This window comes from Rousettus aegyptiacus, unplaced genomic scaffold (assembly GCF_014176215.1).
Source record: "Rousettus aegyptiacus isolate mRouAeg1 unplaced genomic scaffold, mRouAeg1.p scaffold_m13_p_3, whole genome shotgun sequence".
Lineage (NCBI taxonomy): Eukaryota > Metazoa > Chordata > Mammalia > Chiroptera > Pteropodidae > Rousettus > Rousettus aegyptiacus.
Window position 1 is genome coordinate 74393781 of NW_023416306.1, and position 144179 is coordinate 74537959.

The following is a 144179-nucleotide window of genomic DNA, read 5'->3' on the forward strand; positions in this document are numbered from 1 at the left end:
CTATTACTGAGGGCTTCTAGTCCTTCCAGGACAGTGGTGCCTTAGCCAACTAGGTGATTCAGTTAGAAAGTTGGAAAATTCTGGTGTGGCCACTCATCTTGATGATGAGTCTCTATTACAGCAAATGCAGGAACTACAGGGCAACCCTAAGTATGTGAGTTAGCTGGCAAAAGGAGAGGGGTTCCCCGCTGGGGTAAGGCAAATGTGAATGGAAAAGAGCCTTCCTTGTCCACAGTGAAAATCAGAGAAGAGACTTCTTTCCTGTCTCAGAATTTTTTTGTCTGTCCTTTTCAAATGTATGTAGGTCTTTAATGGCCAAGGACTGCCTCTTGCCAGTCTTAAAAGAATACTTCCTGAAAGCCTGGGTGTGGGTCTCTTTGAAATGTCAAGGCAGAGAAGTCCCATCCCCCAGTGCTCTGGGAGGAGGTAGGCTGGCCTTGTCACCTTGACTCCAAATGGCAAAGCTTGCCTAAAATGATAGGTTGTATGCACTGGGCACCAAAGATTAAGATTTTTTTTTTCAGCCTTTGCAATCCTTTTAGTGGGTTGTCTGTGACATGCGTCACATGGTACTACCATTTTCTTCTACCTTTCTGGAGTGGTTTTCTGGGTTAGGGAGAGGTTTGTTTGTTTGTTTTTAATCCTCTTTAATTCCTCCCTCCCCCTACTTCCACCCCTAACCTATGGATGTTGCCCTTAAGAACTGGGTCTCTGAAGGCAAGGCGTCTCCTCCCACAGGCTCAGGGAATGCGGGGGTGGGGTGGAATGGGGTGGGGTGGGAGGGCGGGGGTGGGGGAGGGGGCCTGGCACCCCCAGGGTATGGTCCGTGGCTCCACCTGGAGTGTGAACCCAGGACCTTCTGGGTGTAAAGCAGACCTGCTAACCACTACACTATGAAGCCACCCCTAGGGAGAGGATTTTGTTTGCAATTATTTTTGCCCGACAGTGGCAGAGAACAACCTGCAGTGCACCTGCCCCAGAGTACCTGCAAATGGATGCAGATTCTCAGCCCCGTCACAGTAGTGCTCCTCTCCTAGGGGTGCTCTGGAAAAGACTAAGGTCCAGAGGGAGCCCAGCCAATTACCGTCAATCAGAATCTCTGAGGTAGGGCTGGGAAATCAACATGTTTTTTTAAAAAAATTCCCATTAGATCCCAGTGTGCAGGCACAGCTGAGATTTGCCGCTCTGGGACACCAAGCAAACCTACTCTCACAGGAAGTGGAGCCTCAGCAGAGCTATAAAGGGGTTGAAAATGGCTCAGTTTCTTATGAAGAGATGCCCTATCACTTCCTGCTCTGGGTCTCTCAGGCTTCTGTCTTCTTGTCCTTTCCAAGCCTAGGTCTCTAGCCTTTCCTTCAATTTTGAGAACAATAGGTTGCTATTTGTTTCATTTCACTTAACTTAGTTCATAATGAGAAAAGCTAATATAGCTGTCCTAGGTAAGTGCAGGGAAGGAAGAGTTGTCTTCGGCCCTCACAGAATCCCTGGCTGGTCTGAAAATTAAACTGACGAAGACAGAATAACAGGAGAAAAGCATATAAATTTATTTAATATAAATATTACATGACATGGGAGCCTTCATAAAAAGATGAAAACCCAAAGAAACCATTAAAACTGAGTGTCTTTATGCTAGGTTTGGTGAAGAGTGAAAGGTCAAGGAGGAATATGACAGACAAGGGTAAGAAGTCAGTGTAGTGAACTGGGGGCAAGTCCTGTTTGTTTGGAATCTTCTCAGTGTCCCTCCATCTTGGAGATAAGGAAATTCCTTTTCTCCAGATACAGGGAGGGCACCTGTTACCAGAGAGTCTTATGTCCTGTTCCAGGAGAAAGTGGAGGTAAGAGAATTCTTTCAACATCTGGTATTTCTCAAATTGCCTCAACCTAAAATATTCGGTATGCCAAGGTACGAAGATGTCCTGAACTCTAGCAAAACGAATCACTACTTTAAGCTTTATCCTGGAAAACCTAACCATGAGTTAGATTTTTTTCTAACACCTGAAAGGTTAGAAAATTCAATCTGAATTTCTTAAGACCATGGCCCTGTTAAAGAAGAAATTATTCTGGCACTTGTTTAAACAGTAAGGGAAACTTTATTCAGGACTATGGCAGTAGGTGTCAAGACTATTATAATAGAGATAAGAAATGGGGCCCAACTTCAAATGCAGGAAAGCTGGCTGTGAGTTTATAGCCAACAAGCAGAGTGGGAGATGGTGTATGGAGAATCACTGAGAGGAGACATCCAGAGTAGGGGATTCATGCTAGACTTATTTAACAGTGTTAGGCAGCTAGCTAGTCAGACAGGAGTGACAGGGGAACAAAAAACAGAGGCCCAGCCCAAAGAATACCCCAATGGTAGTAGAATTCTGGGTAAGCACATGCACACCAGGCCAAAACTTATATAGCAGCCAGGTGTCAATCAAAATTACCTCACTAGCTAATAACCTAAGAACATCTTTGGAACCACCTATCACGGCCCGAATATAATTTAGACATTCCCACTTTTGGGTTGTTGTCATAGCACTCTGTTACAGCTCTCGTTACTGAAACCATGTACCTTCTTGGAACATGCTTTGTGTTTCTAAAATATACTTTTAGTAAATCTTTTCTAAATTGCATTGACCTGTGACTCTTCACTGCGACAATGAGGAAGAACTGAGAAAACATGCTAATTACGCTAATGTGCCATTAACCCCACCACCACCATCACCATTGGGGCAACACCAAAGTTCAAATTGCTCCCAACTGTAACAACAGGATCCTTGCTGAAGGCAGGCTGGCGTGGTCAGACACCAAGAATACACAGTGAGCAGATATTGAAGGAATTAGGATGTGCTGTCCCGAAATATGCCAGTTTAGTATATTGATAATTTTGAGCTGAAGGCACTTGAAAAATAACAAATGCAGGGACTTTCTTTGAACTTCCCTGATTTGCCTAAAGACATCTTCCAGAAGGAACTCTTACTGTACTAAATCTCCTTTCTAAAATTTACATCCAACAAAGAGGATGCTAAAAGTCACTACCACACCCAGACAGATTTTGTCTCACCCCCACCCCATGCCCCATCTATTTAAGGACCAGTCATCTTTCCTAAAAATCATTGACTTACTCCCAAGAGGCCCACATCCACTATCCTTTCCCATTATTAAGATGGCATATAAGATCTCACTGCTTTTGGGGATATTCACTTTTTAAAAATATTATGCCTCTGTGCACATAATATTAAAAAGGAATAAAACTTTATGTCTTTTCGCCTGCTAATCTGCCTGTTGTCGGTGTATTTCATAGATCTAGTCATGGAACATAGGAAGGTGGAGGGACAGTCTTTCCTCCCCTACAATATCAGGGTTGGAAAAATTTTCCCTCAACTGACTGAGCAGGTTTTGGCTACAGTTGGACTAGGCAGGCCAAGAGTAAAGGCCCAAAAATAATGCCTAGTTGAAAAAGAGGGTGTGAACAGTCTGGTTTAACCTCTGTTTCTGCCACTTCATGCTTCAGCAACACATGTATACACACTCCATGCTTTTGATCATGTAACTCTCTATGCTGGAAATATTTGTTCATATTTTTGGTCTGTAATCCACATTTAACACTCAAGTCACTTAGACAAAGTCCTTGAAAAAACATCTAGCAACTGTGACATGAAAACATCTAAAGAGCCCTGAATGTATAAAGAAATTTAATTCAGAATCAAAAATCTTTTTATAGAAAGGCCCAGGCCTTGAGGGCTTTACTATTGAACTCTATCAAACATTTAGAGAAGAAATAATATCAATACTACACAAGTTCTTTCAGAAAATAAAGGAGAAAAAAAAACTTCATAACTTTTTTTGAGGTCTGTGTGACCCTAATACCAAAACTTGAGACACTACAACTAAAGAAAATTACAGATAGATACAAAAATCCTTAACAAAAAAAGATTAGCAAATCTACTCTAGTAATATATAAAGAATTGGGGTTTATCATTGCCAACTGGGGCTTATCCTAGAAATATAAAAATGGTTTAACACACAAAAATCAATTAATGTAATTCGCTACATTACATTGAAAAAAGAAACATGATCATTTCAATTAATACAAAAAAGAACATTTGCTAGAATTCAACGCCCATTCATGATAAAAATCTCAACAAACTAGGAAGAGAAGGGAATATCTTCAACTTGATAAAGAGCTTCTGCGAAAAACCTGGAATTAACATACCAACAAAAACCCAGCTCAGATAATACTTGTATCTGGAACTCAATGCCTCCACTTGGCTCTCATGACACTCTGTATCTACATCTAACTCAGCATTTGTTGTCGTGTAGTGACAATGTATGTTTCTATATATTAGCCATGGTTCTAGTTTCAGGCAACTTATGCTTTAAAATCTGCCCTATAGTCATATGCTGGACATTCTTTGTTTTAGATAGCCAGATATTATACCTGAGTCACCTGACCCTGGTCTCCTGCCTCCCTAATCACTCCCCACTCCCCTCAGGAGAAATCCTCCTCCTGTGAGCATGGTTTGTTTTGTGTTGTTTTTTTTTTTCTCTCACCACTCAGGATTTATTGCTGATATATATCTTTCCAGACTTCTTTCTAAGCTATTTACAAATAAAACTGGGATTATGCTCCTTTTAATTTTTGCCTTTAAAAATTGTTTTTTCATTTTTCATAAGCTAATTTTATTGGGATATAATTTACATATAATAAAGTACTCCCATTTTTAGTGTACAGTTTGATAAGATTTGACAATCGTATATATTTAAGTAACCACTACTGCACTCAAGATATAGAACTTTGTCTGACTTATTTCTCTCAGCATAACCTCTAGGTCTATCCATGTTGTTGTAAATGGTAGGATTTCATTTATTTTAATGGCTGAGTAATATTTCTTTGTATATATGAATCATAATTCCTTTATCCAATCATCTGTTGATAGGCACTTAGGTTGCTTCCATAGTTTAGCTATTATAAATTGTGTTGCCACAAATATTGCAGTGCATAAATCTTTACAATTTATTGTTTTGGTTTTCTTTGGATAAATACCCAGAAGTACAATTGGTGGGTCAAAAGGTATGTCCATTCTTAATTTTTTGAGAAACTGCCAAACTGTTTTCCATAGAGGCTATACCAATTTGCAGTCCCACCGACAATGTGTGAGGGTTCCCTTTTCTCTGCATTCTTGCCAACACTTGCTGTTTTTTGATTTATTGATGATAGCCATTCCGACAGGTGTGAGGTGATACCTCATTGTGGTTTTAATTTTCATTTCTCTGATGGTTAGCAACCTTGAGCATCTTTTCATATGTCTATTAGCTATCTATATTTCTTCTTTGGAGAATTATTTGTTCAGATCTTCTGCCCATTTTTAAATTAGATTGTTTGTTTGTTTGTTACTGAGTTGTATAAGTTCTTTATATATTTTTGGATATTAACTCCTTATCAGATGTATCATTAGAAAATATCTTCTCCCAAACAGTCGTTTATCTTTTTGTTTTGTTGATGGTTTCCTTGTGCTGTACAAAAACTTTATAGTTTGATGTAGTCCCATTTGTTTATTATTTCTTTTGTTTTCCTTGCCTGAGGAGATATATCTGAAAAGAAATTCCTGTTAGTAATATCAGAGAGTTTACTGCCTATATTTTCTTCTAGAAGTTTTATGGTTTGTGGTCTTACATTGAAGTCTTTAATCCATTTTGAGTCTACTCTGTGTAAGAAGATGGTTCAGCTTTTTTTTTTTTTTTTTGCATGTATCTGCCCAATTTTCCAAATACCATGTATTGAAGAGACTGTCTTTACTCCATTGTATTTTCTTACCTCCTTTGTCATATATTAAGTGAGCATATAGGTGTGGATTTATTTCTGGGCTCTCTATTCTGTTCCATTGATCAGTGTATCTGGTTTTATGCCAGTACCATGTTGTTTTGATTACTGTAGGCTTGTAGTATAGTTTGATATCAGGTAGTTTGATACTTCTAACTTTGTTCTTCTTTCTCAAGATTGCTGTGGCTATGTGGGTTTTCTTATGGCTCTATATAAATTTTAGGATTATTTTTTCTAGCTCTCTGAAAAATGCCATTGGCACTTTGATCCCTGTTGCATTGAATCTACAGTTTGCTTTGGGTAGTATGGCCATTTTAACGATGTTGATTCTTCCTACCCATGAACACAGTGTATGCTTCCATTTATTTATATGTTCTTCAATTTCTTTATTCAATGACTTATAATTTTCTAAAAATAGGTCTTCTACCTTCCTGGTTAATTCGATTCCAAGTATTTTATAATTTTTGATGCAATTGTAAATGGGATTGTTTTCTTAATTTCTCTTTCTGAAAGTTCATCATCAGTGTATAAAAATACCACTGACTTCTGAATACTTATTTTGTAAGCTGTCACTTTACTGAATTCATTCATCTGTGAGCATGCTTTTAAATATAGCCCAACTGACCCAGAGCCCACACCCCAACCACCTCCTGTACCAGGCTCTCACACTCAGGCCACCATTTCCCTAGTGGCCCTAATCACCTCAGGGCCAGAAAACCAGGGACAGCCTCTGTGCCCCAGAGCCTGCCAACGTTCCTTAAACCAACCAACCAATGCTCACCCTATCTTGCTCATTTCTTCTTGCAGAAATCACAATAAAGGTTTTTTGCTTAGAGTTTTTCTTTCCCTCTGCTTCTTGACTGACTCTGGTGCTTCCCCATGTAGCTCCCATTGTAAGGCATGCACCCTCTTCTTAGGAACTGTGATTAATAAATTATATTTTTAATAGCAATCACCTCCTTATGTGTTGACCTTAATATACCCTGAATTTGCTCTAAGAAACTATATTTTAAAACATTATGCAACTGTCTCTATGACTAAACTGCCAAAATAGTTGGAATAAGAGACTTTTGTATAGCGTCAATACCCAGCATAGTACCTGACCGGAGGTGTTACTCAAATGTAATTAAACTAAACACAAAGACATACATTTATTGGAAATAACATAATAACAAAAAGAAAAAAAGAGTTAAGTAAATTTTGACTAGTGTTGGTTGATTAGAAGGCAAGAACAAAACCCAGGAAATTCACCACTGAGTCATTCCTTAGATCCTCAGGCCCCTTACCAGTAAGCCTTCTTCTCTCTGACTTTTGGAATTGTATGATGTTCATTTCAAGGCATAATATCCAGAGTTTTTAGTTGTACTTAGCAGGAGAAATAGGGAAACTACCACAACTCATCTGTAATGAAATAGATAATTTGAATAGCCACATAACTATTAAAGAAACTGAATTCATAATGTAAAAATTCTCAAAAAAAGAAATATTTAAGGCCAGATATGTTTCATTGGAGACTTTCACCAAATGTGTGAAGAATTAGCACCAAATGTATTCATCTCTTCCAGAAAATGGTAGAAGGAACACTTCCCAACTCATTTTATGAAGTTACTATTACCCTAATACCAAAAGCAGACAAGGAACAAAAACAAACCTCCCCAAAATGATAGACCAATATTTCTCTTGAGTATAAGTGCAAAAATTCTTAACAAAAGATTAGCAAACAGAATTCAAAAATATATTGAAGAATTATACACAATGACCTGGTAGAGTTGATTTCAGGGACGCAAGACTGGTTCAATATTCGAAAAGCAATCAACGTAATCTACCTTATTAACAGTTTAAAGAGAAAAAAAATGATCATGTCAACTGATGCAGAAAAAGCTTTTAACAAAATTTAACACCCATTAATGATAAAAACTCCCAGAAAAAATAAGGCTAGAAAAAACTTCTTCAAACTGCTAAAGACCATTTTGATAAAAATCTGCAGCTGTTATTATACTTAATAATGAAAGGCTTAATGTTTTCCCTTTAACGTTCATCAGAAACAAGGAAAGGATGTCTGCTCTCACCTCTTTGCAGAGTAATGTGGAAGATTCTGTGCAGTGCATAGACAAGAAAAGAAAAGAAAAGTCATACAAATAATACTGATCAGAAAGGGCAAACTAAAATTGTTCTTATTTGCAGATGACATAATTTTCTTTTCTGTAGAAAATTACAAGTTATTTTTATTTAAAACCTCCTGGAATTAATATGAAAGTCAATTATATTTCTGTGTACTAACAATTGACATGTAGACAACAAAAGTTAAAAATAAATGTCACTTAAAATAAAAAAGTACTTAAGTGTAAATATAACTAAACATTACAGGATTCATTTGCTGAAAACTACATAATGCTGGTGAAATAAATCAAAAACAATCTAAATAAATGAAGAGGCATACCATTTTAATGGCTCAGAAGACTCAACATGGTAAAAATGGTAATTGAGCCAAATTTTACACAAATTTAATGCAATTCCTATCAAAATCCCAGTAAGAGTATGTGTACATATAGACAAGGTTGTTCTAAAATTCATAAGGAAAGACAAAGGAGTTCGAATAGCTAAAACAGTTTTGAAAAAAGAATAAAGTAGGAAAATTAGTTTACTTGATGTCAAGACTCCTAATATAGCCATAGCAATTATGACTATGTAGATGGATAGACACACAGATCAACAGAGCATAACAGAGAATCCAGGAAGAGATCCACACAAATGTGTCCAAGGGATTTTTCACCAAAGGTATAAAAGCATCACAATGGAAGAAGGATAACCTCTTCAACAGATGGTACTGGAGAAACTGGACATCCATAAGCAAAAAAATAAAATAAAATAAATCCAAGTTTCATACCTTATTAACAAATGCATTCAAAATGGATCACGGACTTAAATACAAAATATGAAGCTGTAAAACTTTTAGAAGTAGATCATAAGAGAAAATCTTCAGGATCTAGGGCAAGGCAAAGAATTTTTTGACTTGACCATTTTGTAAGACCCCAAACCATAAAACTCTTAGAAAAAAACATATATATTAAACTCTCTGATATTGCTCTTAGTAATATTTTTTCTGATATATCTCTTATAGGCAGCATATATAAGGGTCTTATTTTCTTATTCATTCAGCCACCTATGTCTTTTGATTGGAACATTTAATCCATTTATATTTAAAGTAATTGTTGACAGCTATATAGTTATTGCAATTTTATTATTCATGTTTTTTATCTTTTTAATACTTTTTAAAGAAGTCCTTCTAACATTTCTTGTAATACTTATTTGATGGTAATAAACTCCTTTAGCTTTTTCTTATCTGAGGAAGTACTTTATCTGTCCTTCAATTCTAAATGACAGCTTGATGGGTAGAGTAATCTTGGTTGTAAGTCCTTGTTTTTATCACTTTAAATTTTTTACACCAATCCCTCTGAGTCTGCAAAGTTTCTATTGAGATATCACCAGACAGTCTTATGGGATCTCCCTTATAGGTAACTAACTGCTTTTCTCTTGCTGCTTTTAGGATTCCCTCTTTGTCCTTAACCTTTGGCATTTTAATGATGATGTGTCTTGGTATCAGCCTATTTGGGTTCATCCTATTTGGGACTCTGTGCTTCCTGGGCTTGTATGTCTATTTCTTTTGCCAGGTTATGGATGTTTTCCATCATTATTTTTTTTAAATGATTTTCTTGCTCTCTCTCTTCTCCCTCTGATACCCCTGTGATGCAAACATTGGTATGCTCAATGTTGTTCCAGAGGTCCCTTAAAATATCCTCATTTTTTCAGATCTTTTTTCTTGTTGCTGTTAAGATTGAGTGTTTTCTGCTACCTTTCTTCTAAATCATTGATTCAATCCTTACGTTCAGGTCTTTGATACATTCATACCCTATTTACATATGTTGTAGCCGCCAGCCCCCAAAAGACATACAGACCACCAGAACTCAGTGAGTTATAGGAAACACACTCTTTATTCAGCCAGCTGGATCTGCCAGGGGTACACAGGCCCCAAATTAAGCAGCCATGAAATGTAGAGGTACAGGGTTTTTAAGCCCAAAATCCTATTCTTCATTCTGTCTAAACACAAAGGTCTATTTTTCTTCTATTTACTACCTGTCGACCCACAGGTCAGGTGTGCAAGCAAGGGTACAGAAGCAGAAAGCTTATTGTTAGAATGTTATGTCCCTATGGGTGACAGCCTATGTTCCCATGGACATAGCCAAGCAGTAATTTTCCAGCCAGCACATTCCCCACTGGCCTTAGCAGAAAATCAAATCCTTGATTTTTCATGCAGAATTTGCTCGTAGCCTCTATTCTGTAATACTAAAAGTCTAACAGAATTAATTCTCTTCCTTATATGTGCAAACAAGAAATTGAGAAAACATGGGCCAAAAGTTAACAAGAGGAAGAAGAGGATTAAAGGTTAGCCACACCAGACAGAAGTGTTGTTAACCATGGTGACCAATTGAATATACTATGAAACCAGTTATTTGATTCTAGTCTCTGTTTTTCCCTGGTATCTGTAAATTTCTCTGTACTAGTAGTAAACTTTCTCTAATTATTCCAGATTTATTGGTATAGAAGCAACAGATTTCACCTAGAGCCGTACATAATCCATCTTGTCCTAAGAATAATAAATTTAAACCTCTTCTATTTTGGAGGACTATTTCTGCTAGTGAATTGACTTGAAGTTCTAGTCTGCTGAGGTCAGTTAAATTTAGGGGAGTTCTTACACTGACATAGTAAAGAGGTTTTGGGTTTAGGCACAACCAGCAATCTTGTCCTATGTCTGGGGTGGTCTTATTTAAGACCTTGTGTATTATCGTTAGCAAAGTTATTAATACTCCTTGTGGTTCTGGTTGTGGCTGGTCAAATGCCTGGGCTAAAGAGGAAAAAAGGAAGAAAGAGAGGGTTATAATTATGTACACTTGAGTCTTAGTCTTAAGGGCTCATTTTCCTGAGCTGTCCACTCTTGTGCTGCCTTCACTTGGGAGTGATGAATCCATGATGGGATGCCGTCTACTTTAACTCCAGTGGGTGTCGTCAGGTAGACAGTGAAGGGTCCTTTTCATTTGGGTTCTAGTCCCTTGGAAGTGAACTTCTGGATCTCCACAGAGTCCCCAGGCTGAAACTGATGGGGAAGTCCATCCCCCGGGGCTGAGTAGACAGCACTAACCTGGGACGAAATCTCCTTCTGTACATTTTGAAGGGCCTGTAAAGACTCAGTGAAATCGACTTCCCAGTGGTCTCTCAGATAAGTTCCTCTTTCCCTATGCCTAGATTTTTCTATCTTCCCTTTCTTTGAATTAACTTGGGCACAAGCTGAGCATTGTGAGGCAATCTCCTCTGCAATTTTTCTCCCTTCTAACAAGTGAAAGTAGGGGTCTAAAGCTTAGAGCATTTTAGTCCGCCCTAGGTGCATGGTCTGGTGTAGCTGATAGAGGAGAGTCTTTCTAAGGGCCCGTGAGAGCCCATTTTTCTATTCGGGGTCGTCCACCACCCCTGTTGGTTCCTAGTGGCTCCCTTGTCTTGAAAATATATGTCCTCTTTTGCTATATAAGTTGGAGACAGAGGCAGTTCTGGGTAAGGGACAACAGTCAGTGGATGTGGTGGGGGCCCCACTGGCCTTGTGGCCGCTGTTCTTGCCTCTGCATCGGCTGGTAAGTTTCCCTCAGCCTCAGAACTATTCCCTTTTTGATGCCCTTTACAAAGAACAATAGCTAGAGCCTTAGGCATCTATATGGCTTCAAGTAAGGCTAAGATCTCCTCCTTGTTCTTCATGCTCTTCCCAGCTGAAGTCAGAAGCCCTCTTTCCTTGTAGATGGCTCTGTGTACATGTGCAGTGGCAAAGGCGTATTGCCTGTCAGTGTATATTATGACTGCCTTATCTTTTCCCCATCTTAGTGCCTCAGTGAAGGCGATGAGTTCTGCCTTTTGAGTAGAAGTCCCATGTGGAAGAGGCTGCGACCAGATAGTGCTAGTTAGAGTTACAACCCCTGGTCCAGCACACCTCCTTCCTTCCTGCATGAAGTTGCTCCCGTCCATGAACAGAACTTCATTGGCCTCAGGCAGAGGGAAGTCCTTGAGGTCTGGCCATAAGGAACACACAGCATCAGTGAAATCTGTGCAGTCATGAACGGGGGTCTCGGGGTCTGAGTCTGGCAACAGATTGGCTGGTTTAATGACAGTAGCTTTGGATTTTAGCCATATGTTTGGGGTCATCCAGTGCTTCCTTCTTGTTGAACACCTTCTGGGCTATCTCAACAAATTGGGACAGGTTCATCCCTGCAAAACTTTCTATTTTTTGCAATTTACGCTGAATATCAGGGGCTGCCTGAGTAGCAAAGGCTATATTAATTGCCTGCTGGTCTCAGGGGCCTCAGGGTCAATGGGGGTGTATACCCGGTATGCCTCATTCAAGAAATGCTCCAGGGGATTCCTGAGGTCCCTCCCTGTATAACTTCAGTTACCTTAGAAAGGTTAGTTGGCTGGCGAGCAGCCATCATAATTCCCCCAATAAGAATCCGGTGGTACCGGTTTAATGCCATTCTCCCTGCCTGAGAATTGTGTCCCCAGTCTGGGCGGGTGGAGGGAAATTTCTCCTCAATCTGTTCTGCTTCTTCAACTCTCCTCCCTCCCATAGCTCTCTTTTCTGTTTCAGTCCGAATGTGTCCGCGTTTTTCTGAGGTCAAGGGGATAATTAAAAGCTGTTGGCAATTGTCCCACGTGGGGCAGTGAGTCTGAAAGACACTTTCTAAGAGTCCTATTAATGCCTGGGGTTTCTCAGAGAAAGGCGGATTCTGTGCCTTTCAGTTATGCAGGTCACTAGTAAGGCACGTAAACCATAAAGGGCCTGCTGTGTAATGCCCCTGGGGTGGTGCTTCTTGCAAGAGGGGGATGGCTGGGGTGGTGGTGTTGGCTGGTGCCCCACCCGGAGCCGAGCCGGAGCAGGAGGCCCAAAGGGGTTATCTGCCCTCGTCAGCGGAGGTGAGGCAGTGCTATTGGGCCTCTGTTGTCCTGGATTATAGGGTGGGGGAAGGTCACTGTCCTCTGGTGGAGATTGGAGGACTGAGGGACTGGGCTGTCTTGGAGATTTATTCGCTGCATGTTTCAGGGTGCCCACAACTAAATCTTGCGCCCTAGAGAGAGGGCACACTGGCGGAGCCAAGGAGGGGGGTTCTGAACAAGGTTTAGCCATTGATCATTGTAGGGAAACTGATCGGGATGTCCAGGGTCTCCCGTGACAACCTTCCAAACATTCCTCACCAAACCCTTGTGAAAAGAGCCCTCCAGAGGCCAGTGTACATCAAAAGACAGCCGCTCAACTTCACACAATGTTCTTAGTCTGCCTGGAGAAAACTTTATGTCATAGTCAGCTCCGTCTACAAACCCTTCTTTGAAATGTCACAGGAGACATCCCAAGGGTGTCTTCTGTGAACTCGGGCTTCCCCCCATTGCTTGTGCAGAAAACACAAAACACAAAACAGAAAGCAGACACTCAGATGAGAACAATTACTGAGGTGCAAGTGGACCCAGAGAAGACCGCCTCCTACAACCTAGACAGAACCAGAGACAATAAACAGAACCCGACAACAGGGCACAGGAGGCGGCGTCCGTGGCCTGGCCATGGTCCAGGAGACATGACTGCATCCAGTCTCTCCATGGACCTCCAATGACTGGTCAACAGAACCAGGAAGGTACCTTTTATCCAGACGCCAAGGCCTCAGAGATTCCAGATTCCCGTCAGGACCAGGAACAAAGAGTGTGTCCTGAAAGTTGCGTCCTTGATGATTGCATTAACCCCATCATGGCATTCAAGGGCCCTGGAATGTCTCAGGTTGGCCACCCCTTTGAATCCGTAACAGGGACAGCAACCACTTCGGAGGCCGGTTCGGTCTTAGATCCCAGGGCCATTCCCTGAGATCTCGCTGGGGCCTCCAAATGTTGTAGCTGCCAGCCCCCCAAAGACACATGGACCACCAGAACTCAGTGAGTTATAGGAAACACATTTTTCATTTATTCAGCTGGGTCTGCCAGGGGTACACAGACCCCAAATTAAGCAGCCCCGAAATGTAGAGGTACAGGGTTTTTAAGCCCAAAATCCTATTCTTCATTCTGTTTAAACACAAAGGTCTATTTTTCTTCTATGCACTACCTGTTGACCCACAGGTCAGGTGTGCAAGCGGGGGTACAGAAGCAGAAAGCTTATTGTTAGAATGTTATGTTCCTATGGGTGACAGCATTTGTGCCTATGGACATAGCCAAGCAGTAATTTTCCAGCCAGCCCACATATGGTATGATGTAGAGTTTCAACTTCATTTTTTTCATGTGGACATGTAGTTGTCTCAGCATTATTGTAAAAAAGACTGGGATTCCATCGAATTATCTTCATATTCTTATTGCAAATCGATTGATTATAAATATGAAGGTTTATTTCTGTACTCTCAATTCTATTCCCTCTATCTATTTTTATGGCAGTACCATGTTGTTTTGATTAGTGTAGCTTTATAGTAAGTTTTAAAATTGAAAATTGTGATTCCTCAGACTTAACTTGGCAATTCTGAATCCCTTAAATTTGTGTAGAAATGTTAGGATTGGTTTGTCAGTTTCTGCAAAAATGTCAGCTAGAATTTTGATAAGAATTGCACTGAATCTGTAGATTGGTTTGATTAGTATTGTCATCCATAAATATTGCTTCAATCTGTGAATATAGGATATTTTCAACTATTCAGTTCTTTAATTTTTTCAATATTGTTTGGTATTTTTCAAAGTATCAATTTTGAGCTTCCTTTATTGAATTTATTTCTATTTTATTCTTTTGAAATCTATTATAAAGGGTTTGTTTTCTTAATTTCACTTCTGGTTCGTTCGTTGCTCCTGCATAGAAATACAACTGATTTTTCTATATTTATCTTATACCCTACAACTTTGCTGAATGTATTACTTCCAACATTTTCAATGAATTCCTTAGGATCAAATGATTGTGTGTATATGAAAAGAGACCAAATTCTATTATAATAAGAGAAATGCAAATAAAAACTATCATGGGATATGATATTGTTCACCTACTAAATTGACAAAGATCTAGAATTTTGATCTTGCTATAAGTGAGGGTGTGGTATCTATTTACACAGGTACTCATACTCTTTATTCAGCAATCCCATTCTTATATATATATCCCAGAGGTGATATCTTCCATTTTGAAATATCCCAAGTATCCCTAGGGATACATAAACAGAATTGAAAGAGTATGTGATTTGCAGTCATGTCACTGTTTGATTCTATTTATATAGTCCAAAAACAGGCAAAACTAATCTGCTGAGAGAAATTAGCCTAATTGTCATCATATCATTTAATCAAAATCCTTCAGGATGTTTCTTTTAAAAATGAGGACTTCTCCTTCACAATCTAACCATAATGCTACTATCATCCCTCTTCTTGCTAAAATAATAATTCCCCATTATCATCAAGTATCCAGTTTGCTTGTCGTTTGAAAGTTATTATTCTTTTCATAAGCACTTCATTCAGTTAAAATCCTGTCCCCATAGTTTATTATAGTAAGCTTCTACACGTACATAGTCTCCTATATTTCACGATTCCCATTGTAAATTTTGCTCTAGATACCACCAGATTGATTGAATAAAGTCACCCATACACCTGACTGAACATCTTCAGCTGTTTCCTATTGGGTGGTGAAACTCCTCACATATGTGTAGGTCTATATACAATTTATTTTGATCCTGACCTAACCCTGTAAGAATAAGTAAGGAGAGTTCAATGCCTAGTAGCCAGGCCTTTGAGTCTCTTCACGTTACCAAACTCAAGCAGTTCATTTTGCTTGCATGTGTCAAAGCGAAAAGAGACATGGACAGAAGATTGCAGCAGAGAAAGTAGAAGTTTTATTTAAGGAAATGGTGCCAAGTCTGGAGACACATGTGAGCTAGTGCTCAAAGACCTGGCTCCCCAATGGCCTCTAGGGGATAGGTTATGTAGGGGAAAACTCAGTAGCTGAAGGAGTTGGGTAGTGGGTTCTACTGATTGGTCTAGGCTAGGGTAGGAGTCAGTTGATCATTGTATCAGATCCTGATGTCAGTCATGGCCTCAATCTGTTGGGTTTCCAGGAGATGCATATAGGGTCCTTTTGCCATCATGGGTGTGGAGCTGAACGATGTTATCTTTTGTTTGATCAAAACTGATTCTGTGGGCTTTGTTCCCAAGACTGTTCCATGCTGACCTAAGGGCTTAATAAGTAAGGGAGTGGTTGTGCAGTTAGCAGAAGAATAAGGAAAGAAAAGAAGCAAGTGAGCCCAAGGTCAGTTTGGATCAAGGAGAAAGAGAAAAAATCATTTTAAAGAAATGAAGATTTGCACAATTACATTCACATGCTCTGTGTCCTAATAAATCCATAAGATCCGGTATTCCCAGAACAAGTCATGCATTCATTTATAATAAATAGTTGTTGAACACTTACTGTCCTCTAAGAAGTATATTGATAAGGAAAAGGGATTTTGTTTCTGCACTCTGGACTTTGTAATGAGGTAGGGAACAGACAATACACTAAATACATCAGATCTGTATGTAATTATAAAAGAGAATCAGTCTACAATGAAAAATAAAAAAGGATGTAAGTAAAAGAGAGTAGAGAGGGCAATCTACTTGTGCATGTGGTCAAAGGAGGCTTCTCTGAGGAGGTGACATTTAAAGCAGTTATTTGTCTGCTGTGTAGAAAACAAACTGGAGGGAGGTGAGAATGAGCCAGGGGAGGCAGCTGTGTAGTAGACCAGATGGTTGAACTCTGCTCCAGATTTTTCTCTCTTGGAGTCATTCATTCAGTAAACATTTCCTTAGCACTAAGTGATGTTCCCTCCATGACTTGTGAATACTTTTTTGTATGTAGACAGTGTCCTCTCCAGAAGCTAATGCAACACCTTCTGCTGATAGGATCCACTGGATACTTGTTGAGCCAGGGAGTGGAAGGCTCTTCTGGCCTTCCTCCTCATTCAGTAGTCCTGTGACAGTGACAGTTTCAATTGTTTGAGAGAAGCCTAGAAAAGGCATTGTACCCTAATTTGTGATTTTGCTATGGTTCCAGGAGTAAGTTGTCAAGCCAAAAATCAGTGTGGAGAAAGAGTACCTTCTGAGAGACAGGATTTCTGAGAGGAAAGTGGTCCTCTTTGGCACTTCTTATCCCACCTCCCACTGCTGCCAGACTTCCAGACTTCTAATAAGAAGAGAGAATTGCAGATGAGAGAGAATTGCAGCAGGTCAACTCCCTCCCTCCTTCAAAAGGAAGATGCTTTAGTGTGAATAATGTAGGGAGGAGGTAAGAGAAAATGTTAAGCAACATTCAGAGACTGCAATATGCTGATCAGCCAGGCTAGGAGGACACCTTCAGAACAAAGGAAGATTTCTGCTGGACTGATAACAACCCATTTCCCCACACCTGTGAAGGAGAACCAAGAACCAAGAGAGTCATTCCCTAAGGCTAAAACAATGGGGAACCTAAGGATTAAAGACTTGGAACTGCCAGCAGGCCTTTTACTCTACATATTTTTACCTTTTCATGCTACATACTCTTCCTCTTCCTCACTGTATGTCCATATTAAAGGAAATGGGTTAACAAAGCCTTTTAAACTAGAACTCACAGGAACTAAAGAATGATATGTAAACTGAATTCCCCCAACACTCAGAACCCCAACTCTCACTGTCCCTCTCTGTGCCTCTGAGGGGAGATCACACTCTGTGAAGTGTTATCCCTTTTCTAATAAACTTTCCTTTTGACTCTAACTTTGGCATGTGTGTAGAATTTTTTTTTATACTTTCTACCAACGGACACTCTTCTTTCAGTACAGAGCTTGGTCTCCCCCAACTTTGGGAAATTTGCTCTGTTCTGCATCATGGAGCCTCCTGGTCTGAGGCTTCCAGGGAAGCAAGGTGGCCAGACCCCTCATTCTGAAAGGGAAAGGAAAGGACTCATACTCTAGTTGAGATAGACCCCAGAGAGGTATTAGGGTTGTAGGGAAGGGTTCAGAAACTAGGGGGCTAGGCTTAGAACTGGGTGTGGCTTCTCCAGGGCCTTCATGAGCATCTTAGAGGGTAGGGGAACCTGGGTGTTTTTCCTAATGGGTTACTCCCCTTAGAATAACTTCAGCATTGACGTTGTGGACCAAATGTGGGAAAGTCATCTCGAGACCACAAAGGGTCTTCTGTAGAGTCCCTAATGAACCTCTTCTCTCCCAGGCTCTAGTAGTATAAGGAAACAAAAATATTTACCTAACTGTGTGAACGAAAATTTTTACTTAACTGTGAAACAAAATATTTACTTAACTGCATAAACCGAAATATTTACTTAACTGTGTAAATCAAAATATTTACTTAACTGTGTGTATCGACTGTGTGAGACAGATAAGCAGGCTGCTCGCTGATGTCCATATTTACTAAGAGTGCAAGCATAAGAAAATATTTAGGTTGCTTGCTTGCTATCTTGTTCATAACATGCAATGAGGTAATGCTCGCCTGTGGTGGACAAGATAAGAAGGGCGCATTTGAGGAACAGCATAAAGAGTGGGGCTGAGAAGACAGCAGCAACACTTCATGCTCCAATGCTGACCGACGCGAGACTACATGTCAAGAGACCTGACTTGAGGCTGCAGCCCATGCCGAGGAGAATGACCACGGGGCTCCACAATTAAGTTGAACCCAGATACCTAACTGTGAGTAATAAAGTGTTTGTGTGCAACTGCAATCTTGAGTGGTCTGTATTCTTCCTCCAGTGTCTTTAATTATAAGATCCAAGCCCTGTGCGAGGTTCTAGGGATGCCTGGAGCCTAGTAGGTGATTGCCATGATGAGGTTACTTACTTGAGACAAATTAATTAAATACAAGTAACAGGTCAGAACATTCTACTTGGGCAATTGGCGTAGTCGGCAGGATTCCAATCGATTTGGAATTCATTTAAGGGATCCTAATCAAATAATTACTTTAATACTGAGATAAATTTGTTTTGACTCTGGAGAAAGAATCAGCATATGTTATTGCTTATTTACAGATTTTTTTTTTTCTTGAGAAAGAGCCTAGGGATAAATACATTTCTAAGATTAGAACTCACGTAGAGGTTGAATACCAATTTCCTCATCCAAAGGGAACTGTTCTTTGCCTCTTTGGGAGACATTGGAGCAGCACTAAAATGTAAAAGGTTAGAAAATTTTTTAGGAGATTATTTCGAAGGGAGCCAGAATATAACACCACCTCTGTAAGTCTGTGGAGAACCATGGAGGAGGTGGTAGGGCAGAAACTATCACTAGAAGCGCCTGGAGATCTAACAGGTACTGACCTAAATAAACCAAATGTAGTGAACCTTATTATTAATAGATCATTGCCTAAGGTAGTACCTGGAATACTGTTACAAACTATCCAGCAAATAGATGCGGACAGCATATATGGAAAAAATTTAGCAAAAAGAGTATTAGAAAAGGCAAATGCCAATCCTGTCATAATAAGGAAACAAACTATAAAACAAGAGAGGGAAGGAAATGGAGAAACCATAGAATTTCACCCTTACAACAGAACAGAATTACAGGAGTTATAGAAAATAATTGGCAGATTAACAGAAGAGACATTTGGTAAAAGGAATTCTGGGAATTAATGGATGAAGCCACTTAACAGATCAAAATATTAGTAACACATTTCTACGCACACAATAGATAATTCCCCAACTACATTAGAAAACCAGAGAGCCAATTTGTGATGCTTAACTACACATATACTCTTAATTTTATGCCTCCTGATGCTAGTCCCATATTTGTGTATCATAACTATGTCACGTTGTGCCATAATAGAAATTGTGCTGAAGGGAAGGCATGGGAATGTTCTAAATACATAAATGACTCCCTTTGCCTATTAGACAACAAAGATTTTTGAAAATGTAATTATAGTTTTTCTTACTTCCAGAATTACAAAAGACATGTTACAGACTTTCATCAGGAGCTCCCCACAAGTAGAAAGGACTATACAATCTCTAATTCACCACTATTACTTACAAGAAAAGTTACTTTACTTTTGGAAGGATATTCTCCCTTAACCTCAACAAATCAAAACAGGAAAAAAAGAGATAAAGAGGAAGAACTTGACAGGGACATTAAAAGAAAATACAGAACCTATAGTAGATACCAGAGCCAGAAACTGATTTCATAGATATATTGACAGAGAATCTCCCCACCATTCCAGAGAGCTGAAATAAAAACTCTGTACTTGCTATTGATAGTCCTCAACGTAGTCTTTACTACCTGTGCTAATTCTATATCAATAATAATCACTACCACTAGTTGCCCCTCTACTTCTCCTTCTGCTACTAATAGTATTGCCGACGACGCTACTAATATTGCTACTACTTTTAAATTACCAACTGCAACATTTAAGGTCGCCATGGATGCAAGATATCAGGGACACTATGGTACTAGGAAAAGGCTTTTCACCAGTATGGACAGACTCCATCATCAAACTAGATCTCTCACAACCAGTGGGATGCATACTTAATGAGCACTCCCTTACAATAATGTCCATCACAGGGGAACAAAGTGTTCTTGGATATCGATCACTAGCACTACCCTTCTCATTACCCAGTGGTATCTCTGTCATAACCAAGGGGGAGCTCATTTATGCTGATCTGTATTTTTTCCAACTCTCTGACCTCTCAGCATGGATATCCACTACATTTATCTCTATGAAAAATTTTGCTCTAGATCTTTTTCACCTCCCTGTTGTACCCACAGTTCCTACCCCCACAATGTATAATTTAGGTAACTTCTACTTTGTACACTGCTACACTAACATCTCCTACTATGGCCACACATCATTGGAAGACATAAATAATACTTCACATAATGGCTGCAAACTCGTCAGGAATACCATGAACATCATGACTGACAACGGGACTATCTACACATCTTTTGACATCTATCTACAAGATTCTCAAATATCTACCAACTGCAACCCATCTTCAATTACCAGAACCACTCATCACAAAATCTGATCATTATGAACAGACTTATAAGGCATTACAAACTTCACATAACAAGACTATGAAAATAATTCATAATGACTCTCATAATCTTGATCTCATTTCCAAACTGCATGCAGTACCTAATGCCAATTCTGTTATCCATAAAGATGATGCAGATCGTATAGGACAAATGTAATTTTGTTGAAACTCTTGGATCAATTTTTATCACCTTAGCCTGTACACCCAATTGAAATATTATCAACTCAGCTTATTATATTCAACAAGGTATTCATCCTATTTACTCTATAGGACATTTCTTTAAAGAGATATTACTTTACTTCTGTATTCTTTTTGTACTCCTTAAAATTAAGTTTTGCCTCTCTATTAGGAAAGAATGCCATAAAATACAAAATAAATATGTTCAATCCCTGCATTGTACACAACGATGAGATCACGGGGCGGAATGTATAAGGAAACAAAAATATTTACTTAACTGTGTGAACCAAAATTTTTGGTCACTTACTTGGGACTAATTAATTAAATACAAGTAACAGGTCAGAACATTCATCTTGGACACCAGTCTAGGCAGTAGAGATGCAGCAGGAAAAGAAACAAAGGATCTACCCTCCGGAAGGGTGATAAGAAGATAATGTAACTGAGAGTGATGAGAGGCTTGGAGAATCCACTCTAACCCCTTCTTGCCTCTTGTAGCCAGGAGAGAGAGAAATACCTATAAGAGTTTCAGGCATAGCTGACTCTGTCCTTCCCAAGTTCTCCTTATCCCTCCCTTCTTTCTGATCCCACTGCTGGCCATCCAGGGAAGCTCTGGTCACCTCCATCCTGGACCTTGTCCTTTCTTCTGTAGTGTGTGTCAACATGCTTCTCAGTCAGAGATCAGTCCCTAGCTCCTGAACAGGACCAGCAGGGAAGAGCTGCCTCTGTCCTAGTGTGCTCACAGGGTTCACATAGTTGGACTGCTTAATTAGTGTAACCACAAAACTGTAACCAAAGGGTGGAATGGGGGGAGCAGCATGAGCCCTAATTATATGAGGGCCAACATGTTCCACTTGTAAGCATCCTGAGCACTCCCAGTTCAATGACTGCCCCATTTCCTGGGGCCAGGCTATGGGCCCACTTGAGAGAGAGCATTCTTGCCTACAAGGTGACTGGTGGCCCACCAAGCTCACCTACTTAGAGGATAACTTAATACAAAGAGATAATCCTATGCATGGGATATATACTGGATACTGAATGCTTTTTCCTGTGTTGAATAATAGAATTTCATAATAAATATAACTAATTCAAAAAGGGTTGATTTCCAAGTATCACATCAAAGCCAGGGGGGTAGATACATCAAGGTTCACTGTGGGTCTAAGTGCAACCCACTCCCACATCAGAAATGTGTCAAAAAATAAAAAAAGTAAATGGAGGCACTTTAAAATGGAGTTGGAGAAGACATTCAAAGAACTGCCTTGCAGTCTCATGCCTCAAACCTTTGGAATATTAAAACATGGCAAAATAACCTTTGGACTGGACCTAAAGCAGCATTTTATCCCAAAAAACTGTTTGCAAAGATAACTAATGACTACCAGACTGAAAATTAAAAACATTTTTTAGAATTAACATCACTATGTTAGCTTATCTGCACCTATAGAAATTCCTTTCTTCTATTGATATAACTGTTCCTCTTCCCTTTCTCATAAATACTCCTTTACCTTAGCCTTCTAACTTGAACACTTTGGGTTTGCCTGAATCAGTGCTTTCCCAATGGCTCTTCTTTTGGATCTCGAATAAATGCTTTTTGCCTCACTTCGGCCTTTTATTTTTAGGTTAACAAATGTATTTATCTCTGAGGCATAAATTCCCATATCGCTAAGTAGTAACTCAGGAATCCAGCATTAAAAGAAACATAGGCCCTATTGTAGGTATAAACTTTTAACATGCCAATTTACCAACAATGAAGTTTCTGCAGGAGGGCAATAGATATAGGTCCTTCTTTATTATAAGCATAGAACTCTTCCTGTAGGGTTCTTCCAATTATGTAGAGCACAAGAACTTCCATAAGCCCTAACTCATCCTACAGACTCTCCCAACAAATTACGTTTGCTTAAAGTTCCAGTTCGTCTTTATCATTCCTTTCTTTGAGAGAAATCTTTCTCTGGAAGCATCGCTGATCAACAGTCAGGAAAGACCTCTTCTGGGTGTCATCTATCACATCAGTAGGAAAATGCATGAATTGGAATAGCTCATTTCCAGGGTTAACAGGTTATTTGGTGCAGAGCTTAAAAACAAGAATTAAAAACAGAATTAGAATTTAAATGATGAATTTAAACCAGGAGCTATATGATGAATTTAAACCAGGAGCTCACACTTGTAGATAGTAAAACAAAGACCATTATTATCTTAGATAAATCAAAGTTCTTGATGACAGATTCAATAACCAGAAAACTTCTTCCCTTTCACAGATTGAGAAATGTAAGCACAGGCATTTCTTTCAAGGAAAAGAGAAAAATAAAGAATTGTATAGGCTTGATTCAGTCATCTTGGCAATTTGTTTTCTTCAGAGGTCACTTGCTTTAATTTTTGACAGCTTTAGTTGCAGGTCATCCGACTAAGTACAGTTCCAGTTAGGGTTTGGTGCCTTCTTTTGGTGTGACTCATGTATTTAAGAGTCTGCTCCCAGGAGTTTAGCAGCATAGGGGTAAGTCAACAGTACCTGGTAAGGGCCCTTCCAGTGAGGCTGGAGAGAATCTTTTTTGAGGTGTCTTTTCCAGTAAATGAAATCTCCAGGTTGTAGAGTATGGATTTTGGGTTTTTCAGTTCCCTGGAGTACACTGTGAAAAGATTGTTCTACCAAAGCACGATTATTTTCAATAGAAGCAATTAAGCCTTCACAATATTAAAGTATGTCTCTTTTTACCAACTGAGGACCAAAAGCAGGAGCCAAATGCGTAGGGCATCCTGTAATTGTCTAGAAAGGTGAAAGCTTATGAGACCCCAAAGGAGGAGACCTGAAAATTTAAAGGATTAATGGCAATGATTTGGCCAAGATGTTTGGAGTTTCTACAGATTTTTCCAAGCAAATCTTAATAATGCCATTAGAACATTCATTTAAACCTAAAGACTGAGGCTGGTAAGCACAGTGAAAGTGCCGTAGAACTGGCCAAATGGCACAGACTCGTTGTAGCACCTGACCAGTAAAAAGGGTTCTTCAGTCACTCTAGAATTGGAGAGGAGCTCCCCAAGTGGGAACAATCTTTTTTGATAGGACTTTAGCCACTGGAGAGGCATTAATTTCTCTGTAAGGAAAAGCTTCAGTCCAGTGAGAAACATACATACCATGACTGAAACATACCAGTAGCCATGATACAGGGGAGGCTTTAGAAAATCTATTTTCCAAACCTCAAATGGTCCGTTAGGCAACTTCAAATGTCCGGGGGCAGTGAGAATGGGCTTTCCTGGGTTGTACTTTGGACATGTGGGACACCTAAGGTAGGCACTTTTTGCACCTTGTTAATATCAACCCCCCTCTAATATTGATTCATGAATGTTATAATTTTGTCAGTGGATCAATGGCTTAATGCGTGTACAGTAGTCAGGAGTGGAAGTTTTAGAGTTTCTGGTAGGACTGGGTTGTTATTTGGTCTAAACCAGAGCTTTCTCTTCTTATCAAACCAGCAATTGCTGAATTTCCAATCTTGTTTTTCTTTTTCCAAAGCCAGTTGTTGGCTTCTGTGGCCAGTCTTTCTAAGTTATTAACTGGAGAAACATCTCTTTGGACTATAACAGAGGTTTGACTGCTGCTCATGCCTTTAAGGGCACCATTCTTAGCAGAAATGTCAGCAAGGTGCTTTCCCTTAGCTTCCATGGAGTCAAGTTTTTAATGTCCTGAAATCTAATAATAATAGTTAAAGCATCAGGTAAAAGTATAGCATGCAATAATTGCTGAACATATGGCTCATTTTTCATTTTGTCTCCATTGAAGGTAAGGAAACCACACTGATTCTGTAATATTCCAAAGTCATGAACTACTCCAAGGCATATCTACTGTCAGTATAAATGCTGACAGTTTTATCCTTTGTTAAAATGCAAGCTTGAAGGCAAAGAATTCAGCCTGCTGTGCTGAAGTAGCCAAAGGCAAAGATGCTGCCTGCTTCAAAGACTTCAAAAGGGGTTACAATAGTATAACCAGGGCAGTACTTACCATTTTCAGGTATGAACCATCTCTAAACCATGAGAAATCAGCTTTACCTAGAGGAGTCTTCTGTAAATAGTCACAAAGAGTCATAAGGTGATCCATCTGTGTCAAGAAGTCATGAAATGTTTCATCAGTCTCAGAAAGAAAGTAGCTGGATTAAATTATTACAATATGAAAGTTATACCTAAGTGGTTAACAAAAAGATTTCATAGGAAGTAAGGTGACTAACTGAAAGATGCTTGGTACGAAGAGAATTCAGGAGAGCCTCTATTGCATGAGGTACAAAGATGGTTGGAGGAAATCCTGTAATGATTTCCTCTTTGGCCTTAACTGAGAGCAGTTACTACAATGGCTATAAGACAAGGCAGGTATCCCCGGGAAACAGGGTCCAACTGCTGACTATAGTATTCTAAGGGTCATGTTGGTTCCCATGCTTTTGAGTGAGTACCCCAAGGGCATCTCTTCCTTTGCATGCACAAAAAGGAAACAAGGAATATGAGAGTTAGGATGCCCCAAAGCAAGTGGATTTATTAGACTTTCTTTTAAGGCTTTAAAGGCTATGTCATCCTGTTCTTCCAAAAAAATGGGGCAGGACTGTCATTCTTTAGTAAGACAGATAAAGGTTTTGCCATAGGAGAGAGGTTTGAGATCCAATTTCAGCAGTAGATGGCTAGCCCACCCAAATCTCACAATTAACACTTAGTTTTGGGCCTTGGGAAACTTAGAACACTATGGAGTCTATCTGGATCCAGGTGTAGTCCTTGTTCCAAAATCAGATGTCCCAAATATTGAACTTGAGTTTGGATAGATTGTAATTTTCCTTTAGAGACCTATGTCCCTTTAAAGCCAAAAGTTCTAACAGTTCCTGTGAGGGGACCTGAGAAGAAGAGCAAAGAAGTAAATCATCCACATACTGCAATTAGGTGGATCTTTAGGGAAAATTATATCGTCCAAATCAGTCTTCAGAATTTGTGAGAAATAATAAGGGCTTTCAGTAAAACCCTGAGGCATTACTGTCCAGATACATTGTTTTCCTTCCCAAATGAAGGCAAAAAAAAGTATTGGCTAACTTCATCAACCAGGATACTAAAGAATGCACTACACAAATCAATTACCATAAAGAATTTACTTCCAGTTGGGATAGATGGTAGTAGCATGAGTGTTAGAAATAGGATGTCAAAGGATAACAATATGGTTTATTGCTCAGAGGTCCTGGACAAACTTCCACACTCATCCCTTTGACAACGGACAGCTCAACAGGGTGGTAGTCCAAAGAAGGACCATGACTCTACCCCAGAGCCCTAGTGACCACGTTCTTGTTTTATGTCACAAGAAAGAATTCAAAGACTTGACAAACAGCAAGCTGGAAAGTACAAGTTTTACCAGTGAAAGCACACACTTAAAAGTATGCCAGCTCAGACCCAGAGTCTGCCCTAAGCTGTGTTAATTATAGGTTTTGTTTTTTTAGAGGTGGGGTGTCCCAAGGCTATCTATCCTGCCTCCCGTCTTGGCTTATTTCTCCTGCCACCTGAAGAGGAAGAGGTGGCCCAAGGCCATCTCTCTAGTCTCCTGGCCTTGGCTTGTTTCTCATGCTGGAGTCTCAGCGCTTGAAATTAAAATAAAGGGAGGGCTGGGGGACAAGAGAAATTCCAGAGCAGCTAGAGGGAGAGGGCTCAGTAAGGAACTAAAGAAAAATACCAGAGTCATATCCTGGAGGCAAGGGATTTCCTTTCCTAGGCTAACTATCCTGCCTCACCTTTGGCTTTCTCACAGGTAATATAGGAGTGTTATGGGGACTTGTGCAAGGAATAATAAGGCCCTGAGTAACCTTCCATTATGGGTTTTATACCTTGAAGGGTCTCTTTACTTACAGGATATTAATTGTGGGAAGAGGTTTTAAAGGATCAATTTGAATCTTAATAGATTCTGCCAGTATCAGTTGAAGATTTTGCCTATAAAGATGGCAGTTGGTCCAAAAGGAACAATTGACCAGGGTTCTCAGATTCAGCTACTGTACCATCAAAAACAGAACAATAAAAGATGTTGAAAGGCCATTTAATTCACTTCATTAGTCATTCCGACAGTTATCATCAAACCCTAACATTATTTCTGTGGTTGTACACTGAGAATGTAGCACCAGTGTCGATAATAATAGAAATAGTTTCCTTACCAATTTGAAGAGAAGTTTCTCCAAGTTGATTAAGAGGAAGGATTGGGAAAATCCCCTGTAGCTCCTCAGAGGCCCATCACCGGGGATTAGCAGAACCTTGAAAGGGCTGGTTAGAAGGCTGAGAGCCTTTAAAATACTTACATTTATGGCGATCCCTTTCCAGTGTCCTGGCTCTTTGCAATGACAGCAAAAGTTTGGAGTCTGTTTTGTATAGGGCCTCTCATTTGCTAAGGCTGAAAATGAAGAAATCTTGGCAATCTTAATTCTAGGTAGCTCATCTAGAGTACGAGCAAGTTGATTGGCCAAATTAACCAAATCTAGGGTAGCCATGCTCTCCCATTCCATCCTGGTTCTCTTAACCAAGAGGGAAAGATCTCTGTTCAGCCCGTTAACAAAGAAAAGTTACTCAAATGGAGTCAACAGATAAAGACCAGAATTTTCTTAAAAATGACCTGAAGTTTACTATCATAGTCATGAACAGATTCATCAGATTTTTGTGAGCAAGTCTGAATTTTGTTTCCAACAACAGGCTGTGGGAAAGTCTTAGTAATTGCATGTTGTAGTCTTCCAGCAAGTTTTCTAGCTTCTTCTCAAAAATTAGAGGTTTGCTTTTCTAAGTCCCTTTCAGGATGTTCCCATCTGGCAATTTCCATCCAGTGTCAAGCCTGGCCTTCACCAACTAATATATGAATTAGCTGAATGAAATCAGAAAACCCAGGCTGATAGGCCTGAAGAATATCAAATTCCTTGGCAAACCTGTGAGAATCCTGTTACCTTAGGGAATTCCTTTACAATGGCTCATAATAAAGCTTTAGTCCAGGGGACATATGAAAATTAGGGTCTGTTAGGATTCTTAGAGGGTTTAATTTTAAATGGGAAAGTACTGATAAGTTTAGAGAAAGAAACAGGAGAGAATTCAAGAGAAAATGGCACTGGAGGCAGAAGTGGAAGGTAAGATGGCATCGAAAGTGGAGATCGAGGCAGAGATGGGGAAGAAGCCCTTGCTCGGTGCTACAGAAGAACTCGTGGCTTCAGACACCATATTCTCTCTTTTTAAATTTCTAATAGACTCTGTTAATTTTAAGACTTTACTTCTCAAAGAGGCAACTTCAAATTCTTGGTCTCATTTGGAAGCCTCCAAATCTCAGTCAAAATAGGCATTCTGAAACTGGAAAGTGCCTGTGTCCTTGAGCCAATAGACTGGCACAGGAGCTGGGATACTTAGAATAAGCATTTATTATCTTATCAGAGCATGGGTGATCTGAGAAGGTAGCAGGCTAACACCTTCAAAAACTGCCTTCTCAGTTCGACTTAGGGTATTTAAGGCATTATTCCAGGGCTTATGTGATGGTTGCCAGGGGGTTGGTGAGGAAGGAGCCGTTTCTCTGACAACATGGTCCTACGCTGGCATTAGCAACCCAGGGACAAAGATGGAAGTAGTCTCGAAAGAATGCTAGACCAGAAAGATCAGTAAACATAGGGCATTAATAATAAGTTTCCGGGAAACTTTCCACAGTGGGATATTCCAAGCTCTGGGTCAAGCTGCTGGGGACAATCAATTGTTAAGCTATAGGGCAAGGAAAAGGGAAGCCATGGACACTGTTGAGGCTTCTGCTACGAGGGTCTCAACCAGGCCTTTCTTCAATTCTGCTCGGTTTTACCAATTTTAGTGCTATTATTGTCCAATTAAGTTTGGGAATCTCAGAAGTTCCCCACAGTGGCCACTAATTTTCTAAATTACTTTTAGTCAGATATGTCCATTTAGTTAAATATGAGCATGAAAACTGCCCACATTTTTTGTTATCTTTGGGGGAGGAAGGAAAGTCTTAAAATATTTAGATAGCCTAGATCCCATTTTTTAGAGACTTTTCTCTAGAACAAAGGACCCAAGACAATTTACAACAGCTTGAGCAACGTGCAGGTCAGACACCAGCCAGCCTGAACAGTCTGATCACAGAGGACCAGGTTGGAGACCAAAAGCCAGTTCTAGAAAAATAACTAACCCTTGGGGAGTCCAGTTATAGGCTGGGCTGGGTGGCACTCTTCTCTTTAAGACGGAACAGAATGGGCCAAACTGACTAATTTCAGCAGAAATAACGACTGTCCCAAAAGAGATCTTTAGGTACAAGCCAGTTTAGTCTCAAAGGACAACCTGTTTCCGAAGAAATCAGGCCAATATGCCAAAGGGAGCACTCACAGAGAACAGACAAACAAAGCTTTTTCAACACATGTGCATGCACACACACACATAACCTGTAAATGAATCCTGAATAAAGCCCAGAGAACTTCAAAACACATGAAGTGAAAGCTCAATTGCAGAAGACTGTTTCCTAAGCTTCCGAACCGGAGAGCAAGCGATGAGACCAACTGGCTCTGTATCAGGTACCAGAATCTGGTTGCTCATTTGTCCTGAAGCTGTTGAGGTTCTTCTCTGGATCCCAGATGAATCCCTAAAATGTTGACTGAAAAATATTGACTAGGTGCTCTGTTAAAAGGATTTATTCAGGATAAAGTGTCATATTCTAGAGTGTGCAGATATGGCAAGCCACGTGCACACTCTGGCCTGCCTACCAAAATGCAGGGGTATTTTTTACGATGGATAAGGAAGTTAATGGATGGTAAGTTAGAACCCTAGAGCTTTTTTTTTTTTTTTTTTTTTTTTTTTTTTATAGAGTCTTGCAATTACACACACACAGTGCAGGAACTTCCATAAACCGTAGCTCCTCCCATAGACACTCCCTACTGATTGTTTGCTTAAAGTTTCAGTTCACTTTTACCAAAATTGAGCACACATCTCCTAATAACAAAGCATTCTTGTAAATCGTCATGGCCACACTGAAGCATTTAGTGATTCTATAATATTCTCTAATATATATTCCACACACAAAGTTCTCCAATTGTCCCCTGAATCTCTTTCATTGCTTCTTTCATTCAACTTGGTGTAGGATCAAACATCTGGAGTGATTCCCTAGCTTTTCTGTTTTTCTTGATACTGACTTTTTGAAGGGTCTGATGGAGCTGTTTTGCAGAACATCTGTCTCTCAAGCTGTATTTGTCTGATTCCACTGCTCCCTCCACCCCCCGCTCCGTAACTAGATTCATTTAAAACATTTTTGGCAAATACGCAACAGTGACATGAAAACCCATTTTTGACATTCAGCATGCTAATGAGCAAGGCTTCAGAGCAGAATTGAGATACTTCTAGCAGGACTGCTAGTTGTCTGCTGGGGAGTGTGTCCCTTTCTGACACAGGGCTTTCTGAACTGGTCCTTGATATCTCCAGTGACCATCATTAGAGGTAACATTTAAGTTAAGAGTTCTTGGGGATGGAGGTGGGGACACAACACATTTGGCTTTGTCTGGACACATTTTTGTTTGTGGTACTGTTGGAGAGTGGGAAGAGGGCAGTGATACTGTATAACATCCCTCTTGAAAAAGAATTATCTGGCCCCAAATGTCAATAGTGGGGAGGTGGGAAAACCCAGGGAGCCACTGACCATCTCAACCAGCTGACTCCTTGGCATCATTCTTCCTCGTTCCTGAAACGCTCCACTACCCTCTGGACCATCAACATTATAAACACACATATGAAATAATTTCCCAGTACTTTCTAACTGGTAAGTACTGTGATTCACTTTTATTTACCTGTATCTACATTGGCCCTCTAGTTGACCTGTAAACTTCCTCCGCCTACCAATTTGTTATCTGAGATGAGCAGGTACAGACCAAACTTATGTGGAAAAAAAGGTGCCAGTGAAATCTCAAAGAGAATTGCTAACAAGTGTGCTGCAAATTAGAGTGTAGAGTACTTTCCAATGAGTCCTGTCATCTAACCGAAAAACACTTGGGGAGGTGGTTTATTACAAGGTGACTGCTCTCGCACTTGAGGAACCAGTTAGTGGGGTATGGGAGAGGAGAGAATGCCGGGCTGTGGTGCGGTGGGGACCTAAGAGGGAGAGCCTAGGATGCAGGCTATCCAACTTCTCTGTGGATGTGAGCACAGGTGGCTCAACTCGCTTCCTAAGGCCAAGGCAGTAGGAGCGTCGGAGAGCACTTCGTCTGAGATACGTATATATAACGAGCCCAGCGAGTAACCAACTAAGCAAGGATGACACACACACACACACAAATACTTGCCAGAGCATCACACAAGTTTAATCATACCAGATCCTGATGGATTTCAGTCCTAGGAGACCACCCAGCGGTGCTGGTGAAGACAAGAGACGTATTAAGCGGTGACCGGTCGATGCTGGCTTAGATGCTACCGGTCTGCAATGCTACCGGTCAGCAGAGGCCTCTTCAAAACAGAGCAGTCAGACACCAAGAGACAGAGGAACGTAGTCCCAGGAAGATAGGGAGAACGCTAAATCCGTATTACAGTTCCTTTCATTTTATTTTCTATGATGACATTTTCAGTGTCTTATCAACCAGCCACACGGGTGTCTCTTTATCTTACTGAGTCAAAATATGTTTACACACTTCGGGTAAAAACATGTTTACATTTTTCGGGTTTGCATCATCTGGGTTACGCACACGTTTGTTTATCTCATCTGAGCACACATATACAGACCACTGTAACACGGGGGTAAAGGGGCAGAATAGGGGAACAGAGAGCACTGGGCAGGGGTTCGGGAGACTGAAGTTCAAACCCTGGATTCGGCCTCCAGGTCCCACATGTAACACGGCAGGAAATCAATAAGGTTTCTTCCTCTTCTCTCTCCTCCTGCAAACACCCACTGTAACGTTCAAATGAAGTCCTGGCGAAATAAAGTCAAGCAAGTTCATGAGTGGTGGTGGGCATGCCTGGATCCTGATCTCAGGATCCCGGGTAAGTTCTCCGGTTTGCGGTGGGGGCCAGGCATCGGAGGAAGATCAGGTGTTAGGCCTTCGCCCCACCCCCAGGTAGGACAAGTGAGAACTTGAGGCCTGAGTCCGGGCGGCAGTGTGTGGGGCAGCTGCAGGGTCCGCGTGGGAAGAGGAACAGCAGTAGAGATCACTGCTCAGCACGCGGACGTTTTTGCCACCATGTCCATCCTCTTCCGCCCGGCGGCGTGGGCGCCGTAGGACGACTTACTAGTTCAATCCAAGAACAAGGAGGGCTGATCATTCTGTTAAAGGCTGGAACAGCGAGAAAACGAAACTTCCCTGGAAGCCCGACTTCCGGTGTCAACCGTGCGCACAAGGGCTCCCGGGCCTCCGCGCACCGAAAATCTGCCCCTTTCGGCACGCACCTGGGGCGCCGCAGCCCCGCCCGCCTGCTTCAATGCCTAGCTTCACCTACAGGTGAGAGAGGCTCCAGGTCCCGCCCCGCCACCAGACCCCGCCCCGTCATCTGCCAGGTCCCGCCTCGCTCAATCCGGCCCTGCTAGCCCTGCCACCAGGTGAGCAGCGCCAGACTTCGCTTCGCCATACGCCAGGCCCGGCTTCACCGCCGCCAGATTCTGCCTTTCTCCATCCGGCCCTGCCCACCCTGCAGCCAGGTGAGCAACAACAGGCCCCGCCCGCTGCCTGCGGCGCCTGCGCAGTGCGGCCCGCCGGGCCGGGGCCCGGCGCCGCGGCCGGCGCAGTCGGCGGACGCAGTGCGCGTGCGTCGTGCGGCCGGGGGCGGGCAGCGGTGGCGGCGGCGGCGGCGGCGGCGGCGGCGGCGGCGGCGGCGGCGGAGCGGGGGCGGGGCGCCGCTGTCTGGCTGCATCGGGGCTGGAGCGCAACGCGGGACGGTGGGGCCCGCGGGCTGCGGACAGCAGCCTCGGTGGCCCGCAGGTGAGGTCAGTGCGTCGAGGAGGAGCGGGCGCCGCGAGGGGAACGCGTTGGGCGCGCTGAGGGGCGGCGGCGTCCGGGGAACGGCGGGCTGCGGCGCATTGTCCGGGCGGCGCCTGCACAGCGCCCCCTGCCGGCCGGGCTGCGGGCGGGGGCCTCAGGCCGCACGCCTTTGTTCGCCGCCCCCGCCAACATGGCCGCCGCCCCCGGCCCGGCCGCTCCGCGCGCTTTGTTCCGGACGCCGCGGTCCCGAGCGGGCGGCGCGGTCCGGCGCGGAGGGGATGCGGTGGGTGCAGGCAGGGGCGGGCGGGGTGAGTGTTGCGTAACCGAGGCTGGGCCAGGGAGGGGGAACGGGACCCCCAGGCGTGGGAGGGGCTGAAGGGAGGGGAAGGTTATGAGTCTCCTTGGGTACCGAGGGAGGGAGGGGTGTGGGGAGGGGAGAGGCGGGGACCGGCCTCTTGGGGCGGGTGCGAGGCGGTGTGGGACCCTTGCGAGGGGAGGGGCAGGGTTGAGACCTTGGGGAGAGAAGGAGGCTCTCCGGATGGGAACGCGCGGCCCAGCGGTGCCCTCTGGTTCTGGCGGTGCGCTTCGCAAAGAAGGCGGCATTTCAGGGCTTCCCGTTACGCCCACCGCCCCATTTTCTTCGCTGTACCCTTCTCCCTAGGCGCCTGGCGCGATACCGGCGGGTGGCAGGGTCTGCGCGCGCGCACATATACATACACACACACTCACTTTTTTCCTCACGATGACCTTGAACGCATTCCGCAGCGTTTGTGGAGATAAATCGCACGACGTGGAAACTGCGCAGTGCCTTGGGTTTGATTCGACCCACCTCTCTACTGGGTATGCGACCCCCCATGTTTATCAGACTGGATAATAGTGACGGGCCTCCGCAGTAATTCCCACGAAATAATCATTCCAAACCTGTTTACGCAGTTTTATATTTATTTGTTTTCTTTGATTTGTGGGTTGAAATTTCGGGTTTGGAGAGGGTTTTTCCTTCACATTTGAAGTGGTAAATGCGGATTGGTTGGCTATTTCAGCTCTACATCAAAAGGCAACAAAAGATACATTTAAGTGTTTTACTCTGAGTCATGTGACTTCTGCGAAAGACGATGTACCTACAAAATGCGAATACCTTTATAACTTTCTTTTGCTGGAATTTTCTGGAAGCACCTCTTCGCTTGGAAAGGATTAGTAGAAAAAAAACAGTAATTGCTTTCTATGTAGCCTTTGTTAGAAAGTGAAAAACCCTACTTGCGGGCCAGGGGGAGTATATACTGAGTTTGTGAACACTCTTAGAGGTTGTGAACTTTCAAAGGTGAAATTTCACATGAGTTTCAAGTAATGGGGCTTTTCCCAACTCCCCTCCCCCATCCTTAGATAATGGGGAAACACCAAAAAATTGTAGCTAATTTATAGAATGTTTATTATCAGACTTTATTATATGTAAAGGTTGTACAGTATGTTTGCTAAAATTATCAGTAGGTATCATTTCCTGGTGAGGAGTAAAATTTGTAATCTTTTGAGTAAAATGGTTACTGTTAAAATGCTGTGAAATGGATAAGGAAAAAAGGCCTTCAGTCATTTCTATATGTTTAACTTACTATTTTTTTAGACTTGAATGATCACAGGAGTTTATCTAGTACTGTTTCTGACGGAACCTTTAATTACCAATTCAGAATACAATAACAATATTTACTTAGTTTTGGAATATCCAAAAGCAGTGTCGCTTGAGGTAGTGTTCTTTGTGACACTACAGATGGTTCTCAATTTAGGATTTTTCGATTTTATGATGGTGTGAAAACAATATGCATTCAGTAGAAACCAGACTTCAAATTTTGGATTTTGATCTTCTGCTGGGCTAGTGATATGCAGTACAGTACTCTCTGGTGAAGCTGGGCAGTGAGCCACAGTCAGGCTCCTGATCACAATCAATATTCTACAGTGTACTGTGTTTCCATTGTTTTTTGGATTTTGTGTTTTGGGGTCTTATGTCTACAAAACGCTCACCTGTGTGTCCTGTTTCTGTTGAGAAGAGGAAGGTTATTACTTGTGAGGGGGAAACTCAAGATAATTGCTTAACTGTAGAGTAGTGTAGTGTAAGTGTTCTGAGCACGTTTAAGTTAGGCTTTGCAAGGCTGATATCTGGTAGGTTAAGTGTATTGAATGCGTTTTCGATTTACAATATTTTTAACTTATGATAGTTCATTGAGATTTAACCCCATTGGAAACCCAGGAGCATCTGTACTTTTAAGAGATGCTACAGGAAAAATACAGTGTTCTTAGGACACCTAAGTTTGGGAAACAGTGCTGTGTCCTTTCCTGAGATCACAATTTATATGATCGCATGAAGGGCTGTGAGAAATAGTGCAGTAGTGCTTTCCATACTTGGCCCCAGATCCCTTTTTGTTTTGTTTTTGGTATAATAACTATTAACACCCATGGAATGTAATGTCATGGGCGTTCTTACAGTGTATCTTAGATAATGGTACCTTTTCCTTTAATTGTGAACTGTGAGATTGCTGTGGTTTGTGTGTGCCTGTGCACCTTATGAGAAGTAGTGCCTCAAATTTGGCTCTTGTATTGATGAGCTATTATGATAGTTATTAATTTGAAGTCTTAACTGGAAGAAATTAGTATTTTCACTTCTCCATGACTTACCTGATTGCACAGTTAGAATTTCACTGGCTGCATTCCTTAATTGTTAGCATTTTTTCTTCTGGTATTTTAGAAATACATGAAAAGGATACTGTTGTTTCTAAAGAGTTACTCGTGTGGATTATTTAGATGTTAAAAATAATACTGTTGAGTATTTCTTTTGACTTAGCTGTTAGCAGGATCTTGATTTGCTAAGAAAGCGGTTAATATATCCACATAAATACTTTTTATGTTTATTAGACGCTTAAGTATTTTCTCTTTTTCTTGAATAAAAAGAAATCGAGAAAGGACAATTAATTATTTTGTCCAAATATTTTGTTCAGTTTGGAAGATGTTATGGTATTGTGAAAAGGAGATGAGCTCTGGAGTTGGGCTTGGAGATAGTATGGCCTTTCAGCTCAGAAGAGGTGGGTTGAAATGCAGGCCCACTGATCCGAAGCCACATAGCTGATTCATCACATATCCCATTTAAACTTTTGATTTGTCAGCGGTAAACTGGGATGAAACCTATCATAAAAGGCTGTTATGAAAATTAAATGGACTGTAGGGATCCCAGTATAGTTCCTGAAAGAGCCGCTGGTGCCAAACATGTTGATTTCCTTCTCCTTTCTGCTTTTGATCTTTGCTGTAGTTAACTTGTTTTTCTTTTCATGTTGAAGGAAACATGAAAAGTTCGCTTAGTTTTGCCTCAGTATTTAATTTAAAATTTATGTAATATTTATTGGGTTCTTATTTTATGGTCCTAATATTGTTACAAGTCCTTTCTGGAACAAGTCGTGTATGGACATAATACATAAAGATGTGCCCTTAGAGTTTTTACAGTCTGGTAGAGAAGACACGAATACATATGATGAGGAAATTCTATGTTGAGGGTATCTAGGAAGAAAAGGTGAAGCTCCTTGCAGAATATATATAGAGTAGGAGAGGTTGGAAGTCTAGATGGAGGGACAGCAGGAGCAGAGGCGTGAAGAGAGTGTTTGAGACCATCCTGGATTTGAATCTCACCCAAGAGATGGCCCTTGTTTTTTACTTCTGTGTGTGTTTATTTGTAGAATGGGATGAGGACACCCACCTTATCAGGTGTATGTTTCAGTACAGTGGCTCCTGGATGTAGTAAGTGCCCTGTGGGTATTGATGCCACCTGTAGTTTTGGCATGGCCAGTTTGTATAGGGGTGAATATGGCGTAGATTTTAAATCTGCATATCACATTAAGGCAATTGGTGTTCATCTTGTAGGTGGGGAAGCCATTGACTAGTAGTAAACAGCAGAGGTGGTTTGAAGGAATCTGCCAGTGTAGAATCTCTGTTGTCTCCAGAGTGGATTGGTGGGTGGAGAAGGAGAAGGAAGTCATTTGAGACAGGAGGAATCATTCTGAAGTCACTAAAATGTTAAATGTGTTGACTTGTAGGGGTGGTGGTAGAGGGAGGAAGGATCCATTCAACATGGGTATTTATCCAAATGTTGAGAGAGCAAATGGAAGATGGGTAATGCAGTTTCATACAATTTTAAACGTTTTCAGATTTAGTAGTGTCTTTGAAAGGCAAAATGACTTTTAAAACTTTAAATGTAATGGTCTGTACATTGTATACATATGTATATGATCTATATCTCTGTCAGTATATTAACATATATCTGAATTAATATTCCTAGCTTGAGTTTTAGTTCCTGACACAAGTGGTAAGAATGTCCTTTTTATTGGGTAAGGGGTTGATGTGTTGTTTTTTTCCTATTTTGTTCTTTCTCGAGCCTCACTGTGGCTCACTGATTTTTATGTATTCAGTGTGTTTTAATCAAGTAGCCATCATCTTTTTTCTTCAGCTTGTCCTAACTTGGGTGTGGTGTTGCCCTTTCAAGCTAGTTCTCTTCCCCATAAATCTTTGAACTGTTTTTTTGCTCCCGACACAAGATGTCTGAGACACATTTTGTGTTTTTCCTGCCCAGTACCTGTAAGCTGATTCTTTTAGTCCCTTTTATCTGGGAGTGGAATTTAGGTACCAAAATCTGGTGCTCTGTATCCAGATTGCTACTGTGATGCCCCTGCTTTTACTGGATAGACTTGGGAAATATATAAATTTTGATTTTTGAGTAGTTTCCAATTCATACCATTGAAAATCTACATTCTTAGCAACATTAATCACGTTCTTTTATCCTACAATATGCATCAATATAAATATAGTAGTTTGAAAACACTAGTAGTAAAGAATAGGTTTGTATTTCATTAGTTTGTTTTCTTAAAATGTTGACATTCTGAATTATAAAGGCATTTGAAAATATTTTCCTCTGATTATGTTACCAATTTGATTATTAATTTGGTTTATTTGCATGAAATTTTTAACTTGTAAGGATTGCTTTGATTTAATGTATTTTTTCGGTATTTAAAACATTTATGTGGTTCAGAAAGTTAAAGCTGAATTACAAAGGTGTGTTTACAGCTCGCTTTACATTCTTATCCCCGGTACCTGTCCCCCTACTGCCCCATTTTTATTAGGTTCTGGTTTCACCTTCTAGTGTTTCATTTTTGCAAATAAAAGCTCAAACATGTATTTTTATTTCTTTCTTAAACTGTAGAACGCCATATACATTGTTCTGTTTCTTTTTTACTTACTGTATTCTGGAGATCACTTCATGTAAGCTCTTTTCATTCTTTTGTGCTTGCAGTTTGTCTCCTAATGGTGAATGTTTAGGTTGTTTATATTATGTTATATATCTTGTTGCAGTGAATCACCTTGTGGTTATGTTGTTTTGTATTTGTGCAGAAACAGCTTTAAGATAGTGAGATTTTGGAGAAAAGTGGGTAAATATTATAATTCTGTTAATGTCAGAAATGCCCATTTTCATGTTTAAGTTTGAAGTTCACAGGATAGGCATTTGAGAAAGGATGTTGGGTGTGCATTGGGGAAGAAATCAACAGGCTGGAGGCCACAGCAGGATGGATTGAAAACTGTGTCAGTTTTGTTGTCTGTGACCTTGGTTATGTGGGTGACCTGCAAGAGCTGGGCCTTTGTTATGGAGCTAACCACACATACTTGGCACAGGAGGCAGAGGAGCTTAGGGAGCCTGGGGGGAGGTACAGTTGTTGTTGCAGCTGGTGCAGGCCCACCATGCCTTGCTTCATTGAAGTACATGGGAAGATCAATGGGTGCAGGTTACAGAGGTGCCTCTTTGCTTGTGCCTCTGCGTGCTGCACAAGAATCTCCTGTGGTCCACCCAAACCCGAAACAAATAGGAAAGGAAATTCTGTGGTTCAGCCTAGCCAAGTTAAAACATTACAAAGAGAAATTATGAGCTCGGGGTTTTAAATTTCCAACTCAGGTTCTACATAAGGGAGTTTTTGTATCTCCCCTAAAAATACATATTGAATTCCTAATTCATAAGTGAGAGCATTGTTTGGTAAGGAATGAGATCCTGAAAATTGCATTAGGGGCATATGGTCAGATTCTGATTGAGATGGAAATCTTGAATCCTCAAATTCTGATGGGCTACCTTTGCCAATAGAAGCAGCCTTTCCATTTTGTGTCTGAGGTACTTAATTTCCATTTGCCTGAAAAATCTGTACTCGGCTTCTCCTAGGATAGTCCTTACAGACCCCAAAGGGTGAGATGCAAAATGTGATGCAGTAGGAGGTGCATTACCCTCCAAAAGGTTGTCTGGTTTGTCATTATATAACTAGGGAATGGGTCTTAAGGGTGTGGGATAATGGCAGAAGGAATGTTAAGTTGGATTAGGCTGAATTTATTGATACGGGCCCATAAGCAAAGATTCTAAATTCAGTATTGTAGCTTGAGGGGTTGGTTAAAAAGGTCTCTGGTTGATTGCTCGAAACAACCCAAAAGGTAGCCTATGTTAAATGAACACCAAGGCTAGAACTGCCTTGGTGTATCATAGAGGAAGCATTCGAAAACTTAGGGAGACTATATTTGTCGTGGAGGACCTGCTCACCTACCCGGAGGGAATTCAGAGCTTGTGCCTTAACCCACAGCAATAAGACGTTGGTGAGAAGAGTCCAGTAACCTTAAGAGTATTGGTGACTATTCTTTGTAGGTCAAAAGTCACAGTGAGACTTGTTGGTACCAAACTGGTGTTCATAAATGCAGTGGGGATAGTTGGGTCCTATGGTGACAGGTCTGTCGAATGGTCTTTTTAATTTAGACTTAACCTCTGGCTTACAACTATCGGTAATTTTTTGGTTTACTCTGGTATTTAATCCTATAAAGTTTTCCCTTTAATCCACTCAGTAAAAAATAAAAGCAGTCCCATGTATTTTTCATTTTTAATTACTTATACAGTTTTTGAAATATTAGTCCAGAAAGTAAGGTTCACACAAAAGTACATGGTCATTAAATAATCCATGTTATTGGTGGGACTATAACTTGGTAGAACATTTTTGGAAGGCTATTTCACTATACTCAATTTAAAATGCACGGACCTTGGCCTAGTTCACTGTTAGGAATTTATTGTAAAGATGCATTTGCACAGGTATACAAATCTGTATGTGTAAGTATTGGGGTTAACAGGATAAAATAATTCATTTTTATAAGCATTAAAAAATACACTGTACTGCATGAAAACAAATTTAATAAAAGAAGCAAGTCATAGAACTGTATATTCTCCTATGTATGTGTTTATTATACTTTAAGTATTTGCACAGTGTTTTTAGATTCACAGGAGTCTTACCAGTGGTTACCTGTGGGGGATGAGACTGATAGAGGAAGGGGGCTCCGTGTAAGAAAGTAACAATTAGGCTCCAAATAGCTTCTTAATCTGAGTTAATAGCAAATTCACCTTTGGTTTGAGGACCGTTGACTTCCCAGTCTTGTATTTTAATTTTTTTTTTTAAATTGTGAAATATACCGAAAATACAGAAGTAGTCATAGATCAGTGGTTTGTGACACACCAACTGTGGAACTACCATTCATTTCATCATATTTCATTTATGTGGTCACATATAGTTGTAGTTTGTTTATTCATGTATGATTTACTCATGTATTATTAATGACTATTTATTCTCTTAACTATTAGGTTGTTCCCAATTGTTTTCTGACCATTAGTTCAGGTCCCCCAAGAACAGGAAAATGGCAAGTTAGGATTCGATTGACATGTATTCTGGGAGATAAGAATGAGGGAGCCATCAACCCCCTGCAGGTCTGATGTACTTAGAGGAGGAAGGGATGGCAAGAACGTTTGGTGGGAAATGTCTTATGACTACAGTGCAGTTTTGAGAAAGTTTAAGCAAGGCCAGCAAGTAGTACTCCAGCCAAAGTTGAGTCAGAGGCATCCCTTTTCTGGCCGGAGCGGGCCTACTTTATCATTCTGCCTACTAGAAACAATCTGTGTGTGGGAAGCATGGGGCTTGCAGGGAGGGCGGTGATGGATTCAGTGGAGCTGCTGAGTCATTAATTTAAGCTCCCCATGGTAAGTGGTCTGGGAGCTCACCTCATTTCCCTGTTCACAGCTGGCGTGAGCCTTGTGTGAGTGGACTTGCTGTGAACCTTCAGGCATGTTTCCAGCATGCTTTTCTATTGGTTAGAGTTAGGAGTTGAATTGCTGGGTCACATATTATGCTTGTGTTTAGTATTCATAGATAGTGCCAGACTTTTCCAAAGTGGACATACCAGTTTCTATTCCTTTTACAGCAAATGCATTCTTGTGGCTTCACATCTTCACCAATATTTGACATTGTTGGTCTTTAGTTTTAGTCATTCTACTTCTTGCCTCCTAAGTTGTTAGGTGTTGCTGTGTGATTTGTCTTAGCCAGTGACTTATGAGCAGAGGAGACCTGTCACACCAACTTCTACAAACAGTGGTGAGATTAAGCAACCAGGATTTCTGGGGTTTGTAACCATAGCATATTTATTAACCTATCTTGACAGATAAACCTTTTTTTTAATAGACTTTATTTTTACCAGCAATTTTAGGTTCACAGCAAAATTGAGCAGAAAGTACGAGTTCCTCTGTACTCTTAACCTCACACATATAGAGCTTCCCCATTTTCAATGTACTGTACCAGATTATATACAGTTGTTACAAGCAGTGAACCTACATTGACACATCATTATCATCCAAAGCCACTGATTTACATTAGGGTTAACTTTTGGTGTATATTCAATGGGTTTTTACAAACAAATAATGTATCCCAAATTATAGTATCATACAGAATAGTTTCATTGAACTAAAAGTCCTCTGTTCTCTACATTTGGTTTTTACTGATTTCTAAATTCCATTGTAGTCAGAATGTTATATAATTAAAAGCTTATGAAATTTTTTGAAGTTTTATGACCCAAGAAGTGATTGATTTTTGTAAATGTCCTGTATGTGCTTGGAAAGAATGTGGTTCTGTATTCATTGGATGAAGTTTTTATATTTGTTCACCTTGGTTAATCATGTTAAATTGTACATCCTTAATCTTTTTTCCTTTCAGTCTGCAGATTGTATTGGTTGCCAAGGGAAATGTATTAATACTCTGATTTTACATTTATCTGATTCACTTTAGTTCTAGTGATTTTTGCTTCATGTATTTTGAGGTTATGTTATTAGGTACATATGTGTTTAGAACTGTATATCTTTGTCATCAATTCAATCTTTTAAAATCATATTTCTTAAAGCAAAAGTATTTTTTAGACATAGAGTTTTCTTAGCTTAAGAGCAGTGTAGCTGGACTGTCTTTTCATTTGTTGGTATGTGCAGTATATATATTTTTGTACCCTTTGTTATCAATCTTTTCTGTGTGCTTTATGTTTTGAATAATTCTGTTTTCAACAATAGTTGGAATTTTTAAACTATAGTCAGTCCGACAGTATTTCTTAAAATTGGAACATTTGGTCCGTTGACATTTAACAAAATAATGGGCATAGTTGGATTAAATCTGTTACCTTAGAAAGTGATTTCTGTTTATCGTACCTATTTTATGTGCCTTTTCCTCTCCTTTTTGCCTTCCTTGTGTTTAATTTTTATTTTTTTTTCCCCTCCTAACTTGAAAGTTACTTAAAATATGCATCTTTGACTTATGAATATCTAATATTTGGTTATTTCCCTGTCTTCCCGGGCACTTAAACTTCATTTATATCATTTTCACTTATATACCACTTTAGTGCTGTTATAATTCTGTGTATATTTTATCTTGATACAATATTAATTTGTGCGGCCAATAGTCTTTTAGATTTACCTTCTTCATTGCTCTTCATTTCTTGCCATAATTCCAACCCTCCATCTTTGAACATTTTCCTTCTGCCTGAAGAACATTTTGAGTCCTGCCTATTGTGTGACTACTGATAGTGAATTCTCTGAGTATGCGTTAGTTTAAATGTTTCAAAATTGATCTTCCTTTTTGAAGGATGTTTTTCTTGTTTATAGAATCCTAACTAGTCAGTTTTCTTCTAAGAAGTTGAGAGAAGTTATTGAATTACATCTTCAGCTTCCATTATTTCTGTAAGAAGTAAACTGTCAGTTTAATCTTTGCCCATGAATGGAATCTCTCTTTTTTACTTCAGGCTTTTATGATTTTTGTCTTTGGTTTTCAACAGTTTTACTATAATATGTCTAGGTATATCTTGATATTTTGTGTTTCTAGGTCCAACCGAATCCGTGGTAATGTCTTTCATTCTTTTTGAGAAGTTTATAGACATTATTTTTTAACATATTTATGCTGCCATCTACCCCCACCCCCTCCTGAGAGTCCATTTAAATGTATGTTAGACCTTCCCAGTCTCTTACCCTCTCCATGCTTCATTCTGGATACTTTTCTTCTCATCTCTTTGCTTATTTTCAACTGGATTACCCTACCGTTAATCTCATCTGTTGAATTTATTATATATTTTTTACTTCTGGGGAATCAGATTCTTTAATAGTTTTCTGCTGAAGTCTTGTATTTTCTTCTCTCTTTGACTATAATACTTAGAACTATTTTATTTTTCATTTAATAATTTTATTTATTTATGTATCTTTTTCCCCAGCTTAATACCAGGCAGTCCTAAGGGTCTGCCTTTGTTTTTTTATTTGTTGTTTTTGCTAGTTTTTATTTTGTTTTCCTCGTGGGTTAGATTGCATGTGTGTACATGCAGTAGGTTACATTTTTTAAATTATTTGAAATAATTGGGGTTTAGGATGATATCCCTAGAGAGGATTTATGCTAGCTTCAGCCAGACATCTGAGGGAGTGGACAGTCTGTGATCATGTCAGTTCCGTTTTAGGGTACAGATGAGTTGTAGCTGGACTGCAATTCTTAGCTTGGCTAGAATTCCTCCAGCCTCATAAGAGCAATTTAGGATTCCAGCTCGTGTGACGTGGGTTCACCAGCCGTCTCCTTCCTTTGGAGGACCCTGGGTTCTGGTCTTTGGCCTCTCACCTTGCAAAGCTGTCAGTCTTTCAATTGTCCCTTAACACTTGGAAGTTCCTCTCAAGGGTAAAAGTGGTTCCAAATGTAGGATTTACTTCCCTAGCTTATGCCTTTGTCAGCGCTACTATTTTCAAGTTCTTTGATGCCTACAAGCATAGTCCATCTATACCAGTTGTTTGTTCTTTACATTGATGCCTGCAAAGTGGCATTTAAAGACTCATGAGGGATTCAGAGTTGCTTGTTTAGGGGTTTAGGTGGGGGTTGTGCCATGGACCTTTTGGAAGTCTGGTGAAACCTGTGGATGTTTTCTCAATGTTTGTAAATAAAATAAATAAAACACAAAAGAAATCAATTATATTTAGGTAGTTGTAAAAATATGAAAATTTTAATGTAATAATGACTTTCTTAATGTTAAGTGACAAGACTGTTAACATGCAGGTGAAAATACGTATTACGATAATAAAATGACAGTGTTTGATGTTTATTGAAAATACATTGACGTAGAGTCTGATTTATCTCTTTTCACATATTGATCAACAAATAATTGATGATAGGGAATACTAGAGGGTGTTGTAGATCTGTGTATTATTGCAGTGCAGTCCTGACACACTAGCGACTCAAAGTGAGGTCAGACTTCACAGGCTGAGGCACTTTCTGCCAACACAACTGCCCTCACTGCAAACACCAACTACAAGCTTGGGGGGGGCGGTTCCTAAGCAACTCACACTTCTGACAAACTGGCTACAAATTTGGGGTTCCCACAACCCTCTCAGGTTCAACAATTTATTAGAACTCACAGAACTCCAGAAAGTGCTGTACTGATGAATTGCAGTTTTATTATAGCAGAAAAGGATCCAAGTCAGGACCAGCCAAAAGAAGAAACATGTAGGGCAAGGTCTGGGAGGGCCAGAGAGCAGCTTCTAGTTCTCTCCCAGGAGTTGGGACCATCCCCTCCCACATGTAGATGCGTAACTGTGTGTGGAATTGGAGCGTTGTTGACCAGGGACACTTAACTCCAGCTCAAATATCCAGAGTTTTTATTGAGGTTACATTATATAAGCATGATTCATTGGCCATGAAGTTGAACTCAATCTCTAGTTTCCCTTCCTGGAGTTCAAAGCCCTAATCCTGTATCCTGTGGTTAGTCTTTCCGGTGTGGCCGGCCTCCATCCAGAGTCATCTTATTAACATAAACTACGGGTCGCCATCATGATTCACAAGGACACCTGTTACTGATGAAATCCAAGGATTTAAGGGTGCTTCCCAGGAGTTGGGACAAGGGCCAGCCAAACTCTTTGTTTTATAGCAGTCTCCAGTTCTGTTTTTAGTTTGTTTACTAATGACTTGATGGCTGGTCCACTCTGGCAGTGTCTGTTCTGTGATGGGCCTAGTAACTTAGAAGTAGTTGATGAGCTTAAAAGCTATTTTGAGAGCTGCAAAAAAAAAAAAAAAAAAAAAAAAAATTGCAATGTAAAAGATCTGTGATTTCTATTGTTGAGAAAGTAAGAGGTACTAGTAATAATATTGTGGTTTGTTGTGTCGACAAAACAATGTCCAAACCTATAGAAAACATTTTTAAGTGTTTATTCAAGCCAAGTGTGAGGACATGCCGGGAAACGAGATCTTACTGGTTGAGAAAATACTTAATAGAATGGCAGTTTTGCAGCTCATTTCATACATTAGAATCAAAGGAGAGGACATAAGGAAGGTTACATGAAATCCAATGGTGGTAGATTAAAAAGGCAGGAGAAAAAAAGGTGGGGAGGTCTCTAGGATTGTATAAAACCAAATGGAGATACCTATACTTTCATGTTGGTGGGTGCAGGATAGTTAACATTTAACATTTGAAGTAAATAGAGATGGCATATGGGCAAGAAGATAACAAGGAGTCTCAGATGCTCTCAAGTCTTAGGTGGTCTCATGAGCTGGTGCTGAAGGTTGTGCTCAGGGGTCTGGAAAAGAAAATTACTCTGCCATTTTATTTTATTTATTTTTATTTATTATTTTCTTTCTCTGCTATTTTAAAGGTATTTTATCCTAGATGCATAGGAAACAATGAACAGGCTTGCCTAAAGTAAAGATTGACCATTTACTAAGGAAGCTATAGGCCTGGAGCGTGAATACTTGCAATGACCTGCTCAGTTAGGAACTTAACAGAATATCCTGTGTGAGTACTTTGTGTCACTGAGCTTTTCAGGCCTGCCAGGTAGTCTCCTGAGTTTGTCAGGGTTTTATATAGCTCCCTTTTCGTTCACAGTTGCATGTATTTATGATGGAAAGAAGTGCTATATTTCCGATGAAGTTTAGGAAAATGAAGGTAGAATTTTCCCCCCATCCAAATTCATAGTACCTATGAATTTTGCTCATGTTTAAGAGCTCCTATATTACATTTGTGTTTAGATATTTAGTGATTTAGGCTGTTTAATAATTTTTTTTATATTTATATGAGTGAGGGCTCTGAAAGCCTTCAGATATTCACTTGGTAGGTATTACAGCTAAACACTGGATAATTAAAAATACTTTCTTTAGATTGAGTCCTTTATTTTAATCTTGAGGTTTTAGCCAAAGGGACAGCCTACACTGGAGGCCTCTAGGATATTGTCTTCAGGTGCTATCCATTGAAGCATTTGTGCTCGGACTTTCTAGTAAATTCTTTTAGATACTTCAGAAGGTTGAGCTGTGTTCAGTGCTTTTTCTTTACAGATTTACAAAATCTAAAACCACTGAAATAGGCATTTGAACATCTGCGTGTTCACCACCAGATCAGGAATTACAAATATTTTGCCATCTTTTCTTGATCTGTTTTTAAGAATAATAACTTTGAAGATAGGTTACATACTTTTGAGCACTTACTGTAAACCCATGTTGTTGCCACCAATTTTAAAGGTGGCTAAATGTGGCTACTCTCCTGCTGTTTTTTTCCCAAAAACTTTTAAAGTGAAATTTTCTATACATAGAAAAGTTGAAACTATATCTGTTATACCCATATACCTACCATTGACATTGATTTGCTAATGTTTTGCTGTAATAACATTTTTTGTTAAGCTCTTTGAAAGGTCCAGTAAGTTGCGTTAAAATACATATATTTTTCTTTTAACTCCAATATCACAATTCACATAGTTATTTCTTAATATTTAGGTACTACTCAGATTTTATCTAAATGTCCTTTTTCACATAGCTATTTGTGACAACACATTTCTCTCACCACGTTGAACTCTCTGTGAGGACAACTTTAATGCAACTTCTTGGCAGCCCATCTTCAACTTAAATTTGCTGTTTAACCATTAGTGTTCTTGTATACTTTTCCATTGGCGATCAAGGTGTCAAGACCTCTGGGATTTTAGCGTTTTTGCCTTAACGGTTTTAGAAAGTTGTTTTCCTTCTGTAAATAGACTATTAGACGATAGCCCCTGGCAGCAAATATTTTGATATGTAATTTCTATTTTGTTTACTACTATTTTTATATTTGAAATGTCAAAACACCATTTCTTAACCTTTTCGGTGGTAGAATGCAGTGGCATTGATTTTGTGGTACTCCTTTTATGGGAGCAGTCTGTGTGTTTATTTTTAAAATTGGAAATTTATCTCAGCAATGCTACTTTCAGTCTTTGTGACTGTACATGAGCTATTTTAACTTCTGTGCAGCGGTTTTTAAATTTCCAAAATAGACAGAGTATGTGTCCCTTGGTGGGTGTGAGGAGCCTGTGAGTTGATGCATGTATCACAGTGTGTGATATGCAGTGTGTGCTTTGGGACACATCTGTGAAGTAGTTTGTGAGAATCTTGTGATCTCTTTGAGATCATTACAGAAAGAGCATTTTGAGTTTTGAAACTCAAAATTCATGACTGTTGGGGAAGTTTTGGGGGACCAAGAGACCAAAGAAAGATGCTGACAATTCCAGCATTTCATCAAGAATTTATTAAGGGAACTTACAAGGAGGCGTGTCTTGGGATAAGACAGCATGGATATTCTTGCTGCATGGCAGTTGCTTAAGAATTATATAGGACGAGACAGGATGGGTAGGGGCACTGGTGCATAACCCACCCAAGATAAGGGGAAAATGCCTTACGAGCTTGCCCAAGGCCAGGGCAGTGGCCTGTTCCAGGAACCAGCATACCATGGATCATAGTTGAGGGATTTATCATACAGTTTCTGAGGGGATTTTAGCAATCTCTGTTCTGCCTTGGATCTAGCTTGAGGGTCCAGCAGCAGTCATGTCATGGAACAGTCTCTCTTCTACAGTGATGTATTTTAAAGATGATTTAGCAAAATTGCAAGGCTGGATAGTTAGCTATATTTAATAAAGAAGGACTTAGCAAAGGGAAATCAGGATCCTCCCATTTATTATGAAGCATTTCAAGTTATAATTAAAGTTAAAACAGTATGCTCTTCATCTAGATTCAAAAATTAATGTTTTGCAATTTTCGCTTTATTCTTTGTGTATCATTTTCTTTCTAGGAACCATTTGAAATTCACTGCAGACGTTATGACAGTCTACCTCTAGAAATTTCAGCATGCGTTTCCTAAGAATAAGTATGTTCTCATGCATAATCACAATGTAATTATTGTGCTTTTAAAGATTAACTATAATTCCATAATTTCATACACTATTTAACCCCTATTTAAATTTCCCATTTGTCTTAAATATCATCTATAGCCTTTTTTTTTCCAAACCACCCATTCAGGGTTTACTTATTGCATTTGATTGGTTGTCTCCTTTTAGTTACTTTTAATCAAGAGCAGTTATGTCTACCTTTTTTCTGATGATACTGACTTTTTGAAGAGTATTATGGGCCATTGGTCTTGTAGAAAATTCTCACTTGCTCCAGTATCACCTGTATTTTCTATAAACTGGAAAATAGGTTTAGAGAACCTAGCAGATGTAGAAAGAGCATTTTGGACAAGAACATTTTGTAAGTGATGTGTACTTAGTGCCACATCACATCATGAAGCCTGTAAAGTGTGGTTGTTCACTATTGGTGCTGCATTGTTAAGTCCCTCTTGCATAAAGCATCATTTATAATCTGGTAATCTGTGGGTGGTCCTGTGGTGCTGTGCAATATTCTCCATCAGCCTAATGGTTTTGGCAACTATTGGGGTCTCTTTGAATCCAAGATTCTCTCTCTCTTTTTATTTTTTTTTTTATGGCCTCGAAATTAAGCTTATTGACATTTGAAAAAAGTTTTGTAATTTCTGCTCTCCTAGAAATGAGATTTTGCTATCAGCTTTTAAGTCAAAAAAATTTTTTTTACCCTTCAGTTTATCTTATTACTAAATCACTTTAGTAGAACAACTTAAGGTAAAAATTGTATGTTTTTTTAAAAAATGAACAATTAAGTTTTGCTCTTTCCAGTCAAAAGAGAGTAAGATATTTTTTTTTTTTTTTTTTTTTTTGGAAAGCTCCAGTTCATCTCAATTTTCAAACATTATACTGGCAACCATTGAAGCAAAACAAAGCCAAGGTTTCATTAGTTAGCACTCTTCAGTGTTTTCCTTTCATTCAGTCTCTGTATGTTTCTTTCTCACCTTTTAGGAGTTGGGATAAGATTAGGCAGTTGGAAGTCTGTAGCCATGCTACCCTGAACAAGCCCGATCCTGTCTGATCTTAGTAGTTAAGGAGGGTTGGGCCTGGTTAGTACTTGGATGGGAGACCACCAAGGAAAACAGGTACTAGGCGTAAAAAAATCTTTTTAAAAAGGAGGAATATAAGCTGACAAAATCCTTGCAATCTGTGAGGTCAACCACAGGTTGCCTTGCTTAAAAAGTAACAAAATAAAAAGATTAGGTAGTTAGAATATTAATTGCAGTTTGGAAATGAGGAAGAACTTTCATTTAAAATTTTGCATTCTTATATTGTTCAAAAAAGCCCCTTGTGTCCTTCCCCCACTGCAACTCTTCAATTTCTATCTTACACTTTATACCAATGTGAAAATTTTAATAAAGTGGTAAGCAATAGAAAGTATTACCAAAAGTAAGCTTAACTTTCCAAATGAGAAGGATGCACACACACCCTTTAAAACATTGGTAGGCTAAGTTTTTCTTGTAATGGAATCAATGTAATTTATTAAGGTAGGCTACATTGAAATTTGTATAGATTAAAATAGTCCTCAATCTGTGAAGGAGCCATGTGAATGGAAGCAGAGAAAAGGAGCAAAATTTTGGGATATTGTTAAAGTTGTGATATACCACATTATTTATTGTATGTCAGTGGGAATATTTTACTGTTAAGAGAAATTGATATGGAAGACAGAATTAAGACAAGTGAAAGGGTTGAACTTAATCATAATTCATCTGTTACTGTAGCTGCAGAGCATAGCAATCAGTTGGTGAATTTGGTGGTGGGAAGGTGGGTACTCTCTTTTTTGCCTCTATTTTCCTAACAGATAAAATGTATTTGCTAAGATTGGGGTAGTGTTCTTGAATGCTTATTTGAGACACGAGATTATAAATTTGCAACTTAAGTTGTGGGTATGAGAGGCAGGGAGTTGGTTTAGCATTTTGTCACAAAAGTGACAGGAAGAGAAGGGAGAAAATGGAGAAAAGCAAGGGAGTCATTGTAGTGGTCGTCCAGGGAAGACAATGGGACAATGACAGAACGATTATCAAAGAATTGTTGGAGGAGGCCTTTATTATTGGTGGAGCTGTCAGAGGTGGTTTTGAGTGTGAGATGCTTGTAACAAAAATTCCAGAGGTATTGCAGTCATTGGTGATAAATGAGGTGGTGACCATAGAGATAGTTGGCTGGAGGGAGTTGATAATTTGAAGTGAGGATGTTGAAACCGAGGAAGCAGGTTGTTTGAAAGTATCTCATGTTGCCAAGAATGCAGTGATAGTGGCAAAAATAAGGAGATAACAGCAGATACCAAAGTCCTCAAAGTGTGTTCAGATGACAAGAGGATTAACAGAAAGATGACTGCAGCAAAAAGGGGCAGCTGCTGTTTCTAGTGCTGTGGCACATGCCTCCATGTGGGGGGTGTTCGAGTGGGAGAGATTGTGTATCTGTAGACAGTGGGGATTACACACAGCAGCATTGCAGAGAGCTGCTGGGCGGTGGGGACACTAGACAGACTTTGCTAAAGGCAAACTGCCTTCCAGCAGGCAATGGAGAGGTTTGGGCAGACAGGGAGGAGAGGTTAGGTAAGGATAGATTAGTGTGGGGAGAGTTGAATGAGAGAAGCTGAGATGTCTGGTGTTGAATAAGGTACAAGAATGTGAGTCTTGTACGGCTGTTGGTTGGACGCTTAGGGAAAGACGAGTGACCAGCCAGTTGTCCTGACAACATTGCCCTAGGCTGTCCCCTTAGGTTTTTCGGGCCATGTGGCAGGCTGCTGCAGCTTTTAGAAAGAACACTTGGGACCTTGCACGGGGAAGAGTTACCTCCAGAAAAGAGGCTACTCTCGTGTTTCTGTCAGTATTATTGCCACTTGAGACAGTATCTGTTTTATTTATCTGTGTATGCGCTGTCTCCTACCTGTGCTTCAAACAGTAGGCCCTCAGTGAATAGTCATTGAATGAATTATACAGTCCATTCATTTTTAAATCTATCTTACTTGAACAATAAAAGTTTTATATGGTCAAGAATTTTTACCAGTTGATTCCACTCTCCCTCATTAATTAGGCTTCTAAGTTATTTTAACTGTTTTGTTACATTTTAGTCTCTAGAAAATTGATTCATTATTGCCTTTAATTCTTAAACCTGTGAACACATGGTCACAAATTATAGATAGGAAGATCAATACATAAGAATGTAGTCATGTGGTTTAGTGAAATTTATTAGCGGATGTTGCTAGTGTTTTATGAGAATGTCTCCATATAATGTTTTACTCTTCAAACTGAAACTGGAACCAAATTTGGCTTAAATGATAACCTGCTTCTATAAAATGTCAACTTTTGCTTGAGTTCGAAGTTTCTTTGAGGCATGTCCAAAGTTACTAGATCTTTACCTCCGGTTTCTGGAAACTTGAGAGCAGAGGGAACCGTAAAGTCTTGTTGGCTATAATTGTTTCTCTTGCCCAAGGTTGCTGGCCTACTGACCTTCTGCTCTTCTGTGTTGAACTTGATTCCTGTGCGGTCCCCTTGCCAGCTTTTGTTTTTGTTTCACCTTTCCTTCTCTGGACCTCACATACCACCACCCCCATGTGAATGGCATCTTTGTGTCCCATTAAGGAGGTGGGCCATGTTAGTCTAAAACTTCTCTGACACCCCAATTTCTACTCTTTTTGACTTCTGGCAGCAAAGTGGGTCGAGATACAGTGGGGGAAGCTGGACTCTATATTGTGTTCCAGTTGACCTTTGAAGAACTTTGGGGTCTTGCAGATGCCCCAGACTTACTCATTGAAAGGACTAGGTTTTAGTGCCTCCTTTCCTCCCTGCCTCTGAGCCATCCTAGGCACCCAGGTCTGAGGAAAGAAAGTTAATTGCTTTTGGGCAGGGTGCATTTTGGTTAACATTCTATTTAAAATTTGATGTCACATTTGATGGCTTACTCGGATAATTTTGCTCTCATGATACTGTAGTAATGAACTATTGTTTCACTATTTTACAGAGTGCTTATGATTTCACGTATTTTTGCTGACCTTTTAAAAGAGGCACTTGGATGATGGATTAACAAGAACATTGAAATTCTGTGCAGTTTCAAATTGGAGCATATTGAATTTTCACCCTAGTTCAGCAGCTCTGCTGCTCACTTAAATACAGATGAATGAAGACCCCATTCGGGAAGACACCTGGCCAGCGGTCCAGAGCTGATGCAGGTAGGCAGTGCAGTTCTCTGCGTACCTTAGTGCAATAAACTGAAAACAGTTGTAAAATTGAGGAGTACTTTCATGCAAATTCCTAGTGGTTTTCTCTTAAAGCTTTGTGATGTACAGTATTTCATACACAGACATACAAAATACAGGTTTAGCTTTTTGAGGGTATGGGGTCATACTAATTTCTTTTCTTGTGGTCTCTCACCTACCAAGTTATAGGTGCCCACTAAATTTAGCAAGTGAATTGTAAATATCTAGCTAATAAGATTATAGTAAATGAAGCATTTGTTATTTTTTTTAAAGACGTGAAAGTGAAGTACCTAGATGAATATTAGATTTAGTAAGAGAATATTAATAGCAATTTTAAGGGAAAAAAGATAAACTTGCATTTTTTTTGTTATTACTCTGAAAGAACGTTATTGTAATGAAATGTATGGAAATGAATATTTAATAGAAATTATTTTCGTAGCACACAGCTAATATAACTAGAAGTTTAGACTTTGTATGATTTTTACCCACCCCTAAAACAAAGATAAATCTTACAGGCTACACTGTAAAATAGGTAAGTGATATTTTCTTTAGGACTTAGATTCTTCTCCATTTAAGAAGTACATTTCATGTTGAAAAAGTTTTGTCATAACATTTTAAGATTCTTTGATAAAAACAGAATTATTATTATTCTTATAGAAATGGTTGCTGTGTGATTTAAAACCATTTCTTATATTTATTAACTATGGCATTTGGAATTCCTTTGTAGAAAAGCTACAGGAATTCAGATCTTTACCCCATATCACATTTTGATTTTAGTTGCTCTTTTTTTAAATAATATTGGTGTAACTGTTGAGTATTTGTCAATAAGATTAACTTGGCAATAGTGATGACAGACTGAAGTAAGTATAAGTCACCTGAGAGTTTGTTTTTCAAATCTCAGCTCTCATCAGCTCTATCCACTCATTGGCTGTATAAATGGTGCATTTTGTATCTTCTCGAGCCTTGGTTTTTCTCATCTAAATGGAATGATAGGATATGTACTTGTTGGGGTTATTTGAGGAATGAATGAGCTTGTGTGTGTTAAGTGCATAGCTAGGTGCCTGGCACATTGTACCATTCATGATATTTTCTATTTCATGTTACTAGTTGAAAAATTGCTGTTGTTTTTTGTTGTTCACTGAAACCTCCCATGTTTCTGTCTCTTGGAATAGTAATTCATTTTCCAAAGTTCTTTTTATGCACACCACTCCAATTTCAACACTCTTGTTTTCGTCATTGATTTTGAAGTCATCCTCTTAGGAGGAGAGTCAGCTGATTAAAGTGTGGTATGGTATAAGTAACTAAAGGAGCTAAATCAAGAGATAAAACTATTTTTAAGAGAGCGATTGTTAATTCTAGCCAGCACCTTGATTTTGTATTCTCTTACTCTTATTTCTTAGAGCATATGGCATAGGGCTAAAGACAAAGTAGGTACTCTTTAAATTCTAGTGGGCCTGTTAGACTGTAAGGTCATAATCCTTTTTCATGGTTATGTGATAGATCCTACTTAGAAAGATCAACTCCTCATCAGTATGGTTTATAAAATTGTCTTACTTCTTCATCGTCTTGATGTAGACAAAGGCTCTCTTGCTTTTAAATCTCTATATCAGTAATGAATGTGCCTATTTACAAATAAAAAAAAATTCACTATAAAAGGTATTTTTTTCCCTTATGAAACAGGAAACTCAGGTAGCATTCCAAAGTTGATATGGTGGCTCAGCTCTGCCGTTAGGGTAGTGCCATCTTAAAGGTTAAAGCTGGGGCTTCAGTGGGTCCATCTCCTATGTGTCTCTCTAGGTGGGCCTTCTGGGTGGCTGGGCTTCTTACACGGAGGCTTCCAGAGGGAGTTTCCCAAGAGAAACAGGCACAGCTGTATGATCTCTTCTGTCAGAGCTTTAGAAGTCTTACAGGTTCACTTCTGCTGTATTCTGCTCTTTGAGGCAGTCACAGTGTCCTCCCAGGTTTAAGGGAGGGAGAGTATGCTATGCTGAATGGAAGGAGTGTCAAAGAATTTAAAACTGCCACCTTGGTAATAGATTGGGTAGGCAGGTCCCAGCATCTGACACTGTTTGATATGTTGTGCGAGTGATTACTAAAGATTTAAAAATTGATTTTTACGTCCTTTCAATGTGTCTAGTTCAACATATTAGGGATTTCTCTTTTAAAAATGTGCTTATATAATTTGTTAGAATTTAATTGGTTACTAAAGTAATAGTTTCTATGTACTTAATGACATTGGTCAGCAAGTCTTATTATGGTATAACTTCTATTTTTTCCCTAGAGTTAGCTTCCATTTTTACTACTTTACCAAAGGCTTCAGGTTTTTTTTCTTCCTTTTATGACATACTTTAATCAGACTGATAGGTATGGGGAATGGTAGTAATAGATAACCATGAACCTAACACTCAGATATAACAACTATTTAATTCAAATATTTTAAAGCCTTGGTTTTATTTTTATCAAATTAATAAAAACTCACAGTCGAAAATGTCAAGTAGTGTCAAAGACTTAGAGTAAAAAGTAGTAGGCACTCCATTCATTGATTTTTTTTTTAATTTTTTTTATTTTTAACCTTAAAATTTATAAACCGCGTTAGTACATAGCTTTCTCTTTTGGACAATTTTTAGATATTATGTGTTGATATATGTTGAGGATTTTGGCATTTTTTTATATAACTTCTCCCTCTCCCATTAGCTTTCTAGTAAAGATTTTGGCTAAAATTATGTTTATTGTTTGTTATAATTACTATATAAATACTGAATACTTTTGAACCAAGTAATACAGTATAATTACTTTTTTCTTTGTACACTTGACTTAGTGATTGCTTTCTTTTTTTTTATACTTATTTAAATTTCTTTGCAACTTGAAGTCTCTTAAATCCTCCCAACAGCTTTATAAAACTTCTTTCAGTGTAATTTCCTGCACATCAGATGTGATAGAAAATCCATCTCTCTGATTTCTTGAGTTTTTCTAGTGCCTTCCGTCCTTTTCTGATCTGTGTGGATTGCTTTCTCTACCTGCTGCAACATCATCACCCTGGAATTCCTTTTTCTTGCATATTGGATTCTCCTTGTTTCCTGAATGCTAGGCCTTTCCTTTTTTGGTATGGACTCCTGTACATCTTCAAAATGTCCAGGAGTAGGCAGTGAATGAGTTGATTATTAAAGCTGCAAGTAGAACATATGCCAATTCATTCATATTGTTTACTTTTCTGCATGCTCAAAATTGTCTCTAAATTTTTCAGAAATGCACATAAAAGGTGAGTTTTTTTATTGAGACTTTGTGTTCACATTGTCTTTATTTTACTCTCATGCTCAGTCTTTGGTGGGGTAAAAGATTCTAGGTTGGAAATTACTTTTCATTTATAATTTTCCAGGCTCCATTTATTGTCTTTCAGATCCCAGTGTTGCTGTTTGGGGAAGTTGGATGCCATTTTCATTTTTGAATCTTTGTTCAGTGGTTTTTCCCTCTTTAGGAACTTGGAATAGTGTTTTTATGTGTTCTGAAACTTTACGACAGCATATGTTAGTGTAGGTCTTTTTCATTTATTATTTTAAGCTTTTCAGTCTTTGGATTTATCATTTATATGAAATTCTTTGTTACTCCTTTGATTGTCTTTCATTTCCTCTTTTCTCTCTGGAATACATGCTACTTAGATTGTTATGCCTCTTAGGTCAATTTTTTTTTTTTTTAACTTCATTTCTATCTTTCTAGTCTCTGAGGGAGTTACTGTATTTTCCAATCTTGTAAAAAAATTTTAATAAGCATTTTAAATTTCTAGCAACTTTTTTTGTTCTTGTTTATTTCACGGATGCAAGTAACCAATACTATTGAGGCTAAAAGCTGTATTTCCAAAAAGCCTTTCTTGAATTAGCTGGTCGTCTTATGTGTGTCTTTGTTTCTCTTTGCTTTTAGTCTCTGTGTTTCATCTGGAGGTTTTCCTTGAGTCTCCTGTGATCTGAGGCAGATATTCCCTACCAAGCAAGGCACAGAAAATTTGATTGGAAGCTGTGTGTGTCAAAGTGGGCCTTGTTGTCTGGTGGAATTCACTTACATTATTGAGACCTCCAGGTGTCAGTATTTGTGGCTGTTTTTTCTAGAGATTAGATTTCAGGTTTCCTGGTTATATGGTGAGAATATGCATCATCTTTCAGATTTCTTGATTTCTCCCTTAAATTTATAAAGTCATACTCCTCCTTTACTTTCTGTTGAAGTGGCATCCCCAGAGACCACTGCTGTTCATTTAAAGCTGGGCTTATTAAATTTGCTGAGTGTCACCTTGACAAGTTTTTCAGGGAAATTTCACAACAGGAAGAGGTGCTCATAGGGGAGGAATGAGTGAATTGATAGAGTTGGAGGCAGTTAGTGTGGTGTGTAGGGGCATTACTGAGTGTTTTCTAATCCACATGAGTTGCTGGAACAGACCTTTGTCTTAATTTTGGAACATCTGAGTTCACACCAAGTTAAAAGTTGATTATTTTGGAACGTGTCTGAATGAGCTTCTGTTAGAACAGTTAAGAGTATGTAGTTTTTCTTGCCCATCATGGTTTAGGATAGCTTAAATAACTTGTGAGTCATAGAACAGTTTATTTTGTAAATACAGCTCTATTTCTTCAATCAACAAATAGATGTAGCTGCGTAGTAAAGAATCTTGTTCTATTTTCCATTGGAAAATCTGTGATGTTCAGATGGGTGATGTAACCCACTTTTGATGACAGACTGGCATCAGTGCCCAGTGAATATACACACATGTACTTACTCTTCTGTTACTTGTGTTTTCAGCTTAATGGTGTGTGTTGTTGACCACTCCTTAGTAGTATACAGAGATCTTTCTCATGCCTCTTTACAGCTGCATAGGATGCCATTGTGTGCATCTACCGTATTAGTTCAGTAGTCAGTTATTTGGACATTTGGGTTGTTTCAACTTTTCTGCTATTAGAAATAATAGCTACAATTTGTGGATTAGTCTGTATGTCTTGCCAGTGTGTCATTGGAATAGAGTTCTAGCAGTAGAACTGAGTCATTTTAAATGCCCATGTAATTGTGTGACATACCACTAGATGCCCCTCTGTGGGCTGTGTGCCATTTTTCATTTCTATTAGCAAGCACTGTGTAAGTGTTTGTTTTTTTCCACAGTCTTGCCAGAGTAGTATGTTGTCATCTGTGTGGATTTTTGTCCAACCGATGGGTGAGAAATGGTATATCTGTAGTTAAATGTGAAGTTGAATGTCCTGTCTTGTAATGGCTTCTTTGGCCTTCCTTTTTTCTGTCCTTATCTCACCTATTTTTTTTCTCTACTTTCAGAAGCTCTTTTTAAAAATGTCAGGATATTAACCTTTGTGGTATGAGTAATTTATCTCCCTACTGTCGGGTGTCAGCTTCTTGGAGACAGTCCTTGAGTTCCTGGTCTCTTGCTCCATCTGTATGAGTCTCCATCTGACTTCGCAGAAATTTGTTGGACTTCTATACTCCTGAGTATATCTGGTTTCTTGGCTCCTGTGTGTTTATGAAGCTTTTCTCTCTTGTTTTCTGAAGAATATCCTTCAGTAACTTAGAGAAGATTGTGTGGCATGTAAATTCTGCGCCCATAGTGAGTGTAAATGTCAGCTGGTAATTTAGCTGGATACAAGCTTCAAAATAATTTTAACTCAGCTTTGAAGGCATTGCTTATCTCGTCTAGCCCAGTGTTAATGGTGGAAGAATAAATCTTGAACCTCTTCATTTTTCTAAAGGATTTTTAAAAATACATTTCACCATTCATTCATTCATTCATTTTTAGACGAGGCAGCCTTTGGTTAACTTCACAGATTGTACGGACCTTGTTAATTTACAATTTCTTATTTACTTATTTAGATTTTTTTTTTTTTTGCGCCTACACCCCCTGGTTTTCCTAGGTGGTCTCCCATCCAAGTACTAACCAGGCCCCAAACCTACTTAGCTTCTGAGATCAGATGGGATCGGGCATGTTCAGGGTTGCATGGCTATAGATGCATTTTATTTTTTTCAGAGCAGTTTTAAGTTCAGAGCAATTGAGCAGAGGGTACAACAATTTCTCATATACTCCCTTCCTTTCTTTACCCTCCCCATTAGCAGAGTTCCATATCAGATTGTACATTTGTTAGAATTGATGAACCTACACTAACACATCATCATCACTCAGAGTCCATATTTTACCTTAGGGTTTACTCTTTGTGTTATACATTCTCTGGGTTTTGACAAATGCTTAATGATATGTATCTACCATTATAGTATTATTCAGAGTAGTTTCACTGTCCTAAAAATCCCTGTGTTCCCATTATTCATCCCTACCTTTCCCTTAATCCCTGACAACCACTGACTTTTTTTCATTTTCAATTACAGTTGACATTCAATATTATATTACTCTCATGTACGGCATAGTAGTTAGACATTTATATAACTTACAAAGTGATTCCTTCTCATAAGTCTAGTACGCTGTTAGCAACAGAGTTCTTACCATATTATTGATTGTATTTTTTATACTATACTTTACATCCCTGTGACTGTTCTGTAACTGCCAATTTGTATTTCTTAATCCCTTCAACCGCTGACTTTTTATTGTCTTCATAGTTTTGCCTTTTCCAAAGTATCATATTTAGACTCATACAGTAAGTAGCCTTATCAGATTTGCTTCTCTTTTGGTATGTGAGGTTTCTCAATGTTTTTTTGTGGCTTGATAGCTCATTTCTTTTTAGTATTGAATGATTTTTACTGTCTGCACCTAGTGCAGTTTATTACCCAGTTACATACTGAAGGATGTCTTGGTTGCTTCTAAGTTTTGGTGATTATGCATAAAGTTGCTATAAACATCTGTGTTCTTGTGTTTGTGTGAATATGTTTTTAAGTCCTTTGTGTAAATCCCAAGGAGCATAATTGTTGGATCATATAGTAAGAGTATGTTTAGTTTTATAAGAAACTGCTAAATTTGAATTCCCCCTGCGGTGAGTGAGAGTTCCAGTTGCTCTACATCTTTTCTAACATTTGGTATTGTCAGTATTTTGGATTTTCACTGTTCTAATAGGTGTGTGTAGTGGTGTCTCATTGTTTTGAGTTTGCATTTCCTTGATGACATATCATGGGAAGCATCCTTTCACATGCTTATTTGCCATCTTTATATCTTCTTTAGTGAGGTGTCTGTTAAAGTATTTGGTTCATTTTTAATCAGTTTTCTTATTGCTGAATTTGTGTATTTTAGATAAGTCCTTTTTTAGATTTCTTTTGCAGATGTTCTCTTAGTCTGTGGCTTATCTTCTTATTCACTTGACAGTGTCTTTCACAAAGCAGTTTTTCCATTGCAGTTAAGTCCCACTTCTCAAGGATTTCTTTGATAACTATGCCTTTCACGTATCTAGAAATTACTCAATGTAACCAAGATGTTCTAGATTTTCTCCTATGTTGTCTTTCAGGAATTTTATAGTTTTGCATTTTACATTTAGGCCTATGATTTCGAGTTAGTTTTTGTGAAGGATGTAAAGTCTTCGTAAATCCTCCCCCCCCCCTTTTTTTAACCTGTGCTATCCTGTTCCAGCACCATTTTGTTGAAAAGACATTCTTTGTTGCATGTCTTTGCTCCTTTGTCAAAGACCAGGTGACTGTATTTGTGGGGGTCCTTTTATGGACTCTGTTCTGTTTCATTGATCTGTTTGTCAACTCTTTCACCAGTACTACATTTCTGTGATTAGTATATAGCTTTATACTAAGTCTTGAAGTCTGGTAGTGTCAGCCCTCTGATTTTTTTCTACTTCAGTGTTCCCTTGGCTATACCTTAGTCACAAAATAACTTCCTAGGATTTTCACTTGGGATTGCATTGATTCTCTAGATCAAGTTGGGAAGCACTAATGTCTTGACAGTATTGCCTTTCTATGAATGAACATGGACTATCTATATTCTTTGATTTCTTTCATCTGTTTTGGAGATTATGTCATATATATCTTGCATATATTGGTCCTTCAGTGATGTCACCTCTTTCATTTCTCATTTTAGTGTGATGTGTCTTCTCTCTTTATCTTAGTCGAGCTAGAGATTTATCAATTTTGATCTTTTCAAAGAAATAGCTTTTGATTTTGTTGATTTTTCTCTTGATTTCCAGTTTTAAATTTTATTGATTTCTAGTTTGTATAACTGTCTTTCTTTGCTTGCTTTGCATTTAATTTGTCCTTTTTCTTGCTCCTAAGGTGGAAGCTTAGATTTTAAAATTTTAGTTTGTTCCTATTTTCCAGCATATGCATTCAGTACTATAAATTTCCCTTAAAGCACTGCTTTGTCTGCATTCCACAGATTATTGTAGGTTGTATTTTCATTTTCATTTAGTTCAAGATGTTTTTTAATTTGTCTTGAAATTTCTTCTTTGAACCATGTATTGGGAGATACGTTGTTTAATCTCCCAAGTAGTTTGGGGTTTTCTAGCTATTTTTCTGTCCCTGAATCCAGTTTAATTCCATTGGGTATGAGAACATATGTAGTATGATTTCTGTTTTTTTTGAATTTGCTAAGGTGTGTCTTACGGTCCAGATTGTCTCTTCGGTGAATGCTCCTGGGGAGCTTGAGAAGAAGGTATATTTTGCTGTTCTTGGATGAAATAGTTGATAGCTGTCAGTTATATCCAGTTGATTGATAGTACTGTTCATTTGAACTATGTCCTTACTGATTTTTCTGCTTATTAGATCTGTTTCTGATTGACTGGTATGGGAGTCTTCAACTCTATGATAAGTGGATTCAGCTATTTCTCCTTGTAGTTCTGTTAGTTTTGGCTCCTGTAGTTTGATCCTCTGTTGTTAGGTGTGTATACATTAAAGATTATTATATTTTAGTGGAGAAATAGCATTTTCGTCATACTGGAATGCCTCTTTAATCCCCACTATTTTGGAATCTTTGGAATCCTTGTTTTGGAATCTCTCTCTGAAATTAATATAGCTATTTCCTCTCTTGATCCTTGATAGCATGGTATGTCTTTTTCTGTTTCTTTTAATCTAAATGTATCTTCAAAGTGGATTACTTGTAGTTGGAATATAGCATGGTCTTGTTTTTGATGGGCTGTGACAATCTGCCTTTTTAAAAATCTTTTTATTGGTGTGTTTAGACCATTGGCATTTAAGGTGATTGTTGGATTAGTATTTGCCATATCATTTACTGTTTTCTATTCCTTGCCATTGTTCCTTCCAATTTTTGTCTAACATTCTTTCTGCCTTTTACGATTTTAATAGAGCATTTTACGTGATTCCATTTTTTTCCCTCTTTTCTTAGTGTATCAGTTACAGTTGAACCTTGAACAACATGGGTTTGAAGTCTGCAGGTTCACATTATACATGGATTTCTTTTTCATTAAATACTGTACATGTATTTTCTCTTATGATTTTCTTAATATTTTTTCTAGTTTAGTGTAACAATAAAGAATATAATACTTGTAACAAAAAAATGTGTTAATCAGCTTTGTTATCAGTAAGGCTTCCCATCAACAGTAGGCAGTTAGTAGTTAAGTTTTTCACTGAGTTGGGGTTTGGTTCTCCTAACCCCAGTGTTGTCCAACCAAGGGTCAATTGTATGCTTTCAAAAACTTTTTTTAGCCCCACAGTTTGCAATACACATTTACAACTATTTAAAGCTCACTTTAAAATAACACTGGTAGTGCTTCCTTCACTCATAGTGAGAATACTTTATAATGCAAAGTATTCTAATTCCTTCTTCAGTCCTGCATTTACTAATATTAGTCTGAACAAAATGTTATTAGTTCATTAAAACTAAGAAAAACAGTTTAACTTCACTTATTCTATATTTTGGCTGTCATAAATAATGCGGCAATGAACACAGGGTGCATATATTTCTTCAAATTAGTGTTTTGCATTTCTTCAGATAAATACTCAAAAGTGGGATTGCTGGGTCATATGGTAGTACTATTTTTAAGTTTTTGATGAACCTTAATACTGTTTTCCATAGTGGCTGCATCAGTTTGCAGTCTCTCCAACAGTCCACAAGGGTTCCCATTTCTCCACATCCTTGCCAACACTTGTTTGTTGGTTTATTGATGATAGCCATTCTAACAGGTGTGAGTTGACATCTCATTGTGATTTGTTTTGCATTTCTCTGATTTTAGTGATGTTGAAAAAGCATCCTTTTATATATGTTGGCCATCTTGTATGTCCTCTTTGGAGAAATGTCTGTTCAGGTCCTCAGTCTATTTTTTAAATCAGACTTTTTTTTTTTTTTTTTTTTTTTTGGTGTTAAGTTATATGAGTTCTTTATATATTTTTGGATACTAACCCGTTATTGGATGTATCATTTGCAAATATGTTTTCTCATTCAGTAGGTTGTCTTTTTTTTTTTTTTTGATGAGTTTCTTCACTATGCAAAAACTTTTTAGTTTTTTTTTTCTTTTGTTTTCCTTGCCTGAGGAAACATATCCAAAAAAATATTGCTAAGAACAATGCCAAAGACTTTACTGCCTATGTTTTCTTCTAGGAGTTTTATGGTTTCAGTTCTTAACATTTAAGTATTTAATCCATTTTGAGTTTGTTTGTATGTGTTGTAAGAAAGTTTCATTTTTTTGCATGTATCTGTCCAGTTTTTCCAACACCATATATTTAAGAAACTGTCCTTTTTAGCCCATTGCATATTCTTGCCTCCTTTGTCATTGATTAATGACCATAGAGGTGTTGGTTTATTTCCGGGCTCTCCATTCTGTTCCACTGATCTGTGTGTCTTTTTATGCCAGTTCCATCCTGTTGTGGTATTATAGCCTTGTAGTATATATAGTTTGATGTCAGGAGTGTGATACTTCCAACATTTTTCTTCTTTTTCCAGATCGTTTTGGATTTTCAGGGTCTTTTGTGGTTCCATATAAATATTAGGATTATTTGTTCTAGTTCTGTGAAATATATGCCAGTGGTATTTTTATAGGGATTTCACTGAATCTGTTAGATTGCTTTGGGGTAGTATGGACATTTTAATGATGTTAATTCTTCCTGTATATGAGCATGGTATATCCATTTATTTGTATCATCTTAATTTTCTTTCTTCGGTATCTTACAGTTTTCTGAATATAAGTCTTTTACCTCCTTGGTTAAATTTATTCCTCGTTTTTCTTTTTGATGCAATTGCAAATGGGATTGTTTTCTTAATTTCTCCTTCTAAGAGTTCATTATTGGTGTATAAAAAGGCAACCAATTTTTGAATATTAATTTTATATCCTGCTACCTTACTGAACTTACTCTAATAGTTTTTTTTTGTTTTAGTGGCTTCTTTAGGTTTTGCTATATATAGAGTATCATGTCATCTGCAAATAATGCCAGTTTTACTTATCCCTTTCCAATTTAGATGCATTTTATTTCTTAACCTAATTGCCGTGGCTAGGACTTCCAATACTATGTTGAATAAAAGTGGTGAAAGTGGATGTCTTGTCTTGTCCTTGATCTTAACTGAAAAGCTTTCGGCTTTCCACTCTTGACTATGATGTTAGCTGTGGGTTTGTCATATATGGTCTTTATTATATTGAGCTTTGTTCCCTTTATTCCAACTTTGCTGAGCGTTTTGATCATAAATGGATGTTGGATTTTGTCAGATGTATTTTCTGTATATGGTTGGCATGATCATATGATTTATCCTTCATTTTGTTTATGTGGTGTATCAATCACATTAATTGATTCATGGATATTGAATGAATCAAATAACAGCCTGGGAATGATTATGCTGTACAGTATTTTTAATGTATTGCTGAATTCGGTTTGCTAATATTTGTTGAGGGATTGGCCTATAAATTTTTTTTTTTGGTAGTATCTTTGGTTTTGATATTAAGGTAATGTTGGTCTCATGAAGTGAGTTTGGGAGGCTTCCTTCATCTTTTAATTTTTTTTTTAATAGTTTGAGAAGGATAGGTGTTTTCTGAATGTTTGGTAAAATTCACCTGTGAAGACAGCTGGTCCAGGACTTTTGTTTGTTGAAAGTTTGTTTGTTTTATTACTGATTCACTTTTATTGGTGGTTATCGGTCTGTTCAGATTTCATTTGTTCATTCAGTCTTGGAAGATTATATGTTTCTAGGAATTTATTTTTTCCACATTGTCCAGTTTGTTGGTTTATAATTGTTCATGGCATTTTTTTAATAATCCTTCGTATTTCTTTGATGTCACTTGTCTCTTTTTTATATCTGATTTTATTTGAGTCTTTTTTTTTCATCGATGTGTCATTACAGGTTTATCAATTTTGTTTATCTTTTCAAAGAACCAGCTTTTGATTTTAATCTTTTGTATTGTTTTTTTAGCCTATTTCTTTTATTTCTGCTCTGATCTTTATTCCTTTCTTCTGTTTTGGGCTTTGCTTGCTGTTCTTCCCCTCCCCCCGCCGTCCCCCACCCCATTCGTTTTATAGTTCCTTTTTAAGGTTAGATTGTATATTTGAGATTTTTCTTGTTGAGGTAGGCCTGTACTGCTGTGAATTTCCTTAGAACTGCTTTGGCCGTGTCCTGTAGATTTTTGGGTCATTGTGTTTTCATTTTCATTTATCTCAAGGTATCTTTTGATTTCTTCCTTAATCTCATTGTTAATCCATTCATTGCTTAGTAGCATGTTATTTAGCATGTGTTTGTGAGTTTTTCAGTTTCTCTCTTGTAATTACCGCAAGTGTCATATTGTGATTAGAAATGAAGCTTGATGATGATTTCAATCTAATTAGATTTATTGAGACTTGTTTTGTGCCCTGTGTGGTCTGTCTTGGAAAATGTTTCATGTGTATTTGAAAAGAAAGCATATTCTACTGCTTTGGGATGGAATGTTCATATTTAGGTGCTCCTGTGTTGGGTGTGTTGATGTTTACAAGAATTATATCTTGTTGGATTGTTCACTTTATTATGAAATTTTCTTCTTGGGATCATGTAAGCCTTTTTTTTAAAGTCTGTTTTGTCTACTATATATCTTGCTACCCCAGCTTTTTTTCTTCCAACTTCTTTTTGCATGAAATATCTTTCTTTATCCATTTACTTTTTGTCTGTGTCTGTTTTTTGATCTGAAGTGAGCCTCTTTTAGGTAGTATATGTACTGGTCTTGTTTTTTTATACGTTCAGCTACCCTCTCTTTTGATTGGAGCATTTAGTTTATTTATATTTCAAGTAATTATTGAAAGTTATGTAGTTATTACTATTGTTTTCTGATTGTTTTTGTAGGTCTCTGTTCCTTTCTTATTCTTTTGCTCTCTTGTATGTACATGGCTTTCTATAGTGTTGTGTTTGGATTCTTTTTTCTTTATTTCTTTTTAACTGTTGTGTATATTTGGTTTATGGTTACCATGTGCTTCAGATATGCCAAGCTATGTTTATAGCAGTCTCTTTAAAGTTGATGGTCATTGTAAATTCAAACACATTTTTTTCACCCTGTGAACGTTTTGTTTCGTTTTAATTTTTACTTATTTCTCAGGTGTGTGTTTATCTTGTAATTTATTGTTGTAATTACCCATGATCTTTCTTCTTTTGTCTTTCAACCTTTGTACTAGTTTTATAGTTTGTTGATGTACTGTTTTCACTAAGTGTTTGCCTTAGAAATTTTTTCTTTTTCATATTTTCTTATTCCAATGTTTGGTCTTTTCTAAAGAAGTCTCTTTAATGTTTTTTGTAATACCAGTTTGTCATGAACTCCTTTTGTTTCCTGTTTTGTTTTGTCTTGTCTGGGGAACTCTTCTTTTGTTCTGAATGATAGCCTTGCTGGGTAACAGTGCGTGTAGGTCTTTGTCTTATATCACTTTGAATATTTTGTGCCATTTCCTAAGGCCTGCAAAGTTTCTGTTGAAAAATTACCTTATAGTTTAATGGGAGTTCCCTTGTATGTAACTAACTGCTTTTCTCCTGCTGCTTTTAAGATTCTCTCTTTGTCTTAACCTTTGGCGTTTTGATTATCATGTGGTGTGGTGTGGGCCTCTGGATTAATGTTATTTGGGACTCTGCACTTTCAGGTCTCATATGTCTTAGTTCCTTCACCAGGGTAAGGAAGTTTTCTTTCGTTATTTCTTCAAACAGTTTTTTTAATCCCTTCTTGCTTCTCCTTCTGGGACCCATGTGATGCAAATGTTGGTACATATGATGTTCTTCCAGAAGTTCCTTAAACTGTCCTCATTTTTAAAATTTTTGTTTCTTTTTGCTGTTTTGATTGGGTGTTTTCTGCTACCTTGTCTTCCATATTGCTGATTGATCCTCTCCATCTGATCTGTTATTGAGTCTCTTTAATGTATTCTTTTAGTTATTGTATTCATCATTTCTGATTCTTTGTTTTTCTGTCTCGATTTTTACATTTCCTGTCTGTTGAAGTTCACATTCATCTATTCTTCATCTAAGTTCATTTGCATTCTTATAACCACTGTTTTAAAGTCTGTATCTGGTAGATTGCTTGTCTACATTTTGTTTAGTTCTTTTTCGGGAGTTTTGTTCTGTTCTTTTACTTGAAATATGTTTCTTTTTTGTTTTCTCATTTTGGCTGACTCTTTTGTTTCTGTGTAGTAGGTAGATCTGCCATGTTTCCCAATTTTGGTAGAGTGACCTTATTTAAATGTCTTTTTTGAGGCCTAATGGCACGGTCTTCCTGGTCACCTGAGCCTTATGCTTCACATTGTCAGTCATGTGGGTCGGGCCTCGATCTCACTTGGCATGTCACTGGGTGGGATTGACCCTAGCCTGGCTGGCTATGAGGACTGGCTGTGACTATAGCTATTGTGAGGACAATGACTCCATGTAGCGGGACTTACTATAGTGTGGCTGTGGTGCCAGCTGAGTCTGTCCTTTCAGTGTATCTTTTTAGGAGCTGGTTGGGTGGTACTCCTCTGTGGTCTGAAGCTGGCCACCAGGTGTTTTGGGACTGGAGTCTCTTGGAAGGGGCTTCGATAAAGCCCAAAGTCCACTGCTGCTTATGCCAGGCTTGGAGCCATTTAGTAGGAGCTACAAAGTGATCTGAGGTTGGTTGCCACCTGTACTGCACTTGGAGGTGCTTAGGAGAGGCTACACTCTAAATTGAGGGTGCTCACCACTAGTGCTAGACTTGAGACTCTTTGGTGGGCACCATGATGCAAACTGAGGCCAGCTGACACTTGCTCTGGGCTTGGGGCTGCTTAGTTGAAGCTGCGTTCCAGGCCAAGACTGGCCACTGCTTATGCCAAGCTTGGGGTCACTTGATGGGAGTTACAGTGCAGTTTGAGACCAGTTTTGTTTATGTTGAGCCTGTGTCCACTTAGCAAGAGCCACAAGGTTTTTTTGTGGTTTGTTGACCTTTGAGAGATTTTTGGAAAGTTCACAGCACAAATTCAGGTAGGCTACTTGTTTAGAGGAGCCACCGGAAGAGGCTTGGGTCAGAGGAGTAAGGTGTGTGGAGTGGAGATTTAGGGAAACACCAAGATAGGGCCAGTGGTGTTAATTAGGTTAATGGAGAGCATAGATTTGGCTCCTGATAGCATTTCCATCCCTAGGTACAGAGTTACCCTGTCCCCTTCCCCTTCAGCCCTCACCCTAAAGTTAGTCAGTTCAGCTTCTCCCCATGGGTCCCTGGCACTTTTTGAGCTGCTGCCCTTTTGCTGGAGCTTAGAGCAAATGAGTGAGTTTGTGCACAAGTTAGTCTATGCACTTGCCCTTTAAAAATAACATGTCTCAATCTCCCACAGCCCTTTTGTCTTTCACTCATGCAGTCCCCTGCTGGTTTTCACAGCTAAATGTTATAGGGACTCCTCTTTCCAGCACAGGTATCCTGGGCTCCTGGAATAGGGCTGTGACTCCTTGCTTTTCAAAGCAGGGACCTCCCTAGCCCCAGATATCTCTTCTAGTTCTTAATTGCCACTTCACCACACTATGGATGTGGGATGTGCCTGTTCCTCCTCTCTGGCTTTCTTACCAGTCTTTATGTGGCTTTATATATCCTTAGTTTTTTAAAGGACTTCTGTTCAGCTCTGTTCAACTGGTCTTCAGGTGGTTCTCAGTGATGGTTCTACAATTTAGTTGTAAGTTGACATGATTGTAGAAGGTAGGCAATTGACCTACTCTGCCATCTTGATTGGGAGTCTGATTTTCTGCAGTTTGAATGATAAGCTTATATGTCCTTTTTTTTTTTTTTTAAATGTCATTAATCCTTTGTGTTCTTTGAGCTTCTTGGATCTGTTTTGGTATCAAATTACAATTTGGGGAAACCATCAGTCATTGCTTCAAATATTTCTTCAGTTTCTTTTTTGTTTTCTTGGTGTTCTTGATTTTCTGACATTCTCATTATGCATGTGTTGTACCTTTCATTGTTCAACAGTTTTTGGATATTCTGTCGCCCTTGCACCTCCTCCCCCTAATCTGCAGGGTTTTTTTTTTTTTTTTTCCTGTTTACTTTTCAGCTTTGAAAGTTTCTGTTTACATAGTCTCATAGCCTGTTCAGTCTACTAATGAGTCCACCAAAGCCTTTCTTCATTTCTGTTATATATTTTTGATCTGTACCATGTCTTTTTTATTTTTTATATAATTTTTATCTCTGCTTATGTTACCTGTTTATTTTGGCTGTCTACTTTTTTCCTCACAGCCTTTAGCATATTCGTCGTTATTCATAGCTATTTTAAATTACCAGTCTGATATTTCCAACCTTCTCGCCATATCTGAGACTAGTTTTGATGCCTGCTCTGTCTTTTCAAACTGTGTTTTCTTTGCCTTTTAATATTCCTTATAATTATTGGCTGAAAGCCGAATGTGATGTACTGGGTAAAGGAACTTCAGTGAATAAATCTTTAGTGAGATAATGGTGAGGTGTATGTGTGCATGTGGGGGTGGGGGTTGGAGGAGGATTGTGATAGCATTCTGTGGTGCTGTGATTAGGTCTCTATCATTCAGTGAGTCTGTACCCCTGGGCTGTGACCTGCACAGAGGTTGTCTGTATCTTCCCTCTTTTGTGGGACTGGAGTGGAAGGGGCTGACTTTGAATTTCTGGTCAGTATAAAGGGGACTGCTAGAGAATGCTGCCTGTTTCCCTGCCCTCAGGCCAGTTAGGTTCTGATATAATAGTTTCTATTGAGGGCAGACCTTTTTAAGAAGTGAATGCTATGGTATATTTCAAAAGGGGTACTTTTTCTCTACCTCTGTTGGAAGTAGGTGGGGATTTTTCTGTCATCTCCATAACCTGGTAGAGCTCCTGGAGGTAAAACTCATAAAAATGTGGAGCCCCCTGACTCACCCATGACTGGGCTCCCTGGAGTTTTTATCTCAGACTCGACTGTACTGAGCCTTCAGCAGTTGGTCAATTACGGATCTGGCTTTCTTTCCCTGGAGGTGTCTGTCTGCTGGATAAATTGTGGTTCTGTGGATCTGCACGTCCATTTTTCTAGCTTTGGGGGCAGCAATTCGCTCTGTGATATCACTTCCCTGACCAACCTAAGAAGAGTTGTTGAATTGTCAAGAACACGTTTTTCCTTTTCATAGCCTCTTGTTTTCATTTTATGATTATATAATCTTAAGTTCCCTTGAAGATATCAGTTCTTTTATTTGATCTTTGTAGTTTTTGGACCATTTTATAAACAACGGTGCTGTTCCTTTGTCTTTCTCAGTTGTACCATGAGGTTTTGTTACATAACTATTGATCTGTGTCCGTTCATATTTAAGAATTAAGGATGAATTATAAAAGGCTTACTTTTTCTGGAGTGGTCAGTAGAAGACTGTTTCTGCTATAGTACTCTTCTAAATGGGAAAGTCAACTATGTGGGGATGTGTGCTGTTTTGCTGTATTCTGCAGATTTTGATAGATTTTCATTTTTTAAAATTAGAAATAGTTGAATTTTCATTGTGATTTTGTATTTGAACCATGGATTTTTTTAGAAGATTGTTGTTTAATTTCCAATACTGGGGTCTTTTCAAATATTTTATTATTTATTTCTAGTTTAATTCTGATGTGGTCAGAAAATACACTATATGATTTCAAGCTGTTTTAAGTGTGTAAGACTTTGCATTTTGAGTTGCATATGGTGCATCTGGGTTAATGTCCCAAGTGAACTTGGAAAATATATGTGTTTTTGGCATTATTGGATTAGTGCTCTATAAATGTCAACTAATTCAAGTTGGCTGTTTGTGGTGTTTACGTTTTCTATGTTTTTTCTGTTTTTCTATCTACTTGTTCTATTAATTACTGAGAGAGAAGAATTCAAGTCTCTATAATTATGGGTATGTCAATTTTTCTTGTCAGATCTACCAGTTTTTGCTTTACGTATTTCAGAATTCTGTAATTAAGTTCATAAACATTTAAGATTGTTATGGCTTCTTGGTTAATTGACCCTTTTATCATTTTTGAAATATCTTTTGATCCTTGATAACTTTGTCCTGAAGTTAATTTGTCTGATATTGTCTCTTTTTTATTTGGTCTCTTAATCGGAGCATTTAGACTATTTACCTTAAATGTGTTATCGTTGTGGGGTTGGAAGGTATTTTTGGTTGGATATGGCATTCTCAGTTCACGAGTAAGTTGCCTCGTTTATTTTAGCAACACCTTAAAGATTTAGTGCACTGTCTTCTGGCTTACATTATTTCCGACAGCAAATCTGCAACCGGTATTTTCTATTTCCCTATATTTAATGGGTCTGTTATTCTTTGGCTGTTTTAAAAATACTTTGTCAGTGGTTTTCAGAAATTTGATTAGGATGTGCCTTGGCATGGTTTTCTTTGTTTTAACCTTACTTTGACAGTATTGATCTTGGTTGGCTGTGTGGTTGTTATTTATCACATCTGGAAAACTTTCATTGCTTTTTCAGATTTTTTGTCTTCTTTCACCTCCCTGCCCTTTCCCCCTGTTTGTGGAGTCATTTCATTTTCCCAATTTTTTTTCCTTTTTGTTTCAGTTTGGGTACTTTGTATTGCAACATCTCAGGTTCACTGATCATTTTATCTGTAGGGTCCAATCTGTTATTACATTTATTTATTTTTTTATTCAGATCATGTATTTTCATGTTTAATTTGTTTCTTCCCTCATGTTTCTATTTTAAATGTTTGTATATTTTACATATTTGAACACATTTATTATAGGTTTCCCCCCCCACCTTTTTGCCTGCTAATTACATTGTTTTGGTTATAACCTATTTGATTATAGGGTTACAGTCTGCTGCTGTGCTGCATGTCTAGTAATTTTTGTTGAGGAGTTGGACATTTGAAATGTGAAGAGTTGGGCTTTTGTTGATGTCCTTTACTTTGTGTTCCCCAGCTCCAGTCTGACTCACAATGTAGCGAACCACAGTGTTCTTGGTTTCTTGTAGGATCCTCTACAATTGTTTGGAATGCAATCTGGGTCAGTGCAGAACCACTGTGTGGCTTTCTGCTCCCTGGTCTCATAGTCCCTCTGCTGCTTGTTCTCTTGATATCTAGATCCAGATGTTTAATATCATTCGTACTGATTTTTTAAATTGTTTCTGGCAGGAAGACAAGTTCCGTAACTTTTAGTAATTTATGGTTAGGATTGTTACTTTTTTAGTTGTAGCTTTTGTTCACATAATTTTGGTTTTGTATTCTATGGCCAATTTGGGAAGGTGAACTATTGTCTTTGTCATTTTATCTTGCTAGTACCCCTTATATCTCCCTTATGAAAGTTCAGTAAACAAATCACTTTCTTACATATTGGCCATTTACAGTTTATTTTTATCTCATGCTTTATATAGCAGTAAATTTTTTTTTTTTAGTTTGATTTTTTAAATCTAGTTTTCAGTAACTTATGCTTTAACTTCTCTTTTAGGCCATGCTGGTGTATCTGCAAGCATGATGAAGAAAAGGACGTCCCACAAGTAAGCAGTTCTGAAACTTGCTTTTAGATAGCAGGTTGTGGACTTTGGTTATATGGGTGGGATATGAGGTCACCCATGTGAAGAGGTCTTGGCTCACAGCAGTTGGCCTCACTGCAAGCTGAGTCGTGGTGTGGATCATATTCCTATATGTTTCCTGTTCTTTGCCTAGCCTACGTGTGCCTAGATCATTTAGCCTTCGAAAGCCTCCAGGCCATGATTTTCTCTCCAGCTTGATGGGGGCTGGCCTAATAGAAGAAGTATCAGTTGTGGTAGGCTCATGGTGAACCTCTCCCACTTCTCTTTTGGGAGGGCTGCAAGCTCTTGGTCTGTAGGTTCCTCTCTGGATCTTGGATCTGCTGCCGGACAAGAAAGGAGCTCCTTGTAGACAGACCATAGCTTATGCTTGAGGGCCTGGTTAGCACACTGCCTGTCACACTCATTGCTTTATGACATATCAAATGAATGAAGAGCTTGTAATTTAGAGAAAGCATATGTATGTTGAAAGATAATAAAATATCCATGTATTTTAGGTGACAGATGTGTTATAAGTCCAAAATTCTGTAAGTTCCAGACTATAGAAGCCATTTTTTTCTCCCTGAAATTTTTTTGTGTGTAATATAATTATGTCCAAGGAGAAAATTGAAATACTGTCTTAAATAATACCTACCTGTATTGTATTAAATTTAATAGCGTTCACAAGTATCCACTACTACTGGCGACTGCCACTACATCATGGAAGCTGTTTTAGCAAATTAGTTTTGATATTACGAGTCTTAATCATGGATTGTTAAATATGGAAGAGACCCTTCTTGAACCTAGCACCTCCTGAGCCCCTCATTATAGCAGTTATTTCCAAATAATTCTTATTGAAAGGCTTATGCCCCTTGGTCACTGCACAATAGTGGCTGAAGAATGTGAGAAGGCTTTGGGCTATTGAAGAAGGTCTGTATGAAAAATAGCGCCTTTCAGTAATTGTTGATGATTAAAGCAAACTTGTGTCCATTAAATGAATACATGAATATGTAATGTAAATGTCTATGATATTCAGTTCAAGAAATGACCTGGAAAGTAAAAATGTGAAGGTAAGTATGCTCTTGGGTCCCTGAGGTTTGATAAAGTGCTTCTCAAATTTCATTTTATTTCCCATCACCCTCATGACTCTGCCATATCCAGTGATGTGATAACCATTTCTTGGCACACATAGTAGATGATAAAAGCGAATTACACATTATCTTTGCAAGACAAGAACAGTTCATGCAAAATAGATTTTGCCACTTAGATTAAAATAAATGGCTTTGAGCGTGTAATGTACATTTTGTTTTATCTTTTTTACAAATTCTCAGATACGATTTCATGCATTCATTGTTCTGAGCTCTTGGGCCTGTTTAATACATTTTGTGTGAGAGAGTTCATATGCCTCCTTCTAAGCTATATTGTTCCTTAACTCATGGCTATGAGGTACTAGTTACCTTTTTTCCCCCTAAAGCGCAAGGAATAAATACATGTCTGTTAAGTTTTTGCAGTTCATATGTGTACCAGCTACAAGGATTGTTCATTCTATGATGTGAGGAACTCGATCATTGCTTTAACAGGAGGCGTGCTTGTCTCACAGACAAGGAAGCCTTGAACATGTTACTACATAACAAAAGGGAGAAGTTGAAATGAAAGAAAAAGTACCAATCATTTTTCTATTTTTTTCTAATCTCAATACAAATATGAAAATAGATGGAGCAGGAAAAAAGACTGAAACAAAAGTTTCTGCATTTCACCAACGGCGGCCCTTGAATACTTTCTTGCCTTTGGAGGGATAGTCAGTCAGAGCAGTGCTGCTGGAGAAGCCCCTGTCCAGGAGCTGACTTTATAGTGGGAACCAGATGGCTTAGTGATGGGCTCAGCAGATTCTTTCATCTACCTGGAGCTCAGTTTACTCATGGTTAAGATTGTTGGTGTTAGACATAGAACCGTGGAGTTTACAGCCTTCAACATAGAATTCTTTCTACAAATAATGGCCATAGAAAAGCAGAGCTAGAGCCTCAGTCTTCCCTTGCCTGCCATACTGTGGCTGTACCTGTGGTAAAGTCTCTTCGCTGCCCATGTTAGCACAGAGGGACTGAGCTGTAATCCCATAATCAGAAGCCTCTGCTTGCTTGCTTGAGAATCAGCAGGAATGCCTAGGAAATGAGTGCAGCAGAGCCATTGTTCCAAGATTGGCAGCTCCTGTCCTTGTGGGTTTCAGGAAATTTCAGGGAATGGAGTTTGAGGTGCTTAGAGCAGTGCCTCTGCACCCAGAAATGTTACATAGCTGTGTCTTGTTTTGTTTTTAAAGTAAATAGAAACAAACTTAATGTGCCTCTTGTGACCAGGCCCCTTGCTGTGTTTTGAGGATAAGGAGGTTGGGAAATGAGTCTGCATGGAAAGTACATCTCGAAGGGAAAGTATAGTTGTGGGGAGAGTCGTAAGGTGAATTTAGCTAAAAAGGTTTGTTTCAGTTTTCAGGTAAGTCTGGTGTTTTTCTTCCCTAATGTGAATAGTTGATAGGTTTCCATTTCAGGGTACTGGTGGAGGGTGCCACTTGGCTTTGGTCTATTTCCTGTTAACACATTTAGAAAATGGACAGGAGTTGTTACTGTTACACACTAAGAAGTATTTCCAGGGAATGTTTTCCTTCCATTTTATAAGACACAAATCCTAGTCACTGACAAAGGACCATCATTGTACCCTTCCTTCCCCTCCTCCTCATATACCTGTTATGGTTTCCTGGACTTTTCACGGCATCTCTGTCAAATAGGAACCATGAGCCCTCTGTGCACAGAGAGGTTAAATTACTGTCTCAGGTTGTACAACTAAGAAGTAACTAAACTAGGATTCAGAAACAGGGCAGTCTCATTCTAGAACCCTTATTCAGTACCATACCATATTTCTTGAACTGCATGTTCTGTTGTCTCATATCTGAAAAAAAAAAATGCAATATATAATAGTTAACTATTAGAGTGAGAGTCTGAATAAAGCCTAATGCTGACAGCCTTAAATTGGTCAAAACTCTTTAATCACCTTGTAATGACAGTTATTCACACTAGTTGAAAGTGAATAGTGCTATGGGAGACTCTCCGAGCACTTGGACACCTCCTTTGGACATCTTGGATATTCTCAGGGTGCACAGTGTACAGACGAAGTAATGAAAGAAACCATAGTGATCAGGGTAGATAACCTCACTTCTTTCTCCATCCTATTTTTATAATGTTACTTGAAGCTGGGATGACAGTATCAGCTTTAGAAGTTTTATCAAGCAACAAGTACCAGAAAAGCATTTTCTCCCCTCTCTACTTGCTGGTGTGTATCTTGCAAAAAGACAGTTATTTCGATTTAATCAGTATTTTCTTCTGAAATTTGCTGGAACACAGAGAACAGCTTTTCTATCACAGTACTAAATAGCATAAGAAAAGAGTGTCAATAATTCATAATAAAAAGTATGTAATGTATGACAGGTATGGCTCAAAGTAGAATTGTATAGTGGAAAATTTTAACAAGTATGGCTATCAAACAAGATTTTTAACTACTAATGAGGAATAGTGGTCAATTTAAGTCATTAAGGGAGTCTAGATAAAAGATGCAAGGTCTTTCAACGCAAGATTTCTTGATGGCAAAATAAATAGAATGGTGTATTTTCAAAACTTAAAGTATTGAGAGAAACAGGTAAATGTCTCCTGCACTTTCAGTTTACCCTTTTGGGAACATTGATGTGTAGGAATTAGAGTACCGAGTCAGTGTTACCCCAGGTGTGGTGCCTGGATAAACAGGAGCAGTGGTCTTTGGAGCTTGTTAGAGAGCCTTGTGGTCCTTTTCTATGCCTAGAGGTAGAATCAGACACTTTCACCAGCTCTCCAAGTAATGGGATGCATACTAGAGTGAGAAGCACTAGCATAAACCATCATCATGGCTGATATCTGAGGCACATCAGAGAAGACGGGTGGTGTGGAAATTAGTACACACAGTTATAGCAATGAAAGGGGTTTGATGCTATACACTCAGTCACCACTTAACTCCAGTTGCAGAAAAGCTATTCTTAGCCATCAGTTCATCCCTAATTAAGCCACATACCTTACAATCACTTTATTATTATTATTGTTTCCTTGGAATATTTGTTTCAAGAAATAGCTTCTGGAGATAAGGAACAAGGAAAGCAATGATCAGTGTTTAATTTTAATTTCTCTGCTTTTATCTTTGAATTGTTTGGGTCATGATACAGTGCAGCCTGTTATTTGCATTTGGCTGTAATTCCAGAGGACCTCGGTTGAATGAAGTATCTTGGTGTTTGTATACAATATTGCTGTACATCTATCTAGGGAGAACATAAATCACCATATTCAAGGCGCCCCATTTTAAAGTAGTTACTTTAAATTGTTAATCTCACGTTTCTGTGCTGTTTTTAGATTGCAGGGTCTAGATATGACTAAAATGTGTTTACGTTCTTTTCATACCTTTCTACTGTTTGTTTGCTTCTATATGTAGTACAGTACAGCTTTAGTTATTGGTTATTGTTAGTTTTTCTTGTTGCTTTTTAAATCTAAATTTGCAATTAGAAATTAAAGTAAAATGTAAGAACTTGTTTAAGATATTTTTTAGAATAGTAAATAGTATTATCCTGAATCCCTATCACCCAGCTTCAGTTATTATCAATATTTACCCAGTATTGGGCAAATAGATAGTCTTACTATATTGTTGTTTAGGGAACCTTGTCTTCAGGTGGATGCTAGCTGGAAGAAAATTAACAACTTATGTATTTCTACACTTAATATTAAATAATTACTATTTTAATATATAAAAATATTTTAAAAATATTATTCTTTGTACATTTTGGCTGCAAGAGCATTCAAAGCCCAGTAATTGGAAAGCTTGACCAATGATTTAAAAAGGTAGTGTATTGTTCTAATTACCCATTTTTACCATCAGTGTTCATTGGGAAGAAGTCTATCTTTGTTACCTCTGCCTTTTCAGTTAACATAACTTATTTATTAAATATTGGATGAGAACAGTGTTTATACTAGATCTTCTTTTAGAACTAGTGAAATGACATTCTAAAATTAGAATTACCCTTGACTAAAGAAAGATGGTAAAAATAGAATTTGGAATTGATAACATTAAAATGTATAATAATCTGTCTTTATATATAATTCCTTCTAGAATTGAAACATTCATGGCATTAATTCAGCAGCAATTGTGTTTTATCCGCGTGTAAAAGTGAAATACTTGTCATTGTAGAAAATTTTGAAAACACAGGTAAAAGCCTAATTATTTCTGATGCCATCATCGAGGGATTATAGCTGTTAATAATTTAATATATTTTGAAAGTTTTCTACAAATCTGTATGGATAATTGTGTGTGGAAATTTTCCATGTCATATTTTCTTCATTTGTGGGTCTTTAAAATGTCTTTAAATTCTTTTCCGTGATTTTAAGAGCTATGTAGTTATTTCATCATCTATTTACACTATTATTATTGAATCAATGGGACCTGTTGTTGAACATTTTTTATTTCTAGTTTCCTGCTCAGAACATCACTGTAGCTATCTATATCTTTGTGTCTGTCCATTATTTTCTTTCAATAAATTCCTAGATGTGGAACCACTGGGACAGTGGAGTGCCAAATTTTTACTAGGAGGGTTGTATCTGTTCTGTAAGCACATAGAAAATAGTACCCCACTGTACTTTACCTTAAATAGCTCTTCAAAATTTGCAGTTTCTGTTATTGGTATAGAAGGGTAATTTTACCAACATGCCATTACCACAACACTCAGAAATTTCTGAAAGACATAGAGCAAATGGGAACAGATTTATATAAAAACTAAGGTGAGCTGAGGAATGCTCAGCCACTTTGAGCTGAAAAAGGCGACCTCTAAGAAGTAAATATTCCCACAAGACCCTTACTTAAGTTCAGGTCAGAGACAGCAAAGGCGCTAGCTACAATTGCCAAAGTTGTTATGGGTGAGAAACCAGCTATGTTAGTGAGGCAACAGTTGCTCACCTTACCTCCCCTCACTCAAGGTCTCTGCTCACTCCCAGCTGCTCTGCAACTGCCTGGGTCATGGTTGCTTCATCAGACCTGCAATTAACTGCTCAGATGCCAGGACCCTGACATGACCTAAAAAAATAAACCTCAGCTGCAGATTTCACTCTGTCTTGCCTTGCATTTTAAATATGAACATCAGAAATCATCAATTACCCGAGGAACACTAACAGCTCGAAAAGAAGTGATATGTGGAACAGGAGACCTAACCAGGAATAAGCAATTGTGGAGAAAACCACCACTTAGATGACAACAGACCCAGCGTAGGTAGAGCTGAACCCAAAAAGTTCATAAGGGATCAGGAAAGGAAGTGAAAATTCTCAAGGATCAGAGGCATGTTAATTAAAAAAAAAAAAAAAAAAGTTCAAGATAAGGAAACAGTTTGTAGAAATAAAAAATCCTATATAAGATAATCGGTAAGTAGAAATTGAAGCCGGTTTTACCTAAAGAAATTCAAGAAAAATTGAGCCAAGAAGTTCTTGAACAGTATGAGCAGGAAGTCGTCACAGAGGATAGATCTGAAAGTGCTAGCATTCATCTAATAAGAATTTCAAAAAGGAGATGGAGGTGGAAAATAAACATGGAAGATGATTTTTCATAGCTCTCTTTAGATTGGCCAGGTAGGTGGTAGTGAGGGATCATTAAAAACGTGTCATAAGTTCTGGCGGCATTTCAGAATCCAGGAACAAAGAAAATTTTAAAAGCTCAAAGAGAAAAACAGGTTACCCTCAAAGAAAAAAGAATCAGATTGGCATCTGTTACCTAACTCTGGGAGATAGAAGAAAATAAAAATACTTTTTTTCCCAGTAAAAGTGCTAAGGGGAAAGGGTTTTGGAACCTGACTTGTAATACCTAGGTTATTCAGGGATGAGGGCAAAATGATATTTTGATGCTTGCTTGCAAGAATTTTAGAGTTTACATTTATCAACCCTGTCTGACCAGGGCATGTATATAGAAAGACAAAATAGAGAAGAGAACAAAATATATGAAAACATTAGGGGGAAAGCAACAAAAATCCTTCTTTGTTTATTTCTAAGTAAGGCATTGTTTGTATTCTTAAGATAGCAAAATGAAAAATGATTTAGAACAGAAGCCTAAATTTCAGCAGTGATAAAAATTGGCCAGGTAGATTTACTTATGTGCTAACATGTTTGCTTTTAAAATTTTATTTTACAAAGAATTTTTTGTTTGGTTTTAGTTTTGCTTGGTCTGGGGAAGGGAAAATGTAGGTTAAAGGTTAAATGTGATATTTCAAAAGTTAAGAATAATTGCTGGAAGACTAGAAATAAGAGCTGTAGCTTTCATTAGATACTTTATTTGGTGCAAAGAAAACCTCACTCTGAATATACCAATAAAGGAAGAAAGCGGTGAGGAAATGAAAGTATTGCAAACAAAACAATGTTAGAATAGACCCAGGCATTACCACAGCAAAAGTTGATTAAAATTCCCTTGAGGCGATGAATTAAAATTCATGCAAAAGGAAAGGTAGGGTGTCTCCACAATTAAAGGATATGGGAGCCGCTTGAAAAGAGTTGCTCACTGGCCATATTTGAGTTCCTTGTAAAGCTCAGGAGAGAGGCAAGCCTCGTGACCACCATTGGAGGCAACCAGGATGAAAACTACTTGTTCTGAAATGTGATTAGAGGAGCATCAAACATCTCCCTCTTCCAGAGCTAAACAGTACAGAAGAATGCAGCTAATGGGTGGAGAAAGCATGAGTGACTGAACTAGAAAATTGGTTCTCTGAGTCTGCCAGTTACCCTTTTCTGCTGTCACTGGCTAAGTCTGTATTGGTTTTGTTGAGAACCATGGTAGTAGAAATTTCATGTCTCTGAATCTAGGATGGGATCTTTTTCTGGTTGTAGTCAGTTTTCTCCAGAGAGACTGAACCAGTGGTGTGCATGCGTGTGCAATTGTGTATATGTATATATAGAGAATAGAGACCCAGGGAAAAGCCAGGGTTGCAGCTGGAGTCCAAGGGTAGATTTGCCTCTTTCCTTGGGTAGAATAACACTTTCTCTTAAGCCTTCAACTGATAGAGCCCAGCCTACATTGTGGAGGGTGGTCTGATGTACATGTTTTTCTACAAAACAAACAAACAAACAAAAACCCTTAACAGAAAACATCTAGAGTAATGACCAAATAGCTGAGTACTGTTGCTCAGCCAACAGATTAAAAGTCAACATATTAAAATTAACTGTCACACTGGTGAAGATGCCGCATTTTCTTGTAATAGTAAAATGTTTGTGAATTACAAAAAAAAAAAGGTGCATATGACTGAATTCCTTCCTTGGTGAGGTTTAGGAACCAAGCTCTCTGCCTTTGCTGTGAAGAAAGTCGGATCCTGTATACAACATGAATCACTAGGACTTTTGCTTAAAGATCAAAAGATGATAGGTGATTTGATTGTCTCTGAAGAAAAATATGCTAAAAATGATTCCCGTGTTCTAAAGGGAAAATGTAATTACTGTCACCAGCTATTTACCACAGATGGTCCATTGGATGTGGTGGCACATTCTCAGGGAATATGAAAAGGTCTTGAATTTCACTGTCTGTCAGGGTTTGAGTAATAGTGTAGTTGCAAGTTACAGACTTGATAGTGTCTCCTTAAGCTTTTTTCTCTTTACTGTTCATTTTTTCCAGTGATATAGATCGGTTCCTTCTGTAGAACAGTATTGAATTTAGCTCTTGACTTTGTCCTTTCCTCTCTCCATTGAATGGAAGGTAATTTGTTTCTTGTAATATTCTTTTGTTCAGCAAGCTGTTTCTACTTTACATATTCTTTCCTTTTCAGAGTAGTGTTTTAACCCTTTCAGAGCAGATAACAGTTACATACTATTTTATTTCTTGTCTCCGTGTTTGTTCTGCAGTTAGATATATTTATGGCTTACTATTGGCCCTATCGTGAAACTTTTCTAAGTGTTCTTTGATTATCTGAAATTCTTGTCCTGTAACTTCTGCAGCATCTGTGAGAACAGTGTTCCTCAAATCCTTATACATTAACACAGTTTTGTGTGTGACCTTTTACTTTGAGGTCAGAGTTCTTAGCTGATTACAAAACCTTTGGCTTACAATTTCTTACCTGACAACCTTAATTTTGTCACATGGTTGTCTTGAGGCACAAAATGTCATCACATTCTGATTTGTTTTCCTTATATATAATCTAGTTCTTGTCCTGGATGCCCAAGAGATGCTATTTTTTTAAAGTCCATTTGTTTTACTACAGTGTCTTAGTGTCATTAGTTCTGAGTCAGTTTTCACAGGAGTGCATTTGTGTAATTAATTTTTTTTTTATTTCAGGACTTTTTTCTTGAATTATTTTTCATTTCTTCAATTTTAGTTTTTGGATAATTCTGATAGAACTTGGGATTTGATATCTGTCACCATCTTTTAACTCTTTATTTTTTGCCCCATCTGTCTCCTTTTCATCATCTGTTTCACTTACGTGCCCCGTGATGTCTATTCTCATATTACTCTGTTTAGTGTTCATTTCTGAAAAGTGTTCAAATTACTACCTGTTTGCTAAACTGTGCCTAATTTTCCTCATGTCTCATATAGCCATCTCATTTCTGATGTAAGGTCCTTTTTCATGGTCTCTCTTGTATGCCTAACGTTAAGTGATAGTTAACTCTACCTCATGGATGTGCGTTTTGGGTATGCCTCCATTTCCAGTTGGTGCGTCATTCTAATTGTTACAGTACTGTCTTATGTTGGTTCCACTATTATCCTTTCGCGGACTCTTATAAATGAGAAGGGTAAGACTACTCCATTCCAGGTCAACTGTCCTTTCTGCAGAGCTCTCAGCTCTCTGTTTCCTTATGGCATACTTAAAAATAAAGTCTCTATGTGGTTTCCTCGACATACCTTTTGTGATCTGCCTCCTTTGAACCTTGCCGTTTAGCCTCTGAACCTTTTTCCTTCGGGTTGTGGCCCTGGCCTGTTCATTTAGGATGTTGTTCCCAGCAGTGTATCCTCAGTGCAGGCTCTGCCGGGTGTTTGCAGAGCCTTAAGGGCTCAGGCAGCCCCAGCTTTTTCTGGTCTTCTCACAGTCCTACATGGAACCTTGCAAACCCTTTTCCAGTCTGAGTAGAGTTTTCATTCTGGGGTGTTCCTCAAATGGTGTTCCCTGTCTTGCTTAGGTAAAGGCCTAGATCAACGAATGCCAGGCTTCATCAGGCTAGCCCGAATAATTTACTATAGCTTGTTCTCCTTCACAAACTCAATAAATTTACCAAACAAGTCTATTTAAAATGTATGTAATTGTAATTCTAAATATTACAGCCTATAATACGTTTTTTTTTTTTTAAGTTTGTGTTTATGCTAGCTGTTTACCACTTTTATTCATGGTGTACCAAATGAGAGCTTTATGCTCATAAAAGTGTGGGAAGGAAATTCTTTCCTGCTCTCTAAAATTTCTCATTTTTGGCATATAACAGCATCCAGGTTGCCATAATGGCTTAGACATTCAGCTTGTATTCAGGCTAAATCTTGTCCCCTTTGGGTATCAGTGGATATCTAGGTAAAAAATATTTTTTCCTGATATCAAGAACCAGGTGTATTATTTGTAAACATATAGATTTTTCAGTTGTTAATAATTTAGAAGGAAAGTAGTATGGTGTTGATCCAGTAATTTTTAATATCATTTGTTACAAATTTAAATGTTTATATGTTTTTGAAAGAAGTAATGATGGTATAATTCATGGATATAAGCCAGTCTGGATTCCAGTTTAAGAAAAAAGTTAAATATCTAGCTTATTCTTACCATTTAAGCCAGTGGGGGCAAAATTATGAGAGCATTAAAATGGATGAAATTGAATAATTATAATTTCTGACTAGAAAAGGATTTATATAGTATAAAGCCATTTGTATGTATGGCTGATTGTGAGTTGATTGGCTTAGGAAACTCAGCTGAAAAACTGATGCTTATTATTGGGGCTTAAGTTGCCACAGACCAGTCAAGTTTTTCTTACTATCCAGAGTTGGGGTGCACAGGAAACTCTACTGCCAGCACATTATATATACACATGGTGGTAGAGAAAGGCATCACCTGTGAACCACATTACATGGCTATAGGACCGAACAGTGCCCACCTGGAGCCACCTGCCCTAGTGACAGCATTAGCCAGCACAGCAGGGGTCATCTAGTGAGAGCATGCTAGCTAGCAGTATTTGTGTTGGATTTAGGAAGGCATATCTTAGAGCTGATACCTTACATGTGTATATGTGTGAATACAGAAAACACCGGAGCAGTGTGGGGCCGAGCAAGCCTGTGTCCCAGCCTCGGCGGAACATCGTAGGCTGCAGGATTCAGCATGGGTGGAAGGAGGGGAGTGGCCCTGTCACCCAGTGGAAAGGAACCGTTCTGGACCAGGTGCCTGTAAACCCTTCTTTGTATCTTATAAAATACGATGGATTTGACTGTGTTTATGGACTAGAACTTAATAAAGATGAAAGAGTTTCTGCACTTGAAGTCCTCCCTGATAGAGTTGGTAAGTTCTCTTTACCATTTGTGCATTATATGCTTTAAAAATGATTGTTGGAATGGATGCTTTCTGATTATTCTTTTGCATTATCGATATTTTAATTTTTATCAGAGCACAAACACTCCATATTTGAATCAATCATTTAATACCACAAAACTTGATCAGTAGATACTTTAAAACTATAGTTCAAGGAACTGTGGGAGATATAAATGTATAAAATTGTTCCCCAGAGTTTACAATCTAATAATTTTTAACATAGTTATTTCTTTTGTTCTTTTGAACTTCTTTTTGACACAGTCAGAAGCACTCATGAGTGAAGTAGAAGTGCTAATTTCTTTAAAAAGACATTTGTCTAAAATATGAGGACTGGAGAAACCTTATAATCAGTAGGAATCTATGTAATTTACCAGTATTAAAGAAATGGAGCTTGTTATTTTACCTACTACTTTAAAGAATTAGAGCAGGGTTGCAGAGGGCTGTTGATAAACCATTTTGGAGGCCACACTTCTGACAACACAGGTTGTCTAGAATAGCCCACTGCCCTCTGAAATAATTAATTTGTACACCAAATTTTGAACCATTGTGAGTTCCATATTGGAAATAAGAAAGCAAAGACCTCGACTTGCCTCATGGTGTACAGGCTAAAATGTAAAACAACATACCTACAGATAACAGTAAATGCCATTAAGAAATAAAACTGGATGAGGCGACTGACTGTTAGGGATGCTTCTATCAGGTGGTCCTGAGGAGGCTCTGAGAGGAGACTCCTGAAGGTATGAAGGTCGTGCATGGCTGGGAAAAGCAGAGGTGAGGTGGTCCTAGGAAGGATGCCCGTGTCACTAAGGTATAGTCAGTCATGAGGAAGGTGACAACAGGAGGGAAGAGGGCCAACAGGGGAAGATGGCCCATGAGAAGCAGTTCGCTTTTCAGATTATGAAAGGAAAGCACTGGAGCATTTTAAGCAAGTGAACAACACAGTCTGGTATAACTGCCACAAATATCACTCTGGTTGCTGTAGAAATAGATTGTATTCGGAGCAAGAGTAAAAACCTGTGCCTTGTATAGGTTAATTTCTTAGTTTTAATAAATGATCTGTGGCTATTTATGTAAGATTATGTATTAATATAAAAGGAAGATGGGTAGAAGGGTATATGGGTAACACTAGTAGTTTTATAACTTCTATAAGTCTTATCTCAAAATTTAAAATAACTATTAAGAACAAAAAATGTTTTATACCTTTGATGAAACAATCAAAAGTTCTAATTTAGATAAAATACCAAGCGCAGATGAATTCAGAAAAAAAAGGAAAAACAATCTCAAAATAACTGACTTGGGACAACAAAATAGTTCCTGTGGAATCAAATCTGGGTTCGCTCAGCAATATGAGTTTTGTGGTTGTCCTGAAAATCTGCCAGATGACTCTGATGTTGGCTAGTGTATCATGTGGACAACATTCCAGGTAGTCTCCTTGCATATGTTCAATTTTCACAGTATGAATTCAGTAAAACACTTTGTAAACCATTGTTTGCTTTTTTTGTCTCCAGCAACATCTCGAATCAGTGATGCACACCTAGCCGACACAATGATTGGCAAAGCAGTAGAGCACATGTTTGAGACCGAGGATGGCTCTAAAGACGAGTGGAGGGGAATGGTCTTAGCACGTGCCCCTATAATGAACACATGGTTTTACATCACCTATGAGAAAGACCCCGTCTTGTACATGTATCAGCTTTTAGATGATTATAAAGAAGGAGACCTTCGCATTATGCCTGATTCTAGTAAGTATGGATTGACAACTTTTATTTTTGATCATTCAGAAGTAATTTGAATTGTAGAACAAGTTATCTGATTATTTTGCAGATATATATCTTTATTTTAATTATTAAGAATAAATGATTCTTTTAGTCATTCACCAAATGTGAATTAATTTTTTCTTTGCCAAGAGCAATTTATTTTCTGTATAGATTTACTTGTTCTGGACATTGGACTTTCTTATGAATGGAGTATGTAATAGAGAGTCTTTTGTGACTGGCTTCTTTCACTCAGCATTGTGTTTTCAAGGCTCCGTGTTATATGTATTGGTACTTCATTTTATTTATAGCCAGATATAACTCCATTTTATGGGTGCTGTGTTTTGTATATTTGTTCATCTGTTGATAGACATTTGAATTGTTCTCTACCCTTTGGTTATTATAAAGACTGTTGCTATAAACATTGTGTACGTGTCTGAGTGGACACGTTTTCACTTCTCTTGGGTGTATACCTAGGAGTGGAATCGATGGATCGTAGCGGTCATTCTATGTTGAATTGTTTAGGGAACTGCCAGACTAATTTCAACACTGTCGCGCCATTATACGTTTTTATCAACAGTGTATGAGGGTTCTAATTTCTCCATGTCTTTTCAACATTTATTGTTATCTGACTTTTTGATTCTAGTAGTTGTGAAGTCATATCTCACTGTGATTTGATTTGCATGTCCCTGATAACTAAAGATGTCAAGTATTTTTTCGTTGTTATTGGCCATTTGTATGTCACCTTTAGAGAAATGTTCATGTCCTTTGCCTTTTTTTTTTTTCAGTTGGGTTATCTTTATATTATTGAGTTGTAAAGAGTCACTATTCTAGGTACAAGTCTCTTGTCAGGTATATGCTTTGCAGATACTTTCATTCTGTGGTTTCTCTTTTCACTGTCTTGATTGTGTTCTAAAGTCCATTTTATCTATTTTTTATTTTGTTCATGCTTTTGGTGTTATATCTTTTAACCCCTTGCCAAATCCAAGGCTATAAAGATTTTACTCCTGTATTTTCTTTCACGAGTCTTTTAGGTTTTAGCTCTTACATGTAGGTCTTTAGCTCTTCTTAGATCTTTATGTTTTGTGTTAATTTTTGTTTATGATGTGGTTTAAGGATCCAACTTCATTCCTTTGCATATGAGCACCACCTTTTGGAAAAACTATTCTTTTATCTATTGAATGGTTTTGGCACCCTTATTGAAAAATCAGTTGACTATAGATGTATGGATGTACTTCTGGACTTCCTATCCCATTTGTCCGTATACCTGGTTATGCCAGTGCCACACTTGATTGTATTGCCTTGTAATAAGTTTTGAAATCTGAAAGTGTGAATGTTTCTATCCACCCTCCCTCACCCTCCAATTGTTTTGGCTGTTTTGGGTGTCTTGCAGTTCCATGTGAATTTTAGAATTAGCTTGTTAGGTTTGGGAAAGAAGTAGCTGGGATTCTGATGGAGATTGTGTTGAATCTTTGGATCAGTTTGGGAAGTTATTGCCTTCTTGACAAAGTTAAGCCTCTGGCCTGTTTGTTTATTTAAAGACTTAAAAAATTTTTTTATTAACAGTGTCTTGTAGCTTTCAGAGTATACAGTTTGCACTTTTGTTGTTAAATTCATTTGCATGTATTTTATTCTTTTCGATGCTATTGAGAACGGAATTATTTTTTTAATTTTATTTTTGAGTAAGCCTGTTCTTTTTTAAACTACTCCATAGCCTTTCCTCAAACACATGGAGCCCTGGAACAGACACTTGCTGTATCAGCAATGTGACAGAATCTCTTCCTTTTTTAAAATTTTTTCGTTTCTTTAAGTTCTTCCTGTGAACAACCTAGTCAATGAACCTACCTACTCTTGTCTTCATTAGACCCTGTTTTACCTTCTGAGATTTTTTTCCCCTTACGTTTGTGTACATTTATTATAAATGTGAAATGGAAAGTATTCCTATAGACTATAATTATCATGAGAATGTTCCTTAAAAGCATTTCTCCAACCTACATAAAATTGGTTGTTATTTATTTTTTTCATAGAGCTATATCCAGTCAAAGTCAATACCGTGGACTTGGTAATAGAAAATGTGAGGTCATTTGCACATGCCGCCTCTCCTCCCCCAACCATGTCTTTATCTTCTCTCCCCTGTCTTTCACAAAACTGCTAAATATTTTTATGGATAGTAGTATGGAAGCTTATTTATCTTTAGATATACTAGTGGCTCTGAATCCAAGAGCTCTAAAGTAGCCTCTTTTTTGCTCATGTTACTGCAAAATGTTATGGGGATCATGCTTTCGGAATTCCTTTGTGAACATGAAGGGATTATGCTGTATGAAATTCTGCTGCTGCTTGAGAGAAAGGCATCTTTGAAGAGCTTAGGTTTCCTCATCACTTCCCTGTTTAAAAGAATTACTGGTAACATTATCCTCAGCATTTTAGTTGTATTATATGTGACTCTTAGAATCAGAGATAAGAATAGGATTTGGATTGTGTCATTCAGTGAGAGAATTTATTATAATTATATAGAGGCAAACTACCATTAATATAAATAAATGATGATGATCCAAACCAGGATACCTGTGAGAATAAAATGGTATACTGCTAATCATTGTGCTGGGACAAGTGGCATAAGCTCAGACTGTTCTGGGCAAACCAGGATATCTGGTCTCTCTACCTGAAGGCCTTCTGCTGCAACAGGGAAAAGAGATTATCCAGGGCCTACAAAGGGTTTCTTAAAATAGAATTGTTAACTGTCTAGCTTCATCCCCCCTTTTTTTCTCTTTTCTTTGTTGTTGGTAGTGATAGTTTGCTCTCATTTCATGTATATTCCTAGAACAGAGTTCCTGTTAGGTCCTAAGGTGGCTTTTTCCAACACATATTTCCCTGGGGTCCTTTTAAAAAGTACAGGTGCTTCATCTATCCTCAGAGATTCAGTTTTAAGTTGTCTGGGGGTGGAGTTCACTTAGCACATATTTTAAAGCATGAGAAATCTCTACTTTGAAATTGGCTTTAGGAAGATGTGTAATGAAATGAAGTTAAGGCGAAAGAAGCCTTGTTCACAGGATAAGACCAGGAATATTTAGATATTTTAAGTATGTGGCATATTCTCAGTAATCCTAGTAGGTATTATATGTTTTAAAATCCTATTTCAGAGTAACTCAAACTTGTTTTTAAGAAGATATATCCTTATTTAGATTTTTTTCTTGGCCCTTTCCTTCTTTTAGTCCTTACCTCCTCAGGTAGTTATAGCCATAGTTAAACATGAGCCAAAGGAATTTGGTTATGATTTTCAAAATTGTTTACATATCTAGATCTCGGGTTGGCGTGCTGTTTTTTGTAAATGAAGTTTTACTGGCACATAGCCACACTGTTCATTTATTATGTCATCTGTGGCTGCTCTCACACCACAAAGGCCTAGCAGTTTGTACTGAGACCATGTAGCCTCAAGCCTAACGTATTGTTTGGCCTTTGAAGAAAAAATTTGTTGCTCATGGTCTAGATAAGATGACTTCAGAATATTTAAAAAAGAATTTTTTAATTAGTATTAAAATAGACATGTGAGTTGGTGTGTATCTAAAATTTGACTTAAAATTTTTTTTCCCCCCTCTTTACATATAGATGATTCACCTCCAGCAGAAAGGGAACCAGGAGAGGTTGTGGACAGCCTGGTAGGCAAACAAGTGGAATATGCCAAAGAAGATGGCTCTAAAAGGACTGGCATGGTCATTCATCAAGTAGAAGCCAAACCATCTGTCTATTTCATCAAGTTTGATGATGATTTCCATATTTATGTCTACGATTTGGTGAAAACATCCTAGATGTCATCATGAACTTTGCCAAATTTGTGGAACTATTAAATGTATAATTTGTAGACATAAAAGACTTGATTGCTTTCCAGTTTAATGAAAGCTTAAATGTCCCTGCGAACCCACAATCTCTGCCAGCAGAACTGGTTTTGTTCTGAATAGTACAGATTTATGTGAACACAAAGCATTTTGTGTAAGGAACTCCTTCCTCTTAAAAAGAAGTCTGTTTGGAGGGGAGTTACAGGCAAGTTTGGTGAAAGTTAAGCTAGTATTATAGTCAGTTAAAACTGTAATAGATCTTATCCATTTTCCCCTTCACTCTTAACATTCTCTTATTCTGCCACAATGCAAGCATAGTTTGGTATTTTTGTTACTGCTTTTTTTGAGATATATATGTATCTATATCTACCTATCTATATCTGTGTGTATACATATATAATATATATATACACGCATAGATCTGTGTACAAAGATACACAGATACACACACACTTCATTGGCAGTCCTTTCTTTGTGGATTGGGATGGGAGTTAAATAATTTTCTCCAGTTTAACAGGAGTGCATGACACAAGTCAGTTATATTTAATATATTACTGCTGTTTATTTAAAATTAAATTTGGGCACAGGAAGCACGGAGGGGATGTTCAGCTTCCTTTGAATGTCAGAAGTTCAGAGCACCTTTTCAGTCTGGAGGCTTTAAACCATAAGTCCAAATATGAATCGCTTCTCAACACTTAATGACCCACAATAGAATTTTATAGAATAGTTAGAAATCTGTAAAGGCTGCCTTTAAGTCTAAGCTTGTAAAATTTTTTGTTTATATTTTTTATCATAAATACTTTTTTTTTTTTTTTTAGCAAAGCCCAGGTACTTTTTCCACACAGTGTAATGCCGGTGAATTTTGGGCGGCACATTCGGTCCATTATTCGTACAAATCAGTAATCTGGATTTTAGTACATGGATTTAAAGGGCAATAGTACATCAGTCATTTGAGTATATTTGGTAAGTCCCTGGAAGAACATAGTGCTTTTATATTAGAATGCAGGTTAAAGAATAGCAGTGTTGTCCTCTAACAAGTTCTCTGGGACACTTTTATTTTTATTACTGTTATTACTGATATATGATTATGGTCCAAAGGCTCCCCTACCCCTTCCCAGCTTTTCCTCACAGAGAACGTCTAGACAAATGCCAGCTGAAATCCGACACCTTTTGAGGTGCTGTATGTTCTTGCTCACAGTATGCTGCTGACATGGATTCATTTCATGCAGTTGGACCCTGCCACACCAGGGTCAGTTGCCCGTGCTAGCTTGTAGATGTGACTGATAGCTGCCCTTAGCCACAGAATCCCTTCGTGGCTTATTCTTGCAAGGTTGTTTTAATCAAAAAAGTGGTTTAGCAGCAAAATGTCTCTCACTTGTTTTGGATAAGCTCTGGTGATTTGAAAGCCAGGAGAAATGCCATATGTGAAACCAGTCTTTTGTGGAGATTGGAAATCTTACCTGAGATTTGGGCAGAAGGCTAACCGCTTGTGCTGTCAGCGAAACACCAGAGGTCCCTGCCACCTCCATTGTGGACATCTTTGATGTTAGAGATTCTGTAGTTTCAAGGTCTCGCTACGCATGGTCCGCATGATTGATGCCCATTTTCGCCTCCCAGAAGGCTGTGCCTTGTGCTATTGGATGGTAACCCCACGTACTGTGTACATAACGCACCCTATTTCTCTACAGCGTGCCCAGTGCCTCATAGTAGGCAGGCAAGGGCAACAAGCTTCTCCATGCAGTGAGTACCCAGGTTTTAGATGCCCCTCCCGTGCTTGAATAAGTGTCAAGCTGTACATCTGTCATCTGTTTTCCTGGTGGCTCTTGTTCAGAGTCCCTGCATGTGAATCTCAAGGCCAAGCCCAGGCCCCCAATCCCAGGTGGACCTGTGTGGCCCAGAGTGTGTCCAGTGTGCGCACTGGGCAAAACAAGCACAGTGACTTTGGGCTGAAAAACAAAGTCCTTTTAAAGTATCCTGAGGGTTGGGTCAGTTGAAACATTTCTAGCATTACTTAATGACTTACATTGTGGTTTTGCTGCAAGTATCTTTAGCAACTTCAGTACCACATAATCTGCCACTCTAGATGAATGTGACAAGTGATTATCGTTATTTTAATTATTCTATTTGTTGCCTTTAAGGCTGGAGGAAGGGGAAGGGGTGTTTTGTTTTTCCATTTTTTTTTTTCTATTATTTTTTCCTTCAGTGGCTTAAACCACACTTACTGATGCTGTGACTAATTCTCCCTAGCCAAGTATTTCAGGCTTCATTTTAGGCTCATGTTTCAGATCTGCATGCACTGCTTGCGTTTTCCTGGTATCTGAATGTTGGTTCCTTGTTGTAGGAATCCAACATTAATTTCCAAAATTATCATGGAACTTGTGACAACACAAGACATGAATCTCTGTATAAAATGTATTGGCCTTCCTCATTGACCTGCTATAGTATTATTGTGTCGTGTGTGCGTGTGTGTGATGTCTGGCTGCCACGTAAAGCTTCAAAGGAAAACCTTAAAAGCAGATCATCCTTTTTTGCATGCTCTATTCTAAGTAGAATGTTCAATGTAACTAACAAAAAATGCATGTTGTAGATATTTAGGTTTTTTGTTTTCTCTTTGTTTTTATTTGTTTTCAGTTTTCTGTATATTTGCTTACTGTGCTGTTGTGGTTGTAGGATAAAATGCACTGGTGAAGCAAATGTAGTGCCAACAGAAGGTGATTTTCCAGTTGTACGTGTCATGCAGCATTTGAAGGGACTGTGCATCTTAAAACAATCACAGTTACTTCTAAACCGGATTTTATTTCTATTGTTTTATGTGCCAAACCCCGAAGTGCATTGGGCTTGAATCTCTGAACGTCGTAGACCCATTAGAAGACTGTTTTGATTGTCACAAATTGTAGTGCCTGAAAACATTAAGCTGATTGTCTTAAAAAAAAAAAAAAAAAGTTCTCCAAAGACAAAATAGGAACAATTATTAATAACAAAATAATTATGGTCGAAATGTCTGTGGTTCCTTGGAAATGCTGCGCTTTTTGTATTTTCCATCATTATAGTGCAGTTTGAACGAATGTGTATAGTTCAGAGGTCTTTTGTGTTCGCATCTTAAAATTAGGTAAATGACCTCATTTTTCAAGCTTGAATTCATTTTTAATTTTAATTTTATTTTATACAATGTGTAGACAGTTCCCTGTTCTCTGCATTTAGAAGTATAAACAATATAAATCTGTTAATTCTGTAAGTAATTTTTATAATTATGATGTAACTCTATCCTATCCTTAAAACATTTAAAATAAACCCTTTATGTGCAACTTTTGACTGTAAATTTTGTGCTCATGAGCAAAATGTGATGTGTTAAACCTGCTTCTGAAAAGTTTTTAAAGTTTTACTTTTAAGATTTTAAGTAACCTTTTTACCCTTGTCACCACATGTAAATGTCAGAGATACATAGAAACAAATAGAATTTTTATTTGGATGATAATATTTAATAATACCTGAAAGGAGAGGAGGCAATAATCAATATCCCAAATATATTATATAGTTCAAAATATTAAAGTTTGTGACTTGCCATTAATGAGAAATTTTAATTTATCATAAAAATTTTAACTTAATGAATTGTTTTAAATAGAATTAAATGTGTATTTTATACTTTCACATCTATTCTTGCTTTGTATGCTGCCTATGATGCTTTATTCTTAAACACCAATCCATGAGATTCTGTTATAAGAAAATCTCCATTTCTCAGTGGTAAGGACAAAGAAATGTAGGTAATACTGTGACCTGTGTATACTCTATATTTTATCTTCCTGGGTAATTTTAATCAGGTAAAATGTAGAGTTTGTAATTAGATTTGTTTTTTAATGTTCCCTTTTTGAGTTTTGCTGAAGGATTCTGTGTAAGGCCAGGACAGGTCGCTTTCCTTCTTGCCAGAGTGGCTGAAGGAGGCTTATCTCGTACATCCCCTGCATTGGTCAAGGGGATTCAGGGCTGCCTTTTAGGCTGGGGTGGGAGGAGCTCCAGACAGGTGTGAGGAGATGACCTCAGACAGGTGTGAGGAGATGACCTTGGAAGCAAGGTGCTTCCCCTGGGCTAGATCTTACAGTCATCTTGTGGTATTGAAGGTGCAACTCAGGAAATATTTCCCCAAAGAAATAACAAAGCAAATTTAGTCTAAAGGTTGGCGGTTGCTAACTGCTGTTTGTAAACTGGCGAATTGGTCTATTTAAAGTAGTTACCACTATTGGAGAACAGTAGGGATGGGCCTGCCTTTCCATTGTTTATTCTCAGTACAGTCACAGCTCTGTGGTAATAAAAGCACTTGCAAATGATTAGTAAGTACTGTGTACCATGCCAAGCACCTTCCACCCGTTATTTCATTTAATTCTTAATCCTGTGAGGAAGGCATGATTTCCCTCCATGTTGTACAGATAAGGGGGTGGGGCTTGAGTATTGTCCAGGATTACAGAGGTCATCAGGACTTGGACCCTCAACGCTGTGCACAGGCTCCAAGCTGCTGTTAATGCCTCAGAATTAAATTACCTACTGGAATGATTTGAATAAATAGTAGTCTGATAATTTTTTGTAACCTTAATTATGAGTTGATAGCAAAAAGTGTTTTCTTATTTCCAAATTTCCTTTAAAAAGTTACATTAGTCACTAGAATGTAGGAATCTGTGTGCCTCTATCATAAGAATTAGAACCCAAAGTGATTTTTTTCCTGGGAAAAAATTTCTTATGTTGGAGAGAAATTATGCTGAAGAAATTTAAATAATTTTCATTATAAAAATGCAGATACTATTTTCTATTTCAAAGATACTTTAAACATGTCATTAAATTAATATTCTTATAAAAGCACAGTCTTATGCATAATATTTACAGTAATCAGTTTGTCATGTATTCGTAAGCTTTTAGGCTGCTGATTTTCAGGGAATCCGGTGAGTCTTTCTTTATCCAGACATTCTGAGATCGTCCCTGTTTTTCCTTATATTTGGCCTTAAAACTCTTTAAGTTTTGGTAACTCAATGGGAAATGGTTTGGGGGTATTGCTTTGATACTTCATTTTACCTAAATATGACATTGCATTCTTTCTGCTTAATTTTTATGTGAGGGCACTGGACCAGGTGGCAGTGGTGACACTGAAGTACGGGTGAGCCCTTTCCATGCATTTCTTTACATTGGCCATTAACAGTGAGTAGGCTGCCAGTTGCATTGTAGGAATGTTCCTGCCTCCACTTTTATCTTCATTCTCCTCCATTTCTTTAATTTATGCTTGAAAATTCATGCCCTGGGGGAATGTAAGAGTTTGAAGTATCATGTGAACTACCTAAAGTCCTTTATAGGATTGGTACATAATATACAACTTTAAAATTCTGTCTTCATGTTGGGACCACTGAAGCAGGTTATGATGTGAAAAAGAAGGAAGGTCTTTAAAACCTTGATGTTAACACGAAGAGTTATAAACAACTTGAGATGAAATTCAGCATTCTGAATTGTCTTCAAATATAGATTGCAAAAATAGCTTTAAAGCTTTTGCCTTGAATTTGTCTCAAAGGATTTACAAGGAATCTGGTAGTTACCATCCATGCTCTGTGTCATGAATATGTGTGATAGGCTGTGGGCATTCCCACTAGAAAAACGAGAGTGGTCCTTGGTGACTAAGGCTTTTTTCCTGAAAGTTGTTCTTTATTGTGTACTGTTTACTGTGTGTATGTCTGTTATTACTAGGAACGTTACTTTACCAAAAGGTCGCTTTGAGTTGTCCTATAATACTATGGTTAAGTAGTTCTTATAACAACTGGGTTTATGTCTTAATCTATCACAAATCTGATTTGTCACGCTAGAAAGGACAAGATCTTGGTCTTTTTCAGAACAATCTTGCAGGGGAAAGCAGTATGTTTAAGTCTGAAAAACATGTTTGAGCAAATGGAGTTTACAGTCTGCCTCATCTAACAAATGGAATAACTGCTTTTGAGTAGTTTAAAACGGGAGAGATCATATTAGTGCACAGGAAACTTAACACCTGTTAGCAGGTGTCCATTTGTTTAATTCATACACATTCTTAAAAAATACAGGAACGTCTCAGCCATTGCCACTGGCCCTTTTTTGTTTGGTAATTGTAAAAAGGGTCTTGCTTTGTTTAATCAAGTGTGTGAGGTAGACCACTGAAGGAGTGCTTTGTGATAATAGGCATACCACATATCAGTCAGCTCTGGCTGCTGTAACAGACACCACAGGCAACGCATTTTAAACAACGGACATTATTCTCAGTTCTGGAAGCTAAAAATCCAAGGTCCAGGTGTCACATAAGGGTCAGTTTCTCCTGAGACCTTTGTCCTGGGCTTGTAGATAACTGTTTCTTCCTATATCCTTACATGTCCTTCCCTCTTTGTGTGTGTGTCTCCTCCTTTAATCAAGTAGGACACCAGTCATATTTCATTAGGGCCCACACTTATGACCTCATTTTAACATATCATATCTCCCAATACAGTCACACTCTGAGGTGTACCAGGGGTTAGTTAGGACTCCAACAGATACATTTGAGGGGAACACAATTCAGCCCATAGCGCTGTATTAAAATTTAGTTGGGTTTTCTTACTGTTAACTTTATAATGGAAAAAAATCTTATCAGCAGGGCATTATTTTTGACAAACTATTTCAGAAACAATACTGATACTCTACTTTGATAGAAAAGGGATGGATAAACTGTATTAAGTAGAACATTGAAAGAATGCTGAGTTCTAGATTTGGTCATCCACTTCGAATCTGTATGATATCAGGCAAATGATTTAGCCTTTCTCACTTGTTTACTTTGTAAATAGGGAGCGTCTTGCCCATGACTTTCCAATGAGATGCTGGAAACATGGGTGATGCAAAGCTGGACCTGCACAAAGGAGACATATCCCCTTCATGCTGGCATTCGATTGGGAGGCAGTGCCTTACACAGATGCCAGCTTTGTTATTTAAATGTTTGCCATGTTTTGTTTTGATTTTTTTTTGATTTTTCAGACTTTATTTTTAGTTCGATACAGCTTCATTTATCATATAATGGGAAGATTTCCATTTTTTTTTTTTCAGGACACGAGCATCTTCTGTATACATAAAATTTGTAATGATAAACACTATTGAAATCTAACCTTTATGAATAAAGATTTGATGTTTCATTTAAATTTTCACATTGTCACAATGGTCATGAGCACTAAACTGCCTCCTTATGCGTTTGTGGAACGTGGTGCTAAGACCTTACAGTGTCAGCTGGTAGTCCAATCAGTAGTAATTTAAATAGCAGGGTTACTTTCAGAATGTGTTGCTGCCGAAGGGGGAAGGTGTCGTCTAAAAAAGGACAATTAATGCCCAAGGAAATGTAGTTTTGTGTGCAGTGGGAGAGTAGTGATCACTATCCACATTCCACTCCCAGTTGGGCCTTGGTACACTGTTTTTAATCACTGCCTTCTCTTCTTTCTTGCTGAATGTCTCTAGGGGGAAAAAGTTTGCAGGTGTTAAAATTCCCCTTAGTTTTTGGACATCCCATCATTAAATTTCTGATATGGATAGTTAACATTGGTCCCCATGGTCTTCTAAGTAAAGCCAGTTGCTTATTTAAATTGCAGACAAATCTCATTCTATTTTAATGTGTGCTCAAAAGAAATAACCATCAAGATTGCCAGAGGATGGTGACTGGAAACAGGCATAGCTGAACTGCCCGTGTTCCTCCACGGGGCGCTTGGGAAAGTGTGAAGGGCATGGGCACCAAGAGCGTGTTTTTGTCCTAAGAAAGCAAAGATATCAGGCCACCTTACTCTAGAGGGATAACAGGTTAGGTGACATCCTGGACTTCCAGTTTAGAAATTTTAATGGAAGGTGAGTGTTTAAATTAAGAGAATGCAATTTCAAATGTCGATATCTTCCAAACCTTTGTTGTAATCTGTAAACAAATCATTTTTAACTTACTTCAGCTTTAATGCTATTCAGATAGCAAAAACACACATTATTTTGTAAATGTAGATATATACAAATAATTAGATAAGCTATCTACAATCTTTTATGAAGCAAAGTGGGCACGAATAGTTATTTTGTTCTTGAAAGTTCTCCATCTTTAATTGTGACTTTTTAAGCTGTCTGTGGAAGATTGCTCTTTCTTCCCAGATAAATATAAAACAACATTATGTACCTCCTCTTCAGAGGGCTGTAACATCAGAGTCAGTTAACTGGATAAGCTCCTAAAACGTGTCACTGTTACATAATTAAAATTTGCCAGTACATGAAGTTATGTGGTGGTTATGAGTTGTGGGGCTTGGGAGGTACTGTGCTGTGTGGCAGCTGGACTTTGCAGGATAAATTCACCAGGCCTGATAGAATTAGCCCTGGACAGGGATTTGGGGATCTGGGATCAGTTCTCTTATCTAAAAAATGTCTCTGTACCTCAGTTTATTTCCTTCCTTATTTTTTTTAAACATCTCTGAAGTTCTAATTTGTTTATCCAGAATAAAAATATGATTTCCTATCTCTTTAAAGCATTTAGGAAAGGTTAACTCGTTTTACAAAAATGCCTCAGAATATTGACAGTCTATATTGCATATAAAACTAGCAAGGTAATTTAGATAGTCAACAAGCTCACGTGTGTTCTAACTATTACAGCATCACAGGCTTCCCACTGCTTACCTGGCTCAGTGAGGTACCTGGTACCAACAATTATGTCTGGGCCTTGGCTGAAGAGCACAGAGCTGATGAAGGCATTTATGACAAACCATTGTTTTCCCTGCTGCGCTGTGCTCCATGGAAGGAAAGCTCACATCTTACAGCTGCCACTTAGGCATTTTAATGATCTGAAACTAGAGTGGTGTGGTGTGGCTTTTAGAAAGAGAACACAAAATAAAATATAAGTTGCAGCATATTCTCAATTTACAGTCCTAATTCTCCCAGCTGACCATTAACAGACGGAATGTTAGTACTCATACTCAGAATCCACCAAGGTTTGGTTCTGCCAGCCGCCTCCAGTGAGGCAGCAGCACATGTGCTTTTCGTGGTGGGGAGCAGTGGTTGTGGTCAGGGCCTTGCCTGGTTAGAAATTATACCTTCTGCTTCTCGGGTTTTGTGTGCATGTTATCCTATAGTTCATCATGAATTGCAAGGTGAACTTTTAAGTCATTTCCCATTACTATCAGAAAAAATCCAAAACCTTTTTCTTAGTTTTTATGTCTTCATAATTTAAAATATTCTAAAATTATTCGTCACATTTTCCTGTTTAACAGCAGTTCTTTCTAGTTAACAGTGTCAAGCTGGAACAGTGCGAAATACTAGATGTAGTTTTGGGTAGACACCCATGCTAACAGTAATTTGGTGAATTACTCAATTAAACAAGGCTCTGTATTCTTATCTCTTCCTCCTTTGGGGAAAAGATCAGCTTTACCTCTCTGATGGGATAAGTGAATTTCTGAAAATTTTAAGTATTTTGGGAAAGAAACTATTAAAATAGGACTTCTGTAAATCAAGCTGCTTTAATGTTTTCCTTATACAGAGGAAAGAATTCTAGGTTTGACTTAATAGTGTATATGCTGATTGAGCACTGAACTAGTGGTAAATTAGAAATTTATCAAATTTGATTTGAGAGGCCTTTATAAACAACTGATTTATTCTGAGGCTAATTGTTATTTTTTTCCAAGAAAACAAAGTCCCTTTTATAATCGTATTACCAAAATTCCTTTGCATTTTGTGAAGACATAATGTCTATAAATTCAGGTAAAATTGTCATACCTTTATTAAGGATCCTTTTTAAGGATAATGTTAATATAATTTTGTGCTTGATTTTATGACTTTTAAATGCCAGATTTTAAGAATCTTGTTTGTATTAAGATATTTTTTAGATGGTTAAGTCCTAGTTTACTGAGAGATACTATCTAAAGTATCCTTTTGAAAAAGTCCTGGATTTGAGTGACTCTGGGAAGACTATCCTCCAAAAGGGAAATACGTGAAAGTACATCATTGAGAAAAGGAACAAGTCAGTTCATAACAGTGCCCAGGGTACTTTTTTTTAGGGCGAGGCAACCCTTGGTTGACCACGATTGCAAGGAACTTGTCATCTTACAATCTCTCTCTCTCTCTTTTTTTTTTTTTTTTTTTATTTCTTTATGCCTACAGCCCCTGGTCTTCCTAGGTGGTCTCCCATCCAAGTACTAACCAGGCCCGACCCTGCTTAGCTTCCGAGATCAGATGGGATTGGGCTTGTTTAGGGTAGCATGGCCGTAGAACACCAGGGTACTTTTAAGCATTGGAAAAAACAATCTGAGCCACTTCATCTCAAATTTACTTGAGAGTCTGTCTTTAAATAGCTCTCCATGTCAGTTACCTGCCATATTCTGAGTGCCTGCAAAGTGCGAAGCAGAGCATTTGGGTGGGGACCCAGGTGGAGTCAGGACACACCTCCACCAAGGCTCTCTGACAGCCTGCACAGCCTTTCTAAAGCATCATGATTGGTGCCATAGGCCACATGAGTTGATGCTGTCCCCTGTCAACACCTCCGTAAAGTTCCGAGAACAGCCCAGGCCTAATGGCCAGTGGTAAGGATGATTGATTATATCCTGTTAGCTGGATGCTGAGATGACACACCTCAAAAGTCATGATGTCCACCTGCCTCCGAGGACCCTGCTGCCCAGCTTCCTCTTAGGCTGCTTCCTGGAAGGGAACAGTGAGAGAATTGCTTTCTTTGCAGTAACTACTATCTCAGTTACGCTCCTGTTGTGGATGGTCAGGAGTCCCGTGAAGAAAGTTGCTTCATAGAATAACCACATCTGAATCCCACGTGGCCATGCTATATTTGCAGCTTGGAGAGTAGGTCTTGTGATTATCTGAAGCACATGTTTGGGGGTTTCGCCTTGGTGGTTATGAGCACTTTCCTTATTCAGCATGAGAATCCCTTCTCTGAGTGGTGCCTGGGCAGGTCAGTGAGGGTCTAATTGCCCCCTTCTACCTTTCAGCACACTTTAGTGACAACCGGATTGCAGGGAAGAGAGCAGTCGAACAGGTGGCCTATTGATTGGCATCAGTGGCTAAGCAGGCACCATGTAATGTAATGAAATGTTGGCTAACGTGACCATTCTCTTTTAAAAATATTTGTCCCTGTCTTTTCATACCTTTATTTCCCTTGCCCTATCAATAGTTGACATGCTTTTAATGGTCTGTCATGAGCCCAGATAGGCCCTTCCAAAATTTCCAGTTGCTCTCTTTATCTTTAAAAGGTGGCTTTTTCGTGTGCTTTTTCCTCAGTGTCTGACATTGTGCTAGTAACTCACTGTTAAGTTATTTACTTCTCTGGGACAGAACAGGGTTAAGGGGCCAAGAAATAGGAATTTATTGTACATTAATTTTCTTAATCATCAGAAATGGATTTTTAAGAATGATCTATAAGAATGAGATATTCTTAGGCTAGTGTCTCTGAGTAGTACAGTGTGAGACTCAGCTGCCTGATTGGGTGAAGATTATTAAAATGCAGATTCCTAGCCTTCACGCAAACTAAAATTGGGATCAAGGAAACTGCAATTAAGAAGCACTTCTCCCCTACCCCTAAGTAATTGTATGCACACTCAAGTTTGAGACTTCCTGTCTTGGATTTTAGGGATAGTTAAAAGCCCTGGAGTTTTTAATATTTGCATGGCTGTATATCTGGGGAATGATAAGGATATGCTTTTATGTTTCTAATATCCTTGATCTGAATCTTCTGTTTTCAACCTCCAGGTTTAAAACATATCTGTCATAAGAATCATATTCTTAAAAGAGTTTGAAACTGGGAATGATTAAAGTTGCTTTGTTTGGAATTCTGTGAATGTGTTTTCCAGGTTGTCTAGGTTAACAGCACGTGGCATTCCTGTGTTCTCCCCATTCACAGCCAGGCTATGTCTGTTGTTGGCTATTGAGAATGACTTCCTGGTAGAAAACAACTCTCAGGCTTCAGCATTCAAATGATGTTGGTAGCTCTATCAGAAATGAAACTCAGGTAGGTCATTTTTAGGTTGCCTTCATTCTGTTCCTGAAAGGATACCCAGTAATAGTTTTAAAACAAAACAAATTAAAAAAAAAAAACTTGTACATAAAATGCCCCATTACCAGAATGATTTTCACTTGCAAGATGCTTTCTTCTCTCATACATTAACTTTGGAAAATGGATTGATACTTTTTTTATAACTTTGGAAGATTGTTATTTATTATAAAAAGCAACTATATTATAGGAACAAAATAATATTTTGTCACAGTCCATTTGTCATGTACACTTGGAGTGTCTGAATAACCACCTTAGCTGTGTGTTTGACAATTCATATTTGTTGTGAGGCTGGAACTCGGTCTACAAACCATCTGAATTATGACATGGGTTTGTATGTGCAGTGGCTTAATACTGAATGCATCCATGTTCACTTTTTAGACAGCTCACATTGGTTTGATTACTGAACTCTATGCATAGGTAGAGAAAGAGTTATCCTAATGTGGGTAATATTACTTTTAAGAATCTGAAATACAGAGCTTGAATTGGTTTTATATTAAATTCCTTATTACCTTCCTCGATGGGAGTTTGACTTTTACAAAGTCTATAATAAGTAAGCATGTTGGTAAAATAAATTGAACATAACTTTCTAGAAAGTTCAGAACACAACACAATATGTCAAAATTAATGGACACAGCTAAACAGTGTTTAGAGGGAAATTTATGGCTTTTAGTATCTATTAAAAATACCTCAAGTCAATAGTATAAGCTTCCATCTTAAAAAAAAAAAAATTAGAAAAAGGGCAAATTAATCCAAAGAAAACAGAAGGAAAGAAATAACAGATCAGTATGGAAATCAGTGAAATAGAAAACAAAAACAATAGAGAAAAATAAATGAAACCAATAGTGGGATCTTTGAGAAGATCAACAAGTTTGGCAAACTTATAGCTACACTGAACAAGAAAGACACAAATCACTATCAGAAATGAAAGAGGGGACATTACTATCAACCTTACAAAAATTAAAGGAATTATAAAGAAATACTGTGAACAACTTTATGCTAACACATTGGACAACTCAAGTGAAGGATGTTTTGGACAAATTACCAAAACTTAAGAAATGAGAAATTGCAATAGATCCATAACAAGTAAAGAAATTAACTAGGAAATAGAGTCTTTTCATAAAATAAAGCCCAGGGCCAGATAGCTTCACAGGCGGCTACCAGACATTTAAAGAAGAAATAATACCAATCTTTTGCAGATTCAGAAAAATGGAGGGGGAGGGAATACTTACCAGCTATATACTATGAGGTTTTTATTACCCTGATATTTAAGCCAGACAAAAACATCACAAGAATGCTGCAGATGAATATTATTCATGGATGTAGATACAAATCTAGTGGTACATAGAAAGGTCTTAAGTATATGACCAAGTGAGATTTAATATTAGAAAACCAGTGAATACATTTCAAAGGATACAAATCATCTTAAAGGTTGGAGAAAAGGAATAGAAGGGCATTTTCTCAGCCTGACTAAGGGCACCTATAAAAAAAAAAAATCTATAGTTAATGTCATACTTAAAAGTGAAAGAATAACGATTTTCCTTCAAAGATCAGGAATGTCAAAGGTAACCACTCACTCCTCTATTCACTGTTGTACTGTAGGTTCTAGCCCTGTAGTCGAGGAAGGAGGAAAAACAGCATCCAGGTGAGAAAGAAATGAAATTATCTTTATTTTCAAATGACATGACTTTGTTAAAAATCTTAAGGGATACACACATAAAACATTAGAGCTAATGAATTCAGCAAGGTTGCAAGATAGAAGATGAATATGCAAAAATCAGTTGCATTTCTATATATGCAATATAGCAGTGAACTATCTGAAATAAAGTTCTACATAATAGCATCAAAATGGTTAAATCAGGAACCATTTAATACTAAAGTGAGATTGCACATTGAAATCTACAAATTAAAGGAGATCTAAATAAAGGACATGATATTCCACCTTTATGGATCAGAAGACTCATTAACATGGCAATCCCTATCCTAGCATGCTTTGTTAGAAGAACAAACAAGCTGATCCTAAATTTTTTATGGAAATGCAAAGAACTCAGAATAGTCAAAAGAATGTTGAAAAGTCAAAACAAATTTTGAGAACTTATAGTTTCTGATTTTAAAACTATAAATCTACAATAATCAAGATAGCATGGTATTGGTATAAGGATATATCTAGATCAATCGATCTATCTATCGATCAGACTATCTCAGTGAAACATCTGACAGCACTAAATTAACCCTTACATTAATGGTCATTTGGTTTTCCTTTGAGGCTGGAAGAATTGTATTTCCAATTGTGAAAGGATGACTTTAGACCCTTCATCATAATGGATCATAGACCTAAATGTTAGACCTAAAACTATCAAACTTAGAAGAAATCATAGGTGAGAATATTCATGACCCTGGTTTTGACAAAGGTTTAGATTTTTTTCTGTATGCCACAAAACCACAATCCATAAAAGATAAAATTGATAAATTAGACTTCATCAAAATTAAAACCTTTTGTTAAGCCACCGTTAAGAAAATGAGAAAACGAGACACAGAATGGGTGAAAATATTCGCAAATCATATCGATAAAGGATTGGTATCCAGAATATATAAAGAACTCTAACAAGAAGATAGCCCAAGAGCAAAGAATTTCAGTAGACATTTCTCTAAAGAAGATACACAAAATGGCCAATAAACACACAAAAAGGTGTTCAACATCCTTAGTCCTTAGAGAAATGCAAACTACAACTGAGATTGGACTTTCCACCCACCAGCATGACTAATCCAGAAAAACAGGCAACAACAAATATTGGTGAAGATATGAAGAAACTGGATAACGGTTTAGCAATTTCTTTAAATATAAACTTACCATAGTCCCTAGGTTCATAAGAATATACACATGAGAACTGAAAAAGTCTACAGAAAACATGTACACTAATATTTGTAGCAGCTTTGTTCATAATAGCCCCAAAATGGAAATAACCCAAATTTCCATCAACCAGTAGTAAATGGATAAACACAACATGGATAAACACAATGGAGCACTACTCAGGAAAGAAAATGAACAGATACAACATGGACGAACCTCAAAAACATGTACAATGAAAAGCCAGATGGGAAATGCCACATATGATTCCATTTATATAAAATGTCCCAAAAAGGGAAAACTAGAGATAGAAAATAGATTACTGATTGCTGGGGCCTGGCACTAGGAATGGAGAACATCTGCTAGTGGACACTAGGAGTCTTTTGAAGGTGAGGGAAATGTTTATAATTAGATTGTAGTGATGGTTGTACAACTCTTAGATTTACTAGATTGAAGTGTTTAATAGGTAACTAAATACATGTATAAATTATATCTCAATAAAGCTAATAGGAGACTCCTGAGATGAGACCTGAATTTTAAAAGGAAGGAAAGAAAGAATTTGTGGTTCTGAGTTTGGGCTGGTGCCTGAGAAAGGTGTTTCTAATACACTTCTGGTGTAACTTGTTTCAGAGGATGGGGTCTAGACCAAGAGCATTCTATTTCAGTATGTCAACATTCTTTTGAACAAGGCATATTGCCAAGAGGGTTGTGATCTCCACAAGTGCTGCTTTGTGCTCTGGGTCAAATGCTGGGAAATACTGACAGGGCTAAAATTGTGAAAAACTAAAGGTTTCTCTTTTGGGTAAGAAAACTGGTGGGAACCAGAAGGTCATCATAAGTGGACACACTTGTTGAAGAGCTTGATGGCTATGAGTACAGGCTGAGACATTCTGGGAGATGCTTGCACATGGCCTTTGGGCACCACTGGGAGCAGCAGTGGTTAGTGAGCCAGTTCCTGCTGTGAGGTCGGCCGGTGACCAGAAATTTGGCCCTGGTGGTCCCTTCTGATGCTGATAGTATGTGATTCTGCTTGGATACCAAGGGAGGGAGGCTCGATCTGGAAGAGGGGATAGGCCCATGAGAAAGGTAGAACCAGAAAGGGGGTGTGAAGAAAAAAAAGTGAAACATCTGAGTGAAATCTTGTGTACTTGATTTTTACTCTTCATCTTTCCTGGAAATCTTATGTTTTCAGCCAATTTAACAGGAAATTAAACATATCTGCCATGCTCTGGGGCCTGGTGGCCCTAGGAGAGTGAGGACAAGTGGGGAGGTGGACCCAGGTCACTTAGGCTGGGCCACGAACCCTACCCTGTAACTCATGCAAGGAAGAGGGGCTTGGGAAGTCCCTTAAACCAGATTGAGAATACTTTCTAGATAAAGAGCTGGAGAATGAGTTGAGCTGTGTGGGTATATAGCCCTGTAGATGTGAGGAACTCTTGAGGGTGAAGTCCCCTTACACACACGCACACACGCACACACACACACAACCACAGGAGGAGGGTGTTCTGGTAAGGAGTGTCTGTCCCGCAACCTCCACTGTGCTCCCCCAGATGTTCCTGGAGAAGAGGGCACTGTCCCTGCTTTGCCATTGGGATCCCTGGAACAGTTATCCACCCTCAGCACATGGCATTTATGCAAATAATTGGAAATTTCGGTGGATGAGTGGCACTAAAAGGAATGCTCTCTACTTTGCTCACTATTGTGATCAAAACAAAACAAAAATACACACGGCCAAACAGATCAAAATACAGTTTTGATGGGATTTAGAGTTTAGGGACATTCTATTCATTTTATTTCTGAGATTTAACAAAAAGGTGCTCCACATGCAAGATTAATACTGCTCACAGCTTTCGATTTGTTTCTCTTATTGCCTATAAATTACTACTCTTTTTAAGAGAGTGAAGGAGGCTTTGGTAGCGTGCTTCACGTACTGTCACCAGTCGTCCAAAAGAATTTCCGCTTAGCCTTGGTTCTGCCAAATGCACTTACACAACCGACCCAGTAGGTTGGGCTAGTAGTGCAGTGTCTGTGTGTGTCCGTTTTCGATCACGGGGACGCGGGAGGGGACAGCAGAGGGCTCCAAGGATGCCAGCCTTCTCCACCCGTCATTTAAATCGCGCTGCTCCCTACAGCTCCCCCGCCTTTCCCTTTCCTCTCCAGAACAAGGAAGGGACCTGCCGCATCCCTTCCCTCTCCAGAACAAGCACATTAAAATTTCCTTATACACCTAGAGTTTTTGTTTTGTTTCCCAGAGTGGGATGCTTTCCTATTTACATGTTTGATGTTTTGTTTATCATGAACTTTTTGGCATTAATTTTGAATTTTTAAAATACTGCATTAGAGTACTTTTCTTGATCACGGAGTTTTTTGACGCTTCCTTAAATTCTGCACTCACGTGAGTGCCCCTTTGCCCGGGCAGGGAGCTGAGACTCTATTCCAGGCCCAGTTCCAGGGTCACCCACAGTGACCCTTAAATTCTTTAAGAACCTACCTATCCCAATTACTTGCAGGACTCCTGGGATCCTCCTAGCCACGGCCAGGAGGTCATGGCAATCCCGGGAAAGAGCGTCTCCCTACTGCCCCACGCTTGCTCCTCCAGGCCGAACTGCCCTGCCCCTCCTTTGCAACACACCTGTGGCAGGTGGAAAGTGAAGAAGCTCAGGATGGAGGCTAGGAAGCAGGGCCGGGGGTGGTGGAGACGCCCGGTCAGGGCGAGGACACCGGCAGCGCGGTGGGTCGCAAAGCGGAGAAGAGCGCGCGCGACTGGAAGCACGCAGGCAGCGTGCGGAGAGGTACAGGACCGAGAGCTGCGCGGGAAGTAGGAGGATGGGAGGTGGGGGAGGCGCAGGGGAGGGCGCGGGGCACAGCGCAGGCGGGTGAGGGGACGGGTCAGGGCGGGGCGAAGGGTAGAGGAAAGCACAAGGGCGTAAGAGTATCCAGGCGACTCTGCCCCCTGGGGGCAAGTGGTGCATTGTAACTGCCGCCGCTATCTGAGGTATAGCTAGTGTCCGTGAGTGTCCCCTCCTTCTCCCTAGTGCGGACGCCTCTGTCCCAGCTGGAGACCAAGGCCCGTGCTGAGGCCGGCGAAGGTCCTGTGCAGACCGGGAGCCCGGCGGTGCCAAGGGCGACCGGACACCCACCGCCTCCTTTCAGGTGTCCTCCGCCGTACGTGTCCCCGCGCGGGCCATGGTGGATGTGCTGGACGGGCGGTGTCTGGTCACCCGCGGCGGCGCGTGTGTGGAGACTGAGGCAGCGCTACAGAACAAGGTGGTGGCGCTGTACTTCGCGGCGGCCCGGTGCGCGCCCAGCCGCGACTTTACGCCGCTGCTCTGCAACTTCTACGCGGAGCTAGTGGAGCTAGCGCAGCCGCCGGCGCCTTTTGCAGTTGTTTTCGTGTCAGTGGACAGCAGTGCACAGGAGATGCAAGATTTCATGCGCCAGCTGCCAGGCGCCTGGCTGGCGTTGCCTTTTCAGGACCCTTACCGGCAGTGAGTAGGATCCAGGTTGGGGCCGCGACGGGTTCCCTGAGTCCCGCGCCTGTCCTTGCAGTTGGGAACAATACCCCCCCCCCCACACACACACACACACTCCCCTGGTGCACACGCGGGCGTACACACACACACACACACACACACACACACACACAGACGGGTCAGGCTGATGTGCACCTGCGGGTACATGGTAGTTTCTGGGCATCTTTCCAAGGAGGCTCTAGCAGGTGGCAGACCGAAACGTCGGCATCCCCGGACGCTTGGTGAGACCGGACCCTGGCGCACACCATTCTCTGGCTTGGAGGGTCTGCATTTCTCACGAGCTCTGCGATGCTGCGGTGTGCAGAGCCCACCCTAGGAAGCACAGTCCAGGATGCCCCGCCCCACTGCACAGGGAAGACCCTGAGTCTGAAGCGCAGGAGAGGGGACCCAGGAGGCCGCTCTGGTCAGAACCCAAAACCGTAGAGTGATTGACCAGGCCAGCAGTGCGGGGGGGCTGGGAGAGAGGGGCAAGGGGAAGGGAGGGCGGCAGGACCTCCGGGCTGGAGGAACCCAATTTTGGCCACGCTGCAGTTTCATTTTAACTGCCAGTGACTGTAATTTTCCAACTAAAAGGGCAGTTCCTGCTGTGACAACTATAGGGGAAACCAAGTTCCAGGACTTTTGCAGAGGCAGATGTCAGAGACAACAAATCCTTGCTGTGAAGGATATCATCCAGCGCTTGTGTTAGAAATGAAATGACAGGGTGGAGCCCCTCAGCTTTGTTGGATTTCAGTTTGTGAATGAACTAGAAATTGACCATACTTCTCCATTGACTGTGGGGAGGAGGAGAGGACTTGGAGGGAGGATGTGGGAGGACTTGGGGGCGATTTGGCAGAGGACAAGTATGGCATGATCCCTAATGTCCAGCATATTGGGATCGCCTGTGGTGTCAGCGTCCAGACTTGGGTTTAATTGCACTTCCCAAAGTACATGAGCCCACCAACCTCTTAACAGACAGAAATGTTGCACTTTATTTTACAGGAACACGTGTCACATTTCTCTGAGAAACTATTATCCAGTTGTCTCATTAACCCCCAAATTAATTGTCCTGTGATTTCATTCCTTCTGGACAATTAAAAATTGAAGCTAACTTTAGAAGTTCCATGGAAGTGTAACTCTTCCCTCAACACTTGCTTTCCATAATGCTGAGGAAGAGATGAGGTGGGCAAGCCTGCTTCCTCCGGCCTCTCACAGCAGGACTAGGAAAGTCATACAGATAAGTCCAAATGACCAAGATTCACTTGGCAAAAGGATTTATTATAGCATCAAGTCTAGTGCTGGTTGTAAAATGTGTTTTTATTTGCTTAGTGCTTAAGTTATGTGCAGCTTTTGAAAGAACCCACTTAGTTTTGAAAGTGACAGTAATCAAGCCAAGAGCTCAGACCTCCACAGAGTGCAGCTCTAGGATTCACTTGAGTGACCAGAGGCAAGACATTAATTGAAGAGTATAATGATGCATCTCAGATGCACAAGGACTACGCTGACACATGAATTCAGAGCCATGTCAGGTGGTTGTATACCAGCACTTGGTGTCTACTGCCCATTTCATAGATGTGCCATTGAGGCACAGAGGCTGGTGCCTCTGGCCCTAGGACCTATTTTTCTGCTTTGGCTGCTTCCTTTCTGAGAGCCAAGGGCTGAGAGCCTGGAGGAGAGCCATCAGGATGCGCTCCCTTTCCCTAGTTATCTGGTTAAAGCCACTGAGGTTCCCTGCAGGCAGCCGAAAGCCTCCTTGGGCCATCTCCATGGGCGTCCAGCCTCCATTTTCCTTTTGGGGAAGTTAGCTCCTTGTCCTCACCCCTTACAAGACTGCACTCCATTAAACCTGTCATTGCTGTTCCTTTGTTAGGAAATGGGGTATTCTGTGGGAATTCTTGGTGCTGTTTTCTCAATTCTGCTTATTCTGTACTGAATTTATAGACTCAGATTAGGAGCAAAATGACAGTAACCACCAAGGAGAAATAAAGAATATAAGGAGCATCTGGGCAGCAGTGGGGGAAGTTCCTAATGTGTGAAGAACACAGCACTGTGCTTGATGCTATGGGAAAGTGGGGCCAGGCAGTAATCTCCTGCACCCCATCAGTCTTAATGAGGGACCTATGCTGTTTTCCCTCAGTGACTGTCCATTGGATTACTGCTGACTGCCCATTCGTAGGAGGAAGAGAGGAAATCACCACAGAGCCTCCACAGGGTCACCCTGGCATAGCTGGAGGTGGGACCACTGCAAATGCCTCTGCAGGAAAAAAAAATGCCTGGAGTGGCTCACCTTGTCCTCAGAGTTGCTTAGATCTTGGCTTTGCAGCAGCCCACAAAAAAACCAGTACTACTCCCACCTTTCTGCTTAAAGAAGCAAATGTTCACTGACATCCCTCTAACCAGAGGCAGCATGGGTGAGAGGAGGGACTGCCCTTCTAGGCCTGAACATGAGGACAGCATTGAGGCCATCCTGCCCAACTTCCTTTCCTTTGTTATGGGCCCAAGAAAGAAGCAACAACTAAAGTTGCCAGCAGGAATTCCTGTCTCATGCTCCCATGGCAGGCTCAGTGGTGATGTCACGTAGATTTTGTGATTGTTTCTTGAGAAGGCTTGTGCCCACTTGGGCTCAGCAGACCCCAAGGAGGCCTGGAGCAGAACCCCCTACCCCTGCTCTGGCTCTCACCACTGCCCCAGGCCATGGGCCAGGGGGACGGCGCACCTTGGCTTCCAGGTCTACAGGTTTGGATTTGATGGAAAAAACAGCTGGCCATGCTTTATTTTCTGGGTAGAGAACAACTCCATTAGAGCCCTCGATGGCATGGGGTAGAGTGTGTGTGCCAAGCTGCTTGACCTGGTTTTCTGCAGCCCAGGGTTCCAGCTCTTCTTGGGCCTCCTGACTCAGCATGTCTCTGCCAGGCTCTAAATCCACTTAATCTGCAGCTGTCCAGCCCTTTCTGTCTTTCTACTCATTGCTCCTTTTTTCAGTTAGTTTCTGGACCATTAGAATATTTTAACTGTCCCTCTGGCCTTGGCGTCCCCATCTAATGGACTTTTGTTCTCACACCTACCTCGTCTCATCAAAGGTGGGTCTGGTTCTTCCATACCCTATCCCAGCTCTCCAGTGGTTCCTCAAGTTCCTGTTGCCCACAGGACTTGGTTCACATCTTTCTCTGCCCTCCAGCAATTGACCACACTTGCCTCCCACCCTAGCCCTTTCCACCTATGTCTGTCCAGACTGGACAACTGAAGTTTCAAAACACTCCGTATACTTTTCCATCCCCAAAGGTTGTACATGCCACAGCCCCCCAACCCTGGAGCCCCCCAGAAGCTTCTCCTCCTCCATGTGCCTGGGGACACCAGGAACATTTCTGGTCTGGGAGACCTATGCCCTTCATAGCTCGAGCTCAATGCCACCTGTTTAGGAGTGTGTATTTGGGGGAGGAGCAGTCTTTTTGGCCCTAAGGTCAGACCAGACATTGTACAGGTCTTGGCATCTGCAGGGTGCTTGTTGGTTGGATAATTGGAGCAAGTAGAGAAATTTGCTCTGTAACAGTCTGCTGGTAGATAAGCTGTAAAGAGACTGGAGCCAGAGGTTGCTATGGCAACCTAGAAGTGATTGTGCCAGGGAAAAGGATGCACTGCATTAGATGAAGCAGGGGCATCAGCACTGCAACAGCACCCAGTGCCAAGGGCAAGGAGGAACTGGCCTCTTGGATTCCCTGAAATGGTAAAAATGCTCAGTTTTGACTTACCTCTGTCCAGTGACAAGGTTCTCTCCTTTTCAAGGCACACTCTAGTCTCTCTAGGCACAGCTCAGCACCCAGAGGGGATTGAGATGACTCCACGGGAAGAGGATGGTTATGTGCCTCTCTTGCATGGTTCCAAGGTTACCGTTGTCCCCAGGCAGAGGCTGCCAGGGTAGGGATTTAAAGGCCCACACTGGTGACTCTTTGAAAATAAGCTGGAGCAACAAAAAGTAAATTCCAAACCTCCTCACTCCTCAAAGCCCAGCTTGCCTCAAATCCCCCTAACTGCATCAGAGCTTGACTTAATGTTGCCACTGATTAAAACAACAACAACTCAAGGCCTAAACAATGAAGGTTATAGATCTGCTTACTTGAAACACTCAGCAGCCAGGAGCTAGTGCAAGGCAGGTGGAAGCTGCTGAGGATTTTGTGGCTCTGCCTTCTGCCATGTCTGTTTCATGCTTAGGCTGCAGCTAGTGGGCCACCTGGCAAATCCAGCCTCTCCTCATGGTGACAATGGCTGCTGTGTGTTGAGCTACACATCTTTACACCTTTTTCTTTCCTAACACACAAGCAAGTGCTCGACAGAGTATCACTGGTTCTGAGCATGCTCCTTACTCATTTTTGTGCTGGTTAGGATAGCCAAGGGCCAGGGCCTGTCCTGACTGGGCAGATGGCCCAGCCTGAATTAGAGCTCAGTCCCTCTTACCCAATAAGAACAGCCAGCATTTATTGAGTGCTTACTATGTACCAAGCCCTTAGCTAAGCTGTATATATATTAATCATTTTATCCTCACAGCAACTCCAGAAAATGGGGTGTAAAGAGGTTAACTAAGCTTGCCCAAGTCACACAGCTAGGTAATGCCGGAAAGTGGAGGAGGCATGCTTTCCAAAGGAAGGTCATGGATGCCGAGCTGAAAGCCACTGGCCTCTGTACTAACTGAGTTATTGAGAGTACTTCCTCACCTTCCACTTCTGCTTGCTCTTTCCTCCTCCTCCATGTCCCATGAGTGGGGGGGATACAGAAGGCCCTTCAAGGTTTGGCAAACTTGAGCAAGTGGGCTCCACCCCTACCATCAGGGGCAGGAGACTGCATTTCTGACAAGTTTCTGGATGTGGCTGCTGCTGCTGGTCCAGGGACCCCACACTCAGAGGTGCTGCTGCTCTTGACATGCTGCCTAAAGGTCAGACTCTGGACCAGTGACAGCAGTGCTGGAACTTGACAGGGACACAGAGGCTCGGTCAGGCTCTGGGTAGTCTCAGAGCTTCCAGGATTCCTCACTATTCTCCATAAAGCCCATTAGGCTCTTCCTTGGGGGTAAGCCCCAAGGCCCTGGGTGGCAAAGCCCCAACCAGGCCACTGCTTCCCTTCCTGTCAGGGTGGGCCACATGCCTAACCCCTGCTGCGTAGAGTCAGGCACTGATGTAACTCACCTGCCCACACTGCCAGACAAAGGGTAGATCAAGCCACTGGCCATGTCCCTGAAGCTTTTGTGCAGAGTTATATGGGTTATTTCTCTTTTAAATTTTGTTTTATGCCTTTGTTGAAAGCTAATTTCTTATGCATTTCAAAATTCACAGGTTGTGCAGGGTTCTTAAAACACTGGAGGTCATCTCCTCTGCCATAGCTTTCATCAGCCTTGCCTGAGTTCCCAGAGCTGCATGGCTGTGTGTATGGATCCATTTGTCCCCTCAGTCTGCAGTTTGATCTGGATTTGTATCTACCCTCTTTGTGGTTTGGGTTTGTCAGTTTTGTGACACAGTTTCATCAGGGTTGTCTCCATTCTGTCTTTCTCATGTTCATGATCATTTTTATATAATAGTTCACATATTTTTCCTTCTCCCATTTTTTTCCTTCCTCATGTAAGTAGTGAACATGTGTGGATTGGTTTCCAGAAGCTGCTGGAGCGGTGGCCATATGCAGGGTTTTCTTCGGGAACAGGCCGTCAGGTAGTTGCTGTTTGTTTCGGGAGCGATAATGGCCGTCTGCCTGTATTCCTGTCTTCCACTCTCCCTGGCCCAGTCTTTGCTCCATTTTTTAGTTTTTCCTAAGAACGAGGTTTAATTTTATTGCTCACCCCATTTTTATTCATTTCCTGTTTCAGTGATTTCTTTCTTCAATCTTCTTTATCTTCCTTCTACCTTTCTTGCAACATCACTTTTCTAGTTTCTTGAATTAAATGCACAACTCATTCATCTAGAGGCCTTCTAGTTTTGGATAAGGGTCTGTAAAACCACAGCTTCCTAACTGTGCCGAATCATTATCTCCAGTTTGGGCTCTGTACTATATTCCATATTGCTCTGTGTTAATTATTTTGTGGTCTGTATTGCTATTTCACATACAATATATGGTTATGTGAAATAACCATGTATTTAAAAAAATTACTTTTATTGGTTTCCAGTTCCAATACACTATGGCCTGATTAAGTGGTCTGTGTACTGCTGATGATTTGAAATTTAGTAAGACCCCCACCTTGGCCACGAGCTTGGCCAGTTTTCTCACTGTCTCATAGATGATTGTGTATAAGTACATTCTCGCTTTCTTGGGTGTAGGCACTATGTATGTTTTCCTGTTTGAGTTGAAATTTGCCTTTGATCTGGATGCCAGGAAAACATCAGGAAGACCTTGGTAGAGATGTGAGGGGGAAGAGTTGGTAACAGGAGGGTCTCAGGTGCATTTCTGCTTACTCAGATTCACAATCCTGAGGGTGACAGATGAGGGAAATCAGATTACTGTTGATGTGAAGCCCTTGCAAGCTGGTTGTGAACACACAAAGGGGATTTTCATCAGCTGTCCTATCCTGAGGGCAATAATCCCTGTGAAGAGAGATTTGTGAAACTAAGGAGGATGCTCCTTTCCCTAAATAAACACAAATCATTGTGCAAAAAGGCCACTCACAAGGTTAGCCAAAGAATGGTTCATCCATAATGTTGATCAGCATGTCCTTGAATTTGTAGGGCAGAAAGTCAAATAAAGCTTTGCATTTAGTTAGAACTCATGAAAAATAAATCTTTTACCATTATATGTGCCTCATATTTTTCAATCCTCTTGAGATATAGAGAGGGTTATTAATTTGGGGGGTTTAGTTGTGGGTTTAGAATTGCACCGTGTAATACAATAGCCACTTGCCACAAGTGGCTTCTTAAACTTAAAGCGAACTGAAATGAAAGATTCAGCTCCTCTGGCGCAGCAGCCACATTTTGAGGGCTCAGTTGTCCCCTGTGGCTGTGGCTCCAGTCTCGGGAAGCACAGACACCGAGCAGTCCCACCACTGTAGACATTTGTCAAGGTTAGCAATGGCGTGGAACTGGGCAACAACAAGAAGGAAGGAGGCTCAAAGGGGACCCGCAGCGCAGAAGAAGCGCGCCCGGTGGGCGGGGTTCTGAGGCTTTGCACAGGGAAAGTCCTAGTTCCTTTGAAGATGTGGCAGCAGCCTCCCCTGCCCCCATGCTGACCCCTGGCCTGTCCTCTTCTCTCCTGCAGTGAGCTGAGGACCAGGTACCACGTTACGGCCACCCCCAGGCTTGTGATCCTGAAACCCAGCGGGGAAGTCATCACCGACAAAGGGCGCAAGCAGATCCGGGAGCGCGGGCGGGCCTGCTTCCAGAACTGGGTGGAGGCTGCCAATGTCTTTCAGAATTTCTCCGGCTGAAGTCGGGGCTCTCTGGGGACCTGGACAGGTGTGTGACACATCAGCTACTGCAGGGAGAACACAGTGGGGGGAGGGGAGGGAGTGGGTAGGTTCAGTTTATGTTAGAGCAGAAGCACTCAGCTCTGGCAAAAAGAAAACGCTGCTCAGGAAGCGTGTCCTCCCGTTTTTGTTCCCTTAGTCTTGCTTGTAGCTGTTTTTACTAGTAGTAGTACAGCTTTCTCCACCCGAGTTTAACTATGTTCACATTGAGTTATTGGGAATCTATGCAAAACATGTGTTGATACAGGTTCTTCAGGTAAAGTAATATATTTATTGATGCATTTGCTGGAGATCTATTTATTATAAGGGTATGCTTTCACAACTACGTTTACTAATGAAGTTTGAAGAATTTATATGCTTTAATAAACAAACATTTCCACTGGAGCCCTCTGGTTTCCTTTTTTCTCCTGACAAACCAACTGTTCTTATGAGGAAGGCGAAGCTCTCAGGAAATGATGCTTTGTTCTGTTTCTCAAAGAGGGTAGTTTTTAATTAGAGTCTTCTTGTTTGTTTTGTTTTTCTTTTCGTTGTTTCCTTTTCTCACATTTGTTTTTTCTTAGCATCATAATATCCTAGAAAGAAGTGAAAATTTCAAGGCCGTATAATCATATCTTCAAGATCAAACCTCAGCATCTCCTGAAAGACGCAGGTGGCTCCAGGTGAACAAAAGCCCACACACAGCATTTGCTACTATTGAGAGGGGAGGAGCCTTCAGGGTTCCAGTTTCTAGCCCTGGGCCTTTCTTCTGGCTGGCTGCCTGTCTCACATGGCCAGCCCCCTCGCTCCTTTCCAACTTTATTGTGATCAGTAAAATTGGAACCTTGAAATACCTACACCCACCTCTAACCCAGCCCCCACCTGCCACCCCACTGAGATCGCTGGGTCCCTCAGCTGGGAATTAGAGCAAAGCCATCCCTTGTAGGACCCAGGAATCCCTGAGTTCCCCTAAGAGGCCCTGTGCAGAGCAGTGCGGGTCAGAGTGAAGAAGGTACTAGGTTGCTCCTTTAAACAGGGAAATGAGATCTGAGTTCGCAAGGGTGAGACCACATTGTTGCCTTAATTGGAGCAGAGCTGGGGACTCCATGGTTCAGTCCCTTTGCCCTCCCTCCTCCTTCCTCTATCAGTGCAGTTGTCTCCAATGGAGACTGAGACCCAGCATTACTGAGGTGAGGTGAAGTCCAACTAAAGATGTAGTTGGTGGAGTTGACTAGGTCATTATTTGCCTCAGAAATAGTGCGCTTAGGAATAGTACATGGGCTACTCATTTAAATGTGATATTTTTTCCAGCTTTGTTGAGATATAATTAACAAACAAGATTGTGTGAATTTAAGGTGTACAATGTGTTGATTTGAGAGAGATATATATGGCAAAATGATGACTGCCGTAGCTCAGCTAGCACCTCCATCTTGTCATATGCTTACCATTTCTTTTTTTGTGGTGAGAACATATACAACTTAATTATGGCATTTTTAAGGATACATTCTTGGAGGTGAGTGGGCATTTCTTGTAGGTGGGATGTCCACAAACTGTGCATGTGTGTAACCACAACCATAGACTTCTTAAAAGCTGGAAATACATCCCTCTTGGTCAACTTGCTTGTAGATGCTCCAAGGAAGCCCAGAGCCATGTTGCCTCTGTGGGCTGGAACAGCATGGCTGCAGGCTGAGGTGCTCAATGGGTTGTGTGTGTGCTGAGTTCTTGGGCACCTGGAGGGAGGGAAGGCCCTGGGCAGAGGCCACTCCACAGCCATACCAACCCTGCGGGCATGTGCCTTCTCCCCTAGGGTGTGGCCCAGGCTGGGAGAGTGATTTATGTTATGTTGTTACCAGAAGACATTTGTTTTAATAACGTCGCTAACCATTAATTTTCTTAATTCTAGGCAGAGTATATTGAGCCTTCTATCGAGAAACTGTTTGCTGTTTGTAACTGGTTGCTATTTCTACACATGCCTTTTTGCCACTTGTAGTAACAATAGCAAAACACACTCATTGTGAAAAATGAAGGGAAAAGGCCTGTCTTCCAGAGGTAAAACCACTACTGGTGTTTTAGTACATGTATGTGTCCCACTAGAGTGACCCATCACTGTTTTCCCTGTGATGACTCACTGATTTCCATCCTCACCCTACGGCCCTGAGGCCTGTGCGTGGCCCTGGACCACTAGTGGCAGCGTGGCTGTTGACCACCGTTAAGTGCAGTGGGGAGCTAATGGACACGCAGCATCACAGCTACCATGGGCACCTCGAGCACCCTTCACAAAACACTGCTGACATTTATTTCTCACAGCTCTGGAAGCTGGAGTTCCAGATCAAGGTGTCAGCCTGGTTGTTCCTGGTGAGGGCTTTTTGCTGCTTACAAATGGTTGCCTTCTTGATGTGTTCTCACATGATCAGAGAGTATTGGCATCTCTTCTTACAAGGACACCAATCCCATCACCAGACCCCACCCTTGTGACCTCATCTAAATCTAATCACCTCCCAAATACTTCATCTCCAAATACCAGCACATTGAGGGTAGGGCTTCAACATGTGAATTTTAGGGCCACACATACCATAACAGTTGCTCCACCCCGACCTGAATTCCTCCAGTGGGGAGGGAGTCTAGGATCTTAAGGACTTTATGAACAGATCTCATGGGTCCTAACATGTGCCATGTTTTTACTTCAAGGGGCATCAGGAGCCACTAGGGCTCAGTTCTTGGAGGATTCTCTGGTATAAATGAGTTGGTTCCCATTCCCCATTGCTGGCTGGGGTCAATGTGTGTGGGCTATAGAGTCAACTTTCCCCACCCCCTACCCCGACCTTCACTTGTACAGCTTCCAAAGATTTCTTCTTGTTCCTTCCTTTGTTTTTCCATCACTTAAAAAAAATCCTGTGCCATCATTTTAATGTTTGTCAGGGAGTGAGTTTACACGCATGTGTTCAAGCTGCCTGTTTGCCTGAGAGTTGAGAAAAGTTCATTTTAAGTTTGCAACCACACAAGGAAGATTCCTTTTAAATTTTTATTTAATTTAGCAAACTGACAAATGCTGTGTTAAGTCTAGTTTTCTGCTTTAAGCATGAATTTCCTATTTTTACACTGTCTCCACAATTGTAACTGTATGTTCAGTGTTCTTTCTGCAATATCTCTCTGACTGTCTTTAGAGAATGAGAAGGGAAGCAATCGTACTGGTTGAACTCAACCTCTTCATACCCGAAGTGGAGAATGCTGGAAAAGCTGCCCTTGACTAAGATCTAAGGATGATTTTAATCCTGGTGTAGCAAGATGTGAATCTTAGGTCTAAAGTCCTGGCTGATATCTCTCCACTTCACGTGAAACCTATGGTACGTGGGCGCAGTCTCTCTTAAAGAACAAAACCCTGACTGGCAATAGTAATTAAAAAGGAATTTCACTATTACTTGTATTGTTTGAGAAAATTGCGAAGATTCATTCTACAACCCAAGACTACACATCTAAAACTACCCTTGCTCTGTTCCCCAAATCTCCCCCAAAATCTCCGTCCACTCCCACAGGCCAGCCCATACAGCTCTGTTCCCCATGCCCTTCCTTCTTTCTCAGTCCCTTGTCACACAGCATGCTTTAGTGTCCCTGGTTCAGTTTGTATTGTTTTCTTGTCATCCTGCGTGTCCTCGCATGGGAACTGGTATGACCCAGAGGGCTCTTCTTTGTGGCTGAGGGAGGTGGCACATCTTACAGGGTAAGGAGGACGTTCTCTATCTGGCTGCAGAGTGACAGAGAGAAGGCTAGGTAGGGACACGACAGACTTGATACGTCATATCAACATCTCTTATTCAGGTAAATAGAAATCTCTGGGATTAAGACCTCATGATTTTGGGGGTCAGCATCCTCAATGACTAGGCATAAATCATTTTTTCTCATGTTCTTATACTCCCCTATTTTTTCTTTATGAAAGAGAAAAATCATTTTCTTCATTCTCTTTTCCTTACATATGCATCATGATGACTTCATCTGTTATTAACAATTTCATCTGTTTAGGGAAGAAATGCATTATATTAATACAAGTTTTTGGACATTAATTAATTCATTTGACAAGCATCTGGTGCTTGGCAAGCATCTGGGCTGGCAGATGTTTAACGTGACATTAAATGGTCTGTGATGAGGGTAAAGATGGAGCGTGGGCTCAGGCTCAGGGGTGAGAAAGGAGGGTGGAGTTGACAGAACCTGCAAGGAGAGCTGCCCACAGATACCAGGTCCTTCAATCAAGATCCCAGCACCTGCTTCCCCTGCAAGCAGGTCTGAGGCCCTTCACAGGGATGCGATTATTTCTTCATGGTGACAGCAAGCATCTGCTGAGTTGGACCAATGGATAATCTCTCTGCGTTGGAGGGAGTCATTCAGTAATATTTCTGCATTGCAGAGGCCTAGGTATGATAACAATATAAAGGACGGGGAATTTGCCCAGGACAGTGGTCTGTGCTTGCACTCCTCCCCGCTCCTTGCAGAGCAGGCTATGTTCTGTGCATGACCTTTTCTTCAGAACAGACTCACAAACATCCTATGTGAGGCCAGAACTGGGCCTCACATGGCACTCACCAAGTGGGCTTTCTTGGAAGAACCAACATAACTAATTGGCTGAAATAAAGCCACAGGTCAACAGCACTCTAGGCTTCTAGAGTACAGGAAAAGAGAGGCAACAGTTTTAATTGGGAAATATCTTTGCAGGTTCCTGTCTTATCTGTAAGTCTCACCTGACCTCTTCCCTCTCCCAGCTTTAAAAGGGACCAGGATACCGAAGACATGGGTGGCTCCCCTCTGGGGGGCACCACAGCCACCTTCGGAGTTTCCGATGTAGAGGTTCCTGGCACAGCAAGGCCCACTGCACTAGGATTTCTGGAGCACTGACACTGTGAGGATGTTGATGAAACAGACATAGGAACACCTAAACAAACTGTCTTGCTGTCAGCGTTCATCTCAATTTGCAGACTCGGCGGACTTCAAATGTTCTTTTGTACCTCCCGGTGTTCAGGTGGTTGGCACTCAGCAATAGCCCAGGTCAGGCATGGGAGTCGCCTAGCTCTGGGAGCTCAGCCTCATCCTGAAACAGACCCTGACTGGCCACAGCAGTTACAGATGTACTTCCAACTCTTATCCTACCCAGAGGTGCTATGGTGAAAACCAGAAAACAGACAACAGTATCCCCCTCCATCCAACAACCTTCGAGTCAGGAGAAGAACATAATTTATGGGAGGGAATAATTCATCCTTCTATGTTATAAGCCAAGGTCTCTCCTTCACATTTCGGGAAATCCTGTCAGCCCTCTGTCCACCCCTGCTTTGTTCAGCAGATGTCATTGGAGAACTTGTTCAACTGGAGGATGATTGTGTCTCTTCTTGCCAAAGCTTCCCAAGATTTAAGTCCAAAGGGGAGCAGGCAGGCCCTCTGGCCCCAGATGGCAGTTCACTTAGTGTTCACAGGGCCCCTGTCCCCACCTTCAATCTCGTGACACCTGTGTCAGTCAGTTCGGGCTGTGTAACAAAGCACCACCAACTATATGGCTTAAACAACACACACCTATTCTCTCATAGTCCCGGAGTTGAAAGTCTGAGGTCAAGGTGTTGGCAGGGTTGGTTTTTCCTGAGGCCTTTCTCCTTGGTGTATAGATGACCATCTTCTCCCTGTGTCCTCACATGGTCTTCCCTCAGTGACTATCTATGTCCTAATCTTATAAGGACACCAGACAGATTGGATTAGGCCCACTCTACTGACCTCATTTTACTTTGATTACCTTTTGAAGGTCCCATGTCCAAACATAGTCACATTCTGAGGTCCTGGGGGTTGGAGCTTCAGCATATGAATTTGAGGGGAGGGATAAAACTCAGGTCATAGCAGTGCCCAACACTCACCCTCCTGAAAGTGCTCTACACTGGGCAAACAGATACATCTGCTTGCAGCTAACACATTCTGAGTTTCACAGCAAACATAGACAACACAGAAACAGAAGGAGAAAAAGGTCCAGCTAGCCTTTCAGCAGCCTCTTTCTCTTCAGGACCATCTACTCCCCTGTCCTGCCCTCCTGAGGTGGTCTCTGGGATATGGGGACAGGGAGCTCAGGACCTCTCCTCGGGGCCAGGCAGGTGAGCCAGGGGCCAGGATGCTGTGGCTTGCAGGTGACATGGCAAGGGCTTCAACGCCACCAGGAATAACAGCAGCTCTCTGGAGACTGGGGGCTAATTTTAGGCTGAGCTCTACTGAGACCCCAGAGAAAGGCAACATAGGAGATCCTCCTCAGAGACACAGAGCTTCACACGTAGCAGGCTTGCTTGGTCCTCTGCAACCAGCTGGCCTCCACTGCTTGCCCCTCCAGTGATGACAATAGCAATAGTAGTAACCAAAGGACTTGCTGGTTCCTAGTTCTGGGCCTCAGCTGTGTACACAGAATCCCTGTCCTGCCTTCCAGATGGCTCACTGCCTCCTTGGCCCACTCTCCTGGCCACTTTCACACCCCATACTGAGGAACACCACCAAGTCGTTGCAGGTTTGAACAAGCAAGTCTTGGGAACTGAAAGAGTTTGACTTGAATGGGACATTCAGAATGCAGTGTTTGAGTCCAGGAGGTCTCTTAACACCTTTTCAAGTTAACTCAGCCGAGTTGGGTGGGCCTTCCCAGAGTGGTGCAGCTCCTTCAAGCCTTTAGAGGGAGGTGGAGGACCTGCATAAGAATCACTGTCCCCAGAAGAAGGCCAGAGCTGGCAGTAATTGTGCACAAAAGGAACCTGCAGCTTTCTCTGGGAATAATTGGAGATTTTCCCTGTCTTTCATCATCAGGAAATCTGAAGGCAAATCTCCATGTGGTCATTTAAACCAATTCCAATAAATTCTGGTCTCAGTGAAAATATTTTAAAAAGTCTTGGTCGCCTGCTACAGGACAGCCCCTCTTGGACCTGCTGGACACATCTACCTGCCAGTTCTGGCCTCACCTCCCCTGGGCCCATCGTCCCTACAGAGATGAACCTCCCAGCATTCATCCACATTCCACCAGCCATGTGCTTTCCCAAGGTGTTTGCTGAAAAGGTTCAGACACTCTTAGGCATGGGGTCCTGGATCACTGCAGAGCCCTCAAGTGCAGGAGAGGGCTACGGGTGTGAATGTCAGGCAGGCGATTTCCTTCCCATGTTAGAAAATCTCTGGCTAGCTCAAGAATTACATAAATAAAACCCTGAAAGCACAGGTGATAAATAGCTTTTATGACTCTGAATTACATTAAAAATGAATATTTCTGAGACAACTAATGGCCAAGCAACTAAGAGAAAAGACATTTACAATGACCACAACAACAAGAGGCTCCCCCACATTGACCGCAAAGCTGCCACATGCGACAACAAAGGATAGTGGGGAATGTGCAAAAGGCATGAACAGGTGAGTGACAGAAGAGGGGACCCAGGAGGCTCACAGTCTCCGGAAGAGATACTAGCCTTCATTAGTCATCAGAATGATGAACTGCAAAAGCCCATCTGTTCGTGCATAGCCATGCCGTCCATCGCTGGGACAGTGTGGAGGTAAACCATGGTAGTGGTGCCTGAGTGGGATATGCAGCAGTTCGAGGCCACAGATTAGATGTTCCAATAGTGGAACAGAGGAGTGGAAACCACTCTCTGCATGTCAGACAGAGAAGAGCATGTAGGACACCTTGATTCTGTAGGTCTTGGGAGGCTGAAGAGCAAAGAGGACGCAGAAAGCTGCTGGTGACAGGCCTGGGAGCGTTGCAGCTGGTGCCCTGGCTCCAGAATCAGCATTGAGTGCAGGGGGCTGGTCTTGGGCTGGGAACATGTTCTAACCGGTTTCATCAGTGACCTGAGCATACAGCAGCATGGATGGCAATTAAATCACCATTCTGAGTGAAGAAAGCAAAACACAGACCGAGGTATGAGGTGGGTAGGCAGCATTATCATTATGTCTTTGAAAATATACACACACATGAGAAAAGCCCACACGTGGTGCAAGAACACATGTAAACAAGTGTCTGCACAGCAAGACCGTTCCTTGTGCTGGAGAAGGGGCGCGGACATAGAAAGGAGCTTAAATACATGAGCAAATAAAAACTAGAGGCAAGCCTCATCTCGAACTATAATACTGTACCTCACATCTCTTCCCAAAATTTAAAGCCCACTGAACAAACCAAAGTTTGATCGCAGCCTCACCCAGCAGAATGACTCAGTTACAAAGAATGCCAGATGCCAAATGTAGGAGACCATGCAAACAGCTGAAGCCTACACCTCTGGGAGTGTAGACGGTGCCGTCATTGTGGAAACTGGTCTGATTTTGCCGAAGCTGAAAATTTGCATACCATGTGGGCCAGGAATTGCAAGGCTTATCCCAACAGAGCCTATGTCTCCAAAAGACACAAACTAGAATGTGCATAGCAGCACTGTTCATAACAGCCTCGAACTGGGAGTAGCTGATCACCCAGCAGTAGCAGAGTGGGTACATCGTTTGTAGTATATTTACACAGCAATGACCTGCAACTGCACATAACCATAGAGCCGAATCTCAACAATTAACATGGAGTAAAAAGCACATGATGTATGTTTTCACCTGGATAAAGTACAAAAACAGTGAAATTCATCTATGCGGTTAGCGGTCAGGGTAGTGATTGCCCTGGGGGTGGGGCTGGAGGTAAAAGGGCTCATAAGTGTACACTGGGGTGCTGGTGACACGGGTACGGGCACCAGGTGAAAATCTGTCAAGTTCATTAAAAATAAGAAAACAAAAGAAAAAGAAAAAACACAAACCAGTTTAAATTGTAGTAGGTCATTAAGAGAAACACCAATAATAGAACGGATGGCAGAGGAAATTTGGCTTATTAACAAAGTATTAAAATAAAAATGGACTGAGGGCTCTCCATGCGTGGGACTGGGAGCGGGATACAGACATAGAGAATGAGCTACCCCCTTGCTTGCAACGCCTTGCACAGATGCACAAGCACACGCATGGCAACGCCCTATCCTCATCGTTCTGTAGCTTGTATTTCTCATGTCACAGTATCTGTTGCTGATTACCTAATGTTCGTACACTGAGATCTCACAACTTCCCATTGCTTAGGTCAAAAGTCTAGGAACCATCTCCAATTTCCGCTTTTCCCTGGCATTCCACCCCTGGCCCCTCAGAAGGCTCCCACCTTCAACCATCCACCCTTCTCTTGTTCACCATCAGCCCCTCCTCCAGGGCCCCTTGGTCAGTCACTGCTGTCCCCTGGTTGAACTCCCAGAGTCCACTTCAGACCTTCTGGAATGTGTTATCCACACAGCAGCTAGAATGGTCCTTTTGATGTTGAAATCTGATTATGTTATTTTTATGCTTCTCAATACCTCAGACTAAAGCCCAAATTCTTCTCCTGTGACCAGCCCACTGCTCTCCTCTTTCTCTACACCCCACTCTCATCAACCTCTCCTCCTCTCCCTGGAGTGTCCTTCTCCATCTCTTCGTGGTACCCATGCATTCAAATATTCGTGCCTCTGCCAAACAGCTCCTCAGAGGCTTCTTCCCTGACCACCCTATTTCAAACGGCACACACTTCTTATTGTTATCAATCTGTCTAACTGTCTATCTATCTAATCTATCGGTTATCAATAATTTATATATCTATCAATCTATTATATCTATCCTCTCCCCGCCCCCATCTATCATCTATCTATTGTCTGTATATTGTCTTTCTCTCCACACAGAATGTAACCTCCTTGAGAGCAGAAATTACATTCATGTCTGATTCATAGAACTGGTACATAGTAGATGTTTTGTAATTATTGCTTGAATTGCCAAATTCTTTTTAATGTCTAGTCAACATGTTCATGTGTGAGCATACTATACATTATTCTATCCAGTCCAGATTGCTTAAGCAAGCATCCTTGTACGTATGCCTTCCAGCATTTTTTTTTTTTTTTTTGCCTACCATATGAGACAGTACAAGTGATTCACTCTCGGAATTCAGCTTCCATATCTCTCCCCTAGACTTGGTCACATGGCTGCACCTGAGTAAGAGAGTGTCTGCAATGTCATTCTTCCCATCTAGCCAGTTGCCCAGCTTTGAACCGAAGGCCAAGCAGGACACAGGCCTGGGACTACTGCTGAAAGAGCTTGGGACACTGGGCCCAGGGGTGGTCAGCAGTGGGACCACAAGCCAAGACTTGAAGAATCGCCTTCACTTGTGTTTCTTTTCATATTTATATATATTTGGATCTCTCCCTGGTCTCTCCATATTATATACTCATCCATTTGTCATATGAAATTATTTCGATTCCTATGTCATTATAACCTGTTTTAACATTTGTTAGAGCTAATCTTCCATTGTTTTCTCTTATTTTTCAAAATTTCCTTGGGTATTCTCATATATTTATTTTTTTCACAATAAGCCAAGCATCAGGATCTCATTTAGAAGAGAATCCTGTTGTCTTGATGTGAATGCACATTTAATTTACAATTTGTTTGATGATAACTGACACTACTCCATTATTGAGTTTCTATCCAACGATGAGAGATGAGATCTGCTGGCCTTTTATTCTAGTTTGTTCTCCATCTCTCACCGCAGTCTTCGTTTCCCTACACAGCCTTGCATATTTCTTGTTTTCAAGACGTGTTTTCACCTTTCATATCTTTTCACATGTATTTGTTGCTGTTGCCTTTGTAAAGAGAACTCTTTCTTCCTTGTTTCCCCCTCTGTCAAACTAGTTTTTGTTTACATATAGAAGAGACTCCTTCGGCATGCGCCGGATCACCAGCCGCCTTACCACTTCTGTAGCGCTTCAGTCGTGTCTGGATTTCCTGAGCCTGTGGTGGTACCATCTTTCAGTAGTAATGACTTTGCCTTCTTCACAATTTTTTTTCTCTTTTTTTCTTCTCCTACTTTAAACTGACATGTGATAATAGCAGAGCCATCCTGAGAATGTTTCTGGTGTTTCAAGTTTGATACTTGTTTTTGGTTTGAGATATGCTTTTTAAAAATCATAATAAGAAAGTATTCACTTATTATTATTTTTAAATTAAGTCAGGAATGGATGCTGAATTTTTTTAAATGCTATTTTAGCTCCTCTGCAGATGTGGGTTTCTTCTTTTACATTAATATGGCGAATCATGTTAATAAATGTCCTATTTGAATTATCCTTACTTTCCTGAGGGATAAATCCTGTTTGTTCATGGTTTATTATTATTTTAATGAGCCTTAAAATAAAATTTGCTACTATGTTATTTAGGCTCTTTGCAGAGATATTCATATCCAGTGTCACTTGTTGTACTCCATCATTTCATCTCTTTTGTGCACACAGGTCTTACTGTTCCTTGAGATAGGCTACCTGCTTTTGTAGATTTCCCGAGGATACAGACCTCAGGCACATTCTGACATTATCCACTCACCATTGTAGTTTGCACTGGGCAGCTTTCATAGGTGTAACTTTTGGTTTTGTACTTTTCAAAAAAAAAAAAACGGGTTTTTCTTTTGGACAAATAGAGAGTGTGTAACCAGGCTGCCCGAGGTTTAATTCTTTATTTAGATGTAACCTCTCCAGTGCCCCTGTTCATGTTATCGGGCCTCAAATTTCTCATCTGTAAAATGAAGATATTACAACATCTTTCTCATAGGCCATGGGGTTGAAAAGATTACTAATATTCTCAGACTTCTAAGCATAGCATTCAGCACACAGTAAACATTTTGTAAGTGTTGGCTATTATTTATTTGTTAGCTTCAGAGAATGTCAGGTTTAACTGGAGGAACCCAATCCTGACTTGATGTCTTCAAATAGCTGGAACTCAGAGCTGTAAGTGCATGATAGGTGCCTTAGATATAGACAGAAGGACCGAGGCCAGTGAGCGGGAAAACCATAGAGGCTGCTGTGGTAGTTTGCAGACTTGGGACTGGTATTTTCTTTCTGGTTGAAGCCCTCTTTCTCTCCTCCTGTGGCTTGGGGCTCTCTGCTTCCTTGGTGGCCAGAGTGCCATGCTGGTGAGCAGGACCTGCCATGAAATGTGGGATGCGGCATTTGGCTGTGGAAGAGCCGCTATTTTCAAGCAAGGGTGGAATTAACTCAGCACCAGCTTCCAGGTCTGTGGGGTTTAGTCTTATCGGTGTAATTAATTCACCAAAGACTTGGCTCCATCTGGTGGAGCTACTGAGTCCCCACGTGGAACCTTGAGAAAATGGAGACATCTTGCCTAGTAAACTGCTGCCTCAATGAGACTTGAGGTTCAGGCCACAGGCTTCCCTCAGAATTGCTCCTGACCCACAAATATCTGTAGAAAGAGACCTCAGGCAGAGGAGGGGGGAAGATCACAACTATTCAGGGAAAAACATTTTCCCCATCACAGGACACTCAGTCAGGGTTTTGAAATGAGTGATGAGAGTTTGGTTACTGAGTGCCTGGCTTGGTATCCTGGCCACATCAATTCCGCTTTACAGACCTGAGTGGTCTCTGGTCATCCAATGAATGGAAAAGGGAGTAGATGTCCAGAGATTAGGAGACATGACGTGTGCACCTAGCGAGGGTGCGTTCTTCCATCCCAGTAGCATGCAGAGATGGTCTCTGAGAAAGAAGCCAGTGGGACTTTCACAGTGGAGTCTGGGGATCAGGGACAGGATAGGGAGAAGATACCACCCATCCCTTTTGGAGCCAATGATGATTAGAACCTGAAGGCTGGAAACAACTCTAAGGTGGTAAGTGGACTCTTACCGCAAGGGAAGTGGACATCAGGTTAGGTGACTGTGACTGATGCCAGGCATGTGATTTCAGGTGGTCGGCTGTTTCCCACAGGGCTTGGGGTTGGGACAGTGACCTCCATGGATGCCTTGTGGCTGGAGACCTTCTGATTGGGGTTGAGGGTAAGGACCTGCTCTTGTCTGTTCTTGTCCTGAATTCCCTGCATGGAACTTCTAAACCCTTGGAATTTCCTATATGATATGAGTGTCTTGCTATTCATAAGCCCTTGCACCACATAGGAGTTTGTGCTAACAAGGGGGCTTATGACGGACCCATAGTCAGTTTAGGGTGGAAGATGGCCATGCAGAAAGACTAACCACATGATTAGAGGGATGGGATTCTGGGCCCACAACATCAATCCAACTTTCCAACTTCCAGAAGTTGGGGCAGCTGGAGATTGAGGTCATGTCTATATAGTGAAACCCCAGTGAAAACTCTTGACACTGAAGCTCAGTGGTGCCTCCTGGTAGTAAACATGTAGATGGGCTGGGACAGGATGTTGGCCAGGTTCCGTAGGGAGAGGATGCAGAGACATTGTGTTTGGGACCCTCCCATACCTTTCTCTGTGCATCTCTTCATTTGGCTGGTCATAGTCTGTATTCTTTATAATAAAACTTAATCATCAATATAGCATCTTGCTGAATTCATGAGCTGTTCTAGTGAATTATCCTACCCTGGAATCGGGGAAAGTCCTTAGATTGGTAGCCAGTGGGACTGAATTGTAGGTAGTCTGGAACTCCCAAAGTGTGCTGACATCAGAAGTAAGGACAGTACTTTTGGAAACAGTGCCTTCTAACATGTGGGGTCTGTGTTAACCCTGAGCGTTTAGTGCTAGAATCAAATTGCAATACAGCAGGTGAGGGGTGAACAGAAGAGCTGGTGTCAGGAAAAAGTGGAATTAGCTAGAATGACCCTGGATCACTGCTAAATGTGTTTTGGAGAGAGAAAGAACAAAAGGGAGATGGGGATGAGGAAGCTTTGATGCCTGGGTGTCCACCAGGTCTGCACCCATGGTTTAGAGGAGCTGCTATGCTGTCACTGGAGGTAAAAGCTGCCAATGGAATTTAGAGGTGATGGATCCAAATTCTGGGGAGCTGGTCCACTGGATCCAATAGAAATAAATGGATAAGAATTAAATGAATAAATAAAAGTACATAAATAAGAAAATGCAAACTAATAGGAAAAGATAAAAAATATATAATCTCTTGATTATTGTTATACATGATAATTCAAATGAGGGTAAGAGATGGGCCAAGCTTAGCTTGTGACCAAAAAGAATGACAGCCTCTGTTTCAGGGCTCCAGCTGAAGGATGTGTTGAGGATCTGGATGTAGGCCTATCCCAAATTACAGCCTCTAGTCTCAGATCCATTTCTGTAGGAAAAAGGTATGCTGGAACAACAAGTAATGAAGGTGGCTATGATTGCCAAAGTAATGGGGATAGGCAGAGGGTAGCGTCATGGGATTTGTGCTGGATCAATGGAATCTTTAAATAGTTGTTAAGAATTGGGATGAATAAAGCAGCCATTGAAGCTCAAAATAAAGGTCTAAATGCAGTACTCTAGGAGGTCTGTGAGCTCCTGCTTGTCCCCCAACATCGAAGGCCCTAAGCAAATCTATTTTTTTCATCTAGTTTGGAGGAATTTGGAAAGGTTTAAACCAAAAATGGCAATAAGAGCCTGACCTATAATCACTTGGGGTGATGTTACCACAATTCAATCAATAGAAAGACTGACAAAAGGGCCAGAATCCCTTGGCTCAGTCCCCATTGGGGCACATAAGTATAAGTGGTCAGGGATAGAGAAGTTTCATGGACTCTATGACATGGGATCAAAGTCAATTGTTGAAGTTGCAAGGGAGGTTACAGTTACACAGAGAGAATGCAGAAATACCAGGGTCAATAAGGAGGAAGTTTGGATGAAAGTTGGAAGGTTTAAATAGGCTTTATGTAAGTAAGTTGTATCCCTTCACCTTTCTGGGAATAGATATTATATCTGACAAGGGAACATGTCCCCTTCCTGGGAACCTGGTGTTGTAAAACCAAAGCCCATGGGTGAAGTCCTAATGGGGCAACAGTTAAAAATGCAGGGACCGATGGATTAAGGTAAAAGTCTGAACAAAATCTGATGTGTCTGAACAGGATTTTTGTGAATTGGCTGCATCTCTTTTACTTGAATGTATGATGGGAATGGATATTTCCTCTGCCTGGCATTGTAGAACAGTAGGCAGGTACATCTGTTCCTCAGGCAAGATTAATTGGACATGTGGGTGGGAACAGACAAGATTTCCTGAGCCCTCACAGGTCGTTAATTTCAAACAATGCATATAGAGGCTGGAGTGCTGTTTGAGTAAATTCTCTACAGTAAAGAGCCTTGTGTGGGACGTAGATGAGGCTGTAACAAAAGCCTGTGAGCGCCACCCAGCGACATCTACTGGGACTTTGGACAAGAATTTCTGTATGAGGGGCAATGACTGCTTGCCATCCGACATCAATTGAAACTACCCTATGACTGAAGGACATAATCTTGAAATCTGAAACACCCAAGAAGTGTTGGGTAATATCTGAGAAATATTTCTTTAGTGCGGTCAATGCCTGGAAGGGTTTGTACAGGATCACGCTGCCTGGGGGGTAACGAGAGTCACCCAGCATAATTCATGAGCAGGTTTTCAAACTCCCTCAAGTGGAGTGTGGAGTGGTGATGCCCAGGGCTAGGGAAAAGAGAGAGGGGAGTTGTTTAATAGACATGAAAAATTTCTGGTGATAGATCGCACAACAATGTGAGTATACTCAACACTACTGACCTGAACACTTAAAAGTGCTGAAGGTGATGAAATTTATGTGTGGAGTATTTTACCACAATCAAAAGAAGAGACGGCCCATATAGGTATTTCTCCAAAGAAGATACGCACGTGGGCAATGAGCCCATGAAAAGGTGCTCAACATGATTAGTTATTAGAGAAATGCACATTAAAACCACAGCAAAGGACCACATCACAGCCACTGAGCCACTGTAATAAGGATAATGGTTAAGAAGAAATGTGGGGAGGACCGGAGACACTGGGACTTTCCGCTTCTGGGATGTGAGATCTCTTTGTAAAATGGTTTGATTATTTCTTTAAAAAGTGAACATAGACTGACCACATGGTTCAGCAACTCTTCTTGTATACGTACACCCAGGAGAAATGAAACATATGTTCATGGAAAAACTTGTGCACAGATGTTCATAGCAGCACCATTCATAAGAGCTAGACAATAGGAGCAGCCCAAATACCCATCAACTAACAAATAAACAAAATGTGGTGTATACATACACTGAATATTAGTCATCAATAAAAGGGATCAGAGTACTGACACAAAGTAGATGAACTTTGAAAACGTGCTTAGTGAAAGTAGCTGGTCACAAATGACCATATATTGTATGATTCTATTTATATGAAAATGTTCAGAATTTGAAATCTGAAGAACAGAAGTAAAGTGGTTTATTAGGACAGGGGCAGGAAAAGGAATGTGGGGAAATGGAAAATGGTTGCCAATAGATACAAGGTTTTTTTGGGGGGTGACAAAATGTTCTAAAATTAGATTTGGGAATCTATGTATATATATACTAAAAACCATTGATTTATACAATGAAATGAGTGGATCATATGGTAAATGAATTATATCTCAATGAAGCTGTTAAAAAGTAAAGATAAACCCCAAAATATCATTATCATGCATATGCTCTGCTGGAGATCCAAGGAGGTGAAGTAATTTATGCTGTCAATTTATAAAACCTGATGGTCAATGGTGGAGGCAGTAATTATTTAAGAATAAGAAATAGGTAAGCCTATCATTTTGAGTATCGGGTGCTAGGAGGGAGATTTTGGCGTGGTAGCTTCCTTGGACAGTTATTCAGGACTGACTACCGAGAAGAGGGGTTTTTGCAGATCTGAATGGGAGAAGGAGCCATCCTGATGTGGAGGGACACTGTCCCAGTGTCTTCAGGGACAGTGACCTTGAGTGACAGAATAACAGACGCTGGCTCCAGAGTCAAGGAAAGACAAGGAAAAATGAAGCTCTTTAGACTGTCATCACTTGTGACACCCGCTCTGCTGATCTGTGTGGTTTGTCCCACTCCCATGTCCCCACTGTCCCATTCACAGAGAGGCTTAAGGGAGCCACCACCCACCTCACTGTAGTATTTCATCTCACCCATGTTCCTTGAGCCCACACCGTTAAGTGTCTAGGTGGATCCTACACTTGGAGCAGAAAGGTGAAGTGAGGCAGGAGTTTCAGGGTGCCTTTAATCTTTTGTCGGGGTGCTTGATAATGAATTTCCACCAAAGTGGCAGATTTAACAAATGCAACATTCTGTGACAGCCACTGCCTTTCTCTAACAGGAGAGAAACATCGAGATCCATTAAAAAACGCTGTGGCTGCTGAGGACATTATTGATTTTTCCAGCAAGGAGCTTCCACCTCAGGCCAAATGCAGCTGGCAAAGAGGCAGTGATGAAGGAGAGGGTGTCTCAACATTTCTGTTGTTTGCCTGTTTGCTGCCAAGCTGATGAATCTCCTGGAAGGGCTCTGCTATAAACAACAAGACAGGGCAGGCTGACCTTCGTTCAGGTACATGGAAGGTTCCATTAAAAACAATGATTCTCCACTCACTCCATGAGCACTGTGTTTTGGCCGCCGTATCTCTGAGTTCTTGGCAAGGCTGGCTAGTTCAGGGGCTGATGGGGGCTCCATGTCAGAAGCACGTGTTCTTGCATCAGGATTTTGTTGATTCCTAACATAGGATCCTTTCACTATTTCATAATCCTGAACTTGGGACATGTCATAGCTTTAATGGACAAATGGACTGGCTTGATTGCTGGAAGAGGAAGAAACCTGGTGCCTGGCAATGACGTTGCCTTGTAAGCAGGCCTATTCTGGTGTTGGTGGGATTTTAGCTTTCCTTTAAATTCTTCCTTTTTACTTAATATGTCTTCACAAAAATCACCTATAAAATGATGTAGCTATACTTTTTTGTAATTTTGAAATTATATATTGTATATAAAATTTATATATTTTTATATAAAATAAAAAGTTAGGTTTTCTGGAGGAAATTGCCTGCCTCCTGCTGGCCAATTAAGACAACTGATGTTGTGACCTTCTGAGCCTCATGGTCACTATGCCCCCAATGTCACCTGAGAACCAGCAGCAGCTCTCCACCAAAGCCCAACTGACGCTCGCAGGAAACCGACTAATACCCAAGGTCACATATTGAAACTTAAAAACTGAGACTGAGACTTAACTAAGTGTAAATGACAGTGACATCCTGGAATTTTTTTTTGCGGGGGGGGGGGGTGGTGTATTTCAATACGATTTTGTCAGTTTAGGACAGAGTTCCAACCCTAAGAGAGTCGGGACCATGAGCAGGAATTAGTAAAAATAAAAGTGTGAGAAAGGCCAGTGTCTACTGTGGTTTCTCAGATGCCCCAGGAGCCTTGAAAACATTATGCTTAGTGAAAGTAGCTGGTCACAAATGACCATATATTGTATGATTCTATTTATACAAAAATGTTCAGAAGTGAACATCCTCTCATCCGCCAGCCTGAGAGAAACAGTGGTGTGCAATGATGGAGAGAAAGGGAAGTAGCTCCAGCTAGTAAGTAAACAAACATGTGTGCTCTCTCCTTAACCATCCCCCAGACCTGACATCAGGAGGAGGGAGCAGCCCAGGCCACCAGGAGACCGGGGTTTGTGCAAACACAGCTCACATTTGAAACATATTTAACGTTGGACATAGCACAGGGCTTGGGTTTTTGGAGAGAGACTGAGATTGGATGTGTGAAGCTTGTGATACCCTAGCAGCAATGTTTGCAGTGACAGTATCCAGGATACCACCAGGGCAAGGCCTCTTTCCACAAACCTGTGTAATTTCCCAGGAAGTGAATACACGCACAGGGAAACTCAGTGTGAAAAGCACTCTGGGCTCAAAAGGCCAAAGTCATGATATAAATAAGTCATTGAGCATCATGCTGAGCGCATAGACTGGCACTTGGGGCTGTGTGTCCCCTTGGGTACTCTAATGGTGTTGATCTGTGGTCATTCAGCTCTGGAGGCCAAGAACAGTCAGCTTTGCAGTGGGAGACCTTCCGCTATGGTTTCTAGAGCATGAGTGAGACACAGAAAGCCCTCTGCCTGGGACATTCTGAGAGGCACTGATAAAAAGCTAAAGTCAACAAGGTGGTGACATCTTTTATTATTGTGGTTCCTTGAAGCAGGAGAATTTTGTGGGCTCAGGACTGGATCTACATTGGGGATGTAGGTATGTGGTCCACCTGCAGACAGGGAAGTGAGCCAGGAGATTTCCTGCCTTTTGAAAAAATGCAGAAAAAAACTCCCACAAAAAAACATAAAAGTGCATAACCAACTAACCAAAGACAAATTATGCCCTGAGGTAGGTCAAAGACATAAATGCCAAAGGGAAAGTGTGTCTTCCTTCTAGCCTTGTGCTGGTGCATTGTCCCTTGGACCCCACCAGTAGCCCCTTCACCTATTGCCATCAGAGCTCTGGAGACACCAGGGTTGGGACAGGCTGTTGAGGTGGGATTGGCAGGCAGCACATGACTTTCCTTTGCTCCAGAAATGTATGCTGTGGAGGTGAAGAGAATGGTTAGAAATGCATGTTTTTTGCCTTCTTGTCAAAAAAAGACTCAGCTTTCCCAGTGGTCAGAGCCAATATGGAGAAAAAGATTTTGTAATTTCAGGAGTTTGTTTCATGAGAAAACTGCACAGACACACTAAATTTTGGTTACGATTTGGCAGATTCTTAGATGTCTTCTACCTGCAGGGGGCCTATAACTTCGGGTTAAGAATACACCCTAGCCAAAAAGTTTAAAGTGCAGAAAATAAAACCAAATCACATTTTCACGGCCACCACCATTAACAGTTCATTTTTCTTTTTAGTTTTCTCTGGAGTTTGTGCTTTGAAAAGCTCTTCCTCATCAATAGTCCTTACAAACTCTTTTTAATGGCTACATAATACTCCACTGCTGAAGCATAGTTTGCTGTTGGATGTTAGGCTGTTTGAATTTCTTGACCATTAGAAATAGCACAGTTGTAACATCTGTAGCAATACGTTTTTTCTCTTTTTCACTTAATTTCCTTTGTGTATATTCCTAGAAGTGGAATTACTAGGTCAGAGGATTTAAATAATTTTTGATGCTTGATACACATTGTTAAATTTTGATTTTTAGACACGTTGTCTTAATTTACAATTTCAACAGCAGCAGAGCAAGGGGGTGGTTTTCATATTACATCCTCACTATCATAGAGTGTGAGCACTTTCAATATTTATAGTCTAGTAGGTAAAACCTACCATCTCTCTGTGGTTCAGATCTGTGCCTCTCTAATTACTGGGAGATCAAACGTTTATACCATGGCATATTTGCACATTTGTATTTCCTCTGTTTCGAAGGTTCTGTCCCATGTTTATTGTTTTTATTTTTTTCAGTTTTATTGAAATATAATTGATGGTACTATATTGGTTTAAGGTATGCAGACTAATTACTCTAATTACATATATTACAAAAGGATTATCATGCTTAGTTTGATTAACATCCATATCTTCATCTAGTCACAAATTTTTTCCCTTATGATAAGAACTTTTAGGACTACTCTCTTAGCACTTTTAGATAAACAATACAGCAGTGTTAATTAGCATCATGTCATATGTTACATCCTCAATACTTACTTACTTATAGCTGGAAGTATGTACTTTTTGATCATCTTAATCCAATTCCCCCATCCCCACCTTTGTTTATTTTTTAATTAGTTTTTTAAAATTTTATGTTTCAATTACGGTTGACATTCAATATTATATTAGTTAAAGGTGTACGGCCTAGTGATTAGACATTTATACAATTTACAAAGTAATCCCTCTGATTACTCTAGTACCTATCTCACAGTGCATATAGTTATTACATATTGTTGACTATATTCCCTATGCTGTACTTTACATGCCTGTGACTGTTTTGTAACTGTCAATTTGTATTTCTTCATCCCTTAACCTTTTTCACTTAATCCCCCAACTCCCCTCCTATCTGCTAACTATCAGTTTGTTCTATGTGTCTATGAGTTCAGTTAGGTTTTTTTCACCTAATTTGTGAGCTCCTGAAGTACTATGACTGCTAAACTTTATCTTAGTTGATGCAAACATTTTCTCTGCTTATTCTATATTTCCAACTAGCATGTGGCAGTTCTGTCAATTTTTTATGCATAGAAAGTCCCCATACTCATGGAAAAGGGAAGAAAGCTAATCGCTTACATCATTTCCTAATATTTTTTATGATTTCAGTTTTATATTTAACTTTTCAATTCATCTACCATTTATTTTGATATATACCCTGAAATCAGGCCCCAAACTGATTATTTTCCTAATGAAATCAATAATTTTCTTAGTAACATATTGACTAAACCATTATATCTTTGGTTTGTGATTTTCAAAATATAGTAAGTTCTTGACTGCCATAGGCAGAAGTATAAGATGTCTCCTGGGACTATGAATGTGATGCATTTTACTCTTGTGATTAGTTATGTTAAATGGCACAGCTGACCTTTAAATGGAGAGATGATCTGGAGGGCTAAGCTAATCACACAAACCCTTCCCGGCTCCTCTGGCCTGGAAGAAGATGAGGTAATGATAGAGGAAGTGGAGGAGCCTCTAGCTGCTGAGAGCAATCACTGGAAGGTTCAGAATTAGACTGTGCCCTGCAAACGTGTTCCCAATGGGAACAGGATATTGTCCCTCTCCACCCCACTGCTCCTTGAGGAGGCCAATGATCACTAAGTAAATGCTTGACAGTAGCGTATTTTCTGGAAAATTTACTCCTTCCCTAACCAGAGAGGTCTCAACTGGTAGCCATCAGCCACATTGCTATTTAAACTTAAATTCATTAAAATAAAATAAATTGGAAAAATTCAGTTCCTCAGATGTACCCAGTAGCCCCTGTGGACAGCACTGACACAGAACATTTCTACAGTTTGGAAAATTCTACCAAACAGCACCAGTCTATGGGCTCTGAATCAGGCACTGCCTTATATGCTGTTCTTCCAAAGCTTGAGAGGGCCCAAAAGCTTCAGGAAAAGTATCAGCAGCTACTACCTATGAGTCTTGATGTATGGGGTGAAAGGAGCTGCCTTGTATCACTTCATTAGCATTTTCTGTTTCAGGTTATGTGGAGCTGATTTCTGGTCCAGATTAGCTCATTTAAAAAAAATTATCTTCAGAACCCTTGGTAAGGTCGGGAACTGAATTCTGTAGTCATATAGCCAAGAGCAATGTCCAACCGCCCTAGGGCCCTCTATGCTGGGTGGCAGAAACTCTTAACTGCTACCATCCAGGAATGATGGCTGCCACCCTGGCCTCACACTGCTAGCCATTGTAGGCAAGGATCCAGAGGCTGCATCTTATTGGTGATAACTAGTCACATGCCCACATCCTAGCTACAAGGGAAGTTGAGCAATGTATTTAAAAGAAAACTTGGCTTCCTTTCTAGGAGTACATGCAGTTGGGAAGCTTTCAAATTGTAGAAACATGAATAGACATGAATGTCAGATGTCCACCACAGTTGCCTGTATTCTGTTAGGATCAGTGCCTTATGCTCCTGTTCACGTGTCAAGACTCTCTCCCCATCGAAAGCTATTAAACATTTTGGAAACTTTGTTAAGAGTTACGGCCATCCTCACCTGAACTTTTGATACTACACAAATGCTGAGCTGTTGACATAGGCTAAATCTATGTCCATGAAGAATAGAGAAAAGGTCTGTTGTTAGCACATTTAGGGACTGGAAGATCTCTGGAAGCCCATAGCCACTCTCCTTACAGAGAACCCAGCACAGGATGAGCAAAAGCATATGTGAGTGGTGGCAGGTGGTGTTAAGATCTGCTGGGAATCCTGGGGACGTTCCCTTCGGTGAGCTGCTCTTCACTGGAAAATTCCTTAGATTAACTAAAACACACACCAAGATGAACAAGGAGAAACAGGATAGGTGAGAATGCCTGAGGTGGCTCCTAGTGTGACATCTACTATTTCCTGGGCCAGATGCCACTGTTTCCTATGGGAAATGTTACATGGGTGTGCCCTGGCTGACCTCCACAAAACAGGATTGCTTTCAGGATTTGAATAAAATGGAAAGCTAAGGCAGAGTCCAATCATCATGTTCTGACCTTCCAGGCAAACTTCAGAGCTTCAAAAAGTTAAACAATCCAACTGCAAGTTTTATTAGTTTTGATACTATTCCTTGAATTTCTTGAGGATACAATACAGAAAATTTTTGTGGAGAATTCTGAAGATGCATCAATAGGTCTTATGTTTTACAGAAAAAGAATGTACTGCAGTAAAATGCCAGTTGCTTCATTATTTTTAAAAAGGGTTTTTCTTAATAGGCAAAATATCTAAACAGACCCTGCACAAAAGAAGTTATACAGGTGAAAAATAAGCATATGATAAGATTCTCACTATCATATGTTATTAGAGAATTGCAAATTAAAACAAAAATGAGATACAACTACACACTTAGTAGAATGACCAAAGTTCTGATCACTGACAACACCAAATGCTGATGAGGATGTGGACCAACAGGAATTCGCATTCTTGACTGGCGGGAATGTACATAGTACAGTCACTTTGGAAGACAGTTTTGCAGTTTCTTACTGAAGTAAATATACTCTTACCACATAATCTACCACTCTCATTTATTAGGATTTACTTAAAGGAGTTTAAAATGTGTATCCACACAAAAACCTTCACATGGATATTTATAGCAGCTTTATTCATAATTGCCAAAACTTGGAAGCAACTGAGATGACCTTCAGTAGGTAAATGGATAAACAAACTATGGTGCATCCAGACAGTAGAATGTTATTTAGTACTAAAAAGAAAACAGCTACCGAGGCATGAAAAGTTTTGGAAGACTCTTTACATGCATATTACTCCAGGAAGGAAGCCAATTTAAAAAAGGCCACATGCTGTATGATTCTAATGGCATGACCTTCTGGAAAATGTAAAACTATGAAGAGATCAATCATTGCTAGGGTTTGGGGTAAAGGGGGATAAATATGAGAAGCACAGAGGACTTTTAAGACAAGCTATTCTGCATGATACCATAATGATGGATACATGTCATTATACACTTGTCCAAATTCATAGAATTTTCAACAGCAAGAATGTAATGTAAACAATGGACTTGGAGTGACGATGTGACGACGTAGGTTCATTAATCTTAACAAACATACCAGTCTGGTGGGGGGTGTTAATAGTGGGAGAGGTTCAGTGTGTGTGTGGCGGAGTGGCGGTGGTTAAGAGGCATATGGGTAACTTCTCAATTTTGCTGTGAATCTTAAACTTCTCAAAAAATAAAGACAATTGTTATTTTTTAATTACAGTTATTCCTTAGAAGATACCCAATACTTTAACCTTCATTAAAAATTTGAGGCTATCAGGAACAAGACAAGGATGCCCACTTTCACCATTCCTCTACAACATTGTACTGGAAGTCTTAGCCACAGCAATCAGACAAGAAAGATAGATAAAAGGCATCCGAATTTGAAAGAAAAAAGTAAAACTCTTGTTATTTGCTGATGACATAATACTTTATATAGAGAAACCTAAAGATTCCACCAATAAACTGTTAGAACTGATCAATGAATTCAGTAAAGTAGCAGGTGAAAAAAATAAATATTCATAAGTCAGTGGTATTTTTATACACCAATAATAAACTTTCAGAAAGAGAAATTAAGAAAACAGTTCCATTTACAATTGCATTAAAACCAGTAAAATACCTGGGAATCAATTAACCAAGAAGGTAGAAGACCTATTTACAGAAAATTATGTCATTGAAAAAAGAAATTGAAGAAGATACAAATAAATGGAAGCATATACTGTGTTCATGGGTAGGAAGAATCAACATCATTAAAATGGCCATACTACCCAAAGCAATCTATAGATTCAATGCGATCCCTATCAAAATACCAAGAGCAATTTTCAGAGAGCTAAAACAAATAATCCTAAAATTTATATGGAGCCATAAAAAACCCTGAATAGCCACAGTAATCTTGAGAAAGAACAAAGTTGGAGGTATCAAACCTGATATCAAACTATACTACAAGCCTACGGTAATCAAAACAGCATGGTACTGGCATAAAAATGGATATATTGATCAATGGAACAGAATAGAGAGCCAAGAAACAAATCCACACATATACGCTCACTTCATATATGACAAAGGAGGTAAGAATATATGATGGGGTAAAGACAGTCTCTTCAATAAATGGCGTTGGGAAAATTGGACAGATACATGCAAAAAAAAGCTAGACCAACTTTTTGCACCGTGTACAAGAATAGACTCAAAATGAATTAAAGACTTAAATGTAAGACCCGAAACCATAAAACTGCTAGAATAAAACATAGGCAGCAAACACTCTGATATTACTAACAGGAATTTCTTTTTCAATATAGCTCCTTGAGCAAGGGAAACAAAAGAAAAAAATAAATGGGACTACATCAAACTAAAAAGTTTTTGTATAGCAAAGGAAACCATCAATAAAACAGAGAAACAGCCTACTGTTTGGGAGAAGATATTCACTTACGATACATCTGATAAGGGATTAATACCCAAAACATATAAAGAACTCATACAACTCAACAGCAAAAAAACAAACAACACGATTGAAAAATGGGCAGAAGACCTGCACAGATACTTCTTCAAAGAGGAAATACAGATGGTTAATAGGCATACGAAAAGATGCTTAAGGTCGCGAATCAACAAAGAAAGGCAAATTAAAACTGTAATGAGATATCACCTTACACCTATCAGAATGGCTATCATCAATAAATCAAAAAACGACAAGTGTTGGTGAGGATGCGGAGAAAAGGGAACCTCATACATTGTTGGTGGGATTGCAAATTGGTACAGCTGCTATGGAAAACATTCTAGAGGTTTCTCATAAATTAAAAATGGACATACCTTTTTATCCAGCAATTGCACTTCTGGGTATTTATCCAAAGAAAACCAAAACAATAATTCATACAGATCTATGCACTCCAATATTCATGGCAGTACAATTTACAATAGCCAAGATATGGAAGCAACCTAAATGCCCATCAACAGACAATTGGATAAAGAAATTATGGTTCATATATACAATAGAATATTACTTAGCCATTAAAGAAAATGAAATCCTACCATTTGCAATGACATGGACTAGAAATTATTATGCTGAGTGAAATAAGTCAGACAGAAAGATAAATACCACATGATTTCACTTATATGAGTAATCTAAGGGGGAAAAAAAGAAGAAAGTAATCAAAAACAGATACAAATAGAGTGGACAATTTGGTGACAGACAGAGGGGAGGGGAGTTGGAGGGCTGGGAGAAGGGTTAAAAAGTACAAATTAGTAGTTGATAGTTGGTCATGGGGATGGGGAGCAAGGCAGAGGGAATGCAGTTAGCATTAATAGGTGGAGGGCCAGGGGAGAGAGGGAGCAATTGGGATGATTGTTTTAAAAACATATAGATATCTAACCAATGTACTGTATACTTGAAACTAACTGAAATAAATTTTGAAACAAACAAACAAAAAAACAACAATGACAACAACACAAAACTTGAGCCTGACACTAGGGCATGAAAATAACTCTTTCCGAGTTTCTTCAAATAAAGATTGATCACTTTCATCTCGTTATTGGAGATAAAAACATTTTATATTCATTGAAATATAAACTTATTCTGGTCTAATTCACGTTATCAAAAAAAACAAAACCAACAAGAAAAATAGATGGGTCCTTTCATTTAATTTTGACTTAAACTCTGTTCCATTTACTATATATACTTGATATCTGTTGTCTGCCTTAGAAATTTTCAAACCTTTCTTAAACAGTGACCCTAAAATTCCTGAATTTTTTCCATGAAAAAGTAATAAAAGACAAGTGATGAAACTGCTTTGTTTGATCCAAACTTCCAACTTCTTTAGCCACAGAATCTTTTTGTAAAACAGTATCCTTTATTATCCACTTTGAGAGATATTGCTCTATAATACACAACACAGCATTGTCGACTGTGACTGGCCCACTAGGTGATCATGAAATGGAAGATTTTCTGCAGAGTAAAGAGATTGAATGAAAATATTAAAATGTCTGTTTTTTTCATTAGAGATGTTTTCAAATTATGTTAGACTGGAATAAGCATATTCAACCCTCTTTCTGCTTTCATAAAATGATTAAACATTTAAGTCATTTGTGGATAAGACATCTGTCACTCAGAGAAGGATGCCATTAAAGGACATTAGCACTATTAGTGCATTACTGCCAAATCTCCCTGCTCAGGTCACTCTCCTTTCAGGACTTACTTATACTGTGAGATGGTCTTCAATTTTGTGATTCTATGAGATGACTCGAATTTATAAGGAACGACTTTACCAGCTGCCATCGTTTCATCCTTAGGTCTCTGTGAGCTCTGATCAGGTCTCTGACAGACTTGGGTGGCTAAAACTAAGACCACTGTCACAGAAAAAAAATTCATATGCTTTGCTTTCCAAGTAGGATGATATTAATACCAGTTATTTACTTCTACCTCAAGATTGTAAAAGAAAGCAGTGGAAAACATGATTACAGAATATATGAACTGCGTACTGCAAAACAGAGCTAGTTAATAAAATCAACACTCCTCAGTTGTAGGTGATGATGTGTGCCCATCTGGACAACAAGGGACAAGAGTGGACAAGAGCACCTGTCTTTAGATAAGCAGCCCTTCAGGTTGCCCTAAGCCTGACAAAGAGGCACTTGGCCTGGGGAGAAGGATGCCAACAGCCACATAAGGCCTGGGGGGGTCACAAAAAAAAAATCATGAAAGAGGAATACTACTAGCCAGGTACAGATGCATCATTTCCTCCAGTCTTTTGTGAAAAATTCTTCTAAACAAATACATATTTTTGTTCCTAAATAAAAAATAGTTCTGGATGCTCTTCCCTAATAGGTAGTAGGAAATTTATTTCCCTAATGTCTTTGTTGGATAAACTTTTATTACAAAATTACTCAGAAAAGAGTTCATCCTCCTTATGCCTTTCCAGGACCAACGTCCCCTAAAATGTCTGACCCACAGAAGGAACTCACTAGCAAGTAAACAGGTGCTAGAATGTGATCTTGTTACCCAAGTAACTAAACTTGATTGTTTTTCTTTTTCAAAGGATAACACAGTCAAGCACAGCAGTGATAGCAGCCAACGGGAGCGTGCTGTTTCTCTGTGGTCTCCTGTGAAATCTGGTCACTTCTCAGCATTAAAGAATCTCTATGAGACACCCTGAGGGTGGGCCAGCCTCAAATCTGGGGACTCTTGTCTTCCTGGTCATTTCTCTGAAGCATCTAGAAGGCATGCTCTCTACACAGGATCTGTTTCCACTTATCAGAGGTGTAGGAGATGATAACAAACTTGTCAGATGACTCTTCATTTCAATGATTTGGCTTTTAATTCTCAATTTGTTTCTGTTTCTAAGCTTTAGAGATTTTCACCAATCTATAAGAAGCATCTCGCAAAGGTCAGGTGACCCACAAATCTAAATATTTCTGCTTAGTATGACCTTAAGTGTGTTTTTTCCCCTCCGTTCTTTACTATCTCAAAATAGAGATTTTACCACAAAAATATATACACAAATGATTCCCTCAAATATTGTCATTTTCACAGCTAATTCTTAACATAATTTTGAGTTTTGTAAAGAAGGAAGAAAAGGGGGCAAATAAATTTATAGGTAAATGTCAATATTATATAAATAAATAATAATAGCCAAGTTTAAGTCCCTAAATTTTCACATTATATTAAATTTACAAGCTTACATCTAATTCTTTTTTCTTGGGAATGAAAAGTGCTCTTTTAAATGACCCAGTAAAAGTTGGTAACATAGTTAACTGAAAACGAAAAGAAAAATCTTATAAAAATAATAAAGAACTCTACAAGAACTATCTGATTCCATTAGAAAGAGC

At 39.8% G+C, this 144179-nt stretch overlaps 2 protein-coding genes and 2 pseudogenes across 11 annotated transcripts; 2 read left to right on the top strand and 2 right to left on the bottom strand.

Annotated features, from left to right (window-relative positions):
* The first annotated feature begins 31916 nt into the window (after positions 1 to 31916).
* SPIN1 (spindlin 1) lies at positions 31917 to 92619 on the top strand. 10 transcript variants are annotated; one of them, XM_016135372.2, is made up of 6 exons: positions 31917 to 32024; positions 52494 to 52701; positions 72444 to 72492; positions 83790 to 84043; positions 85582 to 85815; positions 89434 to 89697. In XM_016135372.2, the coding sequence occupies exons 2-6, from the start codon at positions 52650 to 52652 to the stop codon at positions 89631 to 89633; spliced, it is 789 nt and encodes a 262-aa protein (XP_015990858.1). In that variant the 5' UTR covers positions 31917 to 32024; positions 52494 to 52649; the 3' UTR covers positions 89634 to 89697. The 10 variants fall into 10 exon arrangements, with proteins under 10 accessions (XP_015990858.1, XP_015990825.1, XP_015990878.1 ...); XM_016135353.2 differs by lacking the exon at positions 31917 to 32024 and adding an exon at positions 32822 to 32956; XM_016135364.2 differs by lacking the exon at positions 31917 to 32024 and adding an exon at positions 32836 to 32961.
* Positions 58598 to 58717, bottom strand: LOC118600816 (annotated as a pseudogene).
* Positions 92620 to 99779: 7160 nt separating the features above from the next.
* Positions 99780 to 99898, bottom strand: LOC118600988 (annotated as a pseudogene).
* A 7549-nt stretch (positions 99899 to 107447) lies between these two features.
* Positions 107448 to 115861, top strand: NXNL2 (nucleoredoxin like 2). Its single transcript, XM_016135330.2, has 2 exons — positions 107448 to 108018; positions 115270 to 115861. Exons 1-2 carry the CDS (start codon positions 107717 to 107719, stop codon positions 115436 to 115438), a joined length of 471 nt encoding a protein of 156 aa, XP_015990816.1. The 5' UTR covers positions 107448 to 107716; the 3' UTR covers positions 115439 to 115861.
* The last annotated feature ends 28318 nt before the right edge of the window (positions 115862 to 144179 follow it).

Bases quoted from the DNA above. Each gene is read 5' to 3' on its own strand.
- SPIN1 (XM_016135339.2), top strand. From the start codon at position 31,946: ATGAAGTCCTGGCGAAATAAAGTCAAGCAAGTTCATGAGTGGTGGTGG. The intron at 72,493-83,789 runs GTAAGCAGTTCT...GTGTGAATACAG, and splicing joins AAGAAAAGGACGTCCCACAA to AAAACACCGGAGCAGTGTGG. The intron at 85,816-89,433 runs GTAAGTATGGAT...CTTTACATATAG, and splicing joins TCGCATTATGCCTGATTCTA to ATGATTCACCTCCAGCAGAA.
- NXNL2 (XM_016135330.2), top strand. From the start codon at position 107,717: ATGGTGGATGTGCTGGACGGGCGGTGTCTGGTCACCCGCGGCGGCGCG. The intron at 108,019-115,269 runs GTGAGTAGGATC...TCTCTCCTGCAG, and splicing joins TTTCAGGACCCTTACCGGCA to TGAGCTGAGGACCAGGTACC.